Consider the following 144,179-nt stretch of genomic DNA (forward strand, 5'->3'; position numbering starts at 1 on the left):
CTACTCGAAAGAGCTTATCCTCCGGAGCCTGGCTACATTACAAGGAGTCCTTTCCATTCTTTTTCATTGAGAAACTGGTCAGCCCACTCTGGGCCGTTGAAGAATTATTAGATACGCCAGGAGAAGCTGCCACTCAGCACAAGGTAGCTGCTGGAGCAGGGGACTTTTCTTTAGCTACAGTGCTTATCAGAGGAGCCGTTGGACAACAATAAAAAAGATGTTTAATTTTTAATGTATCAGAAGTAAGTTATTCATGTAAAACAAGAGAGAATATGTTAGAATTGAGAAGGGCAGGAATGGAACAATCATGTCATTAGATGAATATTTAATATAAGTGTAACATAAGATTTTAATCATTTGAAGTTATTCCACTTTGCAAAAGTATAAATAAAACATACTCTCTCTAATAATAAATGAACGCTTTGGAATTTTGATATCTTCATACTAGAATTTGGTTTGTAATAGTCTAAATTTCATTTATAGCCTTCAAATATTTATCCCTCAATTTTATAGCAGCAGTTTGTCAATGTTCCAAAACTTACTATGTCCTGAAATCAGGTTCTTTATTTCCCTTTGAGAAGAAGGTAAACTAAATTTTTTTTAAAAAAATGTTTCTTATAGATACTAAATAAAAAGTATGATTAACAATCATAATTTTTATCTGATGCATATACTTACAAAAATGTGTTGTTTACATTAAAAACATGAGAAATGTTTAATAAGCTTTCCTTTTTACATATGAAATTTAGAATGTTAGACAGATCACACTGAAAAAATATATATGCAGCAAAAATATTTTCATGACTAGTCATTATATAATTAGCATTCAGATATATAAAAATTTGTCATCTCCTCATGATGGCTAAATTGATAATGCATGGTCATTGACCTCATGAGGAAATGTTTGTTTTCTCAATAAAACTATTAGGCAAAATTGATTCTAAACAATAATAAATGCTAAACAGAGGCAAAGAAATGACTTAATAGCATATAAGTACATAAATACATATATCTATTTTGTATTTTTTTCTAATTCATAGCATTCACTTTCTTTGTAGAAAACTTGCTTACATCTGTTCCATTTTTGAGTTGTTTGCTCCGTGTGAGTAACTGTTCTGGAGAATCTGGTTTGTCATTACCCTAAGGAGTGGGTATTATTGGCCAAGCATGAGGAAACATGAAAATCAAAGGTGGATATTGAAATGAACAAATAGGATATAGACAGTAAAAGGGGAGGGTCTTTGTCCAGGAAGCAAACACTAGTATTTCATTAATTTGAAAGCGTTGGCTCTTTAAAAGTCTTCAGAGGTTATAAGAAAATAACCTCTTTGGCACAGCTTCTGTCAGATATACCTCTATTTAAAGCAATGTTGCTGAATAATGAACTTGTGTTTCAATTCATCCATTTAAAATTATAGTTGATCAACAATTTCAGTGCCTATTGTAATATTATTTTCCCTTGGTCCTTTCCCACAAAAAAAAATCTTAACTAATAATCTGAAATTAACTTATTGTTATCAGTTTTTTAAAAATATATTTTTATTTATTACAGAGAGGAGGGGAGAGGGGGAGAGAGATAGAAACATCAAAGATGAGATAGAATCATTGATTGGCTGCCCCCTGCATGTCCCCTACTGGGGATGGAGCTTGCAACTCAGGCATGTGCCCTTGACCAGAATTAAACCCGCGACCCTTCAGCCTGCAGGCCAACACTCTATCCCCTGAGCCAAACTGGCTAGGGCTTATTATCAGTGTTGATAAATATAACCAGTTTCATTTCTCCTAGGGCTATTTGAATTTTACATAAATAAAAACTTACACACTAATAATAATTCATTAATGCTAGCCTAGTGGATTTTCTTTTGAGCAGTGTTCTTAGTATTATGGGTAGAATGAGGTATGCATTTTGAATTGTTTATGAAAAAATGGTAATAGATTACCTGGGATATGTTTTATTTCCTACTCTTTTTTTTTTTTTAGGATTCTTAGCCTATTTTATTTTATTTATTTATTTTTTAATTAAATCTTTATTGTTCAGATTATTACATTTGTTCCTTTTCCCCCCCCCCATAACTCCCCTCCTCCCAGTTCCCCCCCTACCCTCCGCCCTCACTCCCCACCCACTGTCCTCATCCATAGGTGCACGATTTTTGTCCAGTCTCTTCCCGCAACTCCCACACCCCTTTCCCCCCCAAGAATAGTCAGTCCATTCCCTTTCTATGTCCCTGATTCTATTATGATCACCAGATTATTTATTCACTTGATTCTTAGATTCACTTGTTGATAGATGCATGTTTGTTGTTCATAATTTGTATCTTTACCTTTTTCTTCTTCTTCCTCTTCTTAAAGGATACCTTTCAGCATTTCATATAATCCTGGTTTGGTGGTGATGAACTCCTTTAGCTTTTCCTTATCTGTGAAGCTCTTTATCTGACCTTCAGTTCTGAATAATAGCTTTGCTGGATAAAGTAATCTTGGTTGTAGGTTCTTGGTATTCATCACTTTGAATATTTCTTGCCACTCCCTTCTGGCCTGCAAAGTTTCTGTTGAGAAATCAGCTGACAGTCGTATGGGTATTCCCTTGTAGGTAACTGCGTTTCTTTCTCTTGCTGCTTTTAAGATTCTCTCTTTGTCTTTTGCTCTTGGCAATTTAATTATGATGTGTCTTGGTGTGGTCCTCTTTGAATTCCTTTTGTTTGGGGTTCTCTGTGCTTCCTGGACCTGTAAGTCTATTTCTTTCACCAGGTGGGGGAAGTTTTCTGTCATTATTTCTTCAAATAGGTTTTCAATATCTTGCTCTCTCTCATCTTCTGGCACCTCTATAATTCGGATGTTGGTATGCTTGAAGCTGTCCCAGAGGCTCCTTACACTATTTTCATATTCTTTTTTTCATTTTGCTTTTCCAGTTGGGTGTTTTTTGCTTCTTCGCATTTCAAATCTTTGACTTGATTCTTGCGCTCCTCTGGTCTGCTGTTGGGTGTCTGTATAATATTCTTTATTTCAGTCAGTGTATGCTTAATTTCTAGGTGGTTCTTTATCACAACATCGAGGGTCTCATTAGACTTCTTGAGGATCTCACTACATTTATCGGCAGTTTCTAGAAAAATTATTGGAAGACCTTAAAATTGCGGTTTTTAGCTCTATATCTTCCATTTCTGTCATGTTTCTTTGTCTCCGCATTTTTTATGCCTTCTTGGTGCACCCCCTTGTGGTCTTTGTGCGCAGTCTTGTTGTAGTTAAGCCTTGATTGTTGTCAGCAATGCTGGGAGTGATTTGACCTCCAGGCCAACTGGCTATGAGAGTCCGCTGTGTCTGCAGTGGGAGAGCTTCTGTGCTGGATCTCTAGGGCGGTGCTAATGTGGCGTTTGCCTGAGGCTATCTGGCAAATGGCTCTGTGCAGGGCTTGGGCGGGGCGGGTCCCCGGGGGGTCTACAGGGCGGGTGGAGCGAGCAATTATGGCTGCTCTCAGTTCCGTCCCTAGGAGCTCTGCCTCACAGAGTCCCAGCAACCACTGCAAACCTGGGAGAGATAGCTGCCTTTGAGTTCCGACCAAAGCCAGACAGTCCCGCTTCTCCCGTTTGAGTCTGGGTCCCTAGAGACTCGCCCAGATCTGGAGCTCAGAGTCTGAAACTCCCTTCCGATTGAAAGCAACAACCGTGCCCTCTGCCGCCAGCCAGCTCCGTGCGCACTCCGCACCTTAGTATTTCACTTCAGCACTGAGCCTCCTCTGAGTCTGGGTATGATATTCTCTTTCCCCCTAGTTGTAGAACTTCCACTCAGCCAGCCTTTCTGTGGTTCTGGATGATGTCCGTTCCATCTTTTAGTTGTATTTTTGATTGGTTGTTCGAGGCAGCAATCTCCGGCGTTAACCTATGCCGCCATCTTGGTTTCTCTTATTTCCTACACTTTAATTCCTTTTGCATGTGACTGTACACACAGCTGAGAAGAGTTAGGAGATAGTTTGTAGACCATATACTGGGTAAACGAGCCTCTGTTACAGTTGACGACCTTGGCCATCTTCTACAGAAATAAACTGGTGGACTTAGACATAAATCAGGACATAGGTATTTGGAGAGGTATTGTTCTTCAGAGGAACGGAGTTCCTCAAAATTAACAAACACTGCATTACTGGGTACAAAATCATGCTTCTTTACCACTGTATCTCCTGAAATCAATCTCAGGTTAAGTCAAAGCCACTGTTGGGTATGCTTCTTTGATGAAATATTCTTCCTCGGGCCAGAAGGCTTGAGATGATGTGACAGCCATGCTCTGTATCTTCAACACTGAGATGGAAGTTGGAAGTTCATGTGCCTAGCTGATAGGAGTCACATGTCCATTGGCAAAGTTTAGGAAAGTGCTGTTGCTTGTAGAGTTCCCCAGAACATCTGGCAGAAAACCTGCTCATATTGGTACTTTTGCCTTAAAGATTCTTGAGAATTTTTACAAATGCCTAACTTCATTTACTGATAGATAGCTATATGGAAACTCAGAATTAATACTTTAGGAACAAAAGGTCAAGATGTGTTCTTTGTTTAAAATTTGTCTGGGCTGTTGAGTAAAGGGTTTTAGTCTTTCTCAATCTTTGAAACCTGTTGTTTAGGAACAAAGCTAGATTTTTTGGCTCCATTGAGGACAAGCTTGCAGTTCCACTAAGCCATGCAGTATTCTAGTTCTATCAGGAGGAGGGATGATGCATGTGAACCCACCTGGTGCTGCTTTGCTAACAGCAATGAGGTTGGTATGCATCTTTGCCAAAGGACTGATTCCAGGAGAACTTTGGTGGCATGATGGATAGTGAACTGGTTATTGTGATGAACATCTCAGTCTGAATTCTTGGAGCTTTATGTAAAGGTAAATGCCAAGCCAGAACAACTGTAAAGATCAGTCTTCCTAGCTCAGCAACAGCTTTCAAAGGCATAGAGGTATGGGCTCATATCTATATGACTTAGGGGAAACTGTTCTCTGTTTTGTCATCCCTATCCTTAGGTAGAAAGCTCACCTTTTTGAAGTTAACCAATAATAAGATTTAATGAGTTTATGAATGAGAGGTGTGTCTTGCAAATATGTAATGATGTATATAAATATTAAGTGCAATTAAGGAGTCAGTACAATCCTCAATATAATTTGGATACTAAAATTAAATCCCTAGTTGGAATTTTTACATTTGAAATACAGTTACACTGCTATGCATTCATGAAAAAAATCTACAGTTAGGCATTACAAAAGAGTATTACAGTTACCAAAGCACAAGTTCTTGAGGCCATGTTCTTATAAACAATTACATTATAAATTGGGAATATGATATGTCAGAATCATGCGGTTTATAATAATATGGCAGTACTGATGTGAGGATTTCATTCCAGTTAACCCAGGGAAAGAATATTTTGTTTAGGACCATCAACATGTGGTCAGCTTAAAATAAGAGCTTCTCAGTGACATGAAAATCATGGTTTTGTAACGGGTAACACAATCAGACTAAAATACGTTTCGATAAAACCGCATTCTGTAAGGGGACTTGTGCTTGAGTTTTTCCTCATTCTGGACACTGAAATCTTGATTTTAATGGTTACTGAGGTTCCACCCATTCTAAAGCAATACAGGAGCATGATGAATTTAAATTGCTTACATATAATCCAATAGAAATGCTGTATGCAACATACTTGATTATCAGAAATATATATGCAATCGGTATGACACATATTACCACATCACAGTGCAAGTATGAACATACCTCTGTGTTTTCAAAATTAAAAGGGCTAACTTTTCAGATTAGGAGGCCGCCTGGCATCTTTCTAGATAAATTCCCTCACTGGCTGGATGGTTAGGGTACCACAGAGACTTATTCAGTATCATTCCAGCTTCCCAATTCCATTTAAAGTCAAGCTAGAGTTCCATCAGTGCACAAGGGAGACCAGGTGTTTGCCTGTCTGTGCTTTTATTGTTGCCATGACCTGTCTCTCCTGCAGGCTGTCCCCACACCGTCCAGGATCGGGACAACATGCTCAGGCTGGCACAGACCCTGCCTGCCTGGAAGGAGAGGCTCATGCTTGGGTTTCTCAGGTCTGTTCATTGGTTAATACTCACATGTTCAGACATTTTCCCAGAGCATGGTTTCTTTGCCAGGATGGCCTGTCCAGCCTGTGCTCCCAACCACAGCTGCTCCAGTTCCCAGAGCAGCCCTGACGTGCACTTGAGTCACCAGCCCTGACCTCTCCTCCCTCCTGCCACCGTGGATGGGGAAATCTCAGTCTATCAGACGGAGTTCTCATTGTGAATGATATGTTATTAAATCTTGGCCTTCATTCAGGAGCCATAACAAAACCCTCAGCTCTTTACCAAAACTGAATTTTCCATTTATAAGTCTAATTTTTAAGCATAAATTAAAGATGTAACTCTTGGCTATTTTTATCTCTTGGATTCCATTAAGAAGATTTTGAGAGATGGGGGGGGGGGGGATGGTGGTGACGGGGATAGAGGGGCAATTTAAGAAAAGCCATGTTCACTTTAATCATTAGTGATACAATTTTTGAAGGATAGGAAAGGAAAAGATTCTGTTTTAAAATAACAGAAGCCCTGGAAATCTCAGCTAAGAAACTGGAAATAACTTGTCAATATTTTTTTTCTTCTTTATGCTCTAAATCCATTTTTAGTAACAGTGGAAGTCATTTGAAATGAAATACAAGACTTAAAGCAAATGAAACGGCAATGAGTGCCAGCAGTAAATTGCAAGAAGAAACACAGCTCAGTGGGTTCTTCAGAAATCTTGTATCTTAAGACTGAATGTTGAAAGTTTAATACTTATTTTCATTTAAAAATTTTATAATTATGAAGCTCTCCATTGATATTAAATTTAGTTTCATTGTAATATGTTCATTTGTTCTCTGAATAGCACAAGTTTCACCTCAAACAGGCCTGAGCTCAGATCAAATACTTTAATTTCCTAAGATATTTTTTCCTTAGATGTAAAGTGAAAAAAAAACACACCTTCATTATATGTATGAGAATTAAAGATAGAGTATCTTACGCTGAACCTTTCCTATGTGCTAGGTGTTTAATACATGGCAGCAACCCTGATAATTAGCATCATCATTTGTTTTCGTCTTTGAGGTATTTGTTGTTTGTAACATGCTTCTAAACAGAGTTTTTAAGTTAAAGTGTCCAAAGTTTTACAAAACAAGATCTTTTCCAATAACATAATCCTAATCACAATGGAGAATTCATGGGGCCAATAAATAAAGATGTTTTCAGTCTATGTGATTGGCTAGAAGGTGAATTGAAGTGGAATCACTTTAGGAGTCAGTTTTTATAATGAAGCTGAGGAGCTGGTCATAGAGAAATGTTGAGGGAGACAGAGTTTGTTAGGAAAGTACCCACAGTTAGGGAGAACTTTGGTGTCTGCCTTCTTTAGTTTCTTTGAGACCTTTATTGCCTGCCTTCCAGACCACTCCTTGTGTCTTTTTCTTGAAGCTAAATATAAACATTTTTTCTTGAAGTCTAACCTTGGTCAATTGTGCTTTCATCTTGTGGACTTCTATTCAATCTCCCCTGTTGGGTATTTTAACAACCATTTTGCAAATATTTATTTGACACCTTCTGAATAATCAACATTGTTCAGAGTCCTAGGAATGCACACACAAATAAAACTTGGTTCTTGATCTCAAAGAAGTTTACCTGGTGGAAGAGATATCAAGGCAACAAGTAATCTTACCATAATGACATAATTTCATGTAATATAATTTCTTAGGGTGACAATGATTGGGGGAGGGAGTCAGATGATGTTTCCTAGAGAAAAGTGAGGTTATGCTCAGACGTTATGAATGAAAACTTTACAAGTAAAACAAATGTACAGCTGAAGTTCCTAAAATAAGGAACACATGAGCAAAATTACATTAGCAGATTGTATGGAAAACTGAAAATAATTTGTAAAGGACAGGGTTGGGAGTGGTAGAAGTTAAAGCTAGAGAGGTGCACAGATGCCAGATGAGGATAATCCTGTGTATAAGGCTAAAAATTACTTTGATTTTTGTCTTAGAGACAATGGGAAGCTCCTAGAAGGACAGAGTGAGGAATGATATTTCATTTAGAGTTCATAAGAACTGAGTGGCAGTCATTTACAATAGAAACTTCAATCTATACTACAGACACCGAGAATTCAGAAAGACCCTGACAAATATAGAAAGAATTATTCAAAGTATGGATTAAATCTATCACATGTATCTCATCCAAGAGAGAAGAGCTTATGGCAAATGCTGAAATGAGGGAATACAAAGCCAAGAAAGCAAGGGGAAGGCAGACAAGGAGGAAGAACAAATATCAGGGTCTGACACACAAACTGGCCATTGCTTGGTATCAAGTTAAACTGACAACTGGATGCCCTATCTAGTTTGGCTCAGTGGATAGAGCATTGGCCTGTGGACTGAAGGGCTCCGGGTTGATTATGGTCAAGGGCATGCACTTTGGTTGCAGGCTTCTCCCTGGCCTGGGTCCTGATTGGGTCTCACGTAGGAGGCAACAAATCGATGTGTTTCTCTCACATCTATATTTCTCTCTGTCTTTCATTCTCTCTTCCACTCTCTCTAAAAATCAATAAAAAAATATCCTCGGGTGAGAATTAAAAACAACAATAACTGAAAAAAACCCTGACAATTGGATCTTGTGGAAGTGTCTTAGGAACCATCTCTCAGGTCAGTCCACCTAGGAGAATCAAGGGAGAATTTATTCTGTAACTACTTTCAACCTTGCAGTCTTTCATTTTGCATTTGGAGTCAAGACTTTATGCATGTTTTTACATCCATCTTCAAACCACAGGGAAGACCTTGGGCAGGAAGTGGGATGTTGGTATGAGGTAATGCACTGTTGGGTTATATTTACATGAAGTTAGTCAGAGCTCATACTGACTGGGTCACTTCTGTTGTGGTCTGGTGGAGGTGGTTGTGGTTAACATCCCTAGAGACAGCTGAGATTGAGAAAAATCTATGGACTCTGACACAGGCACCCTGTGGCCAATGAGGATGGGACAGTCACACTGAGGCAGAGATGTGTAGGAGCACATTTGCCATCAAAGGCTAAGAGGACGTGATATTCATAAGAGAAGGTGGGATTGACGTTATAAAGATATCTCTGAGATTTGTATTATTTGCTGAGCTCTTTCAAATTGGCTAATTAATGGTAGGCTATCTAGGAGTGATAGTGATGGTCAACTCATGATGCTCTTTCATCAGATGTTTTAAACATATTTTTTATTTTATTTCAGAGAGGAAGAGAGAGGGAGAGAGAGATAGAAATATCAGTGATGAGAAACATTGAGTGGCTGCCTCCTGCACACTCCCCACTGGGGATCAAGCCTGCAACCTGGGCATGTACCCTGACCAGGAATTGAACCATGACCTCCTGGTTCATGTGTTGATTCTCAACCACTGAGTCATGCCGGCAGGGCTCATCAGATGCTTTAATACAAGAATTTCAACACTCTTGAATAGAGATTGGCATGAGTAAGCATGATTTAGATTATACAGCCCTCTCCAAGTATCAGATAAAGCCTCAGTATGTTCATAGAAGGAGGAAGAAAAGAATTGGGAAGGGCCCTATAACATAACAAGAATATTCAAGAAACTTTCTCCTTACCTTCCCCACAAGTCCTGTGGTCATTTGCATAGATGATGAGAAGTAGTAGATTTTGTAGAGTGGCAAAGTTTTAAAAGTTGTTACTTAGTAGAGCTAATTGGTTAAAGATAAGAAAACAATTGATAAATTACAGTAAAGGGTTAGATTATAATATTCACACATTGTGGACCAGTAGTTTTATTGCTAGCTTTACCCAGTGGCCAGATAAGTTTCTATTGAAAGAGTATAAAAATGTTTTACATAAATGTTAAAGGCACACTTTAAAATTAAATAAATACCCATTGTATTTTGAAGTTATTTATTACATGTTCTTATAAGCTAATGTTTTTTAAAGTATGATACTTTGTAAAACATTGTGTAATATGAAGCAAGAATTCTTGTGATCCTTCCACAATGTGTTAAAATCTATCCTAACAAATCTTTGCTTTTCTCTTTTTCTGTAGAGTACTTGGTAGCCTAAATTCAGAAGTAGAGTCAGTATTGGGCTGTTAATGGTAATAATGTAAACAAACAAAAACCAAAATCAAAACACCTTCAAGTTTGATGAGATTCCTTGTAGGAAGAAATCAAGGTAATCATCAAAGGGGTCTAAGCTAAGTGAGGAATGAGGTGATGGCAGGAGGGAAATGGTAGAAGAGATAAAAAGGAAGAATACATTTAAAATCTCTCTCCCACACGTTTAAATCCAAACTGTGTTTTGAAGGTGAGCATTTTCCCCTCCATAGCCTGAAGAATTATCTAAAAATCCAGCATTGGTTCTGGTTAATTGACTCAGAGATTTATTCCAGGTGGCTACAACTCTCACCATCTGCTTTGAATACTCTCTCCAGTCTGGTCTCCCGGATTCCTCTGCCACTGGCATCATTACTTGGAAGCTTTCTCTCTGCTGGGTCCAACAGATTGATTACCTATTTGGACAGTCTTCTGTTCTTTGGACAATAGCCATACGTGCTACTTCTCAAATTACTCTGATGGCAAGTATGACCAATGGTGAGTGGTGGCCTTCCTTCCAACACGCCTCTCAGGACATTAACCCTACCTGCGGGGAGGGGGGTGGGGGGGTGGGGTGGGGTGTGTGATATAGAGAAATCATGGCATATTCTTATGTTAAGCACATTTTGTGTCCAAATTTCTCATGAAAACGTAATTAAAGCATTGGCAATACTTTGTAATACCCAGGTCTATGTAAGGATAAAGTATGAATGCTAGAAGCAATAACATTAAGCATTTATGATAATTTATAATCAACACAGTTATTTGGTGCTATGAAAATGTAGCTGTTTTTAGACGATAACTTACAGGCCTTTAATATTCCATATTTTCAAAAATTCAGGCTATTTTCTTGAGTTTTTCTGCTGATTAAATTATCATTATACCTTCTGTAATGTAGGAACATGCCTTGTGAGAATCATCATTATTTGGGAAATCTGTTGGTTTTAGGGTAAATTTTGAAAGTAGAAAAACAATTACTCTTAGATCGCTGTAGTTTCTTTGAGGGGCCAGTTGCAGACCTGGTTCTGGCTGCTTTTTAGGGAAAAATAATTTATTTGTATTACCAGAACTTTCATCCAATAGAGAAATTCCATGAGCATGTTAGTACTTTTATTGCTATTTAATTCATACCGTGGATGCCATTCTTCATTTGTCACAGATGTTTGAATAACCATTATTTTATGATGGAAGCAGTACTGCACTTGGAGCCAGTCAGAAACAGCTGGAATTTGTTTCTTTCTCTGTCAATAATTCATGCCATCACCTTCAGAGATTATGTCGTCATCAGGCCTTTCATTTCTACCTCTGCAAATTTGGTCTATTGCTCTCATTCTTAAAGTAGACATAGTCATTTACATTAAGATGCAGTCTAAAATTATAAAATTGACTTTATTTTAGTTTCACAACAATGTTAAATGTACATAACATTTACGTAACAATTCTTCTGTAGCTTTTCTTCAATGATGTTCAAGCAAAGAGAAACTTTTAATAGCTACATGCATGCCAACACTTATATTTCCAAGTGATTTCTGGCTTTTGTTATATGTGTAAAAGTGATGAAAATTTTATATGTTACCAGCATGTATTAGAAGCAAATGGTGAAACAAACTCCAGTGCTATCTATCATTATTTATAAAAAAAATAATTAGGGTTGGACACAAAACTTCTCAAACTGCATTCTTTCAAATTCCATTCAGATGTGGCCATTGCCTCATAAATGAGAGACCAGCTTTCATTAAGCCAGCATTGTTGTTGCAATCTATTTTAAGACAACCACATTTATTTACTCCCATTTCATCAATAATTTCCATTTTGCAATAACTTTTGCAAAAAGACAAAAATCATCCTCTTCAGTTAAAATGCTTGACTTTTTATTTTTGGGAAATACATTATGAAATGAAATAGTACAGTTACTCTTCTCACATTGTTTTATCCACAATGAAAATTTTCTAATAAAACACTGGTCATTACTATGTTAATCCCAGTAATATGTGGAGTTCATTTAGGTATTCTGATATTTCTATGCTATCTGATGGGCTGAAGATAAACTTTCCTTTTAAATCACCACATATATTCAGTCTTTGGTTATAACTCAACAAGAAAAAGACAAACAACCCAATTAAACAAATGGGCAAAGGATGTGAATAGACCTTTCTCCACAGAAGATGCTCAACATCATTAGTCACAAGGGAAATGTGAATTAAAACCACAATGTGATGCCATTTCACATCCACTGGGGTGACTAAAATTAAAAAGACAGAAAAATAACAAATGTTGGCAAGAATGTGAAAAAGTTGGAATCCTCATAAATGCTGATGAAATTTAAAAATGATGCACTGCTTTGGAAAGCATTTTGACAGTTCTCCAAAATGTTTAAATTTAGCATAGAGTCACCATATGACCCAGCAAGTCTCTCCTGTGTACATACCCAAGAACAATGTAAACATGTGTTCACAAAAACTTGGCATTAATGATCCTAGTGGTATTACTCATAATGACCAAAAGATGGGGCAACTAAGATATCCATTAACTGATGTATCAATGAACAAAATGTGGTATACAATGAAATATTATTCAGCAATAAGAAGGAACGATGTCCTGATATATATTACAACGCGGATGAACATCATAAAACATTATGCTACATGTAAGAAGCTGGTCACAAAACACCACATATGATCCTATTTATATGAATAGTACAAGCAATGTAGAGCAGAAAATAGATTAGTGGTTTACTAGGGCAAAGGACAGGGAGGAATGTAGACTTATTACTAATGGCTACTATATTTCTTTTTGGAGGTGATGAAATATTCTAAAATTAGATAGCCATGGTGATTGAAAAACTTTGAGAATATACTAAAAAACATAAACGTGTATTGTGGAAGGATACATTTTATGTTTGCAAATTATTACAGTTCATAAACAACAATAGAGTAGAATGAAAGCAGAGGGATCTTAAATCACTGTCCATGACTTTGTGGGAGAATTGTTGTCAGTGATGAGGGAGACTCAGAATTCATGGCTAACCTGGAATTTCCATGGTTGCATAATGAGAAGAATTTTTAAGTTGTCCTATGTAATGTTTTGAGTGTCCTGAGAAGATAGAGGGTGATTTTTCAGACGGAAAGGGAGACTGAATAAAAGCTGGCAATTTTCTAAGTGACAGTTCTGAGAACACTTAAACAAAGAGATCTCTAGGAAGTGATTTTAGTCTATATCTTAGAATAGAAATTTCTAAAATAACCGAATCTTTTCTAGGAGAGATAAAGAAAAATACTGATGATTAGCTGCCAAACAAGGTGAAAGCAACCGAACTAGTAGTCAGTGTAATGGATCATATATAAGTAGAATGTCCTCTCCTCTTTCCTTCTCCCTTGTCAAAGGGAGTGAGGACGCTTTCTGTGTCCAGCCTTGCTTACCTAGCCATGAAACTCAGGCTACATATGTTTGTATCTGTGTGTGTCAGGGCTGGAGTGGAGCAAATGATATCTATAGAACCCCATGCTGATGTACATATCAGTGTCAACCTTTTGAATAAGTGGATTCAGAACATAGTTTGTTCTGAATAGCACCAGTTCCCAAAATCCTACAAAAAATATCTGTCATTGTGTAATGGACATTATATTGGGAGAAGTACAATGTGAATAAACGAGCAAATTACTAAAGAATAAATTCATAATAAAAATAGCCTATTAAACAGTTTAAAGCATTCCAGGTAACATTGTGTCTGTGGTTAAGATCAATGGATAAAACAACATATTGGGTTAACACATCTTCTGGGAAAAAATGACTAAATTTATCTTAGTACTAAAAATCTACCTACTCTTTGTTCATGCATCCCTGGACTCTGATGTCATTATTGTTCAAGGGAGAGAGAGGGAATAATGGGTAGATGGAGTGAAGACTCCTTTAATAAGTTCCTCTCTATGGCTATCTAAGTAAAGCATTCTCTAAATCTATCTTGAAAGAAATTTCTCTGGTTTTGAAGAAGTAGAACAGAGGAGGCAACATTGCTAGTCTGGATATAAAGATTCTGTTATCATGTACCCAGTGTTTCCTGTCCTAGCATATTAAGTAAGCAATGAAGCAGAGTCACAAATTTTTGGACTAGATAAACTACAACAATTTAGAATACATTTGTTTTAGGAATATGATTAAATTATTTCATGAAGTTGTGAGAACTCTAGGACAAAAATCTTTGTATAAGTTTTTATGAGAAGAGTAGGATTCATGAATCATGTTAATTTTATGAGGCCAGATTTTTTCTAACTTTGCAAGGTTTTTGTTCAAAAATACTAATTTACCCTAGTCAGTTTGACTCAGTGGAGAGAGCATAGGCCTGCAGACCAAAAGGTCCTAGGTTTGATTCTGGTCAAAGGCACATTGGTTAAGGAAAGCTGCTACCTTGGTTGCAGACAACTCCCCTGCCATGGCCTTGGTTGGGGCTCGTGCAGGAGGCAACCAATCAATATGTTTCTCTCACATCGATATTTCTCTCTGACTTTCCCTCTCATACTCTCCCTAACAAATCAATGGAAAAATATCCTTGGGTGAGGAAAAAAAAAAGCTTATTTGTTAAATTTTCTGGGCTCTTGGTTTTAAATAAAAACTAAATAGTGTGTTTTCCTGCCAGCCTAAAAATAGCATAGTGCATGATGTCTTCTGGTATCAAGCTCATTTGATAGTTATAATTTCCTACCACCCAGCATAACCTCAATTGAACAAAAATGGAAATGAGTCTTTTCGGACATTCAGTAGCAACATGAAATCACATTTCATCCATTGTCCTTGATTAACTTTATGTAAAGTGTTCAGGAAAAGGTCTTGAAAAGTCTTTTAGAACTGTGGCAAACCTTTCTAGTGGAGGAAAGGAAACAATTTCCTTTTGGGTCATCAATCAATGAATAAGCAGCTTGGTTCCAATTGGAAAGCTGCTACTGCGTTGTCGAGCAGAAGCAGTTATTAACCAGTCTCTGAACAGCATATGTTATTTCCATTACTTTTCTCTCTCCTGATGAGCAGATAAATGGATGGGAAAAAATGAGCTGACCAATATAGACAGAGCCGAAGATGATGTATTTGCAAGGCACCAAGGCGTAAATGAAATTCCTAACAGCTTCCATTGTGTTACACAGTAGAGTAAAACCATGTCAAATGAACAAAGACTGCTTATGTGTGAATATATGGCACAGTTCACGCTCACTTTGGATTCAGGAAAATTAAGCACAATAGAAAAAGAAGACATACACCCTAGCCTCAGAGTTCATAGCTGTGAAAAGAAAGTCAACTGAAGGTGAAATATTGTGGTAGGTCAGGCTCGGAAAATGGCGGAGATATAAGCGGACGTGTCCTGTGCCTTGTCCTGGAGCAGATAAGGGTGAGCAGCTGAAACGGGTAACATTCAGCCCGAATAGGTAGAGGATTTTCAGCTGAGAGATTGTCTGCAGCTAGGAAAGACTGAGAACCCCCCAGGGAAAAAAAAGGACAGTTGGAGACTGCGGCTGAAGCCTCTCCTGGTGCGCCAGCTAAGCAGCGGAGGCTGCGCCATCTTGGGTGGTTGTTGCCGGCATCCAGAGACCAGCTACTAACCTGGAAACAAGGGATCTCAAGCAGCGTGACTGCGTGAACTCAGACGAGCACTGCTTCTTCTCACGGAAAGGTTGGACATCCCCTAAAGGTGCGGTTTGCAGTTCGGGTTGGAGGGAGGACCGAGCTCGCGCGCGCAGGGCGGAATCTGCGCCCCACAGAGTCCGCAGCCGTTGGGACCAGCGTGACCCGCGAGTGGGGAAGGGGCCCCACAGGGCTGCTGGCAGAAGGGAACGCGAAAAATGAGCCCATAGCTGGACTGGATGTAAAGGAGCAGCCTTGGACTCTGCCAATCTGCTGGCTGCTTGGTGCCAGGGGCGAGTGGGCGCGCGGAGACTGCGCGCAGAGACTGTGCGCAGACCTGGAAGGTGGAGGCTTGCGAATTCGCACAACTATCAGGCTCTTGTTACAGTTCCCCTTAGATCCGTGCATTTGATTATTAAACCCAGCGCATGGGATTCCCCAGTTGGGGTCATTCGCAGAGCCTGTAGGGGAAAGTTCTTTTTGGGGAGCCTGGGAAACAGCGGACAGTGGCAAGGAACCAGCTCTGGGCAGTGGTCTTTCCCGAATCAGTTCCAAATACCATAGAGGACAAAACCCTACTGATAGAGAGGACTTAGAGCCTCGGTGGTAAATCCAGACACACTGCCACCCAGAGGCAGAGCCAAGAACTGTCTCTTTTGCGATCACAAATAAAGGCAGTCTGGTAAAAAAATACAACCTGCCTTAAAATCAGGTCTGTGGTTTACTGCACAGAGGGACAGTGTATCGCAGGGAAGTTCAACACTCCCCTGAATGCCTGGCAGGACTGAGGCGTGCCAAAAAGAAGAGTGGAAGATCTGAAGCACCTTCACTTCCGAATATTTTTATATATATATTTTTTAATTCTTTTTTCACCATTTCATTAAGAACCTATTTTATTATTTTTTATTTTTTATTTTTTTCATCACCTGATTTTACCTTTTTAATTACTACATTTTTAAACCAGTATTATTGCTATCCTTTTACCATTTTTTCAAGGGTCATTTTATTTTTTATTATTTTTTTTATTTTTCTTTATTTTATTTTGGGATTAGTGTTCTACACTCTATTTTCATCGTTCCTTTAGCATCATTTCTCTCTATCTCACATTTACCCTTAAGCCAAAACTCTCTTCCTCACTTTTCCCCTTTTGTTGTCCTGTTTCTCTTACCCTATTCCTGCTTTGGATTTTACCTATTCCTTCTTTCTACCCACTGTCTAAATTTCACCCTACTTATATATCTAATTTCCAATCCCTCGCTCTCCCCATACAAATAGCCTCTTCCCCACCTCTATTTCATTCTCTTAATTTTTTTTTTGTTTTTGTTGTTGTTGTTTTTTTTTTGTTTTTGGTCTTTTTGTGTTTTTTTTTCTCTCCCTTTTCCCAATCTCATTTCAGCACTCCTTTTTGTTTTTTATTTTTCTCTCTAATATTTTTCTCTTTTTTCTTCTTTATCCCCTAATTCTCTTCGCTCGGGGGGGTCACCTTTATTTGGGGTTATTAATATTGTGAATGCATTTAGTTCGGTGCCTTGTACGTTGTGCCTTGTTGTGTTGTATTTTGTGCCTTTGAATCAGCGCAACAGAGAGAGATCTACATAACCAAACACCTTGAGAAGAGAAATCATGGTGAAACAAAGAACCAACCCAAATATGAAAGAAAAACAGGCATCATCAGAAAAGGAAGTAAACGAAATAGAGGCAATGGAGGCAAGCAACCTGTCAGAGAAAGAATTCAGAGTAATGGTCATAAGGTGGATGAAAAGAATGGAAGACCAATTCAACAATATGTGTAGGAACCAAGAGGAAATGAAGAGAAACCAAGAAGAAATGAAAAACGACATCACTGCCATAAAGAACTCAATAGAAAGCATCAACAGTAGACTAGAAGAAGCAGAGGACCGTATCAGCGAGCTAGAAGACAAGGTAGAAAAAAATACCCAAACAGAACAGCTTCTAGAAAAAAAAATTAAAAAGCAGGAAGAGAGCCTAAGAGAACTCTGGGACAATGCTAAACGAAACAAAATCCAAATAATAGGGGTGCCAGAAGGAGAGGAAACTGAGCAAGGAATAGAAAACCTGTTTGAAAAAATAGTAACAGAAAATTTCCCTGATAGAGGGAGGAAAAAACTCACACAAATCCAAGAAGCTCACAGAGTCCCAAACAAAATGAACCCGAAAAGACCGACACCAAGGCACATAATAATTAAATTGGCAAACACCAACGACAAAGCAAGAATCTTAAAAGCAGCCAGAGAGAGACAGAAAGTTACCTACAAAGGATCCCCCATCAGACTAGCGACCGATTTCTCAACAGAAACACATCAGGCAAGAAGGGAATGGAATGAAATATACAAAGTCATGCAAAGGAAGGGTCTGAATCCAAGAATACTATACCCAGCGAGGCTATCAATCAAAATTGAGGGTCAAATCAGGAGCTTCACAGACAAAAATGGTCTACGGGAGTTTATTACAACCAAACCAGCAATGCAAGAAATGCTAAAGGGTCTGCTGTAAATAGAAAAAACAGGAAACAAAGAAGGAACGCAGCGGTAAAGAACAAAAATGGCGACTAACAAGTTTCTATCAATAATAACTTTAAATGTAAATGGATTAAATTCCCCAGTCAAAAGGCATAGGGTAAATGAGTGGATAAGAAAACATGACCCATATATCTGCTGTCTACAGGAAACCCACCTCAGAAAAAAAGATGCACACAGACTGATGGTGAAGGGATGGAAAAAGGTTTTTCAGGCCAATGGAAGTGAAAAAAAAGCCGGGATAGCAATACTTATATCTGACAAATTAGATCTCAAAGTGAAGGACATAAAAAGAGATCAAGAAGGCCACTTCATAATACTAAAGGGAGCAGTCCAACAAGAGGAAATAACTCTGGTAAATATATATGCACCCAATATAGGAGCACCCAAATACGTAAGAAATCTTCTGGAGAAGATCAAGGGAGAGATTGACAGCAATACAATCATAGTAGGGGACCTTAACACCCCATTATCGCCACTGGACAAATCCTCTAAACAGAAACTCAGCAAAGAAACATCAATCCTAAATGACTCACTAGATCAGATGGAATTAATTGACATCTTCAGAACATTTCACCCCAAAGCCACAGAATATACATTCTCCTCAGGTGCACATTTGTCATCTTCAAAGATAGACCATATATTGGGTCACAGACAAAGTCTTTTCAAATTCAAGAAAATTGAAATCATATCAAGTATCTTCTCAGACCACAAAGGCATAAAACTGGAAATCAACTACAACAAAAACAATCCAAAAAAATCAAACACATGGAGACTAAATAGCATGCTATTAAACAACGACTGGGTCACCAGTGAGATCAAAGAAGAAATAAAAAACATCATGGCAACGAATGACAATGAAAACACAACAATCCAAAACCTATGGGACACAGCAAAAGCAGTCTTGAGAGGGAAGTTCATAGCTCTACAAGCCTACTGCAAGAAACAAGAAACAATGAGAATAAATGACCTAACTCTACAACTCGAAGAATTAGAAAGAGAGCAACAAAAAAAGCCCACTGTAAGCAGAAGGAAGGAAATAACAAAGATCAGAGCGGAGATAAACGACATAGAGACCAAAAAAACAATACAAAAGATCTACAAAACCAAGAGCTGGTTCTTTGAAAGGATAAACAAGATTGATACACCTCTAGCCAGGCTCACCAAGAAACAAAGAGAGAGGACCCAAATAAACAAAATCAGAAATGAAAGAGGAGAAATAACAACAGACCCCATAGAAATACAAAGGATTGTTAGAAAATACTATGAACAACTCTACTCCAACACACTAGACAACCTGGAGGAAATGGACATATTCCTAGATAAATACAACCTTCCAAAACTTAACCAGGAAGAATCTAAAAATCTCAATAGGCCAATAACTATGGAGGAAATCGAAGAAGTAATCAAAAAGCTTCCAGCAAACAAAAGCCCGGGGCCAGATGGCTTCACAGGGGAGTTTTACCAAACATTCAAGGAAGACCTAAAACCTATCCTCCTCAGACTATGTCGAAAGATCCAAGAGGAAGGAACACTTCCCAGCTCATTCTATGAAGCCAACATCACCCTAATCCCAAAACCAGATAAAGACAATACAATGAAAGAGAATTATAGGCCAATATCCCTCATGAACATAGATGCCAAAATCCTCAACAAAATCCTAGCAAATCGGATCCAGCAGTACATCAAAAAGATCATACACCATGACCAAGTAGGATTTATCCCAGGGATGCAAGGATGGTACAATATCCGCAAATCAATAAACGTGATACATCACATAAACAAATTGAGAGAAAAAAACCACATAGTCATATCAATTGATGCGGAAAAAGCGTTTGACAAAATCCAACACCCTTTCTTGATAAAAACTCTCAGCAAGATAGGAATTGAGGGGTCATACCTCAACATAATAAAAGCCATATATGACAAACCCACAGCCAACATCATAATCAATGGGCAAAAACTAAAACCATTCCCCCTAAAAACAGGAACAAGACAGGGATGCCCCCTCTCACCACTCCTGTTCAACATAGTACTGGAAGTACTAGCCATTGCGATCAGACACGAAGAAGAAATAAAGGGCATCCAGATTGGAAAAGAAGAAGTAAAACTGTCCTTATTTGCAGATGACATGATACTGTACATACAGAACCCTAAAGACTCCATCAAAATATTATTAGACTTAATAAATGAATTCGGCAATGTAGCAGGATACAAAATTAATGCTAAGAAATCCATGGCATTTCTTTACACCAATAGTGAACTTACAGAAAGTGAAACTACAGAAGCAATCCCATTTACCATTGCACCAAAAAAATTAAAATACCTAGGAATAAACTTAACTAAGGAGGTAAAAGACTTATATGCTGAAAACTACAGGACACTGAAAAAAGAGATAGAGGAAGACATAAACAGATGGAAGAATATACCGTGTTCATGGATTGGTAGAATCAACATCATCAAAATGTCCATACTACCCAAAGCAATTTATAGATTCAATGCAATCCCCATTAAATTACCAACGGCATATTTCACAAATCTAGAACGAACGTTCCAAAAATTCATCTGGAATAAAAAAAGACCCCGAATAGCTGCAGCAATCCTGAGAAAACACAAAGTAGGTGGGATCTCAATACCAGATATCAAACTGTATTACAAAGCCACTGTTCTTAAAACAGCTTGGTACTGGCACAAGAACAGACATATAGATCAATGGAATAGAATAGAGACCCCAGAAATCGACCCAAACCACTATGCCCAATTAATATTCGACAAAGGAGGCAAGAGCATACAATGGAGTCAAGACAGTCTTTTCAATAAATGGTGTTGGGAAAATTGGACAGATACATGCAAAAGGATGAAACTAGATCACCAACTCACACCATACACAAAAATAAACTCAAAATGGATAAAAGATTTAAACGTAAGACGGGAAACCATAAAAATACTAGAGGAATCCACAGGCAGCGAAATCGCAAACATATGCCGAAGAAATTTCTTCTCTGATAATGCTCCTAGGGCAATGGAAACTAAAGAGAAAATAAACAAATGGGACTACATCAAAATAAAAAGCTTTTGCACAGCAAAGGAAACCATCAAAAAAACAACAAGAAGACCCACTACATGGGAGAACATATTTACCAATGATACCACCGATAAGGGTTTAATTTCCAACATACAGGGATCTCATGAAACTTAACAAAAGGAAGATAAACAATCCAATAAAAAAATGGGCAACGGACCTAGATAGACACTTTTCGAAAGAGGACATACAGAAGGCAGAAAGACATATGAAAACCTGCTCAAAGTCACTAATTATACGAGAGATGCAAATCAAAACGACAATGCGCTATCATCTCACACCTGTCAGAATGGCTATCATCAACAAATCAACAAACAACAAGTGTTGGAGAGGATGTGGAGAAAAAGGAACCCTTCTGCACTGCTGGTGGGAATGCAGACTGGTGCAGCCACTGTGGAGAACAGTATGGAGCTACCTCAGAAGACTAAAAATGGAACTCCCGTTTGACCCTGTGATCCCACTCCTAGGAATATATCCCAAGAAACCAGAAATGCTAATTAGAAAGGATATATGCACCCCTATGTTCATAGCAGCACAATTCACCATAGCTAAGATTTGGAAACAGCCTAAGTGCCCATCAGCAGATGAGTGGATTAGAAAACTGTGGTACATATACACAATGGAATACTATGCTGCAGTAAAAAAAAGGGAACTCTTGCCTTTTGCAACAGCATGGATGGAACTGGAGAGCATTATGCTAAGTGAAATAAGCCAGTCAGAGAAAGATAAATACCACATGATCTCACTCATTTGTGGATTATAGAGAACAACATAGACTGATGAAAAAGGACAGACCCAAAGACTGAGAAACAGTGATCAGGCTATCAATCCCCAGAAGGAAAGTAGGGGAGGGCGGGGGTAAGGGGAAGAGATCAACAGAAGGACTTGTATACATGTATATAAGCCAAACCAATGGACATGGACAACGGGGGGATGGGAGCATGAGTTTGTGTGTGTGGGGGAGGTTGGGGGTTAAAGGGGGGGATGAGGACACATTTGTAATACCTTAACTAATAATAATAATAAAAAAATATTGTGGTAGGTATAGTAATAAAAGTAAGTCCAGGCTGTTCTGAGGTATCTTAGCAAGTAACATACTAGTAACCTGTGATATTAGGGCTGGGGAGATTTCTTGGATTGAGTTTTTAAGACTGGATGAGGTTGGACAAATGAATAATAAGAAGGTTTTTATTGATTTCAGAGAGGAAGGGAGAGGAAGAGAGAGATAGAAACATTAATGACGAGAGATAATCACTGATTGGCTGCCCCCTGCATGTCCCACAATGGGGATTGAGCCCACAACTCAGCATGTGCCCTGACCTGCAATTGAACCGTGAAGTCTTGGTTCATATGTAGACGCTCAACCACTGAGCCACACCAGCTGGGCTTAAATATCACACAATTAAAATTAAAGTTCTTTTCTTTCCCTGAGAAACTCCTTTTGGTATTTCTCAACAATGAACCTTGTCAGCATAAAATAAAGATGGCTGCATTAACTAAGATGATGAATATGACAGAAAACCCAAACTGATGTTGGTTTACCCATCCTAGATTTAATTCTGTCATATACAAAGGCCAGAAGTCAGCAGTTCCGGGTTTGTGTGACAGGTTCATACATTTTTAGAAATAATTCTCTTTCATTTATTTTCTCTGCCACTCTTTTGTTATTCTTCTGGTTAGCATTGTGACAGACAGACAGTGACGTTCCCGACAACACATTGTGATACCAGGCTCCAGACAGAAGGAAAATAAAAAAGACTACACCCGCTCCTTTAAGATGCTTCCAGTGTGTTGCACACACCACTTCTGCCTAGAGCCCGCGGGCCAGAACTTGGCCACATGCCCATAGTAAGTTTCAAAGAAAGCCAGTTAATGTAGCCAGTTTTCTAGTTAGCCATGAGCCAGCTGAACATATGGCTCTAGGCAGGGGTGGGCAAACTTTTTGACTCGAGGGCCACAGTGGGTTCTTAAACTGGACCGGAGGGCCGGAACAAAAGCATGGATGGAGTGTTTGTGTGAACTAATATAAATTCAAAGTAAACATCATTACATAAAAGGCTGTGGTCTTTTTTTTTTTTTTTTTAGTTTTATTCATTTCAAAGGGGCCGGATCCGGCCCTCGGGCTGTAGTTTGCCCTCGGCTGCATCTAGAGTCATAGAATGAATGCTGGGACACTAGCCGTCCCTACTATGTAGTCCAAGAGCTAGAAATCTGCATAAAATTCTATGTTACTCTCCCACTTTTACTTCTTCACTCAGTACCACATATATTGATCCAACTTTCAAATCCTCACATACGTTTATTTTTCTTCTATCCTTACTACAATAGGCTTTTAACCAGATTCCCTGTCTGTAGACTTGGATCTAACTAATCTATTCACAATATTGAAGATAGATTATTAAAACAAACAACTCCAAAATTTAATGTTTATCTGCTTTAACAAATTGCTATTAACTGTTGGATAATGTCTAAATTTATTAATGTCATTAACCTTTCTCTCCTGTATGATACCCTTGCTCCTTAAAATAAAAACACTGTTTCTAGAATGGTAGACTATGACTTGTTAATGGTAGACTATGATTTATTCCTAAGAGGTCAGTGTATTTCTGAAATACTTCTCCAGACCAACTCTGGCTCAATGCTTCTGCTTTTTGGTAGTGGCTTATTTTAAGAATGGATGATGTTCCATTTTGGTGCTGGGTCTACAACCACACATGGGACTCCACTATTTTCCTTCATGGAGAGATAAAAAGTAGTTACGAAATGTTGGCTGTGTGGGCAAATAAAATCTGGTTTCTGTCAATCATTACTAGTCTAACTCACCAGGCACTATTTTTGCTCCTTTGACTCTAATTCCTTAGGTTTAGCTTCTTTTACTTAGTTTATTTTTATTTTATTTTATTTTTTTATTTTTAATTTCCTTCACTTGCAAACCATTCAGATTCTTTCCTCTGGCATGCTGACCCGAGCTCCTCTCCCATATCTACAGGCTTCATTCTGCTAGAGTGACACCATGCTCAGTTGTAATAAGAAACTTGCTCTCCCTATCCCATACCAGTTGAAATTTCTGAATGTCTCTCTGACAAGCTTGATGTGCATCCCTTATTTGCTGCACTTGTGTATAGAGGGCATCGGTGGTTTGAGGAATAGAGTAAGTTACACGTTAGTATTAGGAGTAAAAGTAAGCACTATCCTAGCAAGACTTTATTTGAAATGTTGGCCTCGAAGTCCATAAAGACACTCGGACATTTTGATGCTTCTTGCTTTTTCTCAATACATGACTTTCCATTTACCAGCATAAAAAAGGTTCTATAGCCTATTTCTCTGATAACTGAGGGACTAGTGCCTACTTGTTATTCTATTCTTTCAGAATTCTGAATTCTATCTAAGAAGCATTGGGATGTATATGGCACCAATATACTGGCCAATGGTTTTAGTCCCAAATGGATTGGTTATTAATATGGGCATATTTCTTACAGATTGTTACTCATAAATCTAGGCCTTAGGAATTTGTACTACTAGTAGTTTTAGGGAACAGATAAAATTACCTTATATATATTTTCATTACCTAGTATATAATATCTTTAATAAATAGTACCATATCTCTAAACCTTATAAAACATCCAGTAGTTAATGTAGTTAACAACTATGATTTTGATGATTTCAAAGAAAATAAATTGTTTTATATTCTTAAGTGGCTATCATATTTCTTGGCTATATAAAGTCTCACATGCATTCCCATGTTTTAAAAATAGCTTTAAAAAATTAAAACAGGATGAAAAACATTTAGAAAGGTTTTACCATCCATGTTTTTCTTAAAAAAATATTTGGCAACTTGTACCCATAAGAGATGGAAAATATGTAATGAGAGAAGAATAAGCCACAGCATTTTATGAGAAATGAGATGAAATAGCAAAATTCACAAATGCAATGAATAATTTCTTTGAAACAACATATTATAAATTTGTAAAAATAGGATTTTCCATTGATCTTTTTAATAAAGTTACTCCTTTTGTATACTGGTAAGCAGTCCATTACCAGTTTTTTTTTGTGTGTGTGTTTTTTTGTTGTTGTTTTTTTTGCTTCCATAGTGGTTTGAGTCTAATCACCTCTCTCTATGAAAGATCTGATTTTAAGACATTGAAGTTATTTACAATGATGGGGAGAAAATATTTGTTTTAGTATTTCAGACAGAAAAAATTTTAAAGGCATTGAGCGTAAAGTAATTCTGAATTAGCTAAGAAAGCACTTGACTTTTTAAATAACACTGCCAATTTTTAAAGAACATACACTATTGTACAATAGTCTCCAATCTATACAGTTAAAGTGGTTATTCATTTTACCAAGCAAAATTTAAATGGATGACTGATATTTGTAAAATGCTTTAGTCGAGTATAACAAAATATAAATAATATATACACACATGATATATATTATAATATGTATAATATGTCTATAATGAATATACACACTAAATATGTCATAGACTATGAATATACAAATATAATATATTTTATTCAGGAGTAAGACAAATTTTTATTTTATGAGTAGCAAATATCTAAACTAGACATTATAATCTCTGAGATAAAGCCTAGTACAATCTCTCTAGTTAGATTTTAGATAGCCTAGTTTTATCTGAAATTTAGCCTATTACACACTAAATTTAATTTTTCTTCTTCCTATTTCTATCACTGGCTACATTGCTCTTTGATTTATTGGTTTGCCCAATCTCTGTCTCTATCATTTTAAATCCCCTTTTCTATTTCAGCCATCATCATCCAAACTCACACTTCCTCACCCCTGGGTATAACCTGCTGCCTGGATTTCTTGCCCCCTGCACACCTCCAGCAGTACAATCATACTTTAATGCACTATTTGCCATTGGGCTCCACTGCTTCCAACTCTCAGTTGACTCTTTTCAATCAGGACGAAATTAGAATTTCGCAGACTAGTTTTTGATGCCATCCATAATATCTCAATCATGCGATACTTCTCCTCTATGAGGAAGTTTGGGCACGACAAGGTGAAGTAACCTGTCCATGGTCACACAGCTGGTAAGTTCTTAGACAGGACTCACACTCCAGCAGTTTAATTGCTGAGTCATGGTATTACAGTTGTGCTCTGTGCCTCTGTCCTGTGAGAATGTGCTGAGATTCCTCTGTCACCAAGGAAACAGAAAGGATTAGGTTTCCTAAAGCTATCCACAGAGAACCGATCTTTATTATAATTATTCCACATTAATAATGGAATGCAGCACTTTCTGTTTCTTCTGTTTTCCCCCTTCATTTGGCCACATCACAGACATAATCTTCATCTTTTTTTTTTAATATATTTTTTATTGATTAAGATATTACATATGTGTACCCTCTACCCCCCCCCCCGCCCCCCTGCTCATGCCCTCACCCCCCCGTTGTCCGTGTCCATTGGTTAGGCCTATATGCTTGCATATAAGTCCTTTGGTTGATCTTTCCCCCTTGCCCCCACCCTCCCCTACCTTCCCTCCAAGGCCCGACATTCCAATCAATGCCTCTCCGTCTCTGGATCAGTCCTTGTTCATCAGTTTATGTTGTTCATTATAGTCCACAAATGAGTGAGATCCTGTGGTATTTATCCGCTCTCCAGTTCCATCCATGCTGTGGCAAATGGTAAGAGTTCCTTTTTCTTCTTCCTCTTCTTAAAGAATACCTTTCAGCATTTCATATAATGCTGGTTTGGTGGTGATGAACTCCTTTAGCTTTTTCTTATCCGTGAAGCTCTTTATCTGACCTTCTATTCTGAATGATAGCTTTGCTGGATAAAGTAATCTTGGTTGCAGGTTCTTGCTATTCATTTCTTTGAATATTTCTTGCCACTCTCTTCTGGCCTGCATGGTTTCTGTTGAGAAATCAGCTGACAGTCGAATGGGTACTCCCTTGTAGGTAACTGACTGTCTTTCTCTTGCTGCTTTTAAGATTCTCTCTTTATCTTTTGCTCTTGGCATTTTAATTATGATGTGTCTTGGTGTGGTCCTCTTTGGATTCCTTTTGTTTGGGGTTCTCTGCGCTTCCTGGACTTGTAAGTCCATTTCTTTCACCAGGTGGGGGAAGTTTTCTGTCATTATTTCTTCAAAAAGGTTTTCAATATCTTGCCCTCTCTCTCCTTCTGGTACCCCTATAATTCTGATGTTGGTACGCTTGAAGTTGTCCCAGAGGTTCCTTACACTATCTTCATATTTTTTGAATCTCTTTTCTTTTTTCTTTTTCAGTTGGGTATTTTTTGTTTCTTTGTATTTCAAATCTTTGACTTGATTCTTGGGATCCTCTTGTCTGCTGTTGGATCTCTGTAAATTATTCTTTATTTCAGTCAGTGTATGCTTAATTTCTAGTTGGTCCTTTTTCATGTCCTCCATGGTCTCACTATACTCATTGAGGGATTCATTAAATTTATCGGCGGTTTCCATAAAATTCTTGAAAAACCTTATAAACGTGGCCTTGAACTCTATATCCAGTCATTTGCTTTCCTCCATTTCTGCCATTCGTGACCTGTTTCTTTGTCTCCGCATTTTGGCTGCTTCCCTGTGTTGATAGAGTGGCCCTGCGTGCCAGGTGTCCTGTAGGGCCCAGTGGCTCAGCCTCCCCAGTTACCTGGGGTGGACACTCTTGGTGCACTCTTGGTGCCTTGGTTGTTGTAGGATCACTGGGAGGAATTGACCTCCAGGCCAATTGGCTGTGAGAATCAGCTGTGTCTGAAGTGGGAGAACTTCTGTGCTTAAGACACCCTTCTGGGGCAAGACTTGCTTCAGTGGGGCTTTGGTGCTCACTGAGTCTGCTCCCTGAGTGTGTCCCTTATGGATCTGAGGAGTTGCAATCTGGATGGTCCCCCTCTGACCACTGGGTACAGTGGCTCCTGGATCTAAGGAGGTGCTAATTCAGCCTCTGCCTGAGGCCACACAGCAGGAGCCACGAAGAGTCTCAGCTGTGAAGCAATGCAAGCCGCTGCGGGGCCTTGGGCCTTCTCTTGGAAGTTCCGGGTCTGCCTGGCTCGGCTGCAGTTAGGTACATTCACATGCAAAAGCCTCTGCCCCAGCCTGGGTGGGGCGGGGTCTCAGGGAATCAAAGGGCGGAGCAAGGAGCTATGGCTGATTCTCCGCCCAGAGTTGCGAGTCTCAGTGACCCGATAATTGCTGAAGCACCTTTGAGGGAAAGCCGCCCTCAAGTTCGCCCGCTGCCCGACAGACCAGCTTCTCCCCGTATGAGTCCTGGGTCCCCAGAGACTTGCCGGAACCGGAGTTCAGAGCAGTCGGGAGCTTGTGATTCAAAAAGACAGCTGCGTCCTCAGGTGCCACCCCCTTTCCACGCGCGTGAGCCACCGCCATACCGCTGCACTTCACCTCCGCAGCTCCTCTGGCTCTCAGCGTGCTTTTCTTTCCTTCTAGTTGTAGAATTTACACTCAGCCAGCCTTCCTGTTGTTCTGGATGATGTTTGCTCTGTCCTTTGCGGTATTTTTCAATTGTTGTGGGAGGCGACAATTTCCCGGTGTTTATCTATGCCGCCATCTTAGTTTCTCCGTCATAATCTTCATCTTGACACTCCATTCTCACCTGCCTCTTCATGCATAACAAAATCGACATAATTATTTGTATGTAGAATTGGTTAGAAAGAGAGTTCCAGTGTTTAAAGAAACTTAAGACACTAGGAGGTCATGGGAAAACAACATATAAAGTTTCCAAACTTTCAAATAGAAGACAATTTGGTTCTAATCATTGTGGTTTTAGTTCCTTAAACTATTGTGGTTTAAGATTATTTTACATTGTTATGCTAATTGAAGAGTTCAAGTGAATTCTGGAATTACTCATTGCTCTTTAATTATTATGGGATATAACAATACCATTTAATTTGGAAATTATGTGCAATATTTGGGGAGAAAATATTTTATGGATATTTAGCACAAAGAATGGAATTTATACTTTTACAGGGTGGGGCAAAAGTAGATTTATAGTTGTGAATACATGAAACAGTGAGCTTATTCTTAGATTATTATTTGTTAACTATTGTATTATTTTCCATACAAACAACTGTAAACCTGCTTTTGCACCACCCTGTATATAGCTCTACCTTGAGGATTTATAGTATGTGGACATTATATGGAATATTTCTTTTTGTTTGTTTGTTTTGTTAGTCCTTACCCCAGCAAATTTTTCCCCACTGATTTCCAGAGAAAGTGAAAGGGAGGCAGGGAAGGGGAGAGAGAGGACACACATCAATGTGAGAGAGACACATCCATTGGTTGCCTTCTGCGTATGTCACCGACAGGGGTCCCGATGCAAACCTACAACCCAGGAAGGAACCTTGATCAGGAATCAAACTCATGACCCTTTTGTGCATGGGACAACATTCTACCACTGAGCCCGCTGGCCAAGATGGATTATTTCGTTTATGGAATAAATATTATATGGATTTGGATAAATTTTCCCTCTCCACAGTTATGTAGCTGTGTTTTAGAGTGAATATGTTTTTTCAAATATAAAAAAATTAATATAGAAAGATAGTTTATAATCTTAGGCTTGCTTATTATTTTGTTTGTTAAATGTTCTGGATGCATGACAATTCCTGTGTAATATCTTAAAATACATCCTTAGCCATGTCTGGAATTAACCTTTTAACCACTTCACTCCCTATTTTTTGTTAATGTCATAGGGCAGTGACGATGATAGAAGATAAAAACTACAAAACAATTTTGAGCATGCAAAATAGGAGACAAACAAGGGCTTTTGAAGAATACTGTTCCAAGGATGAGAAAATGTGTAAAATGCTATAATATGTTAATAGCATTTGAGAATGCCCAGATTAAATATCTTATTATAACATTGTACTTATAGTACATAGTCTTCCCCATTTGAATATAAACTTCCCAGGGTAATGGCATGTATTACTACCATCCAGAACAGCTGTTGGCACCAAGTATATACCACATGTTATGGAGTGGGCAAATAGATGAATATTGCTTAAGAAAAATAACAAAATTACTATAGTAAATAGAAATCATATTTAAATTATTATGAAGCACTTTGTAATTAAGTACATGTAATATTTATCATTTATTAGAGATTATTTTATTAATGGTAAAATAATTTGTCAATTTGAGATACAAATTACACTGACAACGAAGTTATACTTTAAAATTAACTTTAAGAGGGACTTTAAAATTAATTTTAAGGTCATGGACTCTGAAAGTTACTTTGAGGTATTTCTTATTTTTGTACTTAACTTGGCTGCTAGTGCATTGAAAGTTTTACAACTCACCCTGGAGTAATAAATGGTCGTGCTTTCTGGTTACAGAAGATTAGCGGTGTTATAGACTCTGCTACACTTTCCAGGCCCTGGGTTTGGATTTCTACAGTCACAGAATGTCTGGTTGGAGAATAGATTTGGCTTTCTTAAATATTTGCTTTTAATTTATGACACTCTCACTTCCAGGTTATGTCTCATTCACATTATTTTTATTGGAAATAAGTTCATTGAAGAACAAATTAAAGTTATGCAATCCAGGTTATTTTCTGATGCTTTTATCGGATTGCTTCAGAGTATTTCATTCATTGGGGAGATCAACATGCATTTTTATAATAAAGTTAAGTAAGGCTTAATGTTAAAGTAGATAGTTAATTATTGTTTGAACTGATAACTTCTTAAGACATAAAAATATTTTTAAACGTGTGTTAGCTATAGAGTTCCCTATCAGTTGTTTCCATGTGTGATATCAAGCTGGGTTTATTAACTATATATTTTTACGTAATGTTATACATTTGCATAAGAACTAGTCCTTGACTTAGAATTTTATAATCTGGACTCCATACATTCAAAGGGCCTTTGTGATTCAATAAGTCAGTATTGCAAAACCAAATAGTACTATTTTAAATTGTAATTTTTTATAACATTTCATTTTTTTCATGTGATTCCCTCAACAATACACCGTATAATGTAGGCAAAATATTTGTTAAGTTAAAAAACCTAAAACATAGAGAGGTATAATTACCACTGAAGTTCAAAAAGTTAATAAAAACAAGACTTCCAAATTTAATTCTATCTTATTTTCAGAATGACTCGTGATCACTGACAATGTGCAATCCATTCAGCCATTGTCTTCCTTAGGACACAGATGGAATTCCAGCTTGGCGTTGTTAACAGTTCTAACTTTATTTCTTATGCCACATTTTAAAAAATTCTGAAATACTAATTTCCCTGAAATACAATTCATTCATTCATTTATTATTCAGAATAAATCTGAATCCTTAGAACTCCAGGGTATTCTGAGTTTGATATCAACCTTTTCTTCCTCTTGCCTTCTTCCTGCTAGTCTAGCCAGACTGGAGTAACTCTTTGTTATTTTCCTGATTGCTTATCTTGGTCCAATCTTTTCTCTTAAGTGCATTTCCTATTGTTTTATCCCATTGATTTCCTATAAGTTGAAGCATAACTCAAATGTCACTTCTTTTATCAAAGCTTTTTCTGATTTTCCAACTCCTGTTCTCTTCCACCCCCTCACCCAAGTTATCTTTTCATACTGGGAATTCTGGTAAATTTTTTACCTATAGTCTTATGACACTTCCTTGTTTTTAAATAATAGGCACCTACTTTGTGGCTGTCATTTTCTTGTAACCCAAGGTGCCTGAGGGGGAAAAATACAATTTTTATCTCTGAATTTAAGATGATTTAGATCTAACGAGACGAATGACAAATAAAAGGCTAACACGCAGTGTGATAGATGCAATAGTAAGAAATGCCAGAGACTATGGGTACTTTGGCAAACAATTAGAGTCTGAAATATAGACTTGAAAAGGGAGAAAGTTGGAGGTGCAGGAGTTGAGAAGAAAGAGGGGTCAGTTTCAAGTTACTGATGTGCTACATGTGCCATGATTTAGAGTTGGAGATGTTTCCCAAACACTCCCCTACACATCTTACCATGATTACAAATTCTCCCTTACTAATTTGTGAAGCAGTTTCTCCCTTATTACTTTGAGAGCAGTGTTCTTACGCGATGGGTTCTCCACTGGATTTAATTCTTAACTAGGCTTACTTTAAAAAATATATCAGCCTGGATGGCATGGCTCAGTGGTTAAGTGTTGACCCGTGAACCAGGAGGTCATAGTTTGATTCCTGGTTAGGGCACATGGGGCCTCCAGGAGGCAGCCTATCAATGATTCTCTTTCATCACTGATGTTTTTATTTTTCTCTCCCTCTCCCTTTCTCTCTGAAATTAATAAAAATATATAAAAATCTGCTTAAAATTTTCATATACTGTGATATGGAATAAAATTGGAAAGAACAAGAGCATTTTCTGCAACTAAAGTTTATAGCAATAGTGAGACGTAAGCAGATGAGATAGAAAGATGAGACCAGATTACACAGTTACTTTATCACACTATCGAGGAAACTTCTTGGTATTGGCTGAGAGTGTGGGAAACAATTTTGATTTTCAGCATTGACTCAAACTTGGTAGAAGTAAAAGAATTTCAATGTTGCTTTTTTTTTTTTTTCCGATTGGTAATCTTATTCTGTGCTAAATAAAATTTCCTCCTGTCACTTCTCAAAGTATCACATCCTGGGAAAACTAAATGAATATGCTTCATAAAATTAATATAGTTATAATATTTTCTCCACAGTAAAAATATTTAAAGAAGTCACACATTCACCATACAAGACGATGATTAAGACTACTTGTGGGATGAAGCATAACAAAATGCAGAATTCTGCAGAAAGTGTAAGTCCAGGTAATATATTTAGAGATTAAAAATATACCAATGAGAAATTATTTAAAACTGTAGTTAAAATTATACATAAGGAACTGGGAATTTGAAAAAAAATCACAAATTTGATTATAGTTCTTTTTCATTCATCAGATTTATTTAACTTCTCTGGACCAGTGCTCTTGTCTATACAACAAAAGGATTGAACCAGGTAGGTCAGTGGTTCTTTAAAAAACACATAAAATGTACATATGTGTGTAGTATGTTGTTTCCATTTGAAAATGGGACACTATCTATCTGTTAGAATTATACACCCAAATATAGCATTCATTTCCAGACCCTGGTCTATCTGAGAAAATCTAAAAAGTCTCTTCTATCTTCTTCTTTCAATTTCTATAGTTTTACAAATTAGAGTACCACAAGTTTGAAGATTTTAGATTGTATGAGTATTTTTAAACATTTTGTAATTTTCTTACTTTTTGAATAAATTACATACATGTACCTTCAATTAATGAACTTAATGAACTGAAATGGAATTTGGGGGCCAATTCCAAATGATCTCTACATTCAAGCTCTTTAAAATACTGGAGTCATACTAGTGGTAAAGACTTGATCTTTATGATGTCTCAGACACAAGAAATATTATATCTCATATTTCAGATAATAAAACGTAAAGCAAAACTCCTTGAAGGCTTTTATTGAAGCTTGAAGCATATTCATTTAGGAACCAGAAAATATTTCTTAGTTACATACTATATTACCATCATATAACTAGATATTTAACATATGAAACAATTTTGACAAGGGGAAGGGATTTTTTAGCTTCTACTGTCAGAGTATATTCAGCCCTAGGAAGTCAGCTATTGCCCAAAGTTGTGCTCATCTACAATAATAAAAGCATAATATGCTAATTAGTCCAGACAGCCAAACAACCTTCCAGACATCATTCTGGATGTTCTTCCGGATGAAGTCGTGGCAGCAGGGGCCGAGGCAGAGGCAGTTAGGGGCAATCAGGCAGGCAGGCAAGCAGTTAGGGGTGATCAGGCAGGCAGGGAGAGGAGTTAGGGGAAATCAGGCAGGCAGGCAGGCCAGTGGTTAGGAGCCAGTGGTCCCGGATTGTGAGAAGGTGCAGGCTGGGCTGAAGGACGTGCACCAGGCCTCTAGTTGCATATAATGGGATTTGCAGCTGTAAGACAGCTATATTATCTTAAGAATATATATCATTAATTCAAGGATATGGCCATTATACAAACTATATAAAAGAAATTAAATAATTTGGCTCTTAGAGAACAAATAAAAAATATATTAATCTCATGATGACTAAAAGCCATAAACGAACCTATATAGCCATTATCGTAGTTTCAAATGTACACATTATTACATACAATAAAAGATCACAGTATAGTTATCCAGATTTACTGTATGGCTATGCTTCAATGCAAAACATAAAGAATAATACCATTTCATTTTTCCTAACAGAAGGTATATTTTAAAATCAATGTAAATATATAGTGAAATTCTTCAAAATCAAAGTTGATTACTGAAGCTGAAAATGCTTGTCAGTACAAGTGATAGCAGCTATTACAACATTAATCCACATATGTTGCATTCTAATGACCAACTTGATTTATAAATTAGATGTCAATTTTCAAAGCATATGGGCTTTAAAATACAACTTAATGTGGTGGTTTGAAGCAGCTTGTAGAGCAAGACCAGCTGAGTTTAAATCCTGGTTTCAAAGCTACTGTGGTGACACTTGCTAACTGTGTGGTCTTGGCAAGCCACTTAAATGCTCATGTCTTCATCTGCAAAAGGGATGATTATGGAACCTAGTTCCTAAGATGATTATGAAAGGTAGATGGGATAATATGCTTGAAGCCCCCAGAACATTGTCTGGTAGATGATATTGCTATAAAATATTTGCTATTATTATTATTATTATTATTATTATTATTATTATATTTTATCTTGACTAATGAATAGATTTACATTTATATTAAAACCATACTTACAATTTAGTTAACGTTTCAACTTTCTTTAGCACCAAGGCACCAAAATGCTGATTGCTACAAATGAAAATGAGATTTAAAGTGGTTTCTCATTTCATTATTAGCAAATGTCAATTGCCTTGCATAGTGATGGTCCATAATGATGTCCCCTCTTTTATTCCTCATATTGGTAATTAGCATCTTTTTTATTAACAGATAACTAGAGATTTACAAATTTTATTGATCTTTTCAAAGAGGCAGCTTTAAATTTCATTAATTTTTCTCATTTGATCACTTTCTAATTCACTGATCTTTTGCTCTTATCTTTATTAGTCTTTTTCTCTGCTTACTTAGGGTTTTATTTGATCGACGCTTTTTAATTTCTGATAGTGGAATCCTAGATAATTGATTTTAGACTTTTCTCATTAGCACTATAGAGATTAGTTATTTATATTTCTTCACTTACTCCTCACAGTAACACTGCAAGACAGATATTGCTTACCCCATATCACAGAGGAGGGGCCCACTGATGAGAAGTTAAATATCTTGCTCAAGAAAACCAAGTCTCTGAGCCAGAGCAAGAATTGAAATCAGTTTTCTCTGACTCAAAAAACCTCAGCTTATGGCTCTAAAAGGAAGCCCTGCTAAGCATTGATCCTTTGCATCCAAAATTGGCTTCACTTATTAATTGAAAACCTCCTTCATTATGCTAATTAAGTATGACAATCTTGTTTACATTACCATACAATTTTGTTTACAATTATTTATTTAAAAATAAACACTTCAAAGGGAAATTTCAGTTTTGCTCTAGTAAAATGTTCAAGGCCAGAATTTTATATCTATTTTCATTAAATTTGATATATTTAAATAGTACAACCGTATTTTATTGAGTGAGAGTAGGTGGTTAATTTTTAAGAAAATTACAAAGTATTGAATTATAATATAATTTTTAGGTAATTATAAGACAACCTGATTTATCTGTTGCTATTTGATTAAATCTTAGCATGTGATTTTAGCAATAAATTAATAGTTAATAGGCTGATTAACATGTAATTGATATTGTGCTAAATCTTTGTGTCAGGCCTTGCTAATTATGAGTTTAAATAGATCTAGTGCTGGCTTTGGGGTAGTATAGCCATTTCTAAGAAGAAAGGTTTTGTTCAAACTAGTGTTTACGAAGGAATCTGTTTACTTTGGTATATGTAGGACTTTGGGTGAGCTGTTTTTAAGAATCTCAAAATGCACTCTGTGTTTATTGCTGTGACAAAAGCAGATAAAAGTGTCAAAGAAGCATGGTGATGTTGAAGTCATAAAGGGGTTAACAGCTCACTGGTGAAATAGTTCTATTCATTAGTCTGCTCATATACATAAAGAGCAGCCTTGCAGACACACAGTGGGTGAAATGATTGTGGCTCTGTAGAGCTGACACAGCATCACCTTGTGCTCACAGTGTATGAGCAGGCAGAAAATGACAGACTGTGGCCTTTGGCTTTCCAGGAGGGGGCCCCAGGGCCCCAGTCTTTACTGTAGAGGATAATAAATACAACAAAATGCCTGTGTGTGTGTGTGTGTGTGTGTGTGTGTGTGTGTGTGTGTGTGAGAGAGAGAGAGAGAGAGAGAGAGAGAGAGAATTAGTAATTTTAACTTTCCAGTTGGTAAATAAACAATATTTTATTATGTTAATTACCTATCACAATCTCATCAGAATTATGCTGGTGTCTTACACCTAAACCTTTAAGCATATTGTAAATAAAATGATGAATAAAGATGCTAGTATTTCTAACTATAAACATCAGCTTTTAAGAGAAAATGGTATAAGATTCTATTCTCTATCTCTATATGAAAGTCTATTTAACTTTCTATAATATTCACATTTCATGAGAGGACTTACAAATAAGTAGATAATTGAAAGGTACAGATATTTGTTTCTCAGGCACTATACCTCTCCTATTCACCAATGAAGGAGTGTGTGTCCATGTATGTGTGTGTGTGTGTGTGTGTGTGTGTGTGTGCGCGCGCACAAAGAGAAGGATTTTATGTGAATGTGAGGATGTGTAGGTTTTGTACTAGGTAGGATTGATGTTCACCCATCTGGCCACTAACTACCTTGATGGACACTCACCAGCCTCTGTTTGCGTCTCCTGAGCTCATTTAACCTAAAGCATGATGAAGACAGCAAAAAGGGACCAGCTGAGCCTTAAAGCCTTTGTTTAGCCTAATAGACAAGTTCGCATTTTGCAGATGTTGGTTTTCCAAATCAATAATCCTGTTGATGGCATCTCCCAGCAGTAGCTATTAGATGATGTAATTGGGAATTTGATTTGCTTCTTAGATTAAGACAAATCTCATTTGCAGTGTAAAATATCTAACATAATGAAAATAATGCCTTCTGTTTTGCTTTCTCACCCAAGGGCATTTTACAGAATAGAAGTCAAGGTTATTGTGACAGTAGTCACACTGCAGAAAATTGCAGCCATAGACTACATTTTGAAAGCCTGCTTTTTTCATTTATTAGGTTATCACAAGCAATACCATGCTAGCAGACGTATATGTAGCTTTGTATTGTGTTAGGAGAAATAGAATCCCTCGATATTACAGCTGCACTTTTGATTTGTCATTTAGTATTTGGAATAAATAGAGGGTGGTATGCCAGTTGCTATGGAAACTAGTTCTACTTTGGAGCAGTACAAGACTTTTAAGCACATTTGAAATTGCTTCCTTCTTATTATGTTTCAGCACTGAAGAAGGTGCAGTGCGCAATTAAATAGAAATGAAGGTTTAATTAAAAAATTAAATTACATTTTCTGGGTAGTCCTTTTTGTGCAATAAGTTTGAGAGAGAGAGAGAGAGAGAGAGAGAGAGAGAGAGAGAGAGAGAGAGAGAGAATTGCTACCTGCAAGGCTGACTGGACATGTATTTGGGAAAGAGAAAAGGATCACCTTCTTACTTCTTACTTCTTACTGCTGTGTGTGTGTGTGTGTGTGTGTGTGTAAGAGAGAAAGAGAGTTGTGACGATCCCTTTCATAGAAGTGCATTACAAAACTGTCAATTCCATCTAAAAAATCTTGGTGAATGTATGCAAGATTATAAGAATATATGTTGGATTTATTTGTAGGTCATGAATCAAGAAAGTTAAGTGTGATACTGAGACACAAATACATTAATTATGCAGATTTTTAAAAGGAATCTTTTGAGAAAAATCAGAGATTGCTATCGCTCAGGGGTCAGAAGTATAGACATTACAAAAATAGAAATATGTTCATATGAGGTAGCCAACATATGAGGATTTTACAAGATAAAAGCTAAAAGCAGACTATATTAATAAAAGGTTCTAAATTGAAAACAATTTTGAAAATATTGACTTAGTCTTATGTATATATAAGTTGTCCCAGAAATATATAGATATTCAAAGGTGATCACCTTTGCTACAGTCGTGTATTAAAACCTTACCTTTTATAGCTTGTTAAAAGAGCTATAAAAGAACATATTTCATGGGTTCTCTCAACACTCTGAGGTAACAAAACAACAATTATTTCAATTTTACATGGGAAGTGACTTGTCTGAAGTCACCCAAGTAATCATAGACACATGTGGGTATCAATGTCTCCTGATTTCCAGTTCTATGATCTTTCCATTTCTAGAATTACATTTAATCTCCAACTAAATTTACAAAACCTCCTATTTTCTCATGACTTACTGAGGAAGGTATCATAAAATATTTAGGGATATAACTTAAAGGATCTTCAGAGTTATAGAAAGTGTGCGATGAAATATGCTTTAAAAATTAAGATTTTGTGTTCTTATAAGCATCTTAACACATATATTTATCTTTTTATAGGTTTAAAATGAGTTTTCTGGTCAATTCACATTGTTCAGGCATATTGACCATGATTTGATATTTATGTAATTGAGCTATTGCTACTAAATTGATATCCAGGATTAATATTATTGCATATATGGTGTGTCCATTTAACTAGTGTTATTTCGTTCAGTAGTTGTGGGTTCAATCACTCCCTTACTGGCGATGAGTCCTTGTGGCAATAGAGCCCCATTCTATAGAAGGGTTGTGTGGAGACAGGAGAAGAGTGCTCCATAATAACAGGAGTGTCATTGATAGTGAGCAGCTGTTGGCCCAGCAGTCCTGGGACTTGCATGAGGCTGCTAGGAATATGTTCACAGCACGGAGAGGCTGGTTCCATGCTGCTAACATGCTGCCTCGCCAAAACCCATCTGGAGAGTGCTGGCTCCATCTGACCGAACACAGAACCTTTCTTAAAGGAGATGGGTACTTTATGCTTTGGTCAAATAAAAATTATGCTGTTCACTGTGTAATCAATGCCTTCATAATATCCCCCACTGAAATTAGCACCTGGGAAGTACTACATGCATTTGTTTGTTTTTGTTTTGTTGTTGTCAAGTTTCTCCTTTACCACAAATCTGGCTAAGTAGTTAGATTTCAATGGGGAATAAAATGGGATCTGTTGTGAAATTATATCAAGGCCCATCGTTTAAGCTTTGGAATATAAAAATTTAATAAAACATTAGTTCGTGATTGAGATGACAGTCATGTCAAATGTCAACAAGCTGAAGTCTAGGATGAAGGGAGCCTGAGAGAGGCAGCAAGCACCCAGGGCTTTGCACACTGGCACCCACATTCGGGAGAATGCTCTCGAATTCTCAAAGCTGGCACTCTGGCCTACAATGATGACAGCTTCTTCAAGATTTCATACTGATGCTAGAATAAATACCATGGAAGCCAACATAAGAATCAATGTAGGTTGTACTCATTTTTTTATAGTGAGATTTTAATAGTGTAAAATGTTTACAGAAAAGTATACATATCATAAGTGTACAGTTCAGTTAATTTTATAAAATGAACAACCTGTGTGACCAGCACCATGAACATAAAATATCACTATTACTCCGTAAGCTCTCCTGGATCCCCATTCCTGTCACTATTAACCCCAAAGTTAGCCAATACGCTATCTTCTAGCAACACAGATTTGCCAAATTTTGAGCTTTGTATAAATGGAGTCATACAGTAGATATTTACCATATTATGTTTATTTTTTGTTCACTCAGTGCTACATTGATGAGTTTATCCATGTTTTTGTGATTAGTTGTAATTTGTTCATTTTTATTACTGTATAGATGTGAATATATCGCAATTTATTTAATCATTCTTCTGTAGATGGCTGTTGCTATTTCCAGTTTTGGAATGCAATGGACATTCTAGTACATGTCTTCTGGTGAACATATTTACATATTTGTTGGGTACATATCTAATTGATTGGCTTTAACAGATATTGCTGATTTGTTTTCCAAAGAGATTGGGCAAATTTGCACTCTCATTAGTGGAGTACAAGGATACAATTGCTTCACATCTTGTCAAAATGTGATTTTGACTATACTTTAATATTAACCATTTGAATGGATATGCAGTGTATCTTATTGTAGCTTTAATTTTAACTTTCCTGATCACTAATAAAATAAAGGAATTTTTCATATGTGTGTTGGCCAGTCAGGTTCTGTTTTGAAGTCTGTGAAATATTTTTCTATTGACTCAATTGCCTTTGTCTTATTGTGTTGTAGGTTATTATTTTTATCATCTCATTTTCTTTCTGATATATGTTTTATTAATGTTTCTTTCCACTAGAAATCCTGCCTTTTTACTTTCATAATGTGGTCTTTTATTTATGGCTATCACTTTAAAAAATTTCTATTTAAGAAATCTTTAACATTACTTAAAAAAACCACCCTGTTTTTTTTTCTAAAAGATATATTGTTTTAACCTTTCACATTTAGATCTACAATTCATCTGGAATTGATTTAGGGCAGGGTAAGTGGTTTGGTAAAAAATTCAGGAGGTTCTCTATTGCACTGTAGTGTCATCTTTGTCATAAATCAAACAATCATGTATGTATGGGTTTGTTTCCGTACTCTCTATTTGGTCCTAATGGACTATTTGTCATTTCAGCAATACCATCCTGCATTTATTATATAAATATTTTATGGGTCTTTCTATGTTGAAGTGTCAGTTTTTTAAATTGTCTCTTCTTTTTTAAGATTGCCTAGACTATTTTGGCTCTTGTCAGTTCATACAAATTTTAGGTTTAGATTGCCAATTTCTACAAACAACCTGCTGGAATTTTATTCAGATTGCTCTAATCAATAAGATGGAATTTTTACAGAATTGATTTCTTTAAAACCCTTGAACATTTTAATACTGCATTTATTAAAGTGGTGGTACCTCAAAGGATAATTTTTTAAATAAATGATTTGTCAATTGGATAACCATATGGATAAAAATGAACTTTGACTTCTTCTACACATGAAAGTCTCACAACTATACATTAAAGACAATCCTAGCTGAATTAATACATCTGAATGTTCAAAATGACCTTGAGATAAAAAGTTGAGTACAACAATATTTCTTAAATATGACACTGAAAACACTAAATGAAAGCAAAGGACTGCTACAAGGACAGGGAGTTTCTTAGCCTAAGTGAGCATGTGTGTTTGTGTGTGTGTGTGTGTGTGTGTGTGTGTGTGCGTGCTGATGTGGGAGGATGGTGATGGGAAAGAAATAGTAAATTTGCATTAGGCTACTTAGGAACATTACTTACCAACAGTAAAAATGATTTATTTTTATTTTCTCTATAAAGATTATGGGAATACTCAACTTGCATAAAGTACAGGATGATCATTATATAGGAATCGAGGTGCTAAGGATTAATAAGTTTAACAATAAGTTTAAGGATTAATAAAGGCCTAATTATTAGTATAATTATTTTACTAAAACCTCTTTGAATTAGATATTTGTGTGTGTGCCTGAAATGATACAAGTGTAAATTATCCAGAGAGGTTTTATCTGTATGTTTGGTTTTGAGACAAATATGGGCAGCAGTAAGGAATTATTTTATCTATGAGTATTTAAATATATTATAAATATTTGTCTCCCCTATAATTACTATAAAAGCCTCAAAAATTGCAAATGAATGAATAGATTAGCAAGATGAAATGAGCATGAAAACTGGTTTAATAACGGAAGCTAACAAACAAATTGTGAATAACTGAAAATGCTTCATTCAGAACTGTTTTCTAGAGTGATTAAGTGTGATTTGCATAATTTCCTTTTAGAGTAAAAATAGGTCTAAAATATTATGTAAAATGGAAGCAGAAAAGCACATCTGAATCAAATATTTCATGGAGCAGTTTGAATTACATTTTCATTTTATTCAATTTTATGGGAAGTATTTCTGAAATAATTTACTCCATTTATTTATCCAGCTAGTCATTAAATTATTCATTCATTCAAGAAATATTTTGAACTAGCTGTCTTCTAGGTTCCAGCATGCATATTCTTACATAATTGCTAAAATTCAAATTGGTCCTGCTAAAAGGGGTAATAAACAAACATTCTACATGTAACCAAATTTCTAAAAGCCAACAAATGATTTATTTTATAGTTGGAATTTCAAAGTCTTTAATAGATTAACAGACGTCTACAAATGGTAGGGTTTTTTGTTTGCTTGTTTGTTATGTAAAGTCACAAACACTGAAGACACAATATATGGCACAAAAGTATAAGAAATATTTTTCTAAATCTTTTCAGCTTTGCCCTCATCTCAGCTAGGGAAAATGAATGAGCAAATCTATTCCTATAGCCAATGTTATTAATAAAAGGCATTTCCTCTTAGACTAACTAGACTAGAACAATATTCTTAGATATTAGTTGGAACAGATGACACTTTTTACATTTCCAGGACAATAGATCTTTCCTGGCTCTGCATTAGGTGGGACTCTAAAGCAGTGGTTCTCAACCTTCTGGCCCTTTAAATACAGTTCTTCATGTTGTGACCCAACCATAAAATTATTTTCGTTGCTACTTCATAACTGTAATGTTGCTACTGTTATGAATCGTAATGTAAATATCTGATATGCAGGATGGTCTTCGGCGACCCCTGTGAAAGGGTTGTTTGACTGCCAAAGAGGTCGCGACCCACAGGTTGAGAACTGCTGCTAAAGTATTTTTCCGATAATATCACTCACTTAGTCTAGCTGTGAGCAGAAATGATTGAACTTAGTGCACAGGAATATGGATGGTTCTTTTTAGACTTTTGTAGAAATCATGGCGTAGCGGGAAAACCTAAAAAGCATCAAGGGTGCAATATAATAGTTGATGGTTTAACTAGCCTGTGGATATCTTACCTCTCTTCTCATTCCTGATATGGCCTTTTCAGCAGCAGGCAGACAAACTAGTGAGAAGACACAAGCTTGGAATCAGTCACCACATGTCTGAGTATTGTCTTTACTTAGCAATACATAGTTAAACTCCAATTTTTAAGTTGCCTGATATTTCAAGGCATTATCTGGGCATTTAAAAAATCTTTAATCCACATAACAACCCCATGTTGAGGTAATTCAAAATGAGTTAATTCAACTCTCATTTTGCAGATAGAAAATTGAATCTTAGATAAATTACTTTGCCCAGGCTTTTGCAGGCAATACACTACAGAGTTGGATTTGGAATTAAGACTGAACTCAAAATAACTAGGCCACACTTAAGGACAGTTCCAGGTTTAGTAAAACCTGATGCTGAGAGAACTTTGAGGCCACTTATGAAGAAAAGAGACTACAAAATTAAATGCACTGAATTAGCTCAGCCACAATGCATTATGACCTCCAGCCCTGCACTTTCAGGTCATGATTCTGTGTGAGTTGGCACAATGAGCAGTAGGAGTATTACTAGAAGTCACACTCCCTTTGGATGACTAGCAATTAGGCATACAAAGAAGTCACTGAAAACCATCTCCATATATCTTACTGTACCTTTAAAAACGTTTTATTTTTATTTTTATAGATTTCAGAGAGGAAAGGAGAGGAAGAGAGAGAGAGAAACATCAATGATGAGAGAGAATCATTGATTGGCTGCCTCCTGCATGCTCCCTCGTGAGGATCGAGCCCACATCCTGGATATGTGTCCTTGACTGGAATCAAACTCGGGACCCTTCAGTCGGCAGGCCAACTCTCTATCCACTGAGCAAAACCAGCTAGGGCTATCCCACTGTACCGTGAAGGATTACATACCTTGGTGTGTCCTGGACAATCCTTGTCCTCATGTACTCTTACAATGTGTTTATTAATTCTGCCCACTTTAATGATCACTTTCAAGCTCTGTTGCAATCTTTTGCCATTAGAACATAGAGCCAGCTGGGTTCAGGGAGCCTCTAGGGGTTAGAAGGAAGTGACAAGGTGAGACAAATGCTTATCTGCTAATTGCCTGCCTTCCTTTTCTAGCAATACTGGTTTGGACAGAAAGTGAGAACAGAGGTAAGGCAAGAAAAAATGATTATATGAGTTCTGTTACAAGATAGCTATGAGAGAATGACACGGATCTCCTTGAGGTGGAAATTAGAGTTCTCATTTTTTCTGTGTGTTCTTGGTCTTTTGAAATTGTGACTATTTTTTCTGGAAGTATACAAAAATGGAAAGACAGATTCACAGAGAAACTGAGGAATGAGGAAAATCTGCAACAGTTAGAGGAAAATAATTGATTGAAAAATAAGAAGGAGCTAAGAATGTGAGGTCCAGCAGGAGTATGTTTTTTGGAATAAGGGGAACCTATTAAAGAGAGTTAATGCAATAACAATAACCAGTGCTGGCAATGTGTCAGGCACCCCTCTAAGTATTGACCTTGAATTAATCCATTTAATTCTTACTAAATATTATGAGATGGGTACAATTCTATAACCCATTTTACAGATGAGGAAGCTGAGACACAGAGAAGTTAAAAAGTTAAGAAGGCAAGATCACACCGACAGTAATTGGTATATCTAGTTGACCAAAGATTCTCTGGTTCCAGAATCTATAGTCTTTACTGCATCCCTAACCCTCAGAATAGAGGCAGATATCTGAGAGGTGAGGTTTCCATGTTACTGTACAAGAGCAAGGCATGCTTCATTTTTAGTGAATAAATACCGGTGGTGCGCATGTCAGTTCATGATTTAACCTTCAGTAGAGGAAGAGTTAGAGTCCTGCAAGCAGATGGTGGAAGAGGACAAGGGATGACCTCCAGACCGTGGTTGGAGAATCCGACCTCTAGATTGTGAATCTCAAATCCAGGGACAGAATTGGAATGAGGGCAGGGGGAACAGCAAAGAAGAAAGTGCCTTCTTCATGCAGTGGGCCTCTGGGAACGCCTTTAAGCTCTTTCTTCTCTCAATCCTCCGTAAACCAAGAGCTCAATAATTTTTGTCCCATCCCCTAGAAATGGTTTTTACTTTCTGGTCTTTCTTTCATTTGAACGATATGTCTTTTGTTCTTTTGGTTCTCTTTCACAGAGTGCACAAACTATAAAGCCATTAGCTCTGGCTCCCAGTGGAGATAAAAGGGTTTTTTTGGTGTCCTGTGCCCTGACCCCCACCCCTCCAGCCCCAAATCTAACATGCTTGAGAGGAGAATACAGGCCTCTTACTAAGGCTCTTACACCAATTTTTAGATATTTTTATGCAGTTGTCAAATATGAGCCATTAACAGCCTAACTTTAGTTTACTGGAAATTTTAAGAATTTAATTGAGCTAAAATCAATTTGATTTTATTCTGTCTTCTAGATTGGCAGCATCCAAAATCTAGAAGATAGAAAGGAGCTCTGAGGAACTACAAAATGACTTTTATAGCCCAAAGGGAACAGGAACAAGGAAGTTATACTAGTCAACAAAGCAGCATGGTTTTTGCAAAGTTACTTTTTCTTTCTTTTTTAAAAAACTTCTTTATTGTTTAAAATATTACATATGTCTCCTTTTTCCCCCATTGACCTATCCCTGGCCACCCCCAACCCCCAGCATATGCCCTCACCACCCGCTTGTGTCTGTGTCCATTGGTTAGGCTTATATGCATGCATACAAATCCTTTGGTTTATCTCTTACCCCCTTTCCTCCTCCCCTACCTTCCCACTGAAGTTTGACAGTCTGTTCAATGCTTCTCTGTCTCTGGATCTATTTTTGTTCATCAGTTTATATTGTTCATTATATTCCATAAATGAGGGAGATTATGTGATACTTATCTTTCTCCAACTGGCTTATTTTGCTTAGCATAATGCTCTCCAGGTCCATCCATACTTGCGAATGGTAAGAGTTCTTTCCTTTTTACAATAGTGTAGTATTCCATTGTGTAGATGTTCCACAGGTTTTTAATCCACTTATCTGCTGATGGGCACTTAGGCTGTTTCCAAATCTTCACTATTACAAATTGTGCTGCTATGAACTTAGGGATGCATGTATCCTTTCTGATTCGTGTTTCTGATTTCTTGGGATATAGTCCTAGAAGTGGGATTACTGGGTCAAATGTGAGTTCCATTTTTAACTTTTTGAGGAAACTCCATACTGTTGACCACAGTGGCTGCACCAGTCTGCATTCCCAGCAGTAGTGCAAGAGGGTTCCTTTTTCTTCACATCCTGGCAAGCACTTGTCATTTGTTGATTTGTTGATGATAGCCATTCTGACAGGTGTGAGATGGTACCTCATAGTCATTTTGATCTCGCGGATGATTAGTGACTTTGAGCATGTTTTCATATGTCTCTTGGCCTTCTGTATATCCACTTTCGAAAAGTATCTATTTAGGTCCTTTGCACATTTTTTGATTGGGTCGTTTATCTTCCTTTTGTTAAGATGTATGAGTTCCCTGTAAATTTTGGAGATTAGACCTTTATTGGGTATCACAGGGCAAATATGTTCTTCCATTTTCTCCTTTAGGGAATGGCTGGGCCTATCAAGCAGATGACCTAAGTACTGCTGATCAGGAGATTCCTGATTAACTGGTTTAAGATTGTGTTTCTGGAAGAGAAACTGTTATTAAGTCTTGGTTTGGTGACCTTAGGTTTAGCATCAGTGACTCAATTTGGAGCTGTTGTCTTTTTTATTTTTTTAACAACATTTTTATAAATACCGAGTTAAAAAAAAAATCCCAAGGAAATTCTCCAAAGTGTTACTTAATAACCTACTCCTAAAGACTTAAAACCCAGAAATAGCTTATATCTCTCCTGTTTTTTGGATTGGCAGCTTTCTGTCTCTCCCTTAGGCACATTTTAGGTACCTACCAAGCTGTGCAATGGGACAGTTTTGTTTTATTAATCCTTTGGTAGCCAGGACAAGACAGCAACCCCTGTCAAAGTGAGCAGAAACATTGGCATGATGACACTTGGAATGACACTCTGGGCTGCAATAGCTCAACAGTATTACTATGTAAGCAATTTATGCCCAATTTTATGTGAGCTACACACATATATCCATTGTACCACTAATAAGCAGAAGCACGCGTTATCATAACTTACTTTTAATTTTATGCAGATGCATTCCTTAACATCCTTAATTTAATATTTTAATGGCTTACATTATAATTAAAAGCCCCAGTGAGAAAAGTTGAAACTAGGATATGAAACAAACCATTTCTTATTTTCTATACTTTAAGTAAGCTCAGTCCTTAAGAGCTGACATTTATTATATCCGCTCTCCACACACATTCTGTTTATCCCTTATGTAAATTGTAAGATTTAAAGCATTCCATGGAGTTGTCAGTTATATATGTTTGATGATACATCTAAAATGATACATTGGCAAACATTGATTAGTTCAGTGATGGTGAACCTATGACACGCGTGTCAAAGGTGATACGTGAACTCATTTTTTTGGTTGATTTTTCTTTGTTAAATGGCATTTAAATATATAAAATAAATATAAAAAATAGAAGTCTTTGTTTTACTATGGTTGCAAATATCAAAAAATTTCTATATGTGACATGGCACCAGAGTTAAGTTAGGGTTTTTCAAAATGCTGACACGCCGAGCTCAGGAGGTTCACAATCACTGTTAGTCTCTATGTATTTTACAAAATGAAACTAATTGTTTAACTGAATGTGTTAGTTAAATGTTGGACTTCTGGGAGCTCATGTTGAATTGTTTAGATGTCTTTCTAATTTTATCATAATACATTTCCTGCAAATGAGTGGCTTTAAAACAGAGTGAATCTCAACATATAGGCAATATGAGTATGTCTAGTTTTCCCACATATATGATAAAACTAAGAAAAAAGACTAAGAAGATTCTTACACTTTCTATGGTGTACCTTTTTGCCAGGCATCTATAATAATAAAAGTGTAATATGCTAATTAAACCGGACAACTGAACATCTTTCCAGATGACCTTCTGGACAAAGCCATGGTGGTGGGGGCCGAGGCAGAGGCGGTTAGGAGTGATCAGGCTGCCAGCCAGCCAGGCGAGCAGTTAGGGCCAATCAGGCAGCCAGGCAAGCAGTTAGGGGCAATCAGGCAAGCAGGCTAGTGGTTAGGGGTGATCAGGCAGGAAGGCAGGTGAACAGTTAGGAGCCAGCAGTCCTGGATTGTGAGAGGGATGTCTGACTGCCAGTTGCCCACCCCTGCCCTATCTCCTGTGACTGTGGCCCAGGGAGAAAATAACGAATTTCACTTAGTCACTTACATCACTATTATGCAGCATTTAATGGTGCTCACAGATGGATCTGCCTTGAATTTCGCAGCAGTGAAACCCATTACATGAGAATAAAAGTTTCATTTTGCTAAGTTTTCTCAATATATTCCTGCTAAATTTGAATATATTTAACCTGAGTATTTTTACATGTGAATAATTCTTAACATTGATAAGACTTGTAACATATGATTGGTTTTTAAGAAACATGGTCTAGACATTTATGATCTACTAGAGGCCAAATGGACGAATTCGTGCATGGGTGGGGTCCCTCAGACTGGCCAGTGATTGAGGCCTATCAGGGGGCTGGCTGGTGGGGGGGGAGACTGCAGGAGTTGGCTGGCCAGGGGTAGGGACCATGGAGATTGGCTGTGGGAGCACACTGACCACGAGGGGGCAGCTCCCGCATTGAGCGTCTGCTCCCTGGTGATAAGTGCGCATCATAGCGACTGGTTGACTGGTTGACGGTTGTTCTGGTTATTCGGTCATAACAATGGCTTAGGCTTTTATAGATATAGACTTTTATATATATAGATTACCTGGTTACAAGGAAATAGTTATATTTTAAGTCTTGTATGGAACCAGTTATCCCATATTCTGCTTGCCAAACTTCTTGCTATTTTCAATTTTATGTGTTTTTTTTGTACTATGTAGTGTAGAGACTAAGCTATAGTAATAAAAAGGTTTTTATAAGGAAGGAGAGGAAAAGCAGAACAACGAAATCAAGGGGAAAGGATGAAAAGTTCTCTATGCGCAGCTCAGCGTAGTCTGTTCTTACAAGGATAGCTAAACTGGTCAAGTAATGGTCTGGGGAGCGTCATCATGGTTCTGCGTCATCCTGCTTCTATAGCCAAAGGTCAGCGAATATCCCAGAACTGGGGTGACTGAAGGTCAGAGTCTGGATCTTTTGAAGCGAGTTCCTAGGATTCTAACGCAAACATGCTCTTTATATACAAGCTATATAATGGTGGGGTGGGTTACAATTCCCCACTGTTATACTCACACAAATATGTGTGTAATGACCTTACTACACATAATCTTCCTACATACACCTTTGTATAATAAGGACTGAAAAGTATATAAAAAATTAATGCTGTTTGTTTAAATGGAATAAAATATTTAAAGTAATATTCTGTCCTTCTGCCATTTGAACATTTGTAGATACATAGATATTTTCTTGCTTTGTCAAAATGTCTGCGAAAACATGATTTATGTTCTGTGAATAAGTTAAGTAAAATAAGGTGAATTCATGTATATTAGAACACATGGGGTATACTCACCCACTTGGTTGCTGTAGCTAAAGAAATTTCTAATCCTGCTGTTGTCAACAAATGCTGTTGCAACTGTTCCCTGCAAATAATAATAGTACTACTAGCTATTGCCTGATACTGTTCTCGAGACTTTATATGTGAGGGCCTGTTTCATTCTCACAGCCACCCTATCGGGTAAGAACCATTATTATCCCTGTTTTTCAAATGTAGAAACTGAGGCCAGGATTTCTACTAACATTTGGAGCTTGTGCCCTTACCCATCATGCTGGGCCCCTCTAGCCCAGGACAGGATTTGGCTCAAGGACAACTTGTGACTTGGCTGGATGGTTGGATGGGAAAAGAGATCCGATGGGGGAGGGTCAAACATAGTTAGAGCCTCTCTCTCTCTCTCTCTCTCTCTTCCTGTGTATGTGTGTGAGTGTGAGTGTGTGTATGCGCATGCGTGTGCTTGTAGAACTTCAATGGAGGAAATGAGGCAGTTAGAAGCGGGAGCAGAAACTTCTAAAGGAGCCTGGAGTCAGGACTGAACTGCTAGGATGCATGCAGTGAAGGGTGTGCAAGCATCCGGGGGCAGAGGTGGAGTAAAAGGCCCAGAGAATCAAGCTGATGGCAGAACCGCAGAGAGCAGGTCCCAGGGCCTTGCTGCTGAGACCCCTGGAACTGCCTTGCGTTCCAAGCAGCTCTCTGTAGTCTCCACGTGATCCATGAGGCTGCTGGTCCACATCCTCCGGGCTGTGCTTAGAGCCTGTGGCTTGAGGGCACTCCCATGAAATGCTGTTCTTTGCTTTGGAAAGCGTGTGGCTCGCACAATCCTATGCTGTGCATTTGCTCAGGCTGGAGGGAACACAGGTCCGGCCATCCAGCCCATTTGCTGCAGCTCAGGAAACGGGCAGAGCTCAGCCTGTCCTTAGTGGGAGAGTCCCAAACTGCACCCCGCATGCAGGGCGAGGACTGATGTTCTGGGTTTTAATGTGGGGTGAGGAGGAAGAATTACATCTAAACTATAAGGGCACTACGAAAGCCAAGGAGATATTCTCGGGATTGCCTTAATTAAAAACGGGAAGCATTTTAAAGACTTTTTCAAGAAGTCTACAGGTTTTAAAACAAACAGCCAAAACAAAAGAAATAATTTGCATGTATCAGTTTTGTGGCAACGAGAAATAACCTTTAAATGTTGTAAGTTAACTTTTTGGAAGCATACTAACACTAATTAAGAACTAATTTTTTATTAGATAAGGAAATACGTATTTCTGAAGATGCATGCTGCGTTATTAAAAAATTTATAACTCAACCATGTGACATTTGATTTAAAAAAGGAAAGAGAAAAAAAATATCTGATATTCAATCAAGTTTGCATATGTTGCTGTCTAGATAGTGTGGATGTACAAGTGCCAAATATAGATTAGAAGATATAAATGGGATTTTTTCTCCTGACAACATACTTCTAATACATGATATTTAGAGGAGAATATATACAAACCTTCTAGAACTGGTAAGAGTGAAGGATTGAAATTATTTGCTTTCGGGAAAATATATTTTGCAAATTATATTAAATGACATTCCAAAATGTGCAGGGGTTAGGTTAATCCATTTTTATTCTAAAGTTGCTATTAGATGAACTATGAGAAATAAAAAGAGAATGTAAATTTGGAAAATATTAAGTTAAGCAAAGACTTTTTTCTTAAATTGTGAGATTTCTCCATGCTTTTAATACAGTGGTTCTCAACCTTCTGGCCCTTTAAATTACAGTTCCTCATGTTGTGACCCAACCATAAAATTATTTTCCTTGCTATTTCATAACTATAATGTTGCTACTGTTATGAATCATAATGTAAATATCTGATATGCAGGATGATCTTAGGCGACCCCTGTGAAAGGGTCGTTCGACCACCAAAGGGGTCGCGACCCACAGGTTGAAAACCGCAGCTCACATTATTGAGTGCTTGCTCTGGGCCAGGCCACTATGATAAAATCTGCACAGGATCATCTTATGAGGTGGGTATTATTATTAGTAACTCCATTTTGGGCTAGCAAGGTTATACAATTTAGACCTAGCAAGGTTATACAATTTTCCTGAGTTTATAGGGATTAACTGCTAAAGAAGTTGTATGAGCCAAAGCAGACCAAAGTGGAAGTCTTAATTCTGAACTACCGGATAATGCATCACTTCTCCTCAGACAATGCCAACCTACGTCTCCGATAATAAACTATAGTGTATTATGCTTTCCAAATGTATTGGACCTCAGACTTTAAATAGTTTTTCCAAAGACTCTTGGAGTCCTTTTCTGTTGCATAGTCCATTTTGTAAATATTCAATTTTTATTGCCTTACCTACAACCTACAGCTGTTACAGGGCAGGAGAGAGGTGCATCTCCCTTGGTTGCTGCTGGGGATGGGTTTCTTGGGGTTCCCCTGGAATTAGCATTTCCAGAGCCCCCACGGGAGGATGAGATATAGTAGGAAGCTTTATTTCTGTGGAATCACACTCCTGAGTTTCCAAAGTCTCACTTTCCTTATTCTGGCCATAGAAGAAGTGTAACTGGGGTTTTAGTAGAGTTAAAATCAGAGCCAGTGTCCAGGGTTTCCGTTCCATATTTCCGTAGTATAATATAGAATCAGGCTAGCTGCAGTCCATTAGTCCATTGTGTGTGGGGTCCACATGACCTTGGGCCTTATGATCAAACACCAGGAAGCCAAGAGCAAGCCATAGTTTGTTGTGTAGTTAAATATTGGGGCCCTGAAGCAATTCACTGAAGAAAATAATTTTAAAAGTCAAATAAACAGAAATAATCTTAGATGAATCCTGCTGCTTTATTCTGAAAATCATAAAATAGCAAGAGGACTGCAGAGGGTTTTGAACAAACCACATGGGGTTTGAATAAAATGAAGAAAATATCTTCCTTGACCTATTTAAAACATGTATTTCCAACCCTTTCTTTATTCCTACTGCTTCATCAACAGTAAGCTAGTATAACTCAGTGGGAGCAGAAGTTTTGTAAAATTTAGTACCAATTTTGTTTAAACTAGAGCCATTTCTCAATTGGACTTGAGAAAAGCAAGGTGGATCTAGTTCAACATAAAAGACCACATAAAGAACACACTAAATTAGTCATTTAGTAGCAGGATAACAGAGGATATCTGCTTTTCATGTACAATTATTTATTCTCAGATTAAATTATTCATGGTGAATGATTTTATCAGAAATTTGCAAGGAGATGATTTAGGTCTACTCTGTAGGACCCAGTCTTGCTTTATAATAAACAATTGACTTTCACCTGGTGATATTCTTTATGTTGGGAGCTGATACAGTGGGCTTTAAGGAAAAAGTCCTTAAATATCCTCCATATCAACATGACCACAGGCGGCGTTTCTGATAGGGCTTTAGGGGCCCCAGGATGGCTCACATGTCAGTGCTTCTGTGTGTTCTGGCCCTTACAGAGAGGCCAAGTGGGGTCACTGGCTAAGCAGAGAGAAGCCTAGAAAGCTAAAATCCTTGGAGAAGTAATTCTTATAGACACAAGAAAATATCTTGGGTTCAAGTTGTTTTTTTTTTTTTAATATATTTTATTGATTTTTTACAGAGAGGAAAGGAGAGGGATAGAGAGTTAGAAACATTGATGAGAGAGAAACATCAATCAGCTGCCTCCTGCACACCTCCTACTGGGGATGTGCCCACAACCAAGGTACATGCCCTTGACCAGAATTGAACCTGGGACCTTTCAGTCCACAGGCTGACGCTCTATCCACTGAGCCAAACTGATTAGGGCTTAATTTAGTTTAAAGTAGATTAATGAGAAGTTCATAGAGATAAAGGGAATGAAACAAGGGAAGTAGGAGGTATATTTTGGCCCAATGCAGGTATAATTTAGCGATGTAAAGTAATGTGAGTTTTTATTTTCTCTACTATTATGATATATTGAGGGTGATTTTTTATTTATTATATACACAAGTGCCAGGCAGGTCCTGTAAGAATCATTTTGCTTACCACAAACAATGCGAAATAAAGCCCATCCCAAGAAATCCTGATTCAATAGATTTGGGATGGGATTCAAGAAGATTAATAATAATAATAATAATAATAATAATAATACACCTAGAAGGTTCTAGTACACAGGCAACAATATCAGACCACATCAAACTGAAATAAATGAGACATGGTGGAATAATACAGGCTAAATAAGTCAGTTGACTAACATTTAAGTCTTCAAAGTAAAAATGGGTCAGTGAAGCAGGGTGATAATTTCCCTTAATACAAATTCTCTAAGCAGATAGACAACAGGAACTAAAATTACATTTCTCAATCTTCCGTGCATCTAGATGCGGCCATGTGACTGAATTATGGCTAGTGGGATTTCAGAGGAAATGCCTTATGGCTGACTAGGCAACTTTTTGCTCCCTTTCTTCGTCATTCTTCCTTCTCCTTTGGCTATTTGGATTGTTGTAGATGCCAAATTAAACCATCAGGAAATGGACCAAACTTGTGGATGGTGGCATGGTGAGCTGGAAGGATCAAGACTTCCTAAGGACATTATAGAGGAGAACACCACACCAGCACTGGCCCAGATAGGATTTTACATAAAAGAGACTCTTTTAAAAATGTTATTTAAAAAATTTAATTAAATTTCTTAGAGTGACATCTACACTAATAAAAGAGAAAAATGGTAATTGGCGTACGGCGATACCGTTTTCATTGGCTAATCAGGGCTATATGCAAATTAACTGCCAACTAAGATTGGCAGTTAACTGCCAACAAGATGGCGGCTAATTTGCATATGTAGGCACAATGCAGGGAGGTGAAAGGGAAAGCAGGAAGAAGCCCCCTGCCACTGACAGTGATCAGAAACCCAGGGGGGAGCTAAGAGCTGGGGGGCAGGGCAAAGGCGGCCCTGGGGCCGCCTTTGCCCTGCCCCCCAGCCATGATCGGAGAATCAGGCGCCTTTGCCACCCTGGCCAGTGATAGCAGGAAGTAGGGGTGGAGCCAGCGATGGGAGCTGGGCACGGTCAAAGCCGGCAGTCTCAGGAGCTAGGGGTCCCTTGCCTGGGCCTAAAGCGAAGCCCACGATTGCGGCGCCCCCCGCTGCCACTGCAGGTCCCTGCTGCCTGGGCCGGACGCCTAGGCCAGAGGCATTAGGCCTGGGCAGGGGCGGAGCCGGCAACCGCGGGGAGCTGGAGGTCCCCTGCCCAGGCCTGACACCTCTGCCGGAGGCCTCAGGCCTGGTCAAGGGGCTGATCCGGTGATTGGTGATCGGAGGGTGATGAGGGTCAACTCCTCTGGCCGAGGCATCAGGCCTGGGTGGGGGGCGGAGCCGGGGATTGGGGGGATATGATGGTCCCCTTGCCCAGGCCTGAAGCCTGGGTCAGAGGCGTCAGGCTTGGGCGGGGGGTGGAGCAAGCGATCAGAGGGAGATGGGGGTCCCCTGCCCAGGCATGATTCCTGGGCCAGAGGCCTCAGGCCTGGGCGGGGGCCAGAGCCAGTGATCGGGGGGAGATGGGGGTCCCCTGTCCAAGCCTGACACCTCTGGCGGAGGCGTCAGGCCTGGGCAAGGGGCCGATCAGGTGATCGGAGGGTGATGGGGGTCAGCGCCTGAGGGCTCCCAGTATGTGAGAGGGGGCAGGCTGGGCTGAGGGACAGTCTCCCCCCCCCCCCCAGTGCACGAATTTCATGCACCGGGCCCCTAGTTGGTTAATAAGATTATATAGGTTCTAAGTGTGCATTTCCATGATACATGACGTGTACATTGCATTGTGTGTCCACCACCCAAAGTCAAATCATCTTCCCTCACCATATATTGACCCCCTTTACCCTTTACTACCCCCCACCTCCTTTCTCTGTGGTCACCACCATACTGTTGTCTGTGCCTATGACTTTCAGTTTTATATTCCACATGGGAGTGAAATCACATGGTTCTTAGCTTTTTGTGACTTACTTTGATTAACATAATATTCTCAAGGCCCATCCAGATTGTTGCCAATGGCACACAGACCAATGAAATAGAATTGACAGCCTAGAAATGAAACTACATGTATATGGACAAATAATTCTTTTGACAAAGTAGCCAAAAACATATACAGCCTCTTCAATAAATGGTGCTGGGGAAATGGGACAGACACATGCAAAAGAACGATACTAGACTACAGTTTGTCCCCATGTACAAAAATTAATTCAAAATGCATCAACAGCCTAAATATAAGATCTGAAACAATAAATTACATAGAAGAAAGCATAGGTACTAAACTTACGGACCCCAAATGATATAGCATAATCTCCTGAACCATTTTGATTTTTGTTATAATACCTGAAATATTATCTCAGTTTTTCACTACTACTGAAAAACTTCCTATTATTCACAACTCAGCTCAAATCTCACCTTTTCCACCCTGAACTCTCCTACCTGATGGGATGACTTTTGTAAGTAAATGATTTCATTCTGAATTAGATTTTATCTGCTTCCAGAAGTTTAAGTCACATGCCCATAAATCAAGTCCAGAGAAAGCTGGAAACCGAGTATCTAGAATTTTCAATATCGATAGGAGAGGCATTTTCTGTCTATTGCCCAGACTAATAAAGGGAAGGAGTTTCTTTAATATACATGCATTGAACAGTCTTCCAAAGTGACCACTAAAAGGTTATAAAATTTTTAAAAATGCTGCCCAGTTTTATCATGAAAATGACTCAAATAAGACACATTATTAATCTGTTTAAGACAGCAATTTTCATGGTTATATAGAACCACATAACTTCCAGTTAAAGATGGTTAAAGTGAAACGATAATACACCTACTACATGTAATTTAAAAATTAATATAAATGGATTATTATTTAGGGCAGTCTCTCTATACATACTTTTATCTCTTTCTATGGTAAGTTAATCAGAGACACTCAAAGAGTATTATGTTATTTTAAGTCACATCTTCAGGTTTGAAAATATGTAATTGAATTTGACCTGCTTTAACAATGAACTATTCTGTAGGCTGTGAAAGGGAAAGTGTGAAATTAACAACTTCCAGAGTTATTATATCTAGTAATATTTCTATATCTGGGATTAAGTAGGTGAAGAAAGAAAAAGAAAAAAACAAATCACTTTCTTTTTTTTAAGTTTTAAAGTTTGAATAGATTTTGAAGTCAGTGAGTCTTATAAAGTTTATAAGGACCTAAAAGGACAAGGATACATCTTTTAAAAAAATTTTATCTTTATTGTTGAAAGTATTACAGATGTCCCCTTTGCTCCCCCCCCATTAACCCTCTCCACCCTGCAACCCCCCCCCCCCCAGGCCTTCACCACTCTATTGCCTGTGTCCATGGGCCATGCATATATGCATATGAGTTCTCCAGTTAATCACTTCCTTCCACCCCCTAACCCTGTCTTCCCTCTGATATTCCTCAGTCTGTTCCAGGCTTCCCTGTCTGTGGATCTATTTTGTTCATCAACTTATTTTGTTCATTAGATTCCACATAGGAGTGAGATCATGTGATACTTATCTTTCTCTGTCTGGCTTATTTAGCTTAGTATAATGCTCTCCAAGTCCATCCATGCTGTTGCAAATGGTAAGAGTTCTTTCTTTTTTTTACAACTGCGTAAATGTACCACAGCTTTTTTTAAAGGGTACATCTTAAGCTTGGTGTGCTCTGGGAGGTGTGGTAGTTTTATGGACTAAAGGGGAGTGCCTTACATCTTAAGTGGCTCTTAAAAAATATTTCTCACCAGAGGTTGTTAATTTTCTGGAATGAAGAACATTTCTTTTAAGTCCACTATTACCAGTGGCAGCTTGGAGAACAATTCACACTTAAATAGCTGTTTCATAGCATCTCATTCTTTGCCAGCTGCATGATCCTGAAAGTCTATTGTGCACCCAGGAAAGACACTGGTATTATAACATCAAAACACTAATGCACTTTGGATGCCATGTTTGATATTTTTATTGAGATGTCGTCAGTTATTACATAAGCTAGATAAAAATATATCAAAGATGGCAGAGATTGAAAGCTATTTCTATGAAATTTTTGGACCTGTCTATGAATTACCCAAAGTTTAGTTTTTTCTCTGTAGGAGCATATTCTGTCCTTCGTAATACAGCAAATACCCGAGTCAGTGTTACTCTGCTTTAGATGTGTAGCACATTATCTTCCAGATGACTTTAACCTCAATATATTTGAATCATGAGACTTTGCTTTGAAGTTGTTATAACTCTGTCATTGTCTTGGATGATTTACAAAGTTAACTGCATATAAAACTTAAAATATATTCTAAATGCAGCATTTTGGAAAACAGAGCTATAATTTATAAATGGAATTTTATTTATTAAGTTGAACCATATGAGATTTGGTTTGGTAAGTCAAAAAATGAACAGAATTGACAGTTTTGTGTGGTTTAACCAACAGAAATTGAGCTCTTAATTAGAATTAGTTGAGTGAAAAGATAACTCTTTGCCCTTTCATTTCCCTGGTTTCAATACATTTTGGGCCTTAGGAGAGTAGAGTGTCTATTTCAACTTATGTCTTCACAAAATCAATGAACTGCTTTACAAATTGCTCTGATGGGACTTAGCACACAATAAGAAAAAATTTAAAAATCCCTTTATACACTCCAGCTTTTGGTTAAAAATTATGCAGTTTAAATTCTAATAGCCCCAAACCCTAGAAAACCTTTTAAAAAGATGTACATCACCTTAGTTTCTGATTTAAAACCTTCACATACTAACTCTTTTCTCCAGTACTGCCTGTGTCTTTCTTTTTCCCAGGCTTCCTACTGATCTCCAGGAAGCTCTGGCTAATTTCAACACCTGTGTGTGTGAGTGTGTGTGTCTGTGTGTGTGTGTGTGTTATTTTGACATTTACACATGGTTTTGTGCCGGGGTCCAACCCCAGCAGGTCCAGGGGTTCCCAAAGGCGTAGATGGAGTCGGCGAAGAAGGAAGGACATGGAGACAATGTTCAGTTGATCAGCAGCCTAGCCAGGATCTCCAGCCAAGTTCTGGTCTGGATCTCCAGAGAGGTTCTGCTTAGGATCTCCAGGTTCTCCAGTGAAGTTCTGTTTAGGAGCTCCAGCCAGGTTCTGTGTCCATGTTCTCTTGCTAGGTTCTCCAGCCAGGTTTAGTCACCAGGTTCTAGTCAGGTTCTCTTGCCATGTTCTATCCAGGTTCTGTAGCCAGGTTCTGTCTCTAGGTTCTTGAGCCAGGTTCTCTCGCTAGGTTCTGTCTCTAGGTTCTGTGGCCAGTTTCTGTCCAGGATCTTTTGTCATGTTCTCTCCAGCGAAGTTCTTCTGTCTCTAGGTTCTGTGTAGGTTCTGTCTTCTTGGTTCTGTCTTCTAAGTTCTGTGTTCTAAGTTCTGTGTCTTGCTGTCTTGTTACATCTGTATTTATACCAGTTGATTCCAATCCTATCAATCTCTATTCCAAAGGTTAGGGCGTTTCTTATCTCCATTCCAGGGAGTAAAGATTATGTAGCTTAAGCATGATTGTTCATAGTTAAAGTGATTAATTACCCGCCTGGCACTTAGTTGAGGGGTTTTATTCCCTCCCTAACTTCAGGGGAAAATCCCTACCTGGGGAAACAACCTTTCTCAGAGAGAAGACCTTGGTTAAAACACATAGTGCCAAGGTGAGCAAACATATTAAGAACAGTATGCCATATATGCCAGGTCCTTTGAAACAGCAAGGATGGACTGGCTCCCGGCAGTTTTGTATCTTTATGGCACTTATAATGAACTTTATGATGGTACTAGGAGCCCAGCCTCGAGTTGCTGGTCCAGCCCTGCCTCCCTCTCTGGCCTTGAAGCAGCTGAGGCTGCTGCTGATCAGCTCTCCCCCGCCCTCCAGCGCAGGTGTGCAGACGCTCCTGCTGCCCCGCCCCCAATGTTGCACCCACAACCTCCTCCTGTCCCGTCGACCGGTTACAGCGTCCCAGTTAATTATCATATTTCTCTATTTTATATATATATATACACATATATATATATGTGTGCATATATATATATACATATATATATATACACATACATATATATATGTATATATATATATATGACTTTAGTAGTTTGTATGATTGCTTTAATTGCACACCCTGCCTCCTTGAAAAGTGTCTTATTTTCTTGTCTCTTTTTTTTTGTTTTATGATAATACATAGGAAATGTCTTTGTTCATAAGTCATTCAAATATTGGTGTTCATCCATTGGTGAAAGGATCAAGGAAATGAATGAGAGGGATCAAAATTTAAAAGAATTAATTTTTAATCATTTATTCATAAAAAAGAAATGAAAACCCAAAACTATCCCCCAAATTTAAGTTAATTGAAAGGAGCAGGCTGCTCCTTTTAGTGGATAGCATTTCATTATCTGGTGTTATTCCCCACATCCTAGTTCCTTCTTACCCTCCCTAAACTGACCTCCGTCTGGTCCTGCCAATGTTAGGATAGCAGGAAAGTTCCTGGTAATGTCCTGGCAATGAAGAATGGTAGTACTTTTATTTCAGATCTCCTGTGTCTTGGCTGGAATGTAGCCTTAAGGGAACACATGTAGATAGGTGAGGAGAAAGGAGACACCCATTCAGCTGGCCAGAGCTTTTGAACAAATCCTGACAATCAATACAGCACAGATGCCACCGCCAGCTTGCCCTGACATGCTATTCCCAGCTCACACATGATTTCATTGACTTGGCAGGGGAGAGGTCTTTTAGGGTTTCTCCAATGTCGTCTACTTTTGTTGCTGTCCAGAGGCAAGACCTAATCAATCAAAAGAGACAGAAGTGTTATATTTCACAAAGGATGTTCTTATGCTTTGCAAATGGAAAAATGAAAAGAAAGAGTGGTTTATTTTAATAAGCTCCATGGCTCCTACCCTCACACTTATTATCCTGTCTGTTGGTTGTTGTTTTTTTACCTTTAAAGCATTAATCAGAGGAAAAGATAAACATACAAAAGCTAAGAGTAGAACAATTAACGAAGTAAAATTTTAAAAGGTGTGTGAACATAAAGTTAAAGGAGGAAAGCAGAGATGAAGAACCACGTCCATCACCAGCCACGAATATTAACTTCAGATTCAGTTGCAAATTTAAGCATCACTAACTGAGTACATTGTATGTACGTCTTATTCAAGTAGGAAATGGCTGCTCAGTTTTCAGTACATCCAGATACATTAAGAATTGCATTTGTAGTTTAGAAGTTTTGTCTCATTTCCTGGGATATTTTGTGAACTCAGTTTGAATAATAATGATTATTGCGTCAGGACTATTATTATTATTATTACATATTTTTTATTATTACACTAGAGGCCCGGTGCACAAAAATTTGTGCACTCGGGGGGGAGGGGGCCCCTCAGCCCAGCCTGTGCCCTCTCGCAGTCTGGGATCACTCAGGAGATAACGACCTGCTAGCTTAGGCCTGCTCCCGGGTGGCAGAGGGCAGGCCCAATCCCTAGGTGCAGCCCCTGGTCGGGCTCAGAGCAGGGCTGATTGGGGAGTTGGGGCACTGCCCCCTGTCATGCACAGAGCAGGGAGATTGGGAGGTTGTGATGCCACCCTCAGTCACGCTCAGGGTAGGGCCGATTGGGGGGTTGGGGCACCGTCCCCTTCACACTCAAGGCAGGGTCGATGGGGAGGTTGCTGCGCCACCCTCGGTCACGCACAGAGCAGGGCCAATCAGGGGGTTGGGGCGCTGCCCCTGTCACACACAGGGCAGGGCCGATCAGGGGGTTGGGGAGCCGCCACTCTCACACTCAGGGCAGGGCCAACTGGGAGGTTATAGCTCTACCCTGTCACACACAGAGCAGGGCCCGTGCGGGGGGGTGAGTGGGGTTGGGGAGCTCCCCCCTATCAGGCACAGAGCAGAGCTGATCAGGGGGTTGGGGCGCCTTCCCCTGTCACGAACAGAGCAGGGCGGATAGGGAGGTTGTGGCCCCACCCCCTGTCACACACAGAGCCGCAGGGTGATCAGAGGGTTTGGGCGCTGCCCCCATCACCTGATCGTGGTGCTGGGAGGCCTCATGGCTCCGCTGATCCCAGTGCTGGGAGGCATATTACCCTTTTACTATATAGGGTAGAGGCCTGGTGCATGGTTGGGTGCCAGCTGGTTTGCCCTGAAGGGTGTCCTGGATCAGGGTGGGGGTCCCCACTGGGGTGCCTGGCCAGCCTGGGTGAGGGGATGATGGCTGTTTTCAGGCTGTGTGTGACTGAAGCTCCCAACTGCTCCTTTTTTTCTTTTTTTTTCTTTATTCTGGGCCAGCTTTAGCTTGAGGCTTGGCTCCAGATCTTAGGCCTGACTCCGTGGCTGAAAGTAGGTTTCTGGCCTTTGCTTACAATGTTGCGAATCTGCTGGCTGAAGTCTGGCGGTATTTGTTACAGAGTTTCTTAAACTGCCAGCTCAGAGGTCTGCAAAGGCAGGCAGGGAATGTTGGAGTCCTCCGTCACTGAGGCAACCAGGCCTCATGTTAGTTTCAAGCTGCCTGGCTGCTGGCCGCCATCTTGGCTGACAGTTAATTTGCATATCTTGTTGATTAGCCAATGAAAAGGGTAGCGGTCGTACGCCAATTACCATGTTTCTCTTTTATTAGTGTAGATATTGCATTTTTTTTCTATCTCATCCACTGTGAAGTCAGCTTTGTCAGCCAAGACACCATGCCTCCTTTTTCTCACTCTTGCATCAGCAATGCCCAGTGGGTTATTCAAAGCCCAGTAATAGTTGCTGAATCCATGATACATGGTCTCATGGAGTGTGGTTTGGATTTCTGTGGAATGAACTGAGATAACTCGCACTGAATATATTTTAGGAAGTTCAGTGTTCAGACTCAGCCCAAGCACTATTTGATCAGCATTTTTGAAAATCTGCTCTCTTTGTAAAGACCAGTGGTTTTCAAATATTTATTTGTGGCAATTCTTCTTTCAAATAAATTTGAATGAAAAATCCCAATTGAATAAAATGAAAAAACACAGAATATTCTTGTTAGAGTGAGATTTGAACGCATTTGGGCAGGCTCATTTGCCCTGCCCCTGACCCCACATAGCAGTCCTTGAAGTGTCTTTAGAGAAATGAAGGAACTCAAAGCACGTTTGACAGATAAACTTCTTTTGTGAAGCCTGTGCTTTCTGTCATTTAATTACTAAGACAGTGACATAGAATATAATAAATACAAGTAATTAATTTTAAAACATTAATAGATTTATGAACGTGAATTATTCAATTATGTCACATGCCCTCCGCATGTTACCATTTTAGGATAAATGCCAGAGATGGGCCTTTTTGAAAAGTACATTTGATTTTAGTTTACTGTAATTGTGAGCTAGTTTTTAGGATCAATTCTTATGTATAAATGCTCTTTCTGAAGGTTCTGGGGGAGAGAGAATCTTGCCTTGTCTCTTCCTAGCTTCGGTGGTCTTAGCGTTCCTTGGCTGGCCGCTGCATCACTTCTGTCTCTTCCTGAACCCAGAGGGCTGCCTTTCCTCCGTGTCTACATTTATGGGTCCAAATTTTTATCTTTTTCTAAGGACAGCAGTCATATTGCATCTAGGGTCCCTCCTAATCCAGCATGACCTCATCTTTATTACATCTGCAAAGAACCTAGTATTTCCAAATAGGGTTACTTTTAAAGATTCTGGTGACATGAATTTTGGGGGGGGGGCACACCACTCAATCCAGTACAGAGGTAATCTATAGTTGAATGTGTTTATAGGGTATAATTATCTATAATAATAAAAGTGTAATATGTTAATTAGATCGGACGTCCTTCCAGACAACCTTCTGGATGAAGCCACGGCGACAGGGGCCTAGACAGAGATGGCTGCTGCAGCGGCAGGGGGGCAAGGCCCTTACACGAATTTCATGCATCAGGCCTTCAAGTGTTTTATAAACATCAATATGAAGTGTTAATTGACAATTCACCTCTAAATTATGAATCACAGACCCTGATCCATGAGTTGACATCTGTCCAAACCAAGGTCAGATATAAAACAGAAAGTAAAGATGGTCTGGGTAGTTTGAGGAAGGAGTTTAATGGAAATTGTGTCATAATCATTATGGAAACTATGTTAAAAGTGATATGATTTTTTAAACTGAGGATTAGAATCAAAATTATGTTTTCGAATTGCTTGACTCTAGATCAGAGGAGTTTAGTTTTTTTAATCACTGAATGTATCAGAAGGAACACCCCATTCTAATTCTTTAAAAATAAATTGCTAAAAATAAGTATACATATTTTGGGGACTAAAATGCCCAAGATGTTACAAATATAGTTAATAATATTACAATATGAACATTCCTCTTTTTTTCTGGTGATATCTATATTTTTTCTTATATATTAAAGCCAACATTAAACTTCAAAATAATTGTGTTTTTACTTATGTTCATTAAATAATTATGAATAATTGATTCACATTTTGGGATGATATATTACATCTTTGAATCTAAGTATATAAAATAGTTTTTTATGGATAGGTTAAATAATTTTTCCTTTGCAATCCATTAAGTTCTGTATCCATAGTTAGTCTACCAGCTTTCCATTGGTATCAGAAATTTGCTTTTGAAATGTTAAAATATGTATTTCTCTGGGAAAAGTTGAATAATGATCTCCAAAAAAGTTTAATAATGATCTGCTGTGTCTCCTCAGTAGTTCGGCCAGTGAAGCAAAAGCAAAGTACTTTGGAACATAGTGGGAAAGAAAGAAATGGCATATCTGGGTTCATTTCAAAGTTGTAATAAAAAATGCCTCGTAGCAGATTCAAAGGCTTGGATTATACTCAAAATATATAGAACGCTGAAGCTGGAAATGATCTTATAAATCATTATCCAATCCTTTCATGCTGTAGATAAGGAACCTGAAACCCAAAGAGAATGAATATCATGCTTAAGGCTTCCCAGTGGGGCAGGGATAGCTTTACTTTATTGCATCCTCAGGACCCCAAAGTATACCTTTTGGCAGTACACATGCTTTCCCAGCACTCCATATCTGTCAGGGTCCTTGTTTGAAGCGTAAGATCTGCAGTATTAGCACAGCGTGTGACATACTGGCGGCTGCAGGCATTAGTAGGAGGGGAACAGTGTATGGTTATGAGTGAGGAATCAGATTTATAGAAACACTTAGCTTTCACCCAACCTGCATCTGCTTAGATTATTCTAAATAGCATACAAACAAGAGCCTAATAGGTTGAGAATTTCAAAAATATGTTTCTGTATCCCATGAGTTAGAGTGAGTTTATTTAGAATGAAAGTGAAATACTGAAAACTTACTTTCACTTCATGTTCCAGCGCTTCTCAGCCTAGGTGTCTGCTCTGGCTTCATTCACAGGCATTTGTCTCCAAATCTTATTTTCTACCTTCGAGACTTCAGGTCACACCAAACTTGTTTTTTTTTTTTTTTTAACCTCAATTGTATTTTACTTGCATATTTATTTTTAAACCTGAATCAAAATGTTAGAGAGACATTTGACTTATTTGATCTATCAGGATGTATTTGTCTTCTATATGGATTGGGCAGAAAAGTCAATGAGAGATAATAGAAACTTTTAAACTAAAATCCTGAAAAACCATGTTCCCATTTTAGTATTTTGCATAATTAGTGACTCTAAGTAGAAACTCTGTTCAGAATATGGGTTTGTTTTTAATCTGTGCCAATTAGACGCACACTCTGAATATATTCCCATTCCTGTGCATCACGGCTTGCCTTTCATTAATGTGGGGTATAAGTGATGGTCCAATTCATATGTAATCCTTGAGCTTTCAGCAGCTGTAGCACTTGAAAGTCCATTTAAGACACTTTCATGTCCCCCGTCCTTCCTCTTTAAATGCCCAAACTCTGGCTTCTTAGCTTCTGGAGAGGAGGAGGGAAGTCAATCCAGTCTGGTGTGATTTTCATTCACTGACTGCTGATGGGTATTAATTGCCTTGAAGCTTTAGTTGAATTCCGTGTTCCAGATACTACCATGGATTCTAGAAAAATTATTGCGATGCTTACAGTACTTTTGCATGGGTATTACTTTTTCAATTTGCTGTTCTACTGAAGAATGAGCTTCCAGCTAAATTGGTGAATACCTTCAAGGTCAATGCTTATATCTCAGCCACCCACAGATAGGTAGCACAAGATCAAGGTAGCATGTGTTGGACATCTGTCTCCTGATGGGATTCTCTGGCTCTAGCCAAGAAAGACCACTGTGTGTCGGTTATCTCTTCCAGTTGCAGCAGTCCATCAAGGGAGACAACCCCATTACAATTTTTAGTTTGGGGGAATGAATGCCCTAGTCAGCTTGAGCACCAAATGTGATAGCCTCATTAGTTAGCTTCTTCAAGGATCACACAGCACCAATTCCAAGGTTAAAAGAAAAAGGATCAGTTCCAGCATCAAGCACATCATAAACTTAGATCACTGTCTGCCTTTCCCACTTCCTACTCAATGCCAGGATCCATCTCCGAGGGCCATGGTTAGAACCATCATGTGGATGGATGCCTTATCATAGGTCTCCTTGCTCTCCTTTTCATGGGCCTCGATGGGAGCTGTGACATTCCAATTCCGTAGCGTTTCTGTAGCTATGAACCACTGAGGAAAAAGTGTTTGGAACCTTGTTTCCTATTGCACCAACTGTCCCCCATATATAAGTACTTCACACCATGGCTGTGCTGAACTTCCCCGGACTGAACACTATACACCTTTATCTGCATAATGGAGGAGCTACTCAAGAACAACTTAAGAGACCTTCTTTATCCTTATAGAGTGAAGCCAACAGCTGTTGGTGGAGATGCAAAGTGATTAATTTCTAATTGGATGCCCTACTGTATTTGTTTTATTTATTATAAATGTGAAAGCAAGAAATTATTACAATTTGAATTTAATAAATAGGAATCATATGTGAGCACGATAATATCTTTTAAAGATGTGAAAGCTTATCTTTGTTGTTTTTTAACAGGGAGAATAGCAAACTGTTATGGAATGTTTTCTAGGCTTTATTTTTCAGAGCAGTTTTAGTTTTACAGAAAAATGGGGTAGATAGTTCCAAGATTTTTCATATACCTGCTCACTGTTACACATGTTCTCTGTTACTAACATGTTGTGTTAGAGTGGCATATTTGTTACAATTGATGAATTATACTGATATATAATTATTAACTGAAGTGAATAGTATACATTAGGGTTTACTCTATGTTGTCCATCCTATGGGCTTTGACAAATGTGTGATGACATGTATTTATTGTTATAATATTATACAGAAATGATTCATTGCCCTAAAAATTTCCTGTGCTCCACCAGTTCATCTTTCTCCCACCCCCTAAATTCCTAGTAACCACTGATAATTTATTGTCTTCATAGTTTTGCCTTTTTTAGAATTTCATATAGTGGGAATCATTCAATATGTATCCTTAGAGACTAACTTCTTTCATTTATTAGTATTTAAGGTTCTTCCATATCTTTTCATGAGTTAACAGCTCACTTCTTTTTATAGTTGAAGAATGTTCCATGGTTGGGATTTACTAGTTTTTTCACCTATTGAAGGATATCTTGGTTGCTTTCAGTTTGGGGCAATTATGAATAAAGCTGTTATAAACATTCATGTGCAGGTTTTGTGGCAACATAAGTTTTCAACTCATTTGGATAAATACCTGGAAATGTGTTTGCTGGATTGTATGATAAGGATATATTTAGCTTTGTAAGAAATTGCCTAAATGTCTTCCTAAATGGCTGCACCATTTTTCATTCCCACCAGCAATAAATGAGAGTTCCTATTACTTTCATGGCTATATTTCAAATTTGCAATTCTAATTTAGTAATGAAATGTTTAATAAGTAGTCAACTGTGTACACAGCTGAAGATGAAACATTTTTAGAGGATAGATATCCTATGTTAGGTTCTATTTATTAGTCACAATTTACCCTGTCTCATTTTGTGGAATAAAATTGTAACGTTCTAATTCAGTAAGCCTCCTATAACATGTCTCTTGAAATCCATATTGAAACCCCGACCCACTCCAGAGCAATGCATGCTTTGGACATTTGGTCTTTGCTGGTATATTTATTTCCTATGTTCCACTGCAAATTTGGCTAAAACTAGTTTAACTCCATTCATAAAGAAGTCTTCAAGTTATTTATATTATGAAATATTTTATTTTTTAAAGTGAGCTTAAATAAACATTTTATTAATTGAAATGATTTAATTTTAATCTAACTCCATGATTCATAGTTTTATTCTTATATCTCCTACTCAAATATATTGACACTTTTTCCAATAAACTTTGAAATTTTCTAACTCACTAATGCTGTCAAAATATATATTTATAATTGGCCTGGCTGGTTTGGCTCAGTGTATGATAGAGCATTGGCCTATGGACTGAATGGTCCTGAGTTCGATTATAGTCAAGGGCATATTCCTCAGTTATAGGCTCCCAGCCCTGATAGGGGGCATGTGGGAGGCAACCAGTTGATGTGTCTCTCTCACAACGGTGTCTCTCCATGTCCTTCTACTCTCTCTAAAAATCAATGGAAAAATATCCTGGAGTGAGGATTACATATATATATATATATATATATATATATATATATATATATATATGTAATCCTCACTCCAGGATAGTTTATATTATATATATATATATGTAGTTTACCATTGCACACATTATAAATTGAAATTTTTTATTACTGTTTTCCGCACAAAATGGTATTTAAATATGCATCTGCAACTTCAATTAATTTTAAGTTTGAAGCACAATATTTTCTTGAAAATACTTTCAAAAATGCAAATCATGTAAAAAATGACACAGCCCCAGCCAATTTGGCTCAGTGGAGAGAGTTTTGGCCTGCGGACTTAAGGGTCCCAGGTTGGTTTCTGGTCAAGGGCACATGCCCAAGTTGCGGGTTTGATCTCCAGTAGGGGGCGTGCAGGAGGCAGCCGATCAATGATTCTCTCACATCATTGACGTTTCTATTTCTCTTTCCTTCTTCTTTCCTCTCTGAAATAAATAACAAAAAAAGATACAAATAGCATAGCAATTAGAATGACAGTAAATCATTAGTTTTCCTATATTAAAAGTTGATCTTCCCACTATTCATCATCTACTTTAGGACATCTCTGATATATTATTGCATGGATGCTCAGAGACATCTATTTTGGGGTCCAGTGGCTGAGGTATGCTGGGACATCCTCTCTTAATAAAGGACACATTATTACATTGGACACTTCTGCCACCAAGAAAGAAACTTGATGCTTGGTAAGCATGTCTCAGTTCAGAAGGCAGCATATTCTGCATTTCTTCACCCATTTACTTAGTGGCAATGAGGTCTGCCAACTTCAAATTGGACTCAATAGGGAAAGAATTCTGCAGCAAATCCAGGCTGTGAGACAGTCATGACTGCTGCTTGAGCCATAAAATCAGGCCAGCTCTCTAGTATTAGAGATATTCATGATGACAAAAGATGCTTCTGTGAATTTTTCAGTTGGCCCCACCTCAATAGGAGGATCACAACATAGAACCCCTAGGATTCTCAGACAGAGACATATATAATTGGCAAGAGTACACTGTTTGAGAATCAGCTCTTGGCATGCTAGTGCATGCTGATACGGATCTTTGGCTTATTTGACTATGGGATATCAAATGACTTTGTGGTCAATGATAGGTTCTGTTAGACCTCTAAATTCTAAAGATGGGTAACCCACGCAACAAATCATCATAAATGAAAGTGGCACATTTGGGATTGAGCATGAGCAGGATCAGAGGAAATGAGTAAACTACCAATCAGGTTGGCCAGAACTCCATCTGGCTATCCATCATTGCATTAAAGAATAACTACATGAATTCTAGCTCGTGAAGACAGCTCGATGGAAACTCATTAGTGAGGAAGAATGAAGGAACCATAAGTTCAGCCTAGAACATTTAAATTTCAGATTCTTGAAATTCATACAGATAACAGTGTTTAGGAGAGCTATGAAGGAAAAAGAGAGTAGGAAATTGGTTTTCAGGGACTAGGGTGGAGAGGTGAGAAAAATAGGGAGAGGATGATAAAAAGATATTCATCTAACTTTCAGTTATAAGATGAATATGTCTGAGGATCTAATATATAACATGATGACTACAGTTGATAACACTGTATTGGATAACTGAAATTTTCTGAGAGTAGAAATTAAATGTTCTTACCAAAGGAAAAAAAGAAGTTAGTATGCATGGTGGATATGTTAATTAGCTAAATTGGGAGGGTGTCCTTTTGCAATGTGTATGTATATCAAATTATCATGTTGTTCACTTTAATTAGCTCACAATTTTATCAATTTCACCTCAATAAAACTAGATAAAAAGAATGTGAGTTATAAATAGAAATCTGGGTTGGTATATAAACTTGAAAACCCTTGGTATAAAGGAAGCAATTGAAAGCATAGAAGCAAATGAAACAGAATGAAGTAGAACATTTCAGCTTTGAGGAACTCTAGTATTTAATGTCTTGGAGGAACAATATTAGCCTGCAAAAGGGGCTCAGAATTGCAACCAGGGATGTAGGTGGAAAACGTGAAAAGTAGGGTCATGAAGCTAAGGGGAGGGGATTTTGTAATAAAGGAAGTTATTAAAAGGATCACATGTTGCTGAAAGATTAAGATAGAATGAAAATGCCCATTGCATAAAATTCATTTAATAGTGACAATATCAATTATTTCAGTGAAACAATTGAACAGATAGCAGACTGCATTGGATTGATGTGTGTGTGTGTGTGTGTGTGTGTGTGTGTGTGTGTGTGTGTGTGATGAAATAGAGACAATGAGAATAGTCAACTCACAAGATAATTTGGCTGTAAAGGAGAGGAAAGATTTGAACCTGTGTCTTGAAGGATTATGTGAAATTGAGAAAGCACTGCTTGTTTTGTTTCTTTGCTTGTTTGGTTTTGTCTTTAAAGTGCACTAGTTTAAACATCTCAAAATTGCAGTTCACAGGGACTTCTAGCTTCAGTTTAGGAAATAGAAAGCTGGAGGAAACATTGCTCCCACTCAAACAACAGCCAACAACAGCCAGCCCAATATGCACAATCAGCAGATTTACAACTTTTCTTGAACTCTTCAGGCAATTGAGGATGTAGAGGCACCAACTAATCCACAATCTAAGGAAAGACAGTCACCTTGAAGGAGAGACTGAAAGTGATCATTTCTTACATTGGCAGATGTGATCAGGCACTGATAATTCAACTAAACATTTTAATTAATTTTTCAAAGAGTTGAATGTGACTTTGGATACAGAACCACATGTAGTTCAAAGAAAGAAAATGAATTAATTCCTACATATAGCCTCTATTTTTGCTAGGAGACACATAAATAAGAGTAAGACTGGTAGTTAAATCTAATATAAAAATGTTTCATTAGACCACATGAAAGCTGTCAATTCTGTCAATGATACTGGGTTTGCAGGATGATTGAAATAGGAATTTTTAGGGGTGAAAAAGGCAGATTTAGGGAATTTTTAAAATTAAGGGGGCCCATGGAAGAAACACAGGGCTACAGAGTTAGAAAAGTAACATTTCCATAAGACAAGGGAACTCAGAGTAACAAAAGGTCTGTATTTACAAAATAAAGGAGGGCCTCACAGGTGTGAAGTTTGACCTTTGAGCTCAGAAGTTGCTATACTGACCAAATCAAAGTGTAATATTGGCCAGTCAGAGGGGATATTGAGGCACAAAAACTGTAGCCTTTATAAACTGAGGGAAAAAAGGGATTCGGTGGGACCCTTTCCCCCTCCCCATGTGGAAGTCTGTGCTGTGAGATTCTTTCCCCTTCCCCACATGGGAGTCTGTACTTGTTCTTCAATAAATTTTCACCTTTGCTATAACATCTTCCATCTGTGGATTCATTCTTCCACTCTGATGGACAAAGAATCTGGGGAAGCCATCCTGACCAGGGTAACACCATGTGTTCCAGCCCAAAAAATCCCATATCATCATTTACAAAACTGTATTTGTAACAATGCAAAGAGGCTAAGTGTATCTATTAAAAATAAATAAAATGTAAAGTTTTATATAATGATTCTTTTCAAACAGCTAGTTTGGTTATATAATTTAATCATTATTACTTTTTTCTGACTTCATTAACTTTTTCAATTGATTGTTTTCCCCCTTGGTGAAGGCATAGTATAACAAAACATTTCTTTGTGTGTGTTTTTGTTTTGTTAATACTCACCCAAGGATATTTTTTTTCATTGATTTTTAGAGAGAATGGAAAGAAGAGGGAAAGACACAGAGAGAAATATCAATGTGAGGGAGACACACTGATTGGTTTTCTCTCACATGCACCCCAACCAGCGAAGCAGGAATTTTGGGGTAACTTAGGCAGGCCTAGGGATTTTTTTAGAATTGGGGTCCATGGAAAAGCACAGGGCTTCAGACTGGGAGAAGGTATATTTGTATAACACAAGGAAGGCAGGTGCAGTTACATCTCCATAAGACAAGGGAGCACAACAGTTGCATTTACATAAGACAAGGGAACTGGAAGTAGCCAAGAAAGGTCTATATCTAATCTAATAATTGACAGACATGGTAATTGACCATACCTCTGCTATGCTTCCCATTGGCTAATCAGCAGAATATGCAAATTAACTGCCAACAAAGATGGCAGCTGGAAGCCACTCAGCTGAAGCAAGCAGGAGGCTTGTTTGCTCCAGTGATGGAGGAAGCCAAGCTTCCTCCTTGCTGCGGCCGGGCTCTGAGCTCCACTCTAAGCAACAAAGTTGCAATTATAGAAGCTAAACAAACCCCAGTTACCTGCTTTCAGCAGGCCCTGGCCTTGGAGCTGGAGCAGCAACAAAGTTTCAATTACAGGAGGAAAATAAATCCCAGAATAAAAGAAAAAAAGAAAAAAAGGAGAGGTTGGGAGCTTCCGTCGCCGGCTTGGCCAGCTTGAAAACAGCCCTCATCCAGCCTGGTCAGGCACCCCAGTTGGGACCCCCACCCTGAAGGGGGTGTGACCAGCTGCAAACAGCCATCAGCCCCTCACCCAGGCTGGCCAGACACCCAAGCGGGACCCTCACCCTGATCTGGGAAACCCTTCAGGGCAAACCAGTGGGCCCCCACCCATGCACCAGGCCTCTATCCTATATAATAAAAGGGTAATATGCAAACTGACCCTAACAGCAGAAAGACTGGGAAAGACTGGTCACTATGACACACACTCACCACCAGGGGCAGACGCTCAATGCAGGAGCTGCCCTCTGGTGGTCAGTGAGCTCCCACATGGAGGAGCTCTGCTCAGCCACAAGCCAGGCTGATGGCTGCCAGTACAGCGGTGGTGGTGGGAGCCTCTCCTGCCTCCTCAGCAGTGCTAAAGGTGTCCGACTGCAGCTTAGGTCTGCTCCCCGCTGGCAGGTGGACATCCCCCGAGGGCTGCCGGGCTGCCAGAGGTATGTCTGATTGCCAGCTTATGCCCAATCCCTCGAGGAGCAAGCCTAGCCAGTAGGTGATCGTCCCCTGAGGGGTCCCAGATTGCCTGAGGGCACAGGCTGGGCTGAGGGACTCCCCCCAAAGTGCACAAATTTTTGTGCACCAGGCCTCTAGTTTACAAAATAAAGAGAAGGAAGCCCTTCATTCAGATGGAAAAGAAGAAAGCCCAGAGGAATGAAAGGACTGTGAGGGAGGAGGGCCTTAGGAATCACTATAGTAACCAATTCAAAGGGGAATATTGACCAGTCAGAGGGGATATCAGGACACAGGAACTGCAGCCTTTATAAACCATAGGGAAAAGGAACTCAGTGGGACCCTTTCCCCCTCCCTACATGGGAGTTCATTCTGTGGGGTTCTTTTCTCTCCCCACGCGGGCGTCTGTATCTATTCTTCAATAAATTTCCACCTTTGCTATACCACTTTCTGTCTGTGGATTCATTCTTCGATTCTGGCGGACAAAGAATCCGGGTTCCAGTCCAAAAATTTGGTATCACCAGGGCTGGGAATCAAGACTGCAACCAAGGTACATAGCCTTGACCAGAATCAAACGTGGGACCCTTCAGTCCTATGGCCAAGGCTCTATCCACTGAGCAACACTGGCTAGGTCTATACCAAAACATTTCTAACATAATATTTACAAATGATGTTTAAAATCTCAGAGCTTGAGGCAGACTGTCAGGATTTGTTTCCTAGAAGGGATTAGAATATGTCATTGTTGTTTCTGGTGACAATTAGGAGTGAAGAATTCAATGAGATGGCAGCAGAGTCTCCAGAAAGCTTATAGGGACTGAGGTAAACCAGTTCATTGGATGCTACCATCTATAACAAGAAAAGTTGGGCTCCAAGTCAAGAAAAGATAATGTTGTGGTCTGTGTCTAAAAAAAGTGTATCAGGTACACGAAATTTTAAAGTGAGTTGATGTTTTAAAAATTACTCAGGCTAAAAGTGGCTTTTAATGTTTGCTGGAAAAGAGTCATTTTAAAGAATTAAAAAAGGGACATTCCCAACTAATGTTATGACATGCTGGAGGAGTGAGGAAGCCCTCTTCAGTTCCTGTTATCTTACATCTTCATTCTGAGGGAAACATATTTTCATATTTAAAAGGGGAGGACAAATATTGGTCACTATGATTCAGAAGCCTGCAAATCTTGAGAAGATTGTGAGAGAAACTGGCCAGTTCTGTTTGCCAAGATGAACATACCCTTTTTACTGAGACTCAAAAATATGAATTCCAACCAGTATCAGTGCTCTTGGAGATTATATTATAAGGACACTGGAAAGTGCATATATATAAGAACTTCCTTTATGATACTCTTTTTTTCCTTTAGAAGTAAGCTAGAGAGGGAAAATACCATTTCTTTACATTTTCTCTTAGAAAAATAAACAAAACCTTATTTTTGTCAATAATTATTACCTGCAAAATGTGTTAGTATTCAATGTTGCCAGAGAGAGAATTCACTTCTGTTTCATCAACATTTAGGGCAGTGGGTGAGTTAGAAATAAACCCCTACTTCTGATGATGTAATAAAAGGTTGAGCCCTTGTTATAGATTGGGGTGGTTAAAATACACATATTCCTTATTGAAATGATTTAAAAAATCTTGACACTCTGACTTTCCTTGAAAAAGCAAAGGAGGCAAGATCTAAGAGAAGCCATGATTTGTTGTCTTGCATCAGCCACAAACAATGTGACTGACCATCCCGGTAACCTGCATCAAAAATTCAGGGAAAAGCTGGTTAGAGGTGAGGTTCTTGGTTCCACTGCTTGCTTTTTGACTTCACCCCCCAAAAGAGCTTTGCTTTAAATGTCTAAATAGTAAGAGTACACATTTTATATGCCCGTGTGGATAAATTAGGGAGGAAACAGGTCAATAGTCGCTACTGTGATTGGCGTTATAACAAGTTCTGGATTTCCCTAGCTCATCTACTAGTCATGAGTCATTATATTACAATGACACTGGAAAATGCATTTATATCATCTGCAATTCAAGACTTGGATCACTTCTCTTATTCTTCTGAATCAGAGCCTTCAAGAACAAGTAACTCTGATTTTCAAAATGAGCAGGAAGGTGGATATCATAACATTAGATCAGCTGGTATTTTGTGATCTGGAATAAATTTACTGCAGGCATCATTTACTTCATTGATTTCAACCGACATTGGGTGAGCACCTACTTTTTGCCAGACACTCTTCTAATTACGGTGTTTCAGCTTTGATTCAAACACAAAATACCCCGTAGAGCTTGGATCCTAAGCATTAGTGAAGAAATATTTTTTGGAAGTAAAATAAAAAGATGGTAATCACTGAGAAGTCAAATTTTCTTTTATTAAACCAACAGACCAAGGGAATATCAGAGTTGAAAGCAAGTATTTGACAAGGTTTCTTATACATATCTTGTATATAAAGCAGAGAAATAAAGACTGAAATGGTGTACAGTTGGGATAATATTCAATAATTGCAATTAAAGAAAATAATTTCTGAGTAGCAGCCATAGAGAGATTTGTAGTGACAATTTAATCAATAACTATCTTAGTCAATATTTTATAGCAAATTTTAATGTATTTTTTGTTGGAAAAGGGAATAACAGTGAAATTGCATAAAACATAAATTTAAAGATAGATTAATATGAATGTGCAGAAATCACTTAGAAAAACTTGGTTTAAAATAGGTATGCAGATATGAGAACCTTCCCATGAAGGTTCCTACATCTCTCCCCTTTCAGGTGTGCTATTCACTGGCAACTCCCTCTTTCCCACTGCTTACAGAATGATAAGCAAAGCCTAGAAGAATTGAGGAACCACCTTTGAATTGTGGAAAATCAAGGTTGAAATTCCAGCCTCTATGACATATCTCAGACATGTTAGATGCAAGAACTGTTAGTTATTATACTAATTTACTTATGAGTGTTATCATTATTATGAATTTTAACATTTTCTTCTCCTCAGTATGTATTTATGGATGGAAGTCATTTTTTATCTCTAGTTCCTTTCAGTGTTTGAAAAAGTTGGGGCTTTTAATACATTTTCTGAGTGAATAAAAGAACCTAGTAATAATATAATACCTAGTAGGGTATAACCAACAGGGTAAACTGTTGTAGGAATTTATGAGTGTCTAGAAATGTTCAGGATCAAATGGAGCCAATATAAGACAGAGGGCATGTGAATGACCTGCACAAATGATATACATTGGCATTAGGGATATGCTTAGTCATTTTAGCTATCTGTAATTCCATTAAGAGAAATAAGTGGATTAAAATGGGGGGAAAGGGTTAAGTTCTTAGAAATACAAAGCATGAAGCATTAGTCTTGGGTTAAACCCCAGATTTTGAGAAATGTTAGCTTGCCAAGGACCACATCAAAGTCAAGCATGAGTTATTAGACACAGATGTGAAACAAGAAAGTAGAAGCAGCTGCTCTTGACTTTGCCTGGCCCAGTCAAGGCTTTGGCAGGGTGACATTTTCCTTTTGTTGGAATTGTATGAAAGGATTCATAGAAGGCAAATAATCCTAATATGTAACGTCTTTATAGATGATTTCTACAAATGGATTCTCTGTCCTTGATTAAGAGAACAGGCTGTACATGGGGCAGCATTTGGGAAGTTTGTGAAAATAAGGCTCATGTCCAAATGCAACTAGGATTCTTGTCGAGATTAATTGAGATAATGGACCATTGTGAAGATATTCTTTAAACAAGATTTTCTTATTGAATTTATTGGGTTAACATTGGTTAAAATTATATGGGTTTCAGGTGTACATCGTCTGTATATTGCATTGTGTGTTCACCACCCCAAGTCAAGTCTTCCATCACCATTTATTCCCCCTTTTCCCTCTTCTACCTCCCCTCACTCCCTTTCCCCTCTGATAATCACCATACTGCTGTCTGTGTCTATGAGGGTTTTTTTTTTTCTTAGTTATTTAACCTATTTCTGATAAGGGATCAACATCCAAAATTTATAAGGACTTGTAAGACTCAACCAAAAAATGCAAACAATTCAATTTAAAAAACAGGCAAAGGACCTGAATAAACACTTCTCCAAAGAAGATATACAGGTGGCCAATAGACATATGAGAAGATGCTCAATGTCACTATCATGAAGATTTAATCAGTTGATGGAGGCAAGAGATTTAGCTCTGTATCTGGCACAAAGAAAGTTCAGAATCTTATCTCTATTACTAGTGGGTTTCTCTTCCCATACTGTAGGGAAGAGACTCAGTCATAAGTGCAAGTTCTTTGATATATTCCTTAGACTAGGAATGTTACTTATAAAAAAACTATTTAAAAGTAGAATCAATGAAGGTAAATAATTTTAACTTTGATAAAAAATATTTGGGGAAAATGATTTTAGTGCCAACAAGATGGTTCAAAACTAGGTAGAAATTGAGATTGTAGTTAGATGCTGTGGAAAAGGCAAATGAGAATATCATTGCATCTTAGAGGAAGAAGCAATTAGAGAGATGAGATTATGATATTTTTCCTTCAAGGAAGGCAATATTGCTTGACAAGGAGCAACTGGTTTATAGTATCATTAGCACTTTCTTTATATGGTCTTTCAGTTGGTTCTAGTCTCTATGTCAATGTAAAAAACCATTTTTGATTTTTATTCAAATAAAGTTTATCTTTTAAATTTATTTTGAGAATTATCTAAAACTTCTAGATGTCATATCTAAAAGCTCTATATGCTTGTTCATATATTCAAATATTATTTTATCCTTCTCAGTACAGTTATGTACTTTGAGTCCAAATTTATGGTAATTTTGCTGTGTATACTAAATTTGTTGATTTGTGTGCAATATATCTGAAACTTCTCATTAGTTCTGATAGTTTTTAGGTTGATTCCTTTTTAAAAATTTCTCTCTCCTCTCTCCTCTCTTCTCTCTCTTCTCTCCTTTACCAGTATCATTCTAGATACTGAGGATTTAAAAGTGAATACACCAAAAACTGGCAAGGATGTGTAACAACAGGAACTTTCATTCATTGCTGGTGGAAATGCAAAACAACTCTGGAAGATGATAGTTTTTTTCAAACTAAATGTATTCTTACCATATTTCCCAGCAATTTCCCTCCTTGGTATTTACACAAGTAAGTTGAAAACTTATGTTCACACAAAAACTGCATTCAGATGTTTACCTCAGTTTTATTCACAATTACCAAAACGTGGAAACAACTAAAATGTCCTTCAGTAGATGAAGGGATAAGAAAACCTGTGGTACATCCATACAATGTAATATTTTTCAATGATAAAACAGATGATGTATCAATTCACCAAAAGACATGGGAGAATCTGAAATTCATATTGATAAATGAAAGAAACTGATCTGAAAAAGGCTATTACTTATATGATTTCAACTACATGACATTTTGGAAAAGGCTAAGCTATGAAAACTGAAAAGAAATCACTGGTTTCCAAGGGGGTGTGGGGAGGAAGGGAGAGATGGATAGGTGGAACACAGTGTAGTATAATGATTCTGTATGATACTGAATGGTGAAAGCATGCCATTATACATATGTCAAAACCTGAATGTACAGCACCATAATGTAAACTTTAGACTTTGGTTAATAATAATGATTCAATATTGGCTCATCATTACAACAAATGTACCAAACAAACACTAGATATCTTACATTAGTATGGAGTGTGTTCAGGGGGATATGAGGAAACTTTCTGTACTCCATGCCCAGTTTTTCTGTAAACTTAAAACTGTTCTAAAAGAAAAAAAATCTGTTAATAAAACAGTGAATATGAGGGACCAGTTCCCACCCTCATTGAATTTGCATTATGGTGAAGGGAGGTAAATGATGAATAAGAAAGATGACTAATGGTGATAAATGCTATGATGTTAAGAAAAATACTAGTATGTACTCTATCTTGATCAATAATGGGTTGGTGCTGGGCTGGGCATGGTTTAAGAAGGCCTCTCTGTGTATTTAGATTGGACTAAGATCAGCTGTTTCAGAGAAAAAAAAGTTTGAGTCCTTGAATTTTCCTCAAAGCTACATATTCAACATGAGTTTGGGAAAATCTGGCTTAAACAGAACAGTATCTCACTGGTTGTGTTGCTTCTTCATCTACCTATTTCCACTTCCTGAAAGATCAAGAGTAATCTTTTGAAAGTCTAAATTGGGATTATATCACTTCCCTGCTTTAAAATCTTTTCATGACTTCTCATTTAGAATACAGTACCATAGTCCAACAAGACCTCCAAAGCCTTTTGCTGTGTGGTCCTTGGTCCCTTTTCCCCCCAACATAATCTCACCCTCTTTTTCTTTTGCTCCACTAAATGCCATCCGTACATCCCCTCTGGATCCCCCTTTTTCCTAAATATATCAAACTCTTTGTAACTTCTGGGCCTTTGAACTTGCTAGTCTCTCTTTTGTTCAAGTGCTCCTTTTTAAATTAAATTTATTGGGGTGACATTGGTTAATATAATTCTATAGGTTTCAAGTGTACAATTCAATGATACATCATCTCTTAAATGGCCGTTTTGAAGAATACAACAAAATAGGCAGGGAAAATGCGTGGTCTTCATTCTACCACATATGGTGGCTCTCTCCCCCCTTTAATTCAGAACTTTAAAAATTAAAAGTTCCATGGCAGAAAAAGGAGACATATGTAATACTTTAAACAATAAAGAATTAAAGGGAAACAAAAATTAAAGTTCCTTTCACTGAGGTCTTCTTTGGCCTCTTTGTGCCATGCACACCCTTTCTTGCTTTTGATCCCTTACAGTGGTCGGCAAACTCATTAGTCAACAGAGCCAACTATCAACAGTACTTCTTCAAAACAGACTCGCCCAGGCCGAAAACCAACTTCTGCGCATGGACCACGAAGTTTCAATCTCACTGTATGTGCGCCCGCATGTGGTATTTTGTGGAAGAGCCACACTCAAGGGGCCAAAGAACTGCATGTGGCCCGCGAGTCGCAGTTTGCCGACCACGGCTTAGGACTTATCATGATCAAACATACTATTGCTTTTCTTACAATATTATTAAGTGTTATGTTCTAATTTCTAATCAGAATGTAATCTTCATGAGGGTAAAGACTTTGATCTCTTTTGTTCACTGCTCTATCTTCAGCACTAAAGCAATATCTGGCCCAATAAAAACTTTATAAATGAATGACTAAAATTATAAAGTAATATTTATAAAATGCCAACACTTTTTTTGTCAAAATTATAAATGACTTTAATGAAAATAAGCAGTACATTTTTTATTATCTCTAAATATATGATATAGCTACACTACCTTACAAATTTACACTTTCCTCTAGATTTATAAATATTTTCTAAATATAAATATTATTTTCCATTCATTGACATCCATTTGGGCCTCAACTGAAGCCTGCAGTGTGCCAGACATGCTGTTCACTATTGAGGATGAGTAAAATTTTAGCTTTTAGTATAATAAAGGACAAAAAGACACTGAGTGTATACTTTTTTTATTTCAAAGCCAGACTTCTACAATACGGTTTTATCCTTTAAAACTTAAATAGAGGTTTTTAATTAGTTCTTAATAAGATGCTTAATATAAATAATACATAGAATAAAGTACCTTAAGGTAGTTTAGTGAATATAGAGCATTTTCTACATTGATTATTATGGGGAAGCCAGGGTAATTGTTACTACAACAAAACGTGTTTGTTTTTTTTTCTGCAATAATCAGAAGCAGAATACTGATTATTCTTTGGAGTTCTTTGGCTCAACTCAAATGAAGACTATTTTAGCTAACTTAAGGAAAAAGGTGAATATATTAGAAGAATAGTGAGGTGCTTATAGAATTAAAGGAAATCGTGGCTGAGACAATAATAAGGTAACATCAGAAATTTCTCAGCAGGAACTGGGTTTCAACCAAATTCTGTGTTACTCTAATAGAGAATTAGACTGGATTGAGTTGAGGCTCAGGTCTTTACCCTGGTAAATGTGATTGATCAGCTCTGCCTAATGCCCGGGAATGAGGGAGTTGCTAGTGCTACAAAGGAAAACACAGGAAGTGCGGCAGTCAGATAAAACAAGAGTCCACTACCAGTTGATTAAATAGGGTAAGCTAAGTATCTAATACCAAAAAATCATTGAAAAGGGGAATAAAATATCAGTTATTAGAATTGGTATTATAGTGTCTAAAAAGCAGGGCTTTTAAAATTTTGTTTTGTTTAGCTTGGTTTATATTTAGATGCCTAATAGTTTTTAGAATTTGTAATATTTCACTTAATATATGGACTCAAGATCTAATAGAGCCTCAGTTCACTCCTTATAGCCAACAAACAAAAATTTGAGGATATAACTTCCCCATATTCCCAAACTTTTTTTTTTATAGGTAATACATTTGCAAAATTTTGCTGGAAAAAACACGATTTCTACTTCTTGTTGTTGTTGTTTTTCCCTAAGAGATAGGTGTAGAAAAGAAGTAAAATATAAGGACCCATTTTTTTGTGAATGTGTGAGATCTCATTAAAATCCCAATGAAAATAATTTTTCCTGATGCTCATCTCTAAAACTTTGAAAACTTAGCAATTCTAGCAAACTTCTCACTCTTAATTCTCATGTTCTGAGTAAGTATTATTCTATTTAACATCTGACAGGTACAAGTTATTACTCTCATGTTACTGGATTTTTTTTTTCTTTTTTAGTGCATGTATGGCTATAGGGAGAGGGTTTTTCATAGAAATTAAAAATCAAGTGAACCTGTTCCTATATTTATGGTGTTTCCTCCCACTGTCTACAGTTTATTTATGTAAATGTCTATGAAATAGTTTCCTTGGTAACCAAAAGGGCTCTGGATCTAAGGCTATACTGCAGGCTCATACTTTTAGGCATCAGTTGCTTTTAAAAAAAGAACTGTTTAATGGAATATTCAGTAAAAACATAAAAAAACGAATACCAAATGGATTCTAGAATTAAGCCTTGCTGATGTTCTGCATTTGAACATTTTAGCATCTTGCTATACTAGATACTTGTGTACTTAGTTACAATTCAGGAGAATTTTTTATTTATTACAGGTGCCATTTTAGGAAGCTATGGTTATAAAACAGTTCCCCTTTCCTAGTTCCTTTACAATGAACGGAAAAATTCTATAACTATTGTCTATGTTTAATGATACCAAATCACAGAATAAACAAGACTAGTTTTGATGGGTCTTCCTGTGCCAGCCTTCCCCCGGCAAAGTCTAAGATGAATGTTAGAGGTAATGAAAAGTTGATTTTAATAGAATCAAATATGTTGTAAACAGCAGCTGGTTATCATGGTTCATCATGAAGTAGCAGCAAAATGTCTGCATTCTGATTTCTAGCTTATCTATGGGACCCTATTTCATATTAAAAATGTAAACAAAATCTCCCGCTGAATTCCTCCATTTTTATTCAACTGTGACTTCTCTCATCCACCTCATCCCTTGACTCGCCCTTTTTGTCACACTGTTTGTTATCTGAAATATTTGTTTTTTAATGACATTTTATTTTGCATGCTACCACTTCAGAAATCAATTGATGTCACATTTATGAGATTGTAAAAATACAGTCTGCTACTGGAGCTAACCAGAGGATGAAGCTATGTTCGTGGGTAGAATCTGATAACGGCAGGTTAAAGATTAACTTCTTTGGAACCTTAGCAATCATTAAACAGATACATTATTTTTTTTCCTATTCAACCTCTTACGAATTCCATGCAATTTAGATAGTAACTTATAAAGCTCCATCAAGTTTCATATCCTTCTGTTTTTCTGGACAGTTTCTCTAAAACCTTATAATCAAATGGACTGTTTCCCTTGCCAGGAACATTGGAAAGACAGCTTGTCTGGTGTTTCTATGACATCATCACTTTCTCTTCCCACCCCCATCCCTTTTCATGCCATGAGTTGTTATTGGCATGCCTTGAATAGTCTGTCAAAATTAGCAAATCACTAGATCCCAGACTCTTCCTTTATCACTGAATTAAATGCTTTAATGACAAGCACTGCTTTCCTTCTGCAGCGTTCATTGTTCTCCTAATCTGACACTACCTTTTGAGGTTAACCATCAGAAATTAAAAGATCGAGCAAAACCTCACTCAAATAAACATCTTTCCTCACTATGATTCTCTCACTTGCTCTTAAAAAATCTGGTATGTTGAAATTATGCTTTATATTGGCAAGGGTATTCTCTCACCTTGCAAACACCTCCTCAGATTTGATATCCTGTGAAAGAATGTAACATTTTATTTATTTCCCAAATAATGGCTTTTGGGTTAGTGTATGTAAGAGAACATTAATTATTCTTGATTCTGTAACATCTAAATGTTGAGGTAGATCTTATCTGCTATGATCTGGCAAAAGCTTATTGGCTACATGCTATTGTCCCATTCTTTCACTAATATACCAGGTAGCTAACAATGCAAAATATTGGCATATATTTTGAGAGGTCTGCAAATTCTATGGATTGAATTAAAAACCAGTCATCTATGTGATCCAGGTTGTTATTACATAATCACACCTGGAACTGCCTTATATCTGTATCCTGCCTGTGCTAATGCTGATAATGGGGTTTCAAATTTATTATATTACCAAGAGATGCCCTGATAGAGGTTATGTATAGTTTCTACTAGGAAACATAGTTGAGTCTTAAGGAAAACAGTGAGAAATATGCTGAAAAAAAGAAGAATCTTGGTTAAGCAATCTGTTCTCTGTTTAGGTTGTGGAACTAATCAATCCAAATGGATCATTGCATAGATGTCTAGCAACACATGCTAATTCATTAGCCTGGTTTTCTCTGCAGTAGTAACATCTAAACTGAGACCTGAAGGAGGAGAGAGGATTAGGAGATTTAAGTAGAAGTCCTGCATTGGAAAAGAATTGATCATTGATATAAAGCCAATAAAAGGCCAGTGCATCTGGAGTGAAACGAGCTGGTGGATAATATCACCAGATGGGCAGGAATGTAAGTTGGCCCTGTTTAAGCAATGTCTTATAAACAGTTTTCATTTTACCCTAGGGGACAAATAAGCTAAAGGAATCTTTTAAATATTAGAATATCCAAAATACATTCAAAACATCACTTTGATATTGGGAGGAAAATGGATTAGAAAGGGAGTGAGAATGGAACCATAGCCCCTAATAAGGAGGCTATTCCAGGACCAAGGAACGATAAAATTGTGAGTACAAGATGACAGTGGAGCTATGAAAAAGTGGAGAGAGTCCAGATATATTTTATAGAAAGAATTAATAGAGCTTGCTGATAAATGAGATGTTAGAAAAAGGAAAAGAGAGGAATAAGATGAATTTTTAAGGAGAATAAGGAAGAGACACTACTAAAGAAACAACAAAGCGTTTCTAGAAAATGTTGAAACACTTTTGATGTGTTTGATCAAGCACTTAAATGGAAACTTCTCAGCTAGCTGTATGATTTTCTTTGAAATGCTCTTTAACATTTCTTTGAAATATTCTCCTGCCATTAAGGAAAGAATGGTATTTGGTCTCATTCAGGGTTGTGCTCCTCCCCCCCGCCCCCCCGGGATATAAAACAAAAAAAGGAGCTAAGGGAATTAAGTAGCAATTATAATAATTGATCATAAAGTATAATTCTGGCAAGGAGAGACATGAAAATAAAATGAGTTTATTGATAGTAAGAAATTGATAGCATCAATGAATGGGGTATCTTGATGAGACAAAATCATTGGATCTATAATAATAAAAGCATAATATGCTAATTAGACTGGATGACCTTCTGGATGACCTTTCAGACAAAGCTGCGGGCAGGGGCCGAGCCCCTTGCATGAATTTTGTGCATCGGGCTTCTAATGTAGATATAAGAACAACTGAGGTACAAAGATAAGAGTATAGAAATTGGATATTTCATGTAAAGATATTTTGGTGATAAAAGTATGTGAGTTATAATTATGGAAACAGAACCTAGAATGTAAGTTAAATAAGTTTAGGAACCTCATTATTTTCCTTACCACTTTTTCCTTACAGCTCGATATGGATTGTAACCCAGCCATCACTGTCAAAAAAGGGGCTTGCAATACACCAGTGGACTTTAGTCATGAATTAGATTGAGCCTCCAGATGACACTGAATAGTATTGGAAGAGGAAGGGACAAATACTATTATGAGGCATCCATTTTCTTGATTCCAAATAGACTCACTAACTCCTGCGAGCTATTTTCTTTCTTCCTATTCCTAGAACTCCCAGCATCTGCCTTATTCCTAAATTATTGGATCATTCCAAAATAATAGTACTTCCAACTTAACCCAAGCATCTCTATTTCTAGAAAGGTCTGTTTAACACTCCACAGCATCATATTGGTCCTATTTGAATGTCAAAGAGTTTAGTAGATGGGTCAATCAATATTTCTTGAATGAATGAATATTTTCTGTCCAGGTAATGGCTCATAATATGAATTATTTGAGATAGCATATTCAAAAGAATCATCAATTTGAGTATACATTTCCAATTTTTCTTTTTTAAAAATTTAAGTAAACACTGAACTTATGATTATACTTACCTAATTTTTATTTTTATTTTCAGTGTTTTGGCATTTTACTTTTGAAGTATCCTTTTCATTAATATGTTTTTCTGTCAGATTAACTCATTTATTTATTGTATCCACAGTAATTCTGTTGTCAACAGTATTTACAAATGAGTATAAAGTATTAAAAGATATATTTTTTAATAGGTTGATAAAGTAGTCAAATATTATGCATTAATCATTGCCCTTTCTTTAAAAGCATTTAGGTATTTATAATATTCACACTTAAACCTCATAAGTACTTAAGCTTCTCTTGACTTTTTATTATTTCTTGAACATGAATTTGAGCACAACCCTTCTGTGTTAAACAATGAAGAAAAAAATTAATTAAACTTAGAAAAAAACACTCAACAAAATGCAAATTTAAATAATATATACATAAATATGTATAATGTATATGTGTACAGATATATTTAGTTTGTATTTGTAACTGTATGTACATATACAGGTAGATGAAGAAATAAGATTCAGTATTTCAAAGGCTGGTAAAATAGATCACTTTTCCTGTTCTTTCCAGCTTTGAAATTCAGAATTTAATGACTTAGATCTATTGTCTAAGAGTGACAATAAATCACTGAGACCAAGTGGGCATTTTCACTTGATTCAATTGAATCTGTTTTGAAAACATATTGAAATTCAACAAATTCACTCAACTGTATGGATGCCTGCTGCATGCCAGGCTTAGAGCCAGGTAACGAGGATTCCAAGGTGAAGGAAACATATGCCCTACCTTGGGGGCTTTTCATAATCTTGTAACACAATACATGAAAAGATGTCCATGTGGAATTACTCTGCCTATGAGCTAGGGAAATGTTCTCAAAGAAGTTTACTGAATGCAGCAAAACTAAGTAATATCCTAATTGTAATTTATAAGTAGCTGATAAGGAATTGGTGTTTTAGTTCTCAATTCAGTTAATGAGATGCTCCATTTTACACTCAGATCTATCACTCTAGCTATTGTTTTTCTAATGACCCCAGGTTATGACCATGAGGCCCTTCCTTCTCTAGTTCTGTTCAATGTCACCTGTAGGCTCAATCTAATTAATAAACAAAGCCCAGTGGATTATTGGAAGCCCTTCTTTACCAATGGTGAATAGGTTAATCTTGCTGTGACAATACAGTACCCTGGACATCTGAGTATAAGCCACATCATAGTTATTCATTTTAATCTACCCTGAGTTATTTTAGTCCATGTGACATTTTCTCTTCCTTCTACAGTTCTTACCTTGGAACTAGAGACGTGTTATTATGAGGCATCCATTTTTTTGAGTCTAGACTTTCTAACTCTTTCCAGCTCTTTCCTTAATGGCAACCCTATTCCCAGGACTCTTCACATCTTCCTTATTCCTCAAATTATGGGATAAAACAGCACTTCCAACTTACCCACATAATACCTATTTCTAGAAAGATTTGTTTAGCACTTTTAAATATCACATTGGTTTCATTTGAATATCAACTACAAACTGTCTACACACAATTTATCGGACCCATGTGGATATCAAGTTCAAGATTTCCACACTACCTAGGACTTCAATATGATGTATGGTCTTCACGATGCAAACAGATGAACGCCCCAACCTTGACTCTTTTTTGGGGGAATTTTCTTTTTTTTTTCCTATGACCAGCCTCTGAGTTTCCAACATACCCAAGCAGTTGTGTATACATGAGTAACAACAAACATTCCAAAGGGACTGCTTTGGGCACTATTACTAGTAGGTAGAAAAAAACAAAGTTTTAGTTAATTACTGTTTTAAAATTAATTCTAATAAATCAAGTTTTTAAATGATTCACATGTTTAATATACTTGGAGTTTATCAAATGCAATAATAATGCTTAAACACAAAATCCAAGTTGTAGACTTTGCTATTAATTTAGCTAATGATTTGACTTCTGGGCAATTTATAAATCTTCTTGTGGACATAAGAAATCAATTAGGTTGTGAACAATGTTTGTTTGTTTATAACCTTCTAAAACTAAAGTGTTGTGAGCACTAATGTTTTGAAATTTGCATGAAGATGGGTTCTTCTCAGTGAGATTATGACTACCCAAGGACTAGAAAAAGCAGTATAAAATAATAAAAAAGGCACCAGGCTATCACTACTATCATGAGGTCCTTTTGTTTTTATTGACTACTCAATGATTATTATTTTTTTTAACATATTGAGTGAGAAAGAGATAGAAACATCAATGATGAGAGAGAATCATTGATTGGCTGCCCCCTGCACACCCCCCTACTGGGGATCAAGCCTGCAATCCCAGACATGTACCCTAACTGGGAATCAAACCATGACCTCCTGGTTCATAATCAACACTCAACTACTGAGCCACACTGGCCAGGCAGCTACTCAATGATTCTTTTTTGTTGTTTAAATCTACTCTAGTTCATGCTGATCTCACTTTTGACTAACTCACTGATGTCTCTCACCTTGTTTGCTGATTAGTTCTTGAAGCTATTCCTATGTACATCCTATAGCACTTCACAGTGTTTGGCCCATAACTGCTTTTTTCATTTATTCAACGATTTATTAAATATTCACTAGATGCCAGGCACACTGATAGGTCTCCAAGCTGTTGATTGGATCACTAGAAGTGAAGATAGAAGTTTTAATCCTTGCTTTAAACATTGAAATAAAGGCGATAGAGCCTCTAATTCATTCACCTGTCTATGTGAAGCCATATTTAAATTTACTCTTTTAATTATTCTTCCTGGGGTAGGGGCTGGGCAGTGGGTGACATGCATCTTGCTTCTCAGATATAGGTTGTAGGTAGACAAGACTACTGATCAAGTGCAGTGTTAGGTAAACAGAGAACCTTTGGCCTGCCTGGTGTTTATAACCCATATATTCCCTTCTGTCACTTTTGGTTTTCAGTAACCTTCTAGAAAAGACTCTTCCCTGACACCCTGTCTTCTATTTTTATTTATTTTTTTAAAAAAATCCTTATTGTTTAAAGTATTACATATGTCTCTGTTTTCCCGCATTGACCTCTCCCTAGCCATTCCCACCCCCAGCACATGCCCTCACCCCACTACTGTCTGTGTCCATGATAGATACCTCAGCATTTTCTTTTTACTCTTTATACTTAGCTAACAGTACCTTATATTAATTTTCTCCATTCAAGTGGCTGGCATGGTTTCAGTTAAAAAGGCCCTGACAGATACTCTCACACAAACAAAATATTTTCTTTAATTTTCAGAAGGTTAAATGATCATAGGTTAAGAAGTGTTTATCCACTGTATATATAAATCCATCTATGGTCTAAAGATTGGTGATTCTTTGAGCTATATGATTAGAGACATAAGAAAGAGAAAAATGATCAATGAACATATCAATGAGAATGTGAGACATAAATGTGAAGATGTAAAGTAATTATCAAGTCCATTCTGTACCAATTTTGAACCGGAAATGGATTATAATAAACAGAATAATAAACATGTTATTTATAGGGAAGTGGAAGAGTAAAAGGAAAATTTTATGTGATGAAAGTGGGGGAGTAGCCTTGGCATATGGTCCGTAGGAATAGAGTACAGATTTTGACCAGCTGAAGGCAACAGGAAACAGATGAGTGACAATCATCTTTTCCGAAAGATTTTGTTATAAATGCAAGTAATAGAGCTGCAGAATAAAAAATTTTAAAATAACCAGTCACCTATAAAGTCAATCTTGATATGCCACAGTATTTCTTATCACAGCAATACAGTTGCTAAAATTTAGAACCCTGCATGGATTTTCTGCTAGATTCTGGCAGTAATTCCTGTACATCCATAACTGTCAGTAGAGTAATTGCATTGTCACTATTAGGAGGTTGTTATTGGCACATTGCTTTTATAGGGGAGGAATTCCCATTTGTGACATCTCATTTTTCCTAATCCCTTCACCTTCTCTGCCAATAGGAAAAGAATCACCATAAAGGTATAAGGTTAGGGGCCAGAGTCTCCAAAACAAATGAAAACAGAAAGACTAGCCCCTTTTCTCTGATAGCCCAACTCCTAATAAGAAAGACAGAATCCAATTTAATGGAATATGAATAAGTCCCTAAGGAAGTAAAGGGAGAAATTAGTGCCAGAACTAAGGATGGTCCAGTCTAGGGCTCATTAATGGCTGCACTGAGTATCATTATTCTTATTCTCTTTCCAAATATGCCTTCCTTTCTGGAGACAATCTGCATCTTTGAATCATTTCTCTCACTGCTGCAACTGATTGTGAACCATCTATCTCTTCCAATTATTGAGCTTTCAGCGGGATAAGAGGGAACTAATTGGGAAAGCCTCACTCTGTCCATCGGTCTGGGTCACAGAGCTCCATGGGACCATCTGTAGAGCTGCATAGTTCAAAGTGGCTGTCACTAAATGTTTCTTCTCCCTTAATTATTTATACTGGTGGAAAAAATCTCTGAGAAGGAGAAATTTTAGAAGGAAAATCTAATCAGTTCATATACAACAGTGAGAAAAAAAAAAACATCACTCTCGGGAAGGGAAAGGATAATGAGCTAATTTTATTATATTGGAAAGTGATGTGTTTAATTTTGTTTTATTTTTCCCCACTGATTAAGGAGCGGGTGCTATCATCATCACTTTTTTTTCTTTTTATCATACTTTGCATCTCTTCCTGCCCTCTTTCTTGAGTCAATTTTTTTGAGCCAACAGCTCAGTTCCATGCATAGCAAGGTCCATGTGTGGTCCAATATGGTAGCCTCTGGCCAGTTATGATGATTAAAATTTAGGTTGAATTTAATACAGTTTTTTGAAATGCCAGTTTATCTATTGCACTAGCTAACATGCAAGTCTGGCTGTTGGCTACATGTTAGACAAAAGACTTCCATGATCTCAGATGGTTCCATTAGGCAGTGTAGATTTTAAAGCATCAAGCCAATTGCTATTTAACACAAGTTCCTTTCCTCTACTTTTCATCCCTATGAATGTAGGGTGATTAAAATTAGTGCTTGTAGCCAAAACCGGTTTGGCTCAGTGGATAGAGCGTCGGCCTGCGGACTGAAGGGTCCCAGGTTCGATTCCGGTCAAGGGCATGTACCTGGGTTGCAGGCACATCCCCAGTGGGAGATGTGCAGGAGGCAGCTGATCGATGTTTCTAACTCTTTATCTCTCTCCCTTCCTCTCTGTAAAAAATCAATAAAATATATTTTAAAAAAAATTAGTGCTTGTAACAAATTATTATTATTAGTGGCCCAGTGCACAGATTTGTGCACATTGAAAGGGAATTAATTAGAGGCAATAGATGGTTTTCAGACATACTCTGTTGCTGATGCCAGTCGGGGGGAGGGACCATGAGGAATCAGGCTCCCTCCTCCCTCCTGTCAGGGTCGGGAGTTGGGGGGAACGATTGCAGACAGGGCCGGTCAGGGGGGGGGGCTGTGGGAGGTTGGGGGAGCCAATGGGCCCAGATCCAGCTGGTTGGACTCCTCAGTGCACTGGTAGGGTCCCTATGCCTGGTTGGCGATCAGGGCCTATCAGGACTTTCTTCCCACCCCTCCCCCCCCCCCACCCCCGCAGCTGGCCCTGCCCCCGCTGCTGCCACTGCTTGCCATCTGTGTAGCGCCACCTCCCCACAGCCCCCCTCCCCCCATCACCTCCCTCTGCAGGTGACAGGTGTAGGGTGCAGGGCTTCACTCTGCAAGGGGATTGCTGAGCAGCCCTGCCCACCTGCCACAGAGTCATTGGCTGGTGGCCTGGGCCTCCCTCTGTGAGGCCATCGATCATGGGGCCCCAAGGGGAAGGCCTCATCCAGTCCACGGTTGGTGGCCTGGGCCTCCCTCTTTGGGGTGATCGTGGAGCCCCCGCTTCGATTGATCACCCCGCCAGACAGTGGCCTGAGCCTCCCTCTGTGAGGTGATTGTGGGGTGTTGGTGGAGCCCTCTGACCAATCGCTTGGCTCCCACCTTGGCTGGCCTGGCGCCAGTGCGTGTCATAGCATGGTCAGATGGACGTTTGTTCTGCTGTTCAGCAGTTCAGTTGATTTGCATATTATGCTTTTATTATTATAGACTAAAGGCCTGGTGCATGAAATTCGTGCAAGGGGGCTCAGCCCTTGCAGCTGCGGTGGCTTGCCTCAGCCCTTGCAGCTGTGGCTTCGTCTGGGAGGTTGTATGGAAGGATATCCAGAAGGTCGTTCGGCTGTCCGGTCTAATTAGCTTATTACGCTTTTATTATTACAGATTCTTTTCAATTGCCACAGCAGTGCTTCCATGAGAGAACCAGAAAAACATTATCAGTGTCTTGGATTGCTTATTCAAGCCATCATAGCTGGAGGGTTTACACCCTAGAATGGCAGACACGGTGTTTTCAAAGCCTTGGAGAAAATTTGGGAATCTTTTGCAGGGACTTGCCTTATGTAGTAGTAGTGCCACCAAGTGTTGGGTGAAAGAGGTTCCAATTTTTGAAAAACATTTGCTTAAAATTCTGATTTAAAGAAGTAACCACAATGGCAATTAAGCCTGTGTAATTTCATTTTTTTTGAAGCTTTATATGCCATATTCATTTATGATAAACTTTAGAACATAGTAAAAATATATAGAGTTACAAATACACTGGACTTAATACCCACTCTATTCTAGCTCAAAGAGTGATACGGCATAGCAATTTGAAATAGCTTGATAATTGTTTTTCTCTCTTGCCTTGGTTTCAGTGTTTTTAGCTGTTCTAGAATGCACCACCCTAAACTCTTCATCATTCTCACTCTTCCTCATTTTCCCAGTCTCCACACCCTAACTTCCCTCCTTCCCTACCTGGTATCACAGTCAGCCTCTGTGGAGATTTTCACAAAAAACATCATGTGAATGCTATGGCTGGAAAAAAACATAAACAGGAAAATGATGGTTTTTATCTGCTGCATTGTGTTGATCAAAAATCTAGGGAGAAAGAGTCCACTGGTTTTTCCACCTTATTTATAACTGCAGCAAAAATCTATTTTACTTGTCCTCCGTTGCCATGGTTACAAGCTTTCCCATTTTAACAGGTCAATACAAGCTTTCGGTTTACATAAGGTCCTGGGTAATTTTATCTCAGCATTGCAAAAACAAAACACAAGTTCTTCTCTCCTGTTTAAAAATAATAATCCATCAAACCCCTGAAATCACAACTAGTTCTGATTTCCATAATCATTCTCATCCTCTTGTTTGAGACTTTGTGTTTGTGTTGAAGTAATCCAAAATATTAAAAAAAAAACAAACAACACAAAATAGGTTTTGGTAATATAGCAATCTCAACAGTTCTGAGTAATACTAGTGTTCTAAATGGAAGATTTTGCTTAATATTAGCCCATTTTATGATGAATATATCCACCAAACCTAGCATTTAATGAGACTTCACTTAAAAAGTATAATTTAGGTCAGATGGAAGGAACTTGGCTTATTAAAAAAATCTACTGGTATATGATTCTCATTGTTCACTTGCTATAGGTATATTGTTGGTTTTTATTATGCCCAGTAAAAGAGAGTACAGGGAATCATAATGTAACTGCATTGATGGTATGGTCAGTTATAATTGTGCTTATTTGGGGGCTAAAAATATATTTTGAGTCAGAGTGGCAGGAAGAAAGAGTGGAAAACCTTGTAATGAGAGGCAAGGGAAGATTTTCCATTATGTGTGAATAGAATAAAAATTATACACACATATACATACAATTAAAAAAATAGATTTTATATTTGTATTTTTCCATTGTATAATACAGGGATTAGATAGGTAACAAACGGGTGAACACTAGAAGTGGTAAGAGCTTTGGTGACTTGAAGGGCCTGATTCAAATGAAAGTATTCAGATTGATGTTTTTCAACTTCATAAAGGCTAAATCCATTGTATAACTATACATTCCTGCATGCCTGGGTCAGTCATGTTTCATGCCTGTTGTCAATCACAAGATGTCTTTGTTTAGGTGGTAGATCACAAGGTCCCCTGCAAATTTAACATCGCAGGGAAATCCATTTTTATCTGGGTACCACTTGTGAAACCCTGTTACTAAGGTTTCCTCAAAAAGTGTGATGAACAATGACAGGTTAGTCAAATTCTCATTCTAAAATGTAGACATATAGTAAACAAATTTTAGTTAATGTGAGAAATATGATTTATTTGATAAAAAGAAATAGTATCAATAGCATTGCTTCATTAGAAATAATCTATCCAATGTTTCAATTACTCTCATAGTTGATACGACTTGTAATTTTTCATGACTTCCCTAGGTTGGTTAAAATAGAGTCTCACACATAGCTATAGTGCTAATATCTTCTGATCACCTCTATCTGCTATCATTACTCCTACTTGGGTTGTTTGGCTTAGTTCAGTAACTTTTACGCTCTTTTTAGTCATTGGACTTCCTTTTACATCAAAAGCCCTGTCATAAAATGGTAGAGATGCCGTGATTGAAATATAAGAAGGTAGTGGATGAACCTTCCAAGCAGTCCTTGCCTACAGCTTTTTAATCTACACTGCTTCCCTCCATTAAGATGACCTCAAGGCTCTAAAAACACAACTTTAATGAAACACTGGTCTAGTTGGAAAAATACAAACTTTAAAGTAAAATTTTCATTTGAATCCTGTCTGAACATTTAGAAGATGTGTGTCAATAGATGTAGCTTAAACTCGATTACTCCCTGGTAAACTTGGGGTGTCGGAATGGTGTACAGAATTAATGACATAGTTTAAATAGTGTTCCTAAAGCCTGTGAGTGATTATCAAGGTTTACACTTCTTACCTCTACATTTCCCTCCCTACATTTTTGATTCTCACCCTGCCTGAAGGTGAGAATCACTTGTGGGCCTTTCTTTTTTTTTTAAATAGAAATGTCAGTGTTTACTCAAAACCTACTGATCGAGGATCCTCAGTGTTTGCATCCATGAATCTGATTTTCAGCTGTAAATTAGCCACTATTAAGAACAATTTCCCTGTCTTATTTTACACAATTACCCTTCTTTTTTCTTTTTATGTAATCTTCACATAAGGATATTTTTCCATTGATTTTTAGAGAGAGTGGAAGAGACAGGGAAAAACAGAGAGGGATATCAATGTGAGAAAAACACATCAATTGGTTACCTCCTGCAGGCACCCTGACCAGGTCCTGGGCTGGAGAAGAGCCTGCAACCAAGGTAAGTGCCCTTGACTAGAAATGAACCATGGACCCTTTAGTCTGCAGGCCAACACTCTATCCACTGAGCAAAACTGGCTAAGGCCAATTATGCTTCTTCTTTATGCATTCATCATCTCTGACTCTTTCCCTAAGCCTTACTTGAGATATTGATCTGTGGATGATAAATTGAATGAGAACATAATCACTTCTAGACAGAATATCTGGGTTCAAGTCTTGGTTCTACCACTGATGAGCTCACATTTGATGAGCTCACTGATGAGGACACATTACTTCTTTGGGATCTAGTTGCCTAATCTGAAAAATGGATTTGTGGAAAGCAGCAAATGAGCAATTAGACTAGTGTAAGTAAAAATAGTAATGCTCATTATCAAAATTTTGGATGTTCTTCTCTATCATTTTCTATCCAACCTCAAATCCATTTTTTTCTTTTCTTAAAAACAAAAGGATAAAACAACAGAAGCCAAAAACACATCTTTCCTCCTAAATTTACATAATTTTTAATAAACATTATGGCAATTTTCTTCCACAGAATCCAGGAATTTTACATAGAATTTTGACAGCTTAAAGGAATTAATCAAGTTGGAAAGAAAAATAAAGCAATAGCATATAATTTACTTTGAATCACTTGGTTAAGTGGAAGAATAATATCATGGTAAAAATTTTAGGGTATATAAAAATATGGAATATAACTCATTGATAAATCCTTGCTGGTAACCACTGCTTCTGAAAGTTTAATATGTTTTTAAGTGATGTAAACTGATAAGAACAGAGACCAAGTATCTTCCTGAGAACAAAGTAATCTATCGTTAGATTTACTAAGAAATTAAACATAGTTTACCATATGTTTGATGAAATATTTCTTCATATTTCTAAATTGTAATATGACTTGCATGGTACATAAATTGTTGTTAAATATAATTGGAGGGCATGTGCATTTATCAGCTAATCATGTTTTCTCTCTCTTTAATATAGTTAATGTTTTGAATTGTTTAAGAAGCAAATCTTACCTTAAATTCCTGGATAAGCCCAACTTTGTCTTTATGCTTGATCACTTTTATTGGTTGCTAGTAACTTTTAAAAGAGCTTAATTCTACTTGTAGCATAAAAAACCCCACAAATTTAATAAAGAGCTGCCGAGCAACTAACTAGTGATAAAATAAAAAGGAGTCATGTGAAATTTTTATGAAGAATGTAGCCATTGTGCCTGGCTGGCGTGGCTCAGTGGTTGAGTGTTGACATATGAACCAGGAGGTCAGGGCATATGCCAGGGTTGCAGGCTCGATCCCCAGTGTGGGGCTTGCAGGAGGCAGCCAATCAATGATTCTCTTTCATCATTGATGTTCCTATCTCTCTCTTCCTCTCCCTTCCTTTCTGAAGTCAATAAAAATATTAAAAAAGAAAAGAATATAGTCATCATAAAGGTAGATTTAGGGGAGTGCCTTTAACTAAAGAAGCTGGGTGGTATTTCAGTATCCCTACAACTACACAGGACTTTCAAATGCATAGGGTCTTATAAATTCCTACTAATTTTTAAATTTTGTAAAATGTAAACATGAAGTAACCCAATAATAGGCAAGAAAATGTTAAAATAATTATTTATTCAACACACTCACACACACACATGTATATATAATTCTTTATTGTTGAAAGTATTATATAAAGTATTATATATCTCTTCTTTTTCCCCCATTGACCTCTCCCTGCCCGCCCCCACCCCCCAACACATGCCCTCACTCCCCTACTGTCTGTGTCCATTGGTTATGCTCATATGCATACATGCAAGTATTTTGGTTGCCTCCCCTACCTTCCCTCTGAGATTGGACGGTCTGTTTGATGCTTTTATGTTTCTGGATCTATTTTTGTTCTTCAGTTTATGTTGTTCATTATATTCCACAAATGAGTGAGATCATGTGATATTTATCTTTCTCCCACTGGCTTATTTCATTTAGCACAACATGCATTTTTATGAGCTTAAACAAAACATATTATGTTTTATAGTGTGTTTTTAATTGTTTTTGTTTGAGTTTTTTTATTTTTAATTTCTTTATTGATTAAGGTATTACATATGTGTCCTCATCCCCACATTACCCTCCCAACTCTCCCCCGCTCATGCCCTCACCCCCCTGTTGTCTGTGTCCATTGGTTAGCATATATGCACACATACAAGTCCTTTGGTTGATCTTTTCCCCTCACCCCCGCCCTCCCCTACCTTCCCTCTGAGATTTGACAGTCTGATCGATGCTTCTCTGTCTATGAATCTGTTTTTGTTCATCAGTTTATGTTGTTCATTATATTCCACAAATGAGTGAGATCATGTGATATTTATCTTTCTCCAACTGCTTATTTCATTTAACATAACATATATTTTTGTGAGTTTAAACAAAATATATTAGATTTATAGTGTGTGTGTTTTTTTTAAAGAGTAACTTTTTGAATGTGAGCATCAGAGACAAATTATTTTACTTGCTTGAAAATTAACATTTGTCCATTTGGAGATAAGAGAAAAATCTACTAACTTGTAGATGCTAGTATTTACATAATGTTATACAATAACTTTCTAGGCATCTAACATTTTTCACTATTAAGCTGTGAATTTATTTTAATGAAAATTAGTTCATGTATCAGCTGTGAAGATAAATCCATTATTTGAAGCAATCCCATCCCCTAGTTCTTTAAAATATTATACCATTTCTATTGACTTAGCCTAATTTAAAATCTGTGCTTGTTAGTCCTCCACATATTATACAAGCAATCCTTAACCCCTTGGGTTTTTACCATTCTTTCCCCACCACCAGTCTTTTATGTTCTTTTCTCCAAGAGTGAGTGAATTGGTGGAAAAGCTTTCCTTTAATTACTGACCTTGAACTGTGGAATGCATTAGAGAATGAGAGAAAAGCTTATGTGTCTGCAATGTTGCACAGCTGTCAATTTCTTTAGTATAAATTAATGGGCATTGCTGTTTAGACACCTGGGTTATGGTTCTTGCTCTGTAACCAACTAGCTGAGTGACATTGATCCAAGCCCACCTGGGACCTCAATGCCTACATTGCTAACATTAAAGATTAGTACTAAATTATCTCTAAGATCTTTAAATTTTTAATGTTTTAATTATCAACTTCATTTATTTTTTAACTTCTCCTCTTTTGTCTGCTTTGTGGGAATTGACACCTCCAATTCTATGTAAATAGCATACAGGATAATAAAACACAATTTAAATTTTTGCAGTTTAGGGAGCTATGGTAAATAGCACTGATTGTGGAGAATATTGAAATTAATGGCTAATGTAGCATTTGTATTATCTGTGGATTTCATTTATCAAAGCTAATACCTACTTATAATGCAAAATCTTGACTGTAAAATTATTTTCCTATATTAGGTAAATATTGATTCCATTTAAGATTAGGTCCTTACCATAAAAACTAAATTAGCAATCTGAGGATCAAGGTCTTTGTTTTAAATTTGGGTATTAAGGGACAAGAAAAATATAACCTTTGCTTCACCTCCTCATATAGGTCTTACCTTTGCATTTTATGTCCCCATGTTTGTATTTGTCCCAATTTCTTTTTGTTAGAACTTGTCCAATTTCTTTTTATCCCCCTGGACTAGATTGAAAAACTTAGTGGTGGGAATTTTCTTATAAATCTTTGTCTCCTCAATGTTTAGGGGAGTGTCTAGCTCAAACTGGGGGCTTATGAAATGTTTATTGGATGGATGAATAAAAATCCACTTCACAAAATAACTCAGTGGCACAATCCCAATCTTATGTCAAATATAGATAGTGAAAATATTTGGGAATGCCAACTTGATTTTTTTAATACTTTGCCATATTTGTGTAAATAAGTTCTCTTTATTTAAAAAGTAAATATTAATAATGATAGTTTTAATAAAGATAAACAAACCCTTACATAGCCATTTCTAAGTGCCAGTACTGTTCCAAGTGAATATATATAAAATCTTTCTACACATCCTATGAGGTGGATAGATGTCATTGTCATCCACATTTAATATATGATAAAAGTGAAGCACAGAGAGGCTAAGTTACCTACCTAAGGTTGTAGATCTTATAAGTGATAAAGCCACGGTTTAATTAAACTTAGTTGTGATATTGTGAACAGCCTGGAGGGAATTAAAGATAAAAGAATAAAGACCTATTGTAGGATAAAAATGTTAAGAAAATAAATCACGAGTAGCTGAATTGGGGGTAGTTTCAGTGTAGAAAGGCAGAAGAAGAGAAAGTTAATACCATAAAGTGGATTTAATGACATTATATGGGAGCACAAATAGAATAGAAAATGACTTAGTTGTCTTGTTTGGGTAATTGGTGGCATCATTAAACAGGATAGGAGACACTGGGCGGGAGGAGGTCATTTAGTGAGAATAAAGCAAGTGCTTCAAATTTGAGAATGTTCACCTTGAGACGTTCATTAGATATCAATTTGAACTGCAGATACGGATTTTGGAGGAACCCATTCAAAGAGCTAGGAAGAGACCAAGCAGAGGTCATTGAAGACAGTAAGGGAATACTTCATACGGAAGGCAATGGTTCAGGGTAGTAGTTATTAAACATCTTGTTCTCAGGAAACTTACACTCTTAAAGATTATTGAGAACACAGAACATCTTTTCTTTATATGGTCTATGCACATATATATTTACCATGTTAGAAATTAAAACAGAAACTTTTATACTTGTTAAATAATTTACGACAATAAGCCCAATACTGTCGGCATAAATAATATTCTAAAATAACTAGATTATTCAAACAAACACAATGAGAAGATTGGCACTATTTTACATTTTGCAAATCTCTTCAATACCTGGCTTAGTATAAGACAGATTCACATATGCCCTGCCATTCAACTTACTATAATATGTTGTTGTTGCTGTTTTAAGTAAAATTTCACTTTATATAAATATGCAGTTATAAAATAGATGAGAATTTCATAGCGTTTTTAGGTGATTGTTGGTATCCTTGTTTTGATAATGTATCAAAACATCATGATGGTCACTTCTTGAAGTTTACTTGAAATGTGAAATCTAAAGTCATATCAAATAACTTTTTAGTTTCCCTTGTTAAATTAAAATTAAATTAAATTAAATTGGTTGTTTTGTCATGTACTTTGAATCAATCTACACATGTGTGATTTTGTAATATCATGACCATTTTGAAAATATTGATTCACTGAGATATATAAATATTCCAAATGATATTATATTTCATTATACAATACCACATTATCTCATCAGAATGGTCTTTTAAGCAAGCATTTGGAAGCTTCAAGCTTATATGGTGGATACAAGTTTTCAGAAACTAATTTTCACTTGAAAAATTCAATGTTATAATTGGCAACAAAAGATATGTTTTCCTTGAAGCGACAGCTCATTTCATTAATTTTTCAGAAAATAGCTGCTTTGAAAATACCCAAGTACGAATAACCATAATTTAACTTTTGTTCTTTGAAGGAAAATCATGTTTCATGAAAAAAGCAGCCAGTTCAGCTCACAACTCAGTTGTCCAAGTGCTTTCCCTTGAGCCAACGATGTACATCGTCAGCACACTGCCCCGAGCTTTAGGCATATTTCCCATTTCTCCACACAGAATATTAGACTTATGTGTACTAACGTGTAAGATTTAATTAAACTGAGAACTTTACTACCTCATTGAGGGAATACAGAAGTTTAACTTTTTATTTTCTTATGAATTTGCAGCAGTGGAGAATACAATGACTAAATTCAGATTGTTTCTTCTGTTTTGATTTGTGACTAAGGTGCCATAAGTTTTATCTGCCATTGCTTTTGCATCATCAGTGCAATGAAATAGGGAAATGACATGCTAATGTTATTATAAAAATAAGTTGACTGCCAGGCCAGCATGGCTCAGTGGTTGAGCATTGACCTATGAACCAAGAGGTCACGGTTCGATTCCCAGTTGTGGACTTAATCCCCAGTGTCAGACGTGCAGGAGGCAGCTGATTGGTGATTCTCTCTCATCATTGATTTTTTTTTTATCTCTCTCTCTCCCTTTCCCTTCCTCTTTGAAATCAATAAAAATGTATTTTATAAAATAGCTAGACTTTGCAGACCTCATAGATGTGTCTTAAGAAACTTTAAGGGTTTGAATACTGCTTGTCAAGTGATTAATCAAAGATCACATGGAGAATAAAATTCTGGTTAAAAATATAAACTTGGATTTAAATGCCCACTCTATGTCTCAGTAACTGCGTGAACCTGAGTAAATTTCCCCAGGACTCAGATTTTCATTTGAAACATGAGGATGAGTGCAGAATCTATGTGTGATGGACATATGTCATTCATTTGACTTCTGAAGTCATTTTAATTGAGATATAATTGACATATAACCTTATATTACTTTCAAGTGCACAGCGTGATTTGAAGGCTCACTGTGTCCTGAGCATGCGGTGTGTGTGATAGGTGGTGTGAGCCAGACTCCTGATTGATGAGACTGGGATGTGGAGCCTCAGGAACTGGGGCTCCTCCACCAGCAGCAGAACTCCTGAGATCTCGGAAGATCTGGCTCCCTTTGGGAAGCGTGGTCAGGGCTGCAGCACTCCTAGAACCTGATTCCACCATTGATAATGAGAATATCTCCATTAGAGATTTGGATATACTTCCTTCTCAAGGCAGCTTGCTTCAAATTGAGGTAGTTGCACTCCTAAATTATCTTCATAATTTAATTTCATAATTACTATGTAACAATTTAATAAGTTATACTTTTGAAGTAATATATAACTTGATAACAAAAAGTAGTAAAGGAGGATATTAAATACAGAGCAAAAATCTCCTTGCCTTTGCTCAAACCAAGTTCCAATCCCAATTTTCCAAGGGTTTCCATTTTAAACATTTCTGTCGTAGTTTTCCCAGTGGTTCTCTTCTTAAGTATAAATAATATGCTTATGTCTCTATTTCATGATTTATAAACATTCAACAATATCTGTTGCCTTCATCTATGAAATATGAGGACTCCCACTCAACCTAAGCTGATTTCTGCCACATTCTTATCTCTCCTCTAGTTAACATTTTTATTTTTAGTTTTTCTCTTGCTTAAATTTGTTTAATGTATTTGATCCTCGATCTCCTTTACTCATCAACATTAGACTTTATGTCATGACTTATTCCTATTTGATATAAAGTATTTCTGTGTCACCTACTTTTCTCTTTTTCCAGCTTCTGTCTTCTGCATCATCTCTGCATTCTCGAGCTTCACAATACTCTGTTCTACAGTTAGAGTCTTCCGTGGCTGATTTATTGAATCAACTTATAGACCAAGCATAGAAGACAATGCATATTAGCCACTTCTTAGTTAGTGCTTCTCATTAACCTCTGATTTTGTCAAGTTTTATTCCCCATTAGATAGTTTCTTGAGATCAGAAATAATCTACCTTTACTTTAATTGCTATCCCTAATATTTGGCACAGTAATTGCTTCCAACAGAGCACTGAAACAAATTAGCAGGGTGGCAATGAGTATTAATGAAGTCAAACAGTAGGGCGCAAGACCCAGATCATGTGATGGTTTAGGTCTTCAATCCTGGATGTATCAGCAAAAGAAAAACAGGGAACTGGTCTTTAGGGAACTGGGTGATTTAGTAGCTTATTAATTCAGAGAATTGTTAACAGACAGTAAGGTAGAGCCAAGTGACTAGAAAGTGCTGTGGTTGATGATTCAAATAGGAGGTTTATATCTAAGACAAGGTAGAAGATGTACTGTATCTGGCATTGGAGACCAAGTCACTTATACCAGGCACAGTAGCAACAAATCACCATTCTAATTCTTCCTGCTCATAAGCAGGAATGACCAGAAGCTCCAGACAGACATGAAAGTCTGCTGGTAGGTTAAGCAACTACCCTGTGAGGGGTGTATAGGGAAAGGAAGTAGGGCAAGTCATTGATGAGAAAGTGATTATTTTTCTTTGAAATAGAAGTACATTCTAATTTAGTACTGATATTTTCCCACAAACTGCATACACAACAAGGGGTCATTTGAAATATTACTTTGTTGCAGTGCCACAAATGCATAGTTATATAAAAATTTTATTTGATATTAGATGTTCCTTTTCTCTTTCTCTAAAACTGCAGTAAATTGTCAGATAGGCTAAAGTAATAAAAGATTTGGAATGATTTTAGTTTCATTTTTATTGTCTTTCCTTGTGAAATGAGCAAAGTTATCTTTCTTTTGCTCATCATCATAAACCAGTTGTCATAGTAGGAACATCACAACACTATGATTTGGGTTAGAATATTAATTATATTTATAAAGTATAAAAAATGTATTGAAATAGTATTTTCTTAGGTAAGCTAATCTTAAAGAATATGTTTATCAGTATGTGTCTCAATGATGACAAATAAATAAAACAATTTCTCTCCACATAACAATTATGAGAGAGATTGGATTATACAATTTTGTATCTAGTATACAACAAAATAAGCTCAAAAGACTGTGTACTTCATTGAAGTATGAAAACAGGATTTCTTTATATTAGGTACTGATGCACCCAATATCAAGTCCTTTGGTCCTGCCTGAAATTACTCTACCCAGTTCTAAGTACAAGAACCTGGGGGCTCAGGATTTTCTATTTTTACTTATTTTCTCATATATTCATTTAAAAAGTATTTATTACGTGCATGCTAGATTGCCTAGATTCAGGTCCTCTTATTCCATTTTTTTTTTACCTCTGATTTCTTCTCCTAATAGTGGTCTCTCAAAACTACAGCTCACATCTTTTCAGTTTGGCAAAAGCTGATAGAAAAAAAATGCATTTCTGAACAATTTCAACATGAATGGCATCGTGTCTCACTGCCTGGCTTAGGTCCTGGGCCCACCCCTTCCTTGGTCTATTAATGTGTCAGTGGAGTAGGGTTAGTAGGGTTATGACAATAAGGAACAGAGGATGGGATCTCTTGTGTGGGTCACAGGTCCACTTCTATGTCTAGAAGGGTAGGCTCAACCTCACCTAAACCGCATGTGCTCAGAGTAAGAGGGAAGTTGTTCCCTTCGATACTGCTATCAGAAGGAAGTGGTAAATCTTGGACCATTATCCAAACTCATAGATGCCCTCTGCCTTAAATATATATATATATATATATATATATATATATATATATATATATATATATATAATTTATATATGTGTGTGTATATATATTGATTCCAAAGATGAAGGGAGAGGGAGAAAGAGATAGAAACATTAATGATGAGAGGGAATCATTGATTGGCTGACTCCTGCACACTCCACACTGGGGATTGAGCTTGCAACCTGAGCATGTGCCCTGACCAGGAATTGAACTGCAACCTCCTGGTTCATAGGTCAATGCTCAACCACTGAGCCATGCTGGCCAGGCCTTCTGCCTCGATTATGTACTCTGAAGTTAGAATTTGTTTTGTTTTTTTTTAAAAAATATTTATTAATACAGGCTTTAATAATGTAGAATTGATGATAATATAGGCCTATTGTCCACAAAAGTACATGCTAATCACATAACAATACTTTTAGATTAAGATATATAATACATAGCCCTAACTGGTTTGGCTCAGTGGATAGAGCGTCAGACTGCGAACTCGAGGGTCCCAGGTTCAATTCCGGCCAAGGGCATGCACTTTGGTTGCAGGCACATAGCCAGTAGGGGGTGTGCAGGAGGCAGCTGATCAATGTTTCTCTCTCATTGATGTTTCTAACTTTCTATCCCTCTCCCTTCCTCTCTGTAAAATATCAATAGAATATATTTAAAAATTTTTTAAAAAATAGATATATAATGCATAAACATTTACATTATCTTAAACATTCTCAAAGCAGATGATAAAATTGATTAGTTAATTACAAATAAATCTATGCATCTATCTTATTTAGTCATCAAACCGATGAACATAAACCATGTTTACCAGGTAATATTTTTATTTTAAATTAGTTGTGATTAATATATGAAGCTTTATTCAAATATTAAGCTAATAAAATTGATTAAGCAGTTTTTAAAATTTGACTAGTGGTTGAAAGTCCAGACTATTTCCAGATCCTGACTTTATCACTTATTAGCTGTGTGAGCTCGGGCAAGTTACATAATATCTCTGTTCTTCCCTTCCCTAACTTAAAAAGTGGGGCTATTTCTAAGAGTACCTGCATCATAGAAATGTGAGAATTAATAGAGGTAATAGAGTGTGTAAAGTGCTTAGAACAGTACTTCACCTGGCAAGTGCTTTCTTATGATTATTGCTCTGATAAAAATACATACAGAGCACATTTTTAGCCTTGGGATTTATAATATAAAATTTATAAGTATTATGATAAAAGAAATTAGAAGAAATACACATTTTCTTTTCATCAATGTGGAAATTAGTTAGTAAAGTTAAGCAATTTGCCAAAAGTCAGAATACTCTAATTGGCAAAGCCAGAATTTGAAGCCAATATTCTTTGATTCCAAAGTCTGTGGCCTTAGCAATTATGATATTCTGCCTCTGAAGTAAATAATATAGCGTGGCTTAACCTCTATCAAGTCCCCTCAGGTGTACAAATGTATATGTATTTACATTCTAGCCATATCTTGGGCATTGCATTCATCAATGAGATTTTATCACGGAGCTATTTTTTTCTTGAAACAATAGAAACAATTCCAAATTAAAAGAATTTCAAAAAGGTCAGATATTTGATGAGACAAAAGCTAAAAACCGAGCATATGATAAAGCATCATAATTTTAACAGCACACTGAAACAGTACCTGTGTTTACCTCTAGGTGATGAGCTTATTTCTTCTTTATAAGTGTATTTCTCCAATCATAAAGAAAGCAACAAATGACTGAAAGGGAAGCGAGTGGAAAGGACGCAAGGCCGTGCGTGACCAGGCCTCATGCTACAAGTTTGGCAGCAGCACCAGGGCAAGACTTTGCCTTGGGAGCCAGTGAATTTCCCCCAAATTAGCCATAGTCAGGAGTGCATCACACTTTTAGGAACCCAATGAACAACTTTAGAAAACACCTTTTTGCCTATTTGATGTAAAAATGTTCTCCAAACACAAAGATATTATTTATATTAACTTTGTATTCACTGATAGCTTTCTCCTTTTGGAGCTTCTAAATCCTCCATGGCTATTTGATCTTTCAATTGAAAGGATGTGGTGAATTTCTATTGCCAGGCTATGTAAATACCACACGCACAATCACGCACTCTCACACTCAGTGGCAGGGGAGAGAGTGGGCGCATGGCAGATCAGAACAGCTTGTCTGGGGGTGGCCTTATATTTTGAGTCAAGGCTGCTCAAGTGGTGGAGATGACAAATGGGGAAAACAGATTGTGAAATTTCAGCTCAAGGGAGAAGACTTTTTTTTATAAGAAGAATAAATCAATTATCCAGCTTGTGGTTTTCTGGCTTAGAAAGAACATTAAAGATGGTCTCAGTATTTTCATTTTAGAAATAAGAAAGAAAGGGTGAAGTTAGATGACCTCTTCAGGGTCACACTGAATAGGAAGAGCTACAGGTTAGATCTCTAGCACTGCCAACTCTGTTAGAAAGTGATAGTTATTAAATTTAGGGGGTGGGATTAGAGGGAACAAAATATTTGTGATTTAAAAAATGCTTAAAAAAAAGCATATTTAAATTCCAAGATTCTTATCAGAAAGAATAAAAGTTTCAAAAATTGTGATACCTATTATTATTTGTACTTTGACTATCCTGATGGCAACCAAGTGTGATGCATTATTGCTTTTTTTCTGTAAACATTTTAAAATCAAGAATATTTTGTCTAATATTGAATAGAATTAAAAAAACCTTCTAGTTAACAATGAAGATAACTTCTTCTTTTCAATGGTATAAATACTACATGTTAGTAGATAATATAGTATTAGTAGATACGGTTGTGTTAGTATCGTATAGTGTTGGCAGATACTGTAGTGTTAGTAAATAAAATACGGTAGTGTTAGTAAATACTGTAATATTTTGTAAAGTAGATTTCCCCCAGAGCCTCCAGGTATAAACACTATAGTGTTCTGCCTTATCAGTCCCTGCTGGCTACTAGCTGACATCTCTCTGGGAATCTCTCACTTCTGCAAGCAATTGCCTCTCAGGACTGGATGGTGTGGGGATGCGCAGATCCAAGCATCGTGCCTCCAAGGGCCACCTCTGCTCTAGAACTTACTCTAGCTTCACCTGTGACCTTATTTGCTTCTGCACTGAAGCTTGTCTTTTGCCTAATTGTATCTTCCTTCGTTCCTGATAGGTGTAGCTCTTGAGAACTCTCTCCAACAAAATCTGTCTTCAGTCCCCTTCTCAGTCTGTTTCCACTGAAGCCCTTCTAAGACTGTTGAGACCATCAATAGTTCTAAGAAGCTGACCATAAAATGGGATTTTATTGCTCACTCACCTATCCACCCAGCAATGAGGAGTTTATCCCTGATGGTAGACAAACACTAGATATCTCTATGGATATAAAGAGATATCACTTTCATAATTATATTATGTTATACGGCACAGTTGACCCTAAAATGGGGGAGATTATCGGAATGGACCTGATCTAATCACATGAGCCCTTAAAAGCAGCTGATGGCAGGAGCAGGGGGATTTGAAGCTTGAGAAGGACTTGATGTGTTATTACCAGCATTGAAGATGGAGGGGTCCACATGGGAAGGAATGTAAGCAGCCTGCAGAGCTTAGAGGCATCTGGCTGGCAGCCAGCAGGGAAATAAGAACCTTTGTTCTGTAATTGCAAGGAGCTGAATGCTGCCAAAGGTCAAAATAGGTTTTATTATTCTGGGACCAAAATTCATGTGTGTATGGGGGTTGGGCGCGTTTTTCCCATACCACCAAGCAATTCTCTGAAGCCAACTCCATTCTGAAACTATCTACCTGGAGATAGTGTGGGACCCCAGTGATGAAGGACTTAGTTCCATAAGACTGTTCCCCCTAGACTCCCACCCCCATGTGCTAATTTCAAATCCAGGTTGTCACTGTGCTTCTGATCTACTGACAAGAGATGGCAGGTTCCAACAACCTCCTCCTTGGGTTTAACGAATTTGCAAGAGAGGCTCAAGAGCTCAGAGAAACATTTTACTCACTAGATCATTGGTCTTTATTAAGGAACAGCCAGATGTAAGAGATGCCTAGGGCAGGGTGTGGGGAAAGGGCAGGGACCTTCTATGCCCTCTCCTAGCTTGCCACTCTCCCTAAATCTCCACGTGTTCACCAACCTGGAAGCTCTCTTAACAGAACTCTGTTGTGTTGAGTTTTTATGGAGGCTTCATTATACAGATGTGATCAACGAAAGCATTGGCCATTGGTGAATGTTTCACCCTCCAGCCCCACTCCCCTCCCAGAGGTACAGGGGGTGGAAATGAAATTACAAGGTTGGGTCCCTAGCAATCAGCTCCCATCTTTAGGCTACCAAGGGACTTTCTCCATCACCTTATTAACTTAAAAATACAACTTTATTACTGTCCTCACTGAGGAAATTCCAATGGTTTTAGGAGCTCTGTGCCAGAAATGGGACAAAGACCAAACATATATTTGCTATTATAAAAACAATATCGCAAGCTTGGAAGCAGAGTCCCCCCACCTCACCTCCTACCTCGGAGCCTCCAGGAACAAGCCCAGCCCAGCTACCCAGCTAAGAGAGTGATTTGGCCCTGGAGGTCCTTAGCTAAGAATCCAGTCAGGTCCGCCCAGACTCCAAACCTACAGAGCTGCGATAAATCTGTTTTGCTTAAAGCTGCAATTTGTGATCATTTACTATAGCAGTGATATAAAACTAATACAAGAGATAACATCAGGTTCAGGGTGATTAATCATGAATTTAGGCAAATGTGTCAGCTTTCTCCATATTTTTGATAATCAGTAATTCAGGCACACAAATTCACAGACTCCTTTGTGTCTGTAATACATAAGTGATTTTAAAAATTTAATATTATAAATAACTTTAGAAATAAGACTACCCTAAATGTTAAATCCTGCTCCCTGTTCTCTATTGCTCCCGTTTCCATGCCCAGTTAGATCAGACCAATAAGGATACTTACTATGAATTAAACCCAAATGAAATCTTCCTGTATTAGCATTTTAGGTTTTTAGATCAGAATTCCCTCTTTTCTAGAATGTGCTGTGTGCTTCTTGGTTAGGTACAAAAATGCAAAATAGGATAATTGTTCCCTAGTGTTGATGGATGTGTGTTCCATTGTTCCCATACACTTGACAGAGTTGACCTTGCCCACACAATGACACAATTCTGCTTTTAAGCGCTTCCCCATGCTAATGCTGAGCACCAGGGACATATTCTGATGGGAAGTGCCCAGGGTCTTTCTGGAGTAGCTAGCTCCTTAAGTGTTTCAGAGACAGATGTCTGAAGATCATTTCCAAACCCTGTAACATAGCCTGCATCTTAATGACACATTTGAATGGGGGAGGCATGTGTAAATTCTGCATCACTTAAAGAAATATGACTTAAAATGAAAGTGAATAAATGGTCTAACACAGCAAAAATGATAGGGCTCTCATTATGAAGTCTGTTAAACCTTATATTTGGCAGTAGGTCTATTTTATTTTTTGAAGTCTACCTCTAAATACTTTATTTTATATGCATGCTATCAATTAGGCATTTCTAACTCTTCTCTAACTTTTTTCTTTTGCTTATTTGTTCTATATATTGAAAAGTCCTTTGTGACCCATGATTTATAATTAATTAGTTATATCCAGGCCAATCAATTTTCTTTGCTGTGACAAGCATTGCTTTTGATCCTAGATAGTATGCAGGGTCGCTCTGTTAGAGCAGGATGTAACAAGTTAAAAATGAGTATTAAGTATGAAAGGCAGAAACATTGCTTCTAATCATATGCAAACTGCTACCTGAGTGTCAGAGATGAGTTCTTGCCATTACCAGGAAATTCAGCTAAGGTTATTAAGAGAAGACCTACCAATATATTTTTTAAAAAACTGTGTGGCTTATATTACAGAAGGACTATATATATTAATTGGAACATTTAAAACTCTGACAAGATGCAAAATATGCTTTCTGAGTAAATGTAAGCTTTTATGTCCCTCATCAAATACCAGTTATGCAGGAGACACCAAGTAACAATCAACTTTATTTTTTTTTTTTTACTTTTTCCATTTAAGTTTATAGTAAATAAATGTATCATTTTGGAAAAATTGAAGTCTAAGAAAACTTTCTTGTTTTTTCTGGGTCATTTAAGCATGATGAAGTAAATTACCATATAAAAGCAATTCCTCAAGTTTTTAGCCCTTATACAAACTGATGAATATATAGGGTCAATATTTTGCATTCATATTACTCTTGTGATGTGTTAATTTTCACAAGAAGGTCTTATGTGAAAGGCAGAACTTTAAGAAGGTTCATAGGATTCCCTTCCCCGGTATACATGTCCTGTATAACTCTCTGTTTAACTCCCTCCCCTCCATTTGAGTGTGGACAGGTACTGTGGAGATGATAGAAATCATTTTTATATGGGTAACATAATATGGCAAAGGTAAAGACTTTAAGCCAGTTAGAGAAAGACAAGTATCACATGATTTCACTTGTATTTGGAATCTAATGAATAAAATAACTGACAAACAAAATAGATCCAGAGATATAGAAGCATGGAACAGCCTGACAGATATCAGAGGGAAGGGGGGAGGGATGAAAAGAGATTAACCAAAGAATTTATATGGATATGTGGACACAGACAATAGTTTGGTGAAGGCCTGGGGTGGGGTAGGAGTCTGGTGGAGGGGACAAAGGGGTAAACATGGGGAGCATCTCTAATATTCCCAACAGTAAAACTACATTTTAAAAAAGATGCAATTAAGGTCCCTAATCAGTAGATGTTAAAGTTAATCAAAGGAAAGATTATTCTGGGTCCAGGATCAGAAACACCCTTCTCCTCCTGGCCTTGAAGAAGCAATCCACCATGAGTTCTACAGCTGTGCTTCTAGGGAGTGAATTCTGCTGGCAACTTTAGGAGCTTGGGAGAGAGCAGCATAGCAGCCATGGACCAAATCATTCCCTCTACAATCAAGACTCATCTCAACAGGGGACTTAATTTCTTTAATTAGGTCATTAGGCTCCCTTAACTATATTCTGTGTCTTCCACATTTTGGGAGATTACCTTACCTAAGGTTCTAATTTGCCTTTGTTTGTTTTTAGTTTTGTTTTTAGTGGTTTATTTTCTCTATTAATGCAAAGTTCCCTCTCTGTTTTTTGAATATTTTCCCTATAATTTAAAATTTAAGGCTTAGCTACGTTTTCACTCTGCAACTTAATGTACTTTTTCTCATCATTATTCCTTACTAATTTCTGTGTTTTCAGTAGGCATCTTCAAGGGGAGCAATTCCTTCATGTCCATAGGTAATGGGTTAATTGAGATTAAGAAAAATAAACAAGTTAACATGTCAGTTGTTAATTTTCTGAGCTAATTATCCTACCTAATAAAAGAGAAACATGGTAATTGGCATACGACTGCTACCCTTCCCATTGGCTAATCAGGGAGATATGCAAATTAACTGTCAGCCAAGATGGCTCCGGCAGCCAGGCAGCTTGAAACTAACATGAGGCTTGCTTGCTTCAGTGACGGAGGAAACCAACGTTCCCCGCCTGCCTTGCAGGCCTCTGAGCCTGCAGTTTGAAGCATTTTAACAAATATAGAAGCTAAAAAAAAAACCCCAGAAACCAGCTTTCAGCGAGCTGGGATCTCAGAGCTGGAATCAGAGCTGGAGTTATACATTGTTTCGATTACCTACTTTCAGCAGCGGAGGTCTAAGAGCTGGAGCCTCAGAGCTAAAGCTGGCCCAGAATTAAAAAAGAAAAAAAGAAAAAAAGGAGCGGTTGGGAGCTTCCGTCACCCACCAGCCTGAAAACAGCCCTCAGCCCCTCACCCAGACTGGCCAGGCACCCCAGTGGGGACCCCCACCCTGAAGGGTGTGTGACCAGCTGCAAACAGCCATCATCCCCTCACCCAGGCTGGCCAGGCACCCCAGTGGGGACCCTCACCCTGATCCAGGACACCCTTCAGGGCAAACCAGCCAGCCCCACCCAAGCACCAGGCCTCTATCCTATATAGTAAAAGGGTAATATGCCTCCCAGCACCGGGATCAGCGGAGCTGACAGGCCTCCCGGCACCGGGATCAGCGTGACAAGGGGCAGCGCCCAAACCCCCTGATCGCTCTGCGGCTCTGTGTGTGACGGGGGTGGGGCCACAGCCTCCCTATCTGCCCTGCTCTGTTCGTGACAGAGTAGAGCCATAACCTCCCCATCAGCCCTGCCCTGAGTGTGAGAGTGGCGGCGCCCCAACCCCCTGATAAGCCCTGCTCTGTGGGTGATAGAGGGCGACGACACAACCCCCACCCCTCCCATGGGCCCTACTCTGTGTGTGATGGGGTAGAGCCATAACCTCCCCATCGGCCCTGCCCTGAGTGTGAGAGTGGTGGCGTCCCAACCCTCTGATCGGCCCTGCTCTGTGGGTGATATAGGGTGGTGCCCCAACTCCCCTATTGGCCCTACTCTCTGAGTGACAGGGGGGAGCTCCTCAACCCCCTGATGGGCCCTGCTCTGTGTGTGACAGGGGGCAGCGCCCCAATCCCCTGATTGGCCCTGCTCTGTGCGTGACAGGGGGTGGCGCTGCAACCTCTCCATCGACCCTGCCTTGAGTGTGACAGGGGTCGGTGCCCCAACCCCCCAATCGGCCCTACCCTGAGCGTGACTGAGGGTGGCATCGCAACCTCCCGATCCGCCCTGCTCTGTGCATGACGGGGCGGCACCCCAACTCCCCAATCGGCCCTGCTCTGAGCCTGACCAGGGGCTGCACCTAGGGATTGGGCCTGCCCTCTGCCACCCTGGAGCAGGCCTAAGCCAGCAGGTCGTTATCTCCCGAGGGGTCCCAGACTGCGAGAGGGCACAGGCAAGGCTGAGGGACCCCCTGTTCCCCCCGAGTGCACAAATTTTTGTGCACCGGGCCTCTAGTATATATATATTTGGGTGTACGAACATCCAGCAAAGTAGCTCTTAGTCCAACATCCAAAAAATGAAATGCCTCCAACAACTATGTGAGCAAGGAAGAATACCCAAATCCAGAGGAATCCCCAGATAGAGAATCCAGTCCTAGTTGACCCCATGACTGCAACCTCCTGAGCCCACTGGCAGAGGACACACATAAGGCATACTAGTAAATGTGTGTTGCTTTAAGCCATTAAGTTTGTGGCGCTAAGGTTATATAGCTAGATATAATGAAGAAAATACACCACATGGATACAGAAATAATTGTAATTACTGGCCAGCAATGCCTTATAAATTTTGGTGTATTTGCATCTCATTGAAGTATTTTTTTTTCCCTATCATTGAAGTATTTTATGCCTTTTGGGTGATAACCTGCATAATTTAGTAGACAATTTATTTCAATGTCACATCCTCACTGTGCCAAATATATTTATTAAACTGACATAATAAATCCATCAATTTATTCAACCAGTATTCATTGAGCACAAACTATATGCCTAGTACTCTCCCAGATGTTGATAATATAGCATAAGAAATTTTCTGCCCATATTGTTTATATACTAGTAATTGAACTAATTGATTTAGCATATTTTTAGTAATGTTGATAAATATTTGACAATTAAAGGCCTGCCTATTGTCCTAATTTGCTATGAATAGAATAATATGACCCAGGAAACAAGTTTTTTCCCCCTCATTATTTAATTGATAAAAATCCCATTTATAGAAAATGGTAGTAAGAGAACAGCTCTTTTTTTCTTTATTGATTAAGTTATTACATATCTGTCCTTATCCCCCCATTACCCCCTACTCCCCCACTCATGCCCTCAGCCCCCTGGTGTCTGTGTCCATTGGTTAGGCCTATATGCATGCATACAAGTCCTTTGGTTGATCTCTTCCCCTTATCCCCACCCTCCCCTACCTTCCCTCTGAGGTTTGACGGTCTGATTGATGCTTCTATGTCTCTGGATCTGTTTTTGTTCATCAGTTTATGTTGTTCATTATATTCCACAAATGAGTGAGATCATGTGATACTTATCTTTCTCTGACTGGCTCATTTCACTTAGCATAATGCTCTCCAGTTCCATCCATGTTGTTGCAAATGGTAAGAATTCCTTCTTTTTTTACCACAGTGTAGTATTCCATTGTATAGATGTACCACAGGTTTTTAATCCACTCATCTGCTGATGGGCATTTAGGCTGTTTCCAAATCTTACCTATAGTAAATTGTGCTGCTATGGACATAGGGGTGCATATATTCTTTCTGATTGGTGTTTCTAGTTTCCTGGGATATATTCCTAGAAGTGGGATCACTGGGTCAAAAGGGAGTTCCATTTTTAGTTTTTTGAGGAAACTCCATACTGTTCTCCACAGTGGCTGCACCAGTTTGCATTCCCACCAGCAGTGGACGAAGGTTCTTTTTTTCTCTGCGTCCGTTCCCAGCACTTGTCCTTTGTTGATTTATTGATGATAGCCATTCTGACAGGTGTGAAATGGTACCTCATTGTCGTTTTGATTTGCATCTCTCAGATGATTAGTGACTTTGATCATGTTTTCATATGTCTCTTGGCTTTCCTTAGGTCCTTATTAGAAAAGTATCTATTGAGCTCCATTGCCCATTTTTTTTGATTGGGTTATCTTTCTTTTGTTAAATTGTATGAATTCCCTATAAATTTGTGATAACATTGGCAAATATGTTCTCCCATGCAGTGGGCTTTCTTGTTGTTTTGTTGATGGTTTCTTTTGCTGTACAGAAGCTTTTTATTTTGATGTAGTCCCATGTGTTTATTTTCTCTTTAGTTTCCATTGCCCTAAGAGCTGTATTGGTGGAGATACTGCCTCGGCATATGTCTGAGATTTTGCTGCTTGTGAATTCCTCTAATATTTTTATGGTTTCCCGTCTTATGTTTAAGTCCTTTATCCATTTTGAGATTTTTTTGTGTATAGTGTAAGTTGGTGGTCTAGTTAAAAAAAAAAGAAGAATAGCTGTAATAATATGCTTGTTTAATGGAAAAATAACCAATATTTTAGGAAAATAAGTGTTGTTCAGATTTGTTAGCCAGACACCTACGGGAAATTTTGGAATTTTTTTTTTTAACCTCTTAGCTTCTGTGCAATCCAGCAATGTCCATTTGCATAGCCCATTCCACATTACTGCCTCTAGCTACAACAAGGCACACATAGAACTGTACCAAAAACCAATTCCATCCCTTAGGAATTGTTTTACATATTTAGAATAAATTTGTTCTTGCGACTTTGGCCCTAAACATATCAATAAATCCAGTCCACCCAAAATGTTTTTTTCATTTTCTATATTTGCACTGCCATAAATTTACTTTGCCATATGCTTTCCAGAGTACCAGTTAGCTCCAAATTCAAGAACATATTTTCTCACCTGCTAGTTCACAGATATAATTTTGAACAGGAAATTAAAGAGTTTATGCTTCAATTAAAATTAAGGTTAAAATGCAAAGTTCATTGTTGAGCTTTTCAGAGTCAACTTTTGGGATTTTTTTTTATATTCTCTATTGTTTTAATTTTCTATTTTATTCATTTCCTCTACAATCTGTATTATTTCTTTCCTTTTGCTTACTTTACGTTTAGTTTGCTCTTCTTTTTCTAGTTTCATAGGGTAGAAATCGAGGTTATTGGTTAGAGGTATATATATATATATATATATATATATATATCAGAGAGATGAGGCGCATATATATATATATATGTATATAATCTCAGAGGAATGAGGACTATTATGGTTTTGTTATACTCTACAGGAAATAAACACAGAATATGGTTTTATTGATAAATTCTGCACTATGCCTTCCATGATTTATTGCTAGATATAAACTGTATATATGCATACTAATATGAATTATTTAAATTATAAAGTTATTTGGAAAAATGATAAACACTTGCAAATATATAAGTGCTTTTTCCTACTCCAAATTTTTGGATATCTAAAACATTTTTTTTTTTTTTGCTTAAGTGAGAATCAATATATATTTTCTGTATATTTTAAATTATACAAATTTTTCAAGTTTACATTACTCAATTGTCAATAAATTATTCTTTGGCATAACAAAACTACTGTTTAATAAGATGAAAAATAAATAGTATTTGCATTTATTGTTATATAAAGCTGAAGATTGAAACTTCCATGGGCCGTTGTAAGTTTTTGCTTTCACTGCTATAAATATAATAGGTGTCCATAAGATATCATTGAATAAGGCTGCCATGTTATAGAACTTAATAGTGGTAAGGAGCACTATGAAATCATAATAAATACTGGCATAATGAATTGAGCAGTGTTCAAAATATGGAACAGTTTGTTATCATATGGTATATTTCCAACTTATTATTTAATTTGTGTCCAGGATATTCTGAAGTTGTTCCAAATTTGCTTTTAATTTTAGTTGCTTTGGCTTGCATCATTGATTACAGTTTATGGAACACTTTTCATTTTGACTGTAGTCTAAAGTGTCATTTTTTATTATGAAAAAGACTTTGGACTTGTTATAATTTATGTCCCTTCTACTTGTTTTGGAAGTGTTGGCAAGAATTTGACACATGGCTAAGAAGAAAATTAGAGTGCCTTGGTTATAAATAATGAAATGTGAAGCTTGGATATTTTATCGTTACCTTCCTATCTACATGAACACAAAATGAAAAGTAAATAAATGAAAAGTGAATCCAAAAGGAAAAATAAAGTTAAACAGTTACTTATATCTGTGCATGTTATTTTAACAGACAATGTCATAGCACATATTATTACAGCTTTAAACTGATTCTTAGATGGAAACACATAAAAAATATATTTGACCAACATATAAGCAGTGATTAAATTGGGAAATTATGAAACAAAAATTGAAATGATTTCACATAGCCCCCACCCCATCTCACATATAACTCTGTACATACACTTGCACATGTTCGTTCACTAAAGACGTGTGACAGATGGGGAGGTAAAATGTGATGAATGGTGGTAATAACAGAAATGGAAGGCAGTACTCCCTTGGGTTCCCTTGCTAGCCCTTTAGAGCCCAGAATGAGTCATAGTCACTGTTTCTGTTTGTGTTCATAATCCCATAGATAAAATGTACTTCCAAGTCTCTTGCTATGGCAAGGTCATACAATGAGTGTGTGTATATGTATATAAGCCTGTATACCTTTTTTATATGATAATATTCTATTGTATATACATAACTTTCTATTGCACATATTATATGCATATACTAGTATTATGATATAGACTTATACAATTTTTTTTCTTGTAAGAAACTTCTTTTTCCCTAATTTTATAGCTTGCCTTGGGATTTCACTCATAAAATCTAATTATTTCTTTCTAAATAATTCTTTCTTCCCATGCATTTAAAGAACATTTGACCATACTATCATGTTTATATAACCAGCTGGCTCATAAATAAATCATTATTAGTATTCAAGATCCTGGGTTCTTAAATATTAGTTTTTTTTCATTGACCTACATTTTAATTGCTTGGGTATGACTATGATAAGATAAACTCATGTAATATTAATGAAACTTTAAAATTTAAAATCTTCCTTAAAAGTAATACAATTTACTAGTTAAGTTGAGATCTTATGCAATATAATTTGAAAGCAAAGCTATTTAAAATAACTAGTTATCTTTTAAAAATATGTGGATAATTTTCTTAATTGATATTCAAATTTGGCAAACAAATAAATTAAGAACTTTGTAATTGACTGATAATAGTCTACTGGAAAATTATTAAATAATTACAGAAAAAGAGAAGCAAACTTAAAATCTTGTGTCAAAATAAAAGGGAAACTAAGCAACACGTTTTCTTGAAGATTATTGCAAGGCCTTTCTGCCTCTATTAAGATATTACTTTCTCACAATCCAACTAATATAAAATATTCTGATATTATAAAGACAAAGAGGACAATTTTAGTTAAGTTGTTAAGTTGAATTTATTGCCTTAGATCATAGAAGACTGGAAAGAGAACTTGGATCTTAATGCTTTATCCAATTTGAACTTTGACCTTCACAAAGAGAATGAAAGTGAAATACAGTTCAGATTCTTTCATCAAAATTGAAAATGAAAACATACCTTTGCTCCCTATAATAGCACAAAATTATATAAAATAGATACAAAATGTCAAGCAGAACTGGAACCTTGTATTTCATTACATTGACCAACATAAAGTAAAATTATGCGTAAGGATCAAAGGCAGAAGACATGCATGGCTGACCTGCCTCTGTGGGTGGTTAGTTGCTGAGAGCATTGGGGTCTACTTAAAACTGCTATGGGCACATGGCCATGAAATGCTCAGAAAGTACATTTCTCCCGTGGTTAGCTATATAAATCAACTATCTTTTCCATATCTATGTAAAGCATTCTTTATCTTTTTATCTTTATACATATAGTTCTATTATGTAAATATAATTAGGTCAGTTTTAGAATGGTAATGGTTCAGATTATTCTCTGACTAGAGTATATGTGTTATTCAAATAGACTTTGCTCCCTGAACTATGGCCACCATGGCAGAGAGAAACATGACAAAGAGATGGAGTAGGAGAATGGAGACCATTTGAAGCCTGAGCATATATTTAAGCTCAAATGGAATTTCCTATTGGATTTAGCAATGGTTCGTTGCTTCTACTTGTGTATTGTTTATGTGACACTGGGGCTAAATAAACGAATCCATGACCTGATTTATCTGCCAAATGGATTGAACATTTACTCTCTCTGCCTCAAAAGCTTGTCACTTCAGTTTAGCCTTGCAGATGGTCCTTCCATTTCCCTGAAACAGAGCCACTATATACCAGCTTGCCAACGTTTTCTGTTATTTAAAGTTCACTCTCAAAGTACACACAGCCACACCTCACTTTCTCGGCCAGCATTCCACAAATTCAGTCTGACATCTCTTTGTTCTTCAGGTCACTCTAGCAGAGCTGGGTGCCTAGTTATCAACCATTTCTCTGAAGTGTACTACGGAGAAAATTATAGTGTCAACAAATCTACTTCTATTTTTGATAAATGACTGTATCCCAGAAACCTAGAGAATCTCTATGACTGTGTTTTACAGTAAGAATGGATGGGAGTTTGTTGGCATCTTTCTAAAATTGTTTATGTGTTCAATGTCACATAAAAGGAGCTTTGGCTTCACTCAGATGTTTTCAGTTGGAATTTTTCTATTATAACACAGAATTATATGGCTTAAAACATAAGCAAGTAAGGCATATTTTCATTGATGTCAAATTCTTGAAAGAGCATCTGGGGCTGAGTGGTATTTTATTATATGTGGAGTAAGAATATATTTTGTAAAGGATGAAACAAGATTGGTTTCTTAAATAGAGGAAGAAATTTATGTGATATCAGAGAACTTAAATCTATTACTTGATATGGCTCTCATTTTCAAAACCTTCAACTCTTACAATTTTATTAGTCAAATTTGTATTCCAATATTAAAATGAGAATAATATTTCATGCTGAAATCTTAGCAATTACATATTTATTTAGACAGTTTAGGAATGGAGTACCTTTTTCAATCTGCTTTATTGAAAGTAACATGATATTAATAAAAACTATAAAAAAAAGTACTTAAATGTGAGATGTTTAACATCAGGGAGCCCAAGTAATTCAGGGGGGAAAAAACAAGCACCACATATTAAAAGGAGAGTCTTGGTTAACAAAAATAAACATCATGATTCAACCTAGGCCAGCACTACTCAAAAGTCAAGCCCCTCAGAAGAGAGACATATACTTTAGCAGAGAACAGGGAAAGAGATGTTCACCATTGCCGTGTGGGAGAAAATATCAGCTAGCCTACCTGTGAATTACTGGAGGCCAAGTATACTAGTTTTCTAGGGCTATTGTAACAAATGATTGCAAACTGAGTGGAAAGGTTTGAAGTATAACAAAACCAATTTTACAGAGGCTACTTGATATAAACAAGAGTTAATTTCTGACCAGAGAAACTAGCACAGAGTAAAAGACATAAAACTTTCCAAACAATAATTATTTATTTAATGTAATTTACATAACTTCCAATTTCAAACTCAAAACATTTTATGTTTCCAAAGAGAAGATGGCTTTGAAAAATAGGAAATGTGGATGACATTTATTTTGCAATACTATCTCCAGCCCATTAGAGTACTGAAATCTGTTACTAGAAGCACAACAAGAAACAACTTGGCATTAATTATGAAATGTTCTTATCTCTTAAAAGTACTTGGCAGAAAAATATTGTCTCCAGGAAATAGCCATAATTTGAAATACTACCCCCCCCCCTTCACTAAATGGAAGTAACATTATCCTATATTCTTCAATATTATCCAATTTCTTTGTATATTTTTAAATGTAACCATTAGAAGACTTAGGAAACCACTGTTATTTATGACTAGAGGCCCAATGCACGAAATTCGTGCAAGGAGCTTGGCCCTTGCAGCCCCAACTGCCTCAGCTCTGGCTGCCCTGAGGCCCCACCCACTGGTCGTTCTGGAAGGTCACTCTGCCGTCTGGTCTAATTAGCATTTAGATCTTTATTTTATAGGATAGGATAAAAGCTAGCATCACTTCTCATAATACTATTTCTATATTCATGAAATAAAGAGAAACTTTGTTGTTAAATATGTTCAATCTATTGCCTTAAGCTAAAATACAAATTTCATTCATTTTCATATCAATTTTTAATTTTAATTTCAAAATTGTGAATATTGTATTGTTTGCAAACAACCATGACCTCTGATAGAAGCTAGTTGTTTGCATTTCAGGTTAGATCAAAGAGGACCTAGTCAATTGCTGGCAATAGATTTATGGGAGTAAGGAACCATGGCTAGCACCAACTGTCTGAGTGAGATGGCTTTTGTATTTCCATAATTTTTATTTACATGTGAACACATTTGGTAAACCAATAATACAATCTCCATCTCTAAATATTCCTTTCTGACACTTATACATTACCCTCTATCTGAATAATTCCTTGATACATATGAATATTTAAAGCCTTCTCCATTCTGCACAATATCTTTCCTCCTCTCATCAATGTCAGTCAAATATATATCCTCAGAACTTACCACACAATCTTTCTATGAGCCAAAAAACTCACTTTCTATCAAAATAATAAGAAAAGTTCTCATACTCATGGCATTACCCATTGCTCCTATAAATAGAAGTAATTCCCCTTACACAAAACAGTGAGATGCCTCAAAAAGATTTAGGTGCAGATATGGCTGCATGATCTTTTTAAAAAATATATAATTTTATTGATATCAGAGAAAAAAGAGAGAGATAGAAACAACAATGATGAGAGAGAATCATTGATCGGCTGCCTCCTGCATTCCCCATGCTGGTGATTGAGCCCGCAACCCAGGCATGTGTCCTGACTGGGAATTGAACCGTGACTTCCTGGTTCATAAGTTGACCATCAACCACTGAACCACACTGGCCGGGCCAGGTGGATGATCTTTATAAAACTGGGTTGCCATCATATAGGGTGTAGTGTATCCTTGGAATCAGTGAACACTATTTCTCATGAATCCATCTACTGATCCACTTGAAAATATGTTTTTTTCTTCTTCTCAATACCCTAGGTACTTCTTAATTAGAGATTTCAACCCCAAAGGTGAAAAAATGTTTCTACCTAGTGAAAAATAGTGGTTTTGTTTAATTGAGTTAACATTGCAACCTGACAAATTTAAGCCCCTAATTCACCTAAACAAAGAAAGAAAAGTGTGTTATTGTGAAGATTTGGTGGACGGTTCTGCCCATCAAAGGGAAATAGAATTGCTGATGCAGAATAGAGTTTGTGCAAACATGTGCTGAAAGGAACTACATATAAGTGAATCTTCTGAAATGCAACTGGGGCACAAGCAAAGTAACAAAACAACAGTAAATGGCAAAAGTCCTGTAGTTGTGTTCTTACAATAGGCAAAATGTTCCAGAAGTGGGTCATGCAGGAGCAAAAGCATAGGTACTGTCTACAGCCCTCAGCCCAGCTACAGTTGCACAGACTATATACATAAAGTTAACTGTATAATTGAGCTCAGAGATGACAGAATGCAGAGATAGAATGAAGAGTTCAAGAAAAATATCAATAAAACAAGATTTAAGCTTTGGAAGTGAATTTAGTCACTATGAGACTTGAATTGTCTGCTCTAAGTGAAACTGTGTTTTTGGTTACATAAGGGTTAGTTGAATTATGATAGGTAGGACATTTCTTCTGAGAAGCAGAAATGTGAGAAGTGGGTATATGTGAGTGCAATAATCAAAGGCTATTCTCATATCCTTGAGGTAAATTTAATCTAAACAGATACTGTACCCACTTTTTATATTTAGGGACCACAACACTGTTTGACTTTTCATGCCAATCAGTCCTCATTTCTCATTAGGAATCTAAAGATGCTAGACATCTTCTTTCCATGAACAAGGGCAACAGAACATTATAAGATAAGCATTTACCCAATCTTGACCAATTGGATAATTCCATCTGGAATGTTTAATCTAATCTAAGTGACACAAGGAGCGACATTTTGTTGTTAACTCATTACCATAATAAAAGCATTGCATTTCCAGCTCTGGCACTCAATGATGCATTGCCATCATGACTGAGCAGTGCTTATGCTTGTGGTCAGATGATCTGTCCTGGGTTCTTTTCCTTTTATTACTAGAGGCCTGGTGCATGAAAATTCATGCACTTGGGGAGGGGGGTCTCTCAGCCTGGCCTGCACCCTCTCACCCTCTGGGAGCCCTCAGGGGATGTCCTACTGACACTGACGGCCCAGGCTTGCTCCCCACTAAGCTGCAGTCTGGTCTCCCTCTGCTGGAGGTGACCGCGTGATCGGGGAAGGCGCTGCCCCATCACCCTGCTGCTGCTGCTGCTGCTGCTGGCCTCCCTCTGTGGAAGGTGACCAGGTGGCTGATTAGGGAGTGGAGTCAGCTAGCGAGGCCCTGCCCCACCCCCCATTACCCCTCTGCCTGCTGGCACATGCCTTGGCTGGCCTGGCGCCTCCTGCTCACCATCCCTGCCCCCCACCGACTGGTCATTCCACTGTTCAGTCGATTTGCATATTATGCTTTTATTATATAGGATTCTACAACTTGTCAATTCTGGTGCCTACCTGGCAATTTCAAAGATACTCATTTTATGTTTTATGTTGTATTTGCAAATAAGTACATATATACATATACACGTATATGTACTTATACAAACATGTATCTATATACACATATACATTCTGAAAGTATATATGTATATATAATATTTAAAAATGTAATATTAAAAAATGTAAAGTATATATTTGTATATATAATATTTTAAAATGTAACATCAGTACACAGTTAGGGAATTTGAAACACATTCATGAATTATACTGTTAAAGTTGGATAGATCAATTAACTCATCTTGATTTCTTATCTATAAAATAATATGCTGTCTTATAGTATTTCAGCAATTCTTTCTGTATTCCATGCATATCTCAGGTTGATGAAATTTATGTTTGAAGTAGCTGAAAATAGTATGTGATTAGAAACTCCTTTGATAGAGGAACATTTATTAGCATTAAGGTAACTAAAATTCCTGATTTGAATGGTTATTTTCTATGTACGGAGTTTATTATCATAAACTGAGTATTAAATTGACAGTAGTTAATGGCTTTCATTCAGGGGAAAAAAATCTTTACCAGCAACATTGAGAAACTAACCTTCTTGAAATGCATCTGGAAATCTTCCCAGACTTTGGAATCTATCATCCAACAAGACTTTAGAAGATGTTTTGTTCATGTTGGTATTGCTATAAACTTGAAAAAAAATAGTGTGCATTACCAGCTATATTATGAAATGCAACTAATGTGTATATATTTTGAGTTTATGTTCAACTTAAGTCAAGGTAAGATATTGGGGGAGGGGGGCGTTTACTGTTTTCCTGTAGAAAAACAGTGGCACAGAATGATGACAAGTATATGAGAGTGTTGCTCATTTATGCTCTTTTACCAATCCTGAATGTCTGATACCTTAGAACCTTATTTTGTGTCCCATTTTCACATTCCAGAGTCTGTCACTTATGATGTTCCAGTTCTATTGATAGTTTCTCTGTTGATCAGGTCTCTTTTGATTTTTAAAGATACACCACTCAAATCAAGCATAAAAGGATACTAAGCAGGAAGTTGCTAGTGCTATTCATTAAAGGGATAACTAGGGCACTCAAGTATAGGGAAGACAGGGACAAAACAATTGCAGCAGCTGTAGGCTCTGTAAACAGTGACATGAGCTTGGTCACGACTCTTTTCATCCTTCCTGTTTGTCTCTCCTTGATATTGGCTTTATTCTCTGTAATAGAACTTTGTCATTTTGGATGCAAATTGATCAGCTCCACAGACATGTTTGAATAGGTAAGCAAATGGTTGACCTAGTTTTAAGAATAAGATATAGAAATTAAGCGTTGTACAGAAACTCTGGACCTTCTTTTCCCTGAGGAAATAGTGGTCAGGGGATTTGGATAAGATCTCGGTAAAGTCATTGAGGAGACCTCATAGCTCAGAAAGTCTGAGAAGTCACTCACCAGCTACATCCCCTTTAGCAGGTCATTGTAGATAAAGAATAGAAAAGACTCAAAAATTTAATAGGTCCCATCTTCACATGTTCAGATTTACAGGTTTATTCAACATGACAAAACACATACTTACAAATATATATAATATGTTCATATCTCAGGAGAACTGTCCTCAGAGACCCTATGATCAATTTCCCCTTTCTATAGGGAACCTTCCTACATCAATTACTGCAATGTCAAATCTGTTTCCTCCAAAGTGTCAGAACACTAGTTATCTGAAACTTGGCATTTGCTTATTTCCAACTTCATCTTCTGGAAAATAAATTTCTTCATGTCAAAAATTCCAGGAATTCATCCTGATAGACTGACTTTCTTTGGATGCTTACTCTTAGACCAATCAATCTTTCCAGAAAAGGTCAGATTTTTGCATGAAGATAACAATTCCTTACAAGACCATAAGTAAAACGAGTAATAAGGAAAAAAATAGCTCCTCAAAGCAGAAGAGCTAATTTCTCAATAGATGGGAGGGAGTCTAGGCAGAAAATCAAAACCAGCTACAGAAGACAGGCTTAAAATAAACAGTGAGAGCTCAAAACACATAGAAAAGTATAATAAAATAATAGCCATGGACAGAAATTTCAATTACATCTGAAAAGACCCATTTCTACTTATATAATCACAATGCCTTAGTTAAGGGTCACTCAAAGTCATGGATATAGTCCATGAACAAGTCTCATAATAAACCGTTTAATTTTAGTATCCCCCCAAATTAATTAAAATACGTTATCCATGAACCTATTTATTAACTGTGGGAGAATTTTATATTACTTATTGCATTAGTTCACTTAAAAAGGTAAAATTAATTTCCTTGTATTTATTGCACTGCGCATTATGGGTAAAAAGAGTTTTTAATTTGTCTACTGAAATAATATAAGCATGAGTTTATAAATATTCATGCATAAATGTCTTTTTCTGCATTTGTGCATGAATATTTACAGTAAAGAAAAAAAAATGATCTCTAAAGATTTTATTGTATTACTAGAGGCCTGGTGCACAGATTCGTGCACTGGTGGGGTCCCTCAGTGTGGCCTGCGGGGATCGCAGTCCAATGCAGCCTGCTGCTCCTGCCTGCCGCTCCCGCTCATCCCGGCCCACTGCGCCTGCTGCGTGCTCTCGCCTAGTTTGTCCCCATCGGGAGAGGCTCGCACCCCTACAGCAGCACTTGCCAGCCGTGAGTCCTGCGTTTGGTGCCCATCAGTCAGCTGAGTGGCTCTCTCGCTGTGGGAGCTCACTGACCATCAGGGAGCAGCTCCTGCATTGAGCGTCTGCCCCCTGGTGGTCAGTGTGTGTCATAGAGACCAGTTGACTAGTCCTTTGGTCATTTAGGCTTTTATATATATAGATTCATATCAAATACTAATCTCACTTAGAAATCAGATGATGGCTATATTAGTTAGGAGAGATTCTTAGGCACTTTCAAAAACACTTACACTTTATGTCCTTAAATATTTATAATTATCAGTCATCACTTTAGGGAAAACACACAAAAACTAACAAGACAAAATAAAAACAAAAGTTTTTTGTTTTATTTGTAATCCTCACCCAATATCTATTGATGTGAGAGAAACACATTGATTGGTTTCCTCCTGCACACACCCCAACCAGGGTCAGGGCCGGAGAGGAGCCTGAAAAAAAGGAAAGTGTCCTTGACCAGAATCAAACCTGGGACCCTTCTCTCTGCAGGCCGACACTCTATCCACTGAGCCAAACCAGCTAGGGCAGACGTGTTTTGAGAAGTTATTTGGCACTATTTGCAAAATATTAATGCACTTAGAATGCTATTAGCTTTTAAATGAATGGCTTCTCTTAATTTTCTTCTCAAACAGATAGAAAAGCCTCCTGCTTGGGGCAAACATAGCAGAAAAAGAATTTCATCAAAATACCATCTTTAGCTGGTTTTTGAAGCAGTAATGACAGGTTGGCATTGCTTGTAGATTTGAAGTTCACAGTTACTCAATATCTACTAAGTTGATAAAGGCCAAGAGCAAATATGTGAACAGAGATGACTAGAAGGGTGAAAGCATTTTACTTAGGTCACTTAAAAATGCTAACATTAAACATCCTTATCTGGCAAGCCAAATTTTGAACCTCTTTCTGTCTGCCTCTGTGGACAAGAAAGTGGGAAACCACATAGAGACCAGCAGAGTTATATGAACCTGTAGCCACTTTGTATTTCAGGGGCTGACAATACCAAATCCCTTCCTTCCTCTCCTCTCCTCTCCTCTGGAGAAAAGGCGTGGAGAGAAGACAAGAACTGCCAATGATAAAATATTACAGTGTTTGGTTTTCTGGCGCCAGGGATTTAAATGCCAAGTTAATTGGAATATTTCATGAAATTCTTTCAAGACAAATACATGATGAATCCATTTTGATTTATAGACAGCAAATTCCGTAAGTCTGGACTTCAAGTGAATAAAACATTCTTGTCAGTGTTGATTACATGAAAATGGAGAAGAAAGAGCAAAACTATTTTTCATGTGTGAGGAAAAAAATGGCTTAGCAATAAAATCCAAAATAGAAGTGAATATATAGGACATTGGGCTGACACGATTATGCTAGAACTCAGGGAGACCTAAGGAACAGTTTGCCAGGCTCCCAGCATCTTGGATTTAACCCTCTCCAGCGGATGTGCTGTTGCTGCAGAGCTTTTATGCCACGTCTTCAGGGCTGAGAGAGCATCTTGGATAGTTCTGAATCAGATTTATTTATCTGAATTGGAATCACAAGTTTCCATTACCTTTTATTATACTGTGAGCTGCTTAAGTTCAGGAACCAAAACCCCAGCTGATGTGGCTTGGTGGTTGAGCGTCGACCCATGAACCAGAGGTCACAGGTTCTGTTCTAGGTCAAGGCACGTGCCCTGGTTGCGGGCTCCATCCCTAGTAGGGGGCGTGCAGGAGGCAGTCAAGCAATGATTCTCTCTCATCATTGATGTTTCTATTCCTCTCTCCTTCTCCCTTCCTCTCTCTGAAATCAATTTTAAAAATATTAAATTCAGGAACTATCTCTTTAAATAAATCACTGTGCTGCTGGATGTAAGGCATTATGACTAGATGAACAAGAGTTGAAAAGTATTGCATTATATTAATTTTATATAGGAAAACAAAATCTTATGTCACTTCAATAGAGAAAAAATAAATACTTATTTTCTTTCCAAATATATATGTTCAGCAAATTTTTCTTAAGGTGACTAATCAAGAGGTAATATAGCTATAATAATCAAAACATATTCTTAAATACTCAATAAGTAACTAGAAACCTAAGAGACTGTAAGAAATAGGGCTGATTATAAAGGTGAGATGGAAAAGATTTATTAGAAGGAACAGGAATATTATCAAAGAAAAACAAAATGAGTTACACTTGAAAATGTTCCCTTTAACCCATCCCTTGAGTATATTGATCATGCTCTCACTCAGCTGGAAAACTCATTTAAGACATATAAAATAAAATAGGAAAGCATATCATATTATGTAAAAATAAGAACATCTGTTAGAATCTTTAAAGTTAGAGATCTTGCCTTTGTGCATTAAGTCTTTGGAAAGACATGATTCTGATGGCTGTTAAAAAGTCACAGATTTTGAAAAATTCTTCTTCCAATCATACAAGTAACTGGATCTGTAGAACAAAAATAAAAAAGAAACAAAGAAAGAAAAGAAGACTTTCTGTTATGATTGATATGTAGTAATGATTAAACCTCACCCTCAATATCCCATGAACTACAAACCAGATGCAATATCACATTAATGCAAAACAACAAGGAAAAGAAAGAGATCTGTGGTAGAAGGTCGCCCTTGTGGTGCTTGTGGGGAATAGGAAGGAGCACAAGATAGGCAAAGCAGTAAAAATTATGGATTCTAGTATTTTATGATCTTCACTGTGATGTCTGGCAAAGGAAGAAGTGTAGTTGATTCCAGCTTATCCTGGAAAATTCACTCTGTGTAGTCAGACAACCATTCATTGAGAATACAGGAGAGAGGCCAGAAATTGACTTAGACTGTTCACATTGATGCTTCTCTGTCTATTACCTTAGAAGAGCAACAAAATCTTCCTTCCAAATTACTTTTATATTTTTTGCCAATGCATGTACCTTTAGTCAGTATCAAGATTTGAAGAAGGTATGGATAATTCCCTTTAATGAAAGAGAAAGCCAGATGTGAAGAGAAACCAAATGCTCATGGCAACATATCAGTCTAAGAAGTCCATAGCAATCTCCTGGAATGCTAAAGCTTTAGCTTTCACAGGAATCAGAAGAAACCCGTCAACATTCTCCGCTACAAAAGCACATCTTTGAGACCTTTCTGGTTGGAAAAAGAAAAAAAAAAAAAAACCACGTAGAAAAGGTAGTGGGAACTGTCTGGGAGCTAAGAAGAGAACTCTCTCATCACCCCCTGCCAACAATGTCGTTCTAGGGAACTCCGTGCTTTTGGTAACCCGGAAGGCCCCAGTGAAGGGCACCTTCACATAAACCTCAGTTAATTTGCTTGTCAATGTGGAAAACCCGTTTCTCTCCCAAACTGCAAAATCTATATTGTATTTCTAAAAAGCCTTTTGTCTAGCAGGCAGTGGTCCTTCCCAATGAGTTCAAGTTGGTTGTCATTCACTCTTCGTGGTAATGAGGAGATATGCTCTGGGGTGCCAAAATCACATGGCTAAAATATTTTTTAAACTATTGCAACTGGAGGAAGGTCACTCACAATATTTTCTGATCCTGCTTTTTGCCATAGAGTTACCAAGAGCTCATAGGATAATGAATATGTTCAGGCAAATTTTTCTTAGCACACTGTTTTTTAAAATGAGTATTAGATTCTCAACAATAAGACAAACCTTTAATTCCAAGCTTTAAGAAATCTATCTTTAAGATTGTGTCAACATGAGCATCAAAGAATCACCTTTTCAGTTTGACTTTGCATCTGTATTTTATATTCTTGTAAAATCTGTTTATAAACAGGATTTATTGGTCTAATAATTGGAACCAAAGAGACTAAGGGAGCTGTGTCTGTAATGCTTCATAAGGCTGATTTGAATACTATAGGAATTAGCAGAAGGAGAGAGCAATTCTGACTAATGTGCTATGACTAATGTGCAAATATAAAAGAAGACGTACATTTTCAAGTGTTCCTTAGAGGGAAAATATTATTTCTCTCAACTGCCACTTAAAATTTTCAGTAATAGAAAAACTGCTTTTATAAGTTGTTTTCCTTGACTGTATACATTAATCAGTCACCCAAGGAAATTCCCAAAGTTTTAGCTAGGGTTTGCTGGTAGTTATGCAGAACTGAGTGCTTCATTCATGGAGCCCTAGGAGCAAGTTATAAATGCATGGGTCTGGATACGAAGTGATGTTTATCTAACCAGCTAGCATGTCGTAGATGAGGAGACTAAGGCTGAAAGGAAATGGCTTTTCCAAGTTAGAGCCAGTCCGAGGTTATAAAGTCTCTCTCGGGTGACCTAATTCTCAGGGTCCATTTACTGGAACACAGAGTGATGTAAAGTCAAATATCCTCTAGGAATGAGATTATGATTCTTAAATTTCCTTCACTGTTATCTGATTTGTACTGAAATGAATTGCAGAAGGACACAACTATCCTTGGACACTTCCCAACATCTGGAAGGCAACAACAAATATTTGTATGTTGATAATTGTAACCATAATGGCAATACTTAGCGAACAAAAAATATATATTATCAGGAACATCGAAGATAGCAAAGTATCAAGATCAGACATAGCAATCTTTGCCAAACTTTAAATTTTGTAAACCTACTCTTTTATGTACGTTGGAACAAGTGAGCCCACTGTTCTATGTACTTTGGAATAATTTTCTGTCATTTGATATGAAGTGATTTTGTCTAAGAAATGTGTGTATTGTTCATATAAACAGTCAGTACCCTTTAGTCACAGCCATCTTTAATTCCCATAACAACAGTGAAGAGAGCTTTCTGTTATAGACTATTAAACTATATTCCCCCAAACATCTTTTAGTGTAATTTCCTGAGGAGGACCTATTGCAATTAAAAACTTGACAATGATATAAACATCAAATTACATAGTCACACTAAAATTTGGTAGATTAATTAATGCAATTATGCCTATGAAAAATAAATAAAATGACACAAAACATTTATAGAAAAAACATAATAGTCTAAAGAAAAGAATTGAAATCACTTTTATTCATTAGATTCTTCAAGAAGGAAAATCAGTGAAATTGTAGAAAACTAAGACAATAAATAAAAATTTAAATTCATGTCCAATGATGATGACATGCCAGAAAATGTGCTGAACATTTAATTGTAGTTAAACATCTTAGAAACAACCCCAGGAAGTAGTTATTGTTATCCTGATTTTATAGATGAAAAAAATGAGATTTAGAACTGCTTGTCCCTCATTTATGCATTTATTCATCAAAGAGTTATTGGAGGTCTGCTATGTTGACTACCTTGTTCAGTGAACAAGGACATGCATAATCCTTCATGTCATGAGTCACAATCTAGCAGGATAGATAGACAATAAAAATAAATATATTTTCTAAGTCTTGGTAAAGATTAAGAGGAAAGTTTAGGCAGAGTAAGGATTGCTTGCTTGGTAATAACAGGAAAGGTGTTGTGTATGAAACAGGTGATTAGGGTTGATGACACTCACACGCTATCACCCCTGCCCACATAGGAGAGGCAGAGAGCCATGACTTCAGCGGTTCTCAACCTGTGGGTCACGACCCCTCTGGGGGTCGAAAGACCCTTTCACAGGGGTCGCCTACGGCCATCGGAAAACACATATATAATTGCATATTGTTTTTGTGATTAATCACTATGCTTTAATTATGTTCAATTTGTAACAATGAAAATACATCCTGCATATCAGATATTTACATTACGATTCCTAACAGTAGCAAAATTACAGTTATGAAGTAGCAACGAAAATAATTTTATGGTTGGGGGTCACCACAACATGAGGAACTGTATTAAAGGGTCATGGCATTAGGAAGGTTGAGAACCACTGACTTAGATGAAGAGCACTTTAGATAGAGGAAATAGCAAGGGCAAAGCCCTCATGAGTGGATTACCCAGAGTGACTCAGTGGGTAAAGCACAGGGCCAAGGTTCTAATCCTCTCCTTAAGGAATTTAAAGCCTGTGTACTAATGCATACAAATACAAAATTCTAATATTAAGTCATTTTCAAACATAGAATGTAAACTATAATAAACATATGTTTATAATAAAAACATAGCTAAATATATATTGTTATACTATGGTATAGCAAACAGTACATTATAATAATAAAAGCATAATATGCTAATTAGACCGGACGATCTTCCAGACGAAGCCCAGGTCCTGGGTGCCAGAGGGAAGCCGGTGCCGGCAGCTGGGGGAAGGAAGGCCTACTCTTGCATGATTTTCGTACATCAGGCCTCTAGTTATATTATCATATGCTTTCATAATATACAGTGCCTTAGTTCATGTCTCTGAGAAGGTGCCAACTTCCCAGAGAGTGCTGTTCTGTAACTGGTAAGAACACAGTATTTGATTATTAAAATTTACAAAATAGAAAAAATACATTTTTTTTTCATCTTGAAAGATTGTTTAAATTATAATTCTTTGAAAATATTCACAACCATAGTGCATTTGTCTTTATTTTTGGTCACTAATTGGGTTTCTGGACTCAATTTCAATGTGTGTATGTGTGTGTGTGTGTGTGTGTGTGAGAGAGAGAGAGAGAGAGAGAGAGAGAGAGAGAGAGAGAGAGAGAGATGTAGAACTCCCCACACCTCCAAGAAGCAATGCTCTGACCGACACCAGCTGGATGTCCTGCAGTTCAACTCAATTCTGACACTGTCTACCCAGAATGACATCAGATCCCACCGGTTAAGGGTTCAGTCCTACAACACTGCCCTTGGCCCTACTTGGGGCATCAGTTGAAAGCCTAGGTTGTCACCCGTGCTTCTGACCAACTGGTGATTCTGAATGTAGATGCAGTCAAAAGTGGAGGTTGTTAGAAGTTCCAATGACTCATCCTTGGATCTGTTTAATTGGCAAGAGTGGTTCACAGAACCCAGAGACATTTTATTTACTAAGTCACCAATTTATTGTAAAAGGATATAACTCAGGAATAGCCAGGTGGAAGAGATGCATAAGGCAAGTTTCCATGCCCTCTCCAGGGGAGCCACTCTCCCGACATCTCCATGTGTCCACCAGCGGAAGCTCTCTGAACCTAACCCATTTGGCATTTTATGAAGCTTCATACATAGACATGACTGAGAAAATCATTGGCCCTTGCTAACTGAACTCAATGCCCAGCCCTTTCCCCCCTCCAGGGAGGTCAGTGGCTGGGAATGAAAGTCCCAATCACAAGATTGGCTCCTCTGGTAACCAGCCCCCATCCTTAGGTGCTTTCCAAAAGTCACCTCATAAACACAACAAAAGACAGCTTTGTCACTCTCAATATTCAGGAAATTACAAGGGTTTTAGGAGCTGTTACTGGGAATCTTGAACAAAGACCAACTATATAATAAATATATTTTGGTCATCCGAATGATCAAATATATATTTTCTTGTAAATCTTCATATTTCAGGCACCCTACTATTAATATTTTCAATGTTAAATATACATGGTGCAGGAAGTGAAAATATTAAGTCCTCTTGATGCTTGCCATTAATCTCACTCTCAAAAAGTGTTCATTTAAACAGATTATCACATATCTTATCATATACCTGATAGAAAATGTTGATAAATGCCGGATTCTAAATAGGTCTAAAACGTGCTATTTTTAAAGTCCTTTCCACAGTGAAATTCTCTGATTTCTCATGACCTTAACATTGGATTTTGTTTTAACAATTAAAAAGTAAAAAATAATTACATATTCTTTTCCTTTGCAATTCATTATTAGTAAGGTTGAGCATTTTTTAAAAAAGTCAATTGTTTGTATTTCTTTTTCTGTAAAGTGCCTATTTAAAGGCATGATATTATTGCCATAATTAGCTATCTGTTAATATTAATACTAGAAAGAAAGCAAAGGGAGTATAAGCATGGTCATCTGGGTAGCTTCACAGGAAGCTACAGTTTCACCCTCCCCAGGTACCCACCTGTCCATTCCCTGAAAATCACTGGGGGAAAAGATGGAACAAAGGAGAAGATGGGCACATGCCCAGTAAAGTTAGGGTGATGTAGGAGAGGTCTTGCCTGTTGGTCTAGCCTGGGAAAAAGATCATTGGCTAGAAGCGTGGAGCCACTGCAAGCACGCAAAATCTTGGAAGGTTAAAGTCCCCAGGTAAAGAGTTCCCTCTCTTGTTTCCCTTGTTCTCTTGCTCTGTCACCCACTCTTGCCCCGTGTGCTCCCCTAACATGTGGCCTTAAGCAGCAGCATGGCCCCTGGCCATGAGGGCCCTACATGCAATGGACTGCAGCTGGGTGCACAGGCTAAGGAGTCAGACACTGGACTGGACTATAACATGGAACAGAATTTCTGGGCAGTGTCCTGAATTCTGACCCTGCTAAAGACAAGATTGGAGTTCTTCCATTGTGAGATGGACAGAGATGGGATCTTGGAAGGGAACCCCCTAATTTTACATAATCAATAAAGCTTTCCACAAAACCCCACCCACTCATGGTGGCCTCAGGAAATTCTTTTTGCCAGGGCATCCCAAGGATTCCCCTTCCACCGATAACAGTGGCCTATTTTCCTATTGGGTTGTTCACTTTCCTAAATTTAGATATATGTGCACACACACTGTTGAATGTACACACATAACTATATATCATATTAGTACTTCAGCTTGCTATCTGGTGCGTCATTTCTCGAAACGAAGACATTCAGGTTCCTCTCTTGAAAAGTGATCTCGCTTTCCACACATGCAGCATTTTACAACACTCCTGGTATCTAATTATATGGCGTGGCTGTTAATTAGTAAAACATCTTGCCTACAAGCTCATTGGATGCAGTATTTACATCATGGCACCTATCACAACACTTACTAGAATCTCCACTGGATTTTGAACTAACGCACTGTGCTGTGCGAGGAAGGTAGAGGACTCCGTCGCCCAGACTTCTCTCTGTGTGTTAGCACCTCCTCTCTCAGTTACTATTCCTGCACTAATTAAATCTTCTGATGTGAGAAGTACTTGCTGGTTCTAGTTAACTTATTGGGAGACAGATTGGAGAGTGAAAACAATTTTTCTGCCCAGAGGAGGAAGGTAGTCAATAAATTAGTCAATTTAGGGCATGATTAAGTGGGCACAAGCTATCTATTCATTTATGGGTCCTAAAAAGCAATGATTTTTAACAGTGCCATTGAAATGAGGCCTGTAGTAAGATTAATTTGTGACTACATTTTGCATATTGTTGTGGGATACAGACTATCTTCAGGGTCCTCTTCGAATTGGAAAGTTGTAAGCCTTAACTTAATGATAAAGTTCTCAGATAAAAAATATTTCTAATGTTAGACAATTCTCACATTTGCCCCTTTGGCTCTACTTGCTTGTCCCTGAATCCCACTGAATTCATGCCTTTTTTATTTTAGCAGAAAGATCTATTAATAAACATGGGATGATAATTAAATATTAGTAGTCCTATATAATTTCCTAATTATTTTATTATTTAAAAGTAATGTTAATAACTAAATAAAAGCTGTGTTTATATATAAGTAAAATTAGGAATTGGAAAGGAGATATCTAAGTTTCCTTACATTTTGAATTAAAAATCATTCCAAAATGTTAAAAAGAAAGCAATAAACTTGGCAACAATTAATATAATATTTAAAAGTATGAGCTGTGAGCCCTGATCGGGTAGCCCAGTTGGTTAGAGCATTGTCTCAATACATTAAGGTTTTGGGCTCAACCCCTGATCAGGGCATATGTAATAATCAACCAATTAATGCGTGAATAAGTGGAACAACAAATCTGTGTTTGTCTCTCTCTGTTTCTCTAAAATCAATAAAAGTATGAGCTATGAAATTAAGCATTCAATGTCACATCACATATTTACTTATAAGTTGAGCAGCAACAAACATGTTTAATTTATTGGTGTAAAGTTGTTCATAGTAGATCTTTATAATCAATTTAATGTCTATAGTGCTGGCATGTTCCTTTTATCATTCCTGATATCATTAATGTATGTATTCTCTTTTTATCTTGATCATTATGTAGCTGTTTATTGATTTTTCAATGTATTTCAAAGAACCAGTTTTGGCTTTATTGATTTCTTTGTTCTTTTTCAATTTCTCTTTTATTTGGCTTTAATATTTTATTTTCCTCCCATCTACTTACATTAGTTATAAATTGGTCTTTAGCTTCTAGTGTTTTAGGATGGCAATTTAAATGATTTACTTTAGACCTTCCTTTTTCTAATTTAAACACTTAAAGCTGAACTTTTGTTGCAAAGTACTATAACCCATAATTTTCAATGTTTCATTTTAATTTTCATACAAACTTGCTATTTCTGGAGCTATTTTTTTTTCAAGATTCCCATCTGGTGTTATTTTTCTACTGTATGAAGAACTTCCTTTTACATTTTCCATAGTGCAGATCTGTTGGCATTAATTTCTTATAATTTCACCAAAAATGTTTAGATTGGCTGAAGTTTTTCTTTCGTAGTTTCTCCCAAAGAAAAGCTTGAATTTTCAATGATGTGAAGCAGAGCATTGATTGGCTGCCTCCTGCTGTGTGGCCAGGGCCATAGCATTTGTTTTTGAGGATTATTAAATTTGTCCTTGGCTCACACTTTTTTATTATTATTATTATTAACACTCTTATAACTCTCACCCCATTTGTCATCTGTTCTTGAATTTTACTACGGAGTTTCCAGGGCCTGATGTTTTCCCCTTTTAAATGTGCCTTGATAGTTTTGCCTGATTGCCCATAGGATTTTTAAAAATTAATTCTGAAGTTCAGTAATTTAAATAATGCATAGCCCGTATTCACAAGTGGGGGTCAAGTTTTCCTGAAATACTGGGTACTCTTCTGTGGAGTTTCAAAGTATCTTTATTTTAGAAAATGTTCCTGAATTGTAAATATATGTTGCTTATAATTATTGAACTTAATTTCAAGGACTCCAATTATACATATATTGAATCAACTTTATGTTTTATATCTATAATTTCCTCTTGATTTAAAAAATGTTTTTATTTCTAACACATTTTCTTCACTTTGCTCCTTTCTAGCTTATATTTTTCTTATAAGGTGTTTTCCCTAATGGCTTTTCATCAGTGGTTGCTTCAATTTCACTATATTTCTCTAGTAATTTTAACTCTTTATACTACTTTCTTGAGTTCTGCCAACTCAACCTCATACACTTCTGCTGTCTTCAATGGATCACTTTGTGTTTCTACTTTTGAAAATTGATTGCTTTATATTTCATGGGGGAAAATATGTAATTTCAATTTTTTTTCCCCATATGGCAACATGCATCCGGCGAGTAGTTCTTTATCTGTTATTGAGTCGCTGCTCTTCTGTTTCTCTTATTTATAAAATATTTTGATATAAACACTAGAGGCCCAGTGCATGAATCCGTGGGGTCCCTTGGCCTGGCCTGGGGGGATCAGGCCAAAACTGGCTCTCTGACATCCTCCGAGGGGTCCCGGATTGTGAGAGGGCACAGGCCAGGCTGAGGGGCCCCACCAGTGCACAATCAGGGCTAGAGAGGGACCAAGGGAAGGCTCCAGGTGTGTCTGGCCTATTTCACCCAGTCCTGATCAGCTGGACCCCAGCAGCAAGCTAACCTACTGGTCGGAGTGTCTGCCCCTGGTTGTCAGTGGGCATCATAGTGACTGGTCGAATGGTCAAATGAATGGTCGGACACTTAGCATATTAGGCTTTTATTATATAGGATTTTATTAACTTCTTTTAATTATTCATATTGAATGGACTTGCTTTCTAGGCCAGAGATTTGTTGAATGCTCTTATGATAGAGTAAGGAGCAGAAAGGTGTTAAGGATCTTTTCCTCCCAATTCCTTTACAGACACAGGCTGTATTAGAAAAATCAGGCTTGCATGGCTCCGCCTCTTTATTTATAAAATATGCTGGCTCTAAGGGTGCTTCCTGTACTCCAACTTCTACCCGCTTTGTTGCCACAACATATAGCTTTTACACTGTGCTGTTTCACCGTCAGTAAATCTACGTTTGTTAATGCTTCAGAGATCTGTTGTCACTGCCTTTCTCCTCAGCTTCTCTTTACTTCCTCCTGTGTGTCTCCTGCAGAGACACAACTGGCTTCTGCAATCCTGCAAATAATTGTGAATTTATTTCTAGCTTTGTTAACGTTTAAATTTGCCTTTTTTTCTTTTGATTTTTCCATACATTTTCAGAAGCACAAAGGGGAAATGCTGACTTTAAACATTCATGTTCACATTAGAATTATCCCTTTAAAATTGTTTGTCACCCTGTGAATTTATTTTTTGATTCCACTACAAAACAAACAAATCTCAAAAATATTGGAACTCATGATTGCCTTCTCACTGACTTTTTCGCCCTTTGACCTTACATCCTATGCTGTTTGGAAAAAGTCTCCAATCATTGAATTCAGTGGCAATAAAAGCCCAACAATTTGCAGAACTGAATTAACTACTAAATCCAAAGTCCAAAGATGAAAGTCCTTCTACCTCAATCACAAGCATTGCGCATTCCTTTCTTCTGTTGCAGTGTTTTTCTTAGGCATATTTCTGGATGGAATATGAAGTATTGCTATAAAGTTATGTGAGTTTTTTGTTTGTTTTGTTTTTAAGTTTCCCACTGTACATTTACATCCATTTGAGTTATTACACTATAGATGGACACGGAATGCCAAATATTTCAGAAGTCTTGTTTTTATTTCAGAAATATTTTAAGATATTTGTTGTAAGGAGCTTGTGAGCATTACTTCACAAAGCAGGCTGGCTGAGAAAAATATATTGCAGTGTTCCTGCTTCAAAGCCCCTATGTCGGAATAATTGATTGACTAACGTAAACTCTAATTGCCATAAACAAAAGCAACATTAATTAAAGATAGTTAAAAATATCTGCAACTAGCATACTTTAAGTCTTATAATAATTTTTTACTTTGTGTTTTTCCATATATACATATTCATATATCCCCTCTGAAAACATGTATCCCATTGAAGGCATATTTCAACTTAAATTTGTCTTTATGCATGGGATTTGAAAGATATAGCAAAAACTGTGCCATAATTTTTGCCCAGTGATTGGATGCATCTTGTTTCCATGGTGATTAACATGAAACCCAGTTGCTAGCCTATTAATTATAACTTACATTCAGTTACTGGAACTGGAGTCAGATTTTAGTTAACTGTAGTTTTGCCAGAAAGGACTAAAATATGGTATTCCCTGGTAAGATTTGGCTTATTGAAATAGTTAATGATGGATAGTACCTTTTCTTACTTTTCGCATATATACCCCAACATTCCCTACTGTTTATATAAATCTTCAGTTAGGATGAGACTTGATATGCATCAAGGCTCAAAGATTAATAACCAAGATAAGTGAATGGCCATGACCTTTATTTTCTTACTCACCTACATTAGATCCCTTGTTACAGCTCTTACCTGTTTTCTTAGTGGGAAAACATTGCGGTAGTTATGTTTTCTACTTGAAAGTTATTTTTTGCTTGAAAAGACATAGAGGAACATTGAATGCATATTGATAAGTGAAGGAAGCCCATGTGACAAGGCTGCCTACTCTATGACTCCAACTATACCAGTGGACAAAAGACAAAGAAAAGACAAAGCTATGGAGACAGCAAAATGATTAGTGGCGGGAGAGGAAGAGAGGGATGGACAGATGGAGTGAAGAGGATTGTTAGGGTAGTAAAACTATTCTGTATCATACTCTGATGGTGGGCAAATGTCATTATTCATTTGTCAATACTCAGAGAATGTACAACACAAAGAGTAAAGCCTAATGCAAGGTATGGACTTTAGTTTAATAACGATGAATCAATATTCACTCATCAATTATAACAAATGTAACATACTAACAGGAAATGTTCATTACAGCTTTAGGTTTACAGCAAAGCTGAGCAGAAGGTACAGCAGTTTCCTGTATAGCTCCTGCCCCCACATATGCATGCCTTCCTCACAATCAGCATCGTCCCCCAGAGTACTATGTGCATTTGTTGCCATTGATGAACCTACACTGACACATCATGATTACCCAGAGTCCATAGTTTACATTAAGGTTCACTCTTGGTGCTATATATTCTATAGGTTTTGAAAAATTTTTAATGAGTGTAAATACCATCATAGTATCATACAGACTAGTTTCACTGCTGGAAAAATCTGTGCTCTGGCTATTGATCCATCCCTACTCCAATCTCTGATCACCACTGATCTTTTTAGTGCCCACAGAGTTTCACCTTTTTCAGAATGTCATATAGTAGGAGTCATACATGTATCCTTTTCAGACTGGCTTCTTTAACTAAGTAATATGCACTTAAGTTCTATTCATGTCTTTTAGTGGCTTGATAGCTCATTTCATGTTAGTGCTAAATAATATTCCATTGTTTGGATGCACTACAGTTTATTAATTATGAGTAAAGCTGCTATGAACATTTCTGTGTAGGTTATTGTACTGGCATGAGTTTTCAGCTTCTTTGAGAAAAAACAAAGAACATGGTTGCTGGATCACATGATGAGACTATGTTTGGTTTTGTAAGAAACCCCCAAGTTGTCTGCCAAAGTGACTGTACTGTTTTGTATTCCCACCAGAAACGAGCAACGGTTCCTGTTGCTCCACATCTTCAAAGCATTGGGTGATGTCAGTGCTTGGGATTCATGCCATTCTAATAGGTATATAGCACATCTCCTTCTGCTTCATTTTGTAAGTTCCCTGATAACATATGATGTTGAGTATCTTTTAATATGCTTATTTCCCATCTGTATATCTCTCTGACAAAGTAACTGTTCATGTCTTTTGTCCATTTTGTTGTTGTTAATCTTCACCCAAGGGTATTTTTCCATTGATTTTTAGAGAAATGGAAGGGAGTGGGGAGAGACAGAGAGAAGCATTGATGTGAGGCAGACTCATCGATTGGTTGCCTCCATTAGTTATCTCCTACTCATAACTGGGGCCCGGGATCAAACCTGCAACCAAGTGACAAGCCCCTCTTTTCAACTCATTGTTTTAGACCAACATTTTGAGTTTATTTTTAAATCTGAACTTTTTTTAATTTAAGTAAATTGAATAAAATTTTAAAAAATGCAGTACTCTGGCCATTATTTATGAACAGGCACAGAGCAGAAAAAAAATCTAATCTATGTTATTCTTTCATAGTTGCCATTATATTTTCAATGCCTTTAACTCATTTTGAGATTTAGATCACAATTTTTGTTCTGTGGCTTTGTCTTCTCTAAGTGTTTTCATTATCTAAAATGATTCACTTATGCCTGATATTAGTACATAGAATTGGGTTGCAATTACTTTCCTTAAAGCTTTTAAGTAAAATAAGCATTTCTGTGTCTTTAGACAGGAGGGAAGAGGCAAGATAACTTTTCCATTTCTCCCCCTTACTTTCTGTGATGTGCCTTCTCTGATTCCTCCCTCACTGTTATCTGTATCATCTGTTTCCTTTTTCCTGGATATTTTATTTATTATGTTTCCTTCAGTGCTGGGCTTTATTTTGGAAGAAAGCTTCAGATTGTTAGTTTCAAAAGTGCCTGGAGCCCAGACTGCTTTCAGAACTTACTATGATCGCCTTGTATTCCATTTGCCAACGTCTGAGTGCTTCCGACAAGAGGGCTTCTCTTCTCACATCCATCAGATACCCCTGCTTTTCCCTGATTGCTGCTTATGTGCATGTACTCACAGCACGTGGCTCCTATAGCTGCCCTGCTTTGCCCCTACTGACCCATATGTCGCCACAAGTTTTATTTTAGATGTCATCTTTGGGTTTGTAGATCTTGCTATCCACTCTGCTCTGCTTATTTTTTTATTGGAGAATTAAGGATTTTCAAAATGATGCCACTCTTGCCACCCACCACCTTCCCAGAACTCACCCATGGACTTTATAACATCTTCTGAAAGCTAAGGGGCTCACACTGAATCACTCTGTCGCTGCTTTGTACTCTTTTCTCAGAATGTGGCATTTGTTTATTTACTTGTTCAACAAATATTTATTGGGTGTCAGGCATTTTTTTAAGGCAAAGGATATTTATAAAAGAGCAAAACTCATAAAGCTTACATTCTAACTGTGGAAGATAAAAAACAAACAAAATTGGCTAAGTATATAACATGTCAGAAAGTGGTAAGTGTTATGAAGAAAAAAATAACACTAAGTATAAACACTAAGTATACTTAGTGTTATGCAGAATTAAGAGTATAGGGAGAAAGTGATCTTATTATTTTATATAGTCTAGTCGCGAAAGATCTTCCTGATGGTTTGATATTTGAACAGTGACTTGAAAAATGTGAGCAAAAGATCCACAGCTCCCTGGGTACACAATGAAAATTCAGATAGAGGAAATAACAAGCCAAATTCCCCGAGGCTATGCATTCTTGAGGAACAGGAAAACAGTTAGGAGGCCCACTATGGATGAAGAGTTGTGTGTGAGGGTCAGAGTGCAGGAGAAAAAGCCATAATGCCAGTGTGTAAGTCATGCAAGGTCTTGTAGGTCACTGCAAGAATCATTGGATTTTTTTCGGAGTGACATGGGAAGCTACTGTAGAGCTTTGTGCAGAGTAATAACATGACCTGGTTTATGTATTAAAAAGGATCATTAGTTCTTTGGAGAATAAACTTAGGAAAGCAAAGACAGAGGCGATGTAGAACAGGGAGACCAGTTGTCAATCTATAGCAATCATCTAGGAAACAGGTGAGAAAAATTGGTTAAGGGTGAGGTGGAAAATGAAGAGATAGTAACAAGCTATAATAAGCTAGATATATTTTTAAGGTAGCTAGGTCAAATTTGAGATGGTGATCCTGATCTGAGAAAGCAGAGCTAAGAGGTATACTTTCATACTTTTTTAAAAAATTTTATTTATTTTCTAAAGTTTTACATATGTCTCCTTTTTCTCTGTTTGACACCCTCTCCTCCAGGCATTCTCACCCCAGGCAAGCCCCCACTGCCCCAGGGTCTGTGTCCATTGGTTATGCTGATATTGCATGCATACAAGTCCATTGGTTGCTCTCTAACCACCCCCTCCCCTGTCATTTGTCTCTGGATCTATTCTTGTTCATCAAATTATGTTGATCATTATATCCCACATATGAGTGAGATCATGTGATATTTATTTATCTCTGATTGGCTTATTTCGCTTAGCATAATGGTCTCCAGTTCCATCCATGCTGTTGCAAATGGTAAAAGTTCCTTCTTTTATTATAGCGCCATTGTATTCCATTGTGTAGATGTACCACTCATCTGCTGATGGGCACTTAGGCTGTTTCCAAATCTTAGCTATTGTAAATTGTGCTGCTATGAACATAGGGGTGCATATATCCTTTCTGATTGGTGTTTCTGGTTTTAGGGACATATTCCTAGAAGTGGGATCACTGGGTCAAATGGGAGTTCCATTTTTAGTTTTTTGAGGAAACTCCATACTGTTCTCCACAGTGGCTGCACCAGTCTGCATTCCCACCAGCAGTGCACGAGGGTTCCTTTTTCTCCACATTCTCACCAGGACTTGTCGTTTGTTGATTTGTTGATGATAGCCATTCTGACAGGTGTGAGATGTCTACCTTCATACTTAAAACCCAAATGGAATTCCTCCAAGCAGACCAAATAAATGCCACACTCACAATTTTCAGTCCCAGTTGTTGTTTTTAAATATATTTTTATTGATTTCAGAGAGATATAGAAACATCAATGATGAAAGAGAATCATCCATCGGCTGCCTCCTCCATGTCCCCTAATCAAGCCCACAAAACAGGCATGTGCGCTGACCTGTAATGGAACCAGAGACCTCTTGGTTCCTGGGTCAGTGCTCAACCGCTGAGCCACACCGGCTAGGCTCCAGTTCTTGTTTTGATGTCCATTTGAAGAAATACCCCTCAATCACTCATTAATAATAATAATATTTACCTAGCATCGTTTAGAATAAATTTTAATGATGAATGAATAATTGTCCCAGCAACTCTTCTCACACCCTCTTTCATTGCCTCTCAAATGTCCTATCTGCTTAGTAGCCTCTAATTTTTCTCTCAAAATGCTCTTTCTTTATTCCCAGCGCAAGCAGATTTATTCTCTTTTTCATTTTTCCTCCCCCCTCTTCCCAACATCATCATGCTTCCTCTCCATCTGCTGAGTATGCATTTCTGCAACCCCAACCCCGAGGGGAGCACACACTCCATGGTGGGGTCCATAGTTGGGGGAGGGGTGAGATAGGCAGAGGGAAACGAGGGGACACACACAAAGCAAAACCACTTTTCTTTATCCAATAGCTGGAGAGATGATGGGAACACTGCATGTTAATCATCTCCTTTCTTTGTTTCTTTTTTAAGATGCCAAGTCAAATTGTTTCTATGTGGCTTGATGAAATAATTTGGGGCAGTCTAACAACTTGAGAAATTAAAAGGGGTTTTTTCTCCCTCAAATGGACTTCTGGGGTGGGGGTGGGGGGTGGAATGTTACATCGCAGACACTGTGTGAAATGTGATTCAGAAAGGTTAGACATGTATGTAAGTCTAAAGTCCTGACATCTGTCGTCCTCATTCTGCTCCCCTCAGCCGTGTATTAAATGTGCTGTCAGTGAGCCCCACGGTGAGTGAGAGGAGAGATAGTTTCAGGGAAACAAGAGGGGGCAGGGTTGCATCTTTGTTCTTTAGACCCTCTCAGGACAAATCTGTAGCAGGGCAAAGAAATTAAGAAACATGAGAGTCTTCTTTCTGAAGGGAGGGGTCTCTGAGTAGAGGATTCT

At 37.5% G+C, this 144,179-nt stretch overlaps 1 long non-coding RNA gene across 2 annotated transcripts; it reads left to right on the plus strand.

The window, feature by feature from the left end:
- Positions 1-8,571: 8,571 nt before the first annotated feature.
- On the plus strand, positions 8,572-80,309 carry LOC308517528. 2 transcript variants are annotated; one of them, XR_013995841.1, is made up of 5 exons: positions 8,572-10,614; positions 32,985-33,092; positions 33,222-33,279; positions 78,090-78,274; positions 79,923-80,309. It is a non-coding gene; the product is annotated as an uncharacterized lncRNA (long non-coding RNA). The 2 variants fall into 2 exon arrangements; XR_013995842.1 differs by lacking the exon at positions 79,923-80,309 and having other exon boundaries at positions 78,090-78,986.
- Positions 80,310-144,179: the final 63,870 nt, after the last annotated feature.

The sequence above is a fragment of the Myotis nattereri genome (genome assembly GCF_964212035.1).
Source record: "Myotis nattereri genome assembly, chromosome: 4".
Taxonomy (NCBI): Eukaryota; Metazoa; Chordata; class Mammalia; order Chiroptera; family Vespertilionidae; genus Myotis; species Myotis nattereri.